General features: G+C 37.5%; 4 protein-coding genes across 4 annotated transcripts; 2 read left to right on the top strand and 2 right to left on the bottom strand.

Annotated features, from left to right (window-relative positions):
• Positions 1–709: 709 nt before the first annotated feature.
• Positions 710–13,521, bottom strand: prkar1ab (protein kinase, cAMP-dependent, regulatory, type I, alpha (tissue specific extinguisher 1) b). Its single transcript, XM_007233562.4, has 11 exons — positions 13,376–13,521; positions 9,757–9,949; positions 8,603–8,770; positions 8,273–8,364; positions 7,688–7,749; positions 7,554–7,600; positions 6,452–6,610; positions 6,276–6,336; positions 4,997–5,118; positions 4,820–4,901; positions 710–4,160 (listed from the first exon to the last, which is right to left on the bottom strand). The coding sequence occupies exons 2-11, from the start codon at positions 9,928–9,930 to the stop codon at positions 3,988–3,990; spliced, it is 1,140 nt and encodes a 379-aa protein (XP_007233624.1). The 5' UTR covers positions 9,931–9,949; positions 13,376–13,521; the 3' UTR covers positions 710–3,987.
• Positions 13,522–15,024: 1,503 nt separating this feature from the next.
• Positions 15,025–33,707, top strand: zdhhc16b (zinc finger DHHC-type palmitoyltransferase 16b). The gene is made up of 10 exons (XM_007233563.4): positions 15,025–15,182; positions 20,551–20,801; positions 22,344–22,538; positions 22,631–22,719; positions 24,140–24,168; positions 24,738–24,871; positions 28,092–28,177; positions 28,262–28,385; positions 28,985–29,055; positions 29,376–33,707. Exons 2-10 carry the CDS (start codon positions 20,562–20,564, stop codon positions 29,476–29,478), a joined length of 1,071 nt encoding a protein of 356 aa, XP_007233625.3. The 5' UTR covers positions 15,025–15,182; positions 20,551–20,561; the 3' UTR covers positions 29,479–33,707.
• Positions 33,708–34,280: 573 nt separating this feature from the next.
• On the bottom strand, positions 34,281–70,888 carry mms19 (MMS19 homolog, cytosolic iron-sulfur assembly component). The gene is made up of 31 exons (XM_049465153.1): positions 70,756–70,888; positions 70,167–70,215; positions 69,175–69,275; positions 68,659–68,744; positions 68,484–68,558; positions 65,996–66,065; positions 65,774–65,902; positions 64,771–64,832; positions 64,222–64,308; positions 62,823–62,897; positions 62,389–62,466; positions 60,942–61,080; positions 60,661–60,815; positions 56,127–56,205; positions 55,612–55,737; positions 54,978–55,059; positions 54,663–54,760; positions 53,774–53,926; positions 52,119–52,274; positions 50,473–50,572; positions 48,914–49,016; positions 48,429–48,503; positions 40,960–41,086; positions 40,639–40,745; positions 39,530–39,586; positions 38,672–38,858; positions 37,859–37,941; positions 37,440–37,604; positions 36,348–36,407; positions 36,142–36,242; positions 34,281–35,270 (listed from the first exon to the last, which is right to left on the bottom strand). Exons 1-31 carry the CDS (start codon positions 70,841–70,843, stop codon positions 35,240–35,242), a joined length of 3,084 nt encoding a protein of 1,027 aa, XP_049321110.1. The 5' UTR covers positions 70,844–70,888; the 3' UTR covers positions 34,281–35,239.
• Positions 70,889–72,543: 1,655 nt separating this feature from the next.
• Positions 72,544–92,752, top strand: ubtd1b (ubiquitin domain containing 1b). The gene is made up of 4 exons (XM_022669308.2): positions 72,544–72,650; positions 72,753–74,259; positions 89,296–89,523; positions 90,448–92,752. The coding sequence occupies exons 2-4, from the start codon at positions 74,175–74,177 to the stop codon at positions 90,831–90,833; spliced, it is 699 nt and encodes a 232-aa protein (XP_022525029.1). The 5' UTR covers positions 72,544–72,650; positions 72,753–74,174; the 3' UTR covers positions 90,834–92,752.
• Positions 92,753–121,896: the final 29,144 nt, after the last annotated feature.

Raw genomic sequence — 121,896 nt, 5'->3', positions numbered from 1 at the left:
CCAGCAGATGACATGTCTCTCCAAACCACTAAATCACTGATCACCAGTAAATTTTACATTTCATTTGTAAATCAAGGAACCAGAATTTGAAGGAAGAGGGGAAAGACACACAGTCCAAGCTGCTCGAGGTCTAGTGTGAAGTTTCCACCAATCAGTGATGGTTTGGAGAGACATGTCATCTGCTGGTGTTGATCCACTGTGTTTTATTATCAAGTCTAAAGTCAGTGCAGTTTTGTTTTCCCACAAAATCTTACAGCACTTCATGCTTCCCTCTGTTACTGACAACTTTATAGAGATGCAGATTTCATTTCTAGCAGGATTTGGAACACTGCCCACACTGCCAAAAGTACCTATTGGTTTTATATAATATTTAAATTTTCTGAGACACAGATTTTTGGGTTTTCATTGACTGTAAGCCACAATAATCATCAACAATAAAAGAAATAAACACTTAAAATAGACACTCTGTGTGTTTTAATACATCTATATAATATTTGAGTTTCACATTTTGAACTGAATTACTGAAATGAAGTGAAATTTTATTAAATGATATTCAAATTTTTTGAGATGCACTAGTATATCTGTGGCGATACATGTCGCGTTTGCTGATGTTTGGCAGTGGGGTTGGTGGTGGGCCTTTGGGTGGCAGGGTGCCTCCCTGCAGTATGTTTTTGTAGTATATAAGCAACAAAAACCCTGACACAGACAGTTCAATAATAACTTTTTTTATTGCTTAAACTGCCATTAGGACAATCTATACCAAAAGAAAAAGAAAATATTATCATCTGGGCATGACACACTGGAAATCAAAGCAAATAGTTTGGGTTAAATAAAATAAAAAGAAGAAAACTGGTCCACTGTGTACAGTAACCTGCAGCTCGAACAACTGCAGGCTTCACAAAACCAGCTCAGAGACGGAGCCAGCGAGAGTACATACACTCCTCAGTAACAGAAGCCAAGGCAAGCTAGATTAATATTCCTCTTGTACATAGAAATACACACGAGCACTCGTCCATCCATTCATTCTTCCATCCATCCATCCTTTCATCCATTCATCTTTTCATACGTACATACATACAGTGCAGGAAAGCATCACTGTAACTGTGAGAGAGAGGGAATCAGGGCTTGGGTGACGAGAGTCCAGCACAGTTCGGCCATTCCTTTCTCAAACACACACACACACACCGTCCAGACAGTTTAAAGAGAAGATTGGTGATCCTTTAAATCACCTGCATATCTCAGTGTGTGTGAGAGATGAACACATTCAGAGTGTGGGTCTGGTGTGAAACTACAGCATACAGAACTACAGAAACTAGAGGGGACTACTTTTTGCCACATAACACCCTGCACTTGTGTATCCCTCCACCGTTTTAATGATATGCGATTTTTAAATCACGTTTTATGCCTAAAATTATCTCAGAACTCTGGTGTAACAGTATCTCAGGCTTTAGTAAAGCCGTAAATTCATAACCATATAGGGTTTTAATTTTTAGGTTTTAACTTTGTCCATTTACAACCACTGTGAACAGTGTAAACTGGGTAGGTTTATCTAGAAAGAAGCTTCTTTTTTTCCACACCACACCCTGAAGTGAAATATATAGTTAATATAGTTTATATATATATATATATATATATATATATATATAGTTCTTCTTTAATTTGCCCAGACTAATAGGTGTGCTTGAGCAGGCCAGCCCTCCCATACTGAAGAACGCTGCCCGTGATTTAGGGAGTAAAATATGATTTGATAAATACAAGTGATTGTGAATGAGTGATGTGAAAAAATATGATGTACAACAGAAATAAAGTGATGAAAACAAGGAAGGGTTTATCTTACATTTGAAGCACTCCATATGGAGATTTTCCTATGATGCCAGAAGTCACGGGACATCTACACTTTTGTCAAAGGGGTCAAATATATTAAACGTTCAAAATCCTGCTAATAACACTAATCTGAATACAGGAGCAAATATTCGTTTAACATCTACTTCAAAAACCAAGCAACTTCTTTATAATAAAAATAATCCAACATAACCAACAGCTGGTCTCTGCAGGGCTACAGTAACCCTCAGTAAGGCTGCACTGAACCACACAGGTAACGCTGTACAACTCCTCACCTCCGCCTCGCTCCCAGCCCAGCTCTTCTCTACATCACAGAACCAATGAGCCCATTTCACACAGCGAGCGCAACAACCGTGCATGCTGCCACCATAAAGAAGGAAACAGGAAAAGAAAACGTAAGCATGCATCCCATAATGTCTTATGGCACCAAGCTTCTAAAGCAGAGCTGAAAACAAACAAGAAATCTCGGTGTGGAACATACTGACAGCAGTTCTAATACTGGTGCTCTGAAACCTGAACCAAATCTGATCAGTAGGGCACAGCATACTCTTCTTTTGATTTACACAATCAATCAATTAATAAGGTTAATTTAAAACAGACGCTCGTTATGGAAGCCCATCCTCAAACATACAAAGATACAGGAGAAGGCCATTCCTGATTCCTGCAGGCAGGAAGTCGGTGACTTTTTATATATCAGTGACAATCAAAACATTACTTTAAGTATTTAAACTTTTTAATAGCTGGACATTTTTACTTGGTGCAGCTTCATCTAGATTTAGTATCTTAAAATTTCAAAGTTTCTAAAGATTTTCTAAAGATAGACTCACCTTTAATCTAAATTATAATCATAAAACTGTAATTAGAGCTCTCGATTTTCAACTTGGCGTATTGAAATTTTGAGTAAATACCCTTAAATTTCAGATGCATATCTTACTTTTTGAATTAGTACCTCAAAATTATGAGTACATCTTGAAATTGTGACTGAGCTCTTAACTAGTTGAATTTTTTTTACTCAGTATCTTGAAACTAAATATTTTTTAAGTCAGTATGACCTTTTACTTGACCTTTTTGTTTATGTAAGGTGATTATTTGCCACAGTATACCATTATTTTAAGACATTACCTCATAATTAGGAGAAAACAAAATCACAATAAGATACTAAATCGACAACTTGCCAAACTGCTGCCACAATAAGAGCAAGAACGCTTTATTTTATCCTCTTTATGGTGGGAATGAGCTTCCATACCCTACTGATGCTCTGCAAAGTGACTGTAAATGTGAAACGTGTTGTTACCACCTGCACTTTGGCACCGGCATTGAGACTAAAATCACTCCTTTACTGGAATCCTGCTGGTAAGCCAATCTTTTAAACAGCAAAATCACAAATCTGCTAATCTAATACAAGAACGTGTGCAAATAAAACAACTGAGGAACTGGAGAGGCTGCACGCTGGAATGGTGAATAGAGCAGTAAAATAAAACCAGTCAGAAACTCCTTCATTCAGATAACGCTACATGCGACTTGCTTCAGAAACTATTCATACAGACAGATCAGTGGGGTGAGGGGGAGGGAGGGCAAGACACGTAAGGCTTTATAAAGAGTAACTTCATAAGCATGCTAACAGCGGCTGCTGAGGGGTGCGGAAGGAGGGTCTTTTACAGTTTGTTTTTTTACAAAACTACTCTTAAAAAACTACTTCAACTAAAGCACAGGAAGCCAAAGGAAAATCAGGGTCTTCTTCAAACACACTTTTGAAAAAATATAATCTCTCTCTTCCACTTTACGTCCGGTCTTTAATAGGTAATATGTACTGACTGCTCAGGAAAGGCTGGAGTAAATTCCATTTGATTGTCCCGTCAGCGACGCGTCTGTAGCTGACATTGATCGGATCTGATAGAGGGGAGCAGGAACACAGAGGAACACAGAGGAACACAGAGGAACGCTGTGCAATGTTCAAGTGATGTATGTTAACATAAGTGAGCTGAAAACTTAATAAAAGATGAGTACAATGGTAAAAATATAAACCTACTGCATGGGTGGACCCTGCAGTTCAAGTGTGTTTGTGTGTGTATATGAGGGAGAAAGAGAGAGAGACAGAGAAAGAGAGACAGACAGAGGGAGAGAGTGAGAGAGGCAGGGGTTGATTTAGACGGACAGTGAGACGAAGCTGTTGTACTGCTGGATGTTGCGTTTGAGGATGTCCGAGCAGGGCCCCAGCACACGCTCGAATCTCGGCCGGTCCAGCTTGACACACTTGAGGGGGCCACGGGCCACCACAGTGGCAGCACGGGGACGGTTCATCAACAGGGCGATCTCACCTGTAAAGAGAACCAGACAGACAGATCTTGAGAGTACAGAACTCAACTTCGTACACTAAGCATCAGAATTCTAACCAGATACCCCTTTCAAGAGTCCATAGCCCAGCCGAGTACAGTGAGTATCAGAAGACCTACGAGATACCCCTACTGAGAGAACATCACTCAGCAGTGAGTATCTGTACAAAGCAGAGCTAACAAACACCACTAACAACACAGGTATTTCACATCTATCAGGGAGAAGTGTCAGATAGAATTATAAGATATTAAACACACTTTAAAACAGTAAAAATGAACACAAAAAAGTCACAAATGTTAATAAATCAGTCTAGAATGTCTCACTGGATGAAAAAAAAATATATATATATATATATATTATGAACAAGCAGCATAGTTTCACTAATCTATGGGGACGTATTAATTACACAAAATTAAAGACTGTATTAAAATTGGGTGACATTTGGTATTAACCAAATTCCTTAAAATACACATATAATTTTCCCTAAAATCAATAGTGTGCCTTATGTATGAATTTTACCAGTCAGGTATTAAGGAGCAGTAAAGCCACTCTGCTAATAGTTGTGGTTCCTGACACTGTATAGTTCACCACTAGCACCATGCTAATTAGTGGAATATAAGAATCCATGTCTTCTCTGACTTACCAAAGTAGTCTGAAGGTCCTAACCGTCCCACCTCCACAAACTCCTCATTCTCAGATCGCCGCTGCAGTACTGCTGCACAGCCCTGCACAACACAATCACAAACAATAAGCTTTACCGACACAAAAGGGCAACCTGCAGACAGCAAGAGTAAAACAGAGCAAGAAAGCACATCAGCACCTCCAAAATGATGAAGAACTCGTCGCCCGGTTCTCCCTGGACCACAATCTTCTGACTGTCCTCAAACTGCACCGGCTCCAGAGCGTCAGCCACCGTCAAGCGCTCCCACTTGTCCAGAGACTCTGAAAAGCGCAGGTCATGATGTTAAAATGTGCAGAGATTTCATGTCATACAGGGTAAAAGGCTGCATGTGCACGGGTCAGAACCCACCCACTGATGATTTAAAGCTGTGTAAATTTAGGCTACGATCACAATACCACACATATTTTTCAGGCCTATGTGAACACAGCAAATTCCCCACTAGCACGTCAACCATCCTCCCAGCAACCAACCAGCAAGCTAATTGGCAGGACTTTATCCAGAAGCCATGCTGAGAGTTACTCCTGTTTATATTGCAACCACTGACCACTGTTCTCATTTATAATAAACATGGTATAGTGTTATAAACATACATATAACAGACATATTTTTGAACTTAGCACCACTGTGTGTTTTAAAGGACAAAATGTGTTAGTAGGAACCTATTCCAGGGTTTCATATAACAAAATACAAAATATATGGCTGATTACATGTGATTAGCTTAGCATTGATTAGCTACCCAGCTAACAAACTGTGTCAGTTCTACCAGAATAAAACTCTTTTTAAAACTTTTACCAAGACTGCAGCTTTTAATAACAAAAGTTCTTGTGTTTGAAGTTTTGTGTGCTTTGCAGTGTCCTCTGCTAAATCTGTAAATAGGCCCCCAGTGCTAAACACTGTAGCTAGCTATGGCAAATAAATAGCCTTGATGCTAACTGTTTTAATAAAAGTCTATTTGTGATTACTCTACTTATAGAATGTTCACTAGATTTTATGAAATAGCTAAGAAAACAGTTACAGTTAAAAAAAAAAGCAGTTAAATTTTTTTTTCTACTGTCAGAATGGGCGCTAAGCTAAGTGTAAGCTAAGTAGCTGGCTAGGTAGTTCTGTCGATTTGCACCAGAAAAAAAATAATAAAAAGAATTATCACAAAAACGCAAGAAAACATTAACACATTTTAAGTAGAAGAACTCAACACCCCAGCTAAGCTAAGCTAAAATGTGATAAATGTATTATTTCATCACTAACCAATGGCAAAGCCAAAAATCAGGTCCCAAATATAGCAGACACAATAAAATATCATGTGACCGAATTATTTGTAATTATTTGTGGTACCCGGTGCAATTCTACAGCTTTTTTTTTTTGAGGTCGGTTGGTGCTGGGAGATTTTCAGCTCTTATTTACTCTAAACAGAACTCACCTAAAATAGATACTTTGCTAAGGAACTCTTCATACATCTTCCTCTTCCTCAGAGTGCTTCCCTAAAGGCAAATGGAAAAGAGAGTCCAGTATTAGTAAAAAACAGTATCCACAGATTTCTGAAGCATGCAGATCATCTCCACTGCTGTGTTCTGTTGCTACTGGTCCCTTCATTACCATCAGTATTCTCCTGTAGCTGTCTCTGTCGATGCCCCACAGCTTGGCGTTGGTCTTGGCTCTGACCGTGGCTGCCCTGGGGGTGCCGTAGATCAGCGCCAGTTCTCCGAAACTCCCGCCCTCGCCAATGCTGGTCGCCCACTCATTGTTCACATACACCTAACAAACAAAAAACAAGAGTTTACAGAGTCAGTGACTGAAATGTCTGGGTACAGTTTGCAGTTTGAGCATGAAAACAGTTCTCAGTACAGTGGTGTGAAAAATGGTTTGCCCCTTTCAGATTATTTATTACTCTGCATTTTTCCCATTTAAATGTTTTAAATCACCAAACAAATCCAAATAATCAAATAAATATAGTATTTTTGCACTGCATTCAAAATCCTTTCATTTTACAAAAATTGTCAGTGTGCCTTATAATCCAGTGCTCCTTATTTATAAATTTTACCAGTCAGGTATTAAGGAGCAGTAAAACCACTCCACTGAAGTACAGAGTTATACAGGAGTTTTAGTTTAGTTCTCCAGTACTAAGACTGGAGCAGTTTTAGCATTAGCTGCTAACTGCACTAGCTCTTTTGCTGTTCAGGGGTGAGTATTAATGACCTGTAGCCTGCTGCTAACCCTGGCTAGCTACGTGGGATGAACCACTAGCTAATATCGCCCTGGCTTTCTGGAACACTCAGGATTCCCCAGTGTAGTGCTGTTGGGCAGCATTTACTACCGCTAACCATGGCTAGCACTAGCTCTTTCACCTTTCAGCAGCGAGTATATCAGCCTGTAGCCTGCCTCTAACCTGCCTACCACTGCTGGAGCAGCATTAGCATTACCCGCTTAGAAGTTTTTTTAAATGACAGTTTTCATTACTTAACTTAGCTAAGCTTTGCTACCTTTGCTGAATTAGAAGCAAAACATAACGACACCCCTGTTCCTTACTAGTGTCACATAATCTCTCCTATAATGTGGTGCGTTTTATGTATAAAAAAAGATGTTCGTAGATAGTGTGGCTTATAATCAGGTACACTCTATAGAGCGAAAAATACGATTATTATTAGACAAAGATAAAACAAATAAACACAAAACGCAAGTAACCTAGACTGATACTCACATCCATTTCTCCTTGATCAATTACATAGAAGTTGTCTCCCTCATCCCCTGCAGAAGCACAAGAAAATAAGATGTTAAAATTTATAAAACTTTATCTGATGAAATGGATTTAGTAAAACTGAACAAGTGTCACACCTTGCTGAATAACTATCTCTCCGGCGATGTAGGTGACTGGAAACATGGCATCAAATATATCACTGCACGGAGAGAAAACAAGAGCAACAACTGGTTAATAGAGGGTCAAATGAATAGAAATACACAAATGTTGTTGTTAATACTATTATTACTATTATAATACATAGCAGTAGTAGTAGTAGAAGTATAATAGTAGTGGTGGGCAGTATTGCCCTAAAACAAAATCACAAAAATTCAGGGTATTTTTATAATTACAATATTCTTGGCCATATGATAAAACAAACATTGAAAATGTATTATTTAAAATCTGTACTTTTGTATATTTTGTAAACAACAATAGCTTATCAAATCCCTAATTTGGCATAAATAAAAATTATGTAACAATATAAATTATGAAAATACATTAAAATCACAAAGTTTTGAATATTTCGTGGACGCATATAAACTACAAACATAAACAATTAAATAGCAAAACAAATATAAAATACACTGTAGTATAAGTAGTAGTATCAATTAGAAATAGTAGTAAATCTAAACAAAATGTTACATAGCAATATTCTGTTCTTGTAATGAATAAACTCCTACCTTCTCTCGTTATCATCCAAATGTGAGAAGAGCACATTCTTTTCAATAGCTTTGGCCAGAGCTGCCATGGTTTTGTAGTCTTTTGGAATAACCTTTAAAAAGAGACAAATAATACATAAAGATGAGTGTTCTTATTAATAAGCCATTCGGTTTTGTGGAAAAGTTTAACAGAGACAGAGGAACAGATAATCCTGCAGACACTGAGGGACGTTATAGCCGTTAAAAGACAATGGTCAAAAGGCCGATTCATCGTCTGGACGAAGACGTTATGGTGTGATGTCATGGCAGCTGGGTGACCATCACAGACAAAGCTCTGCAGAGCAGACTGACCTTTCTGACGTAGGAGGCGGCGTCCTCCTCAGTGTAAACCTCGGCGCTGATGGCTCCTCTCCTCCGGCGGCCCTTCACCACCGGATTCATGGGAGGAGAAACTTCATCTTCCCGTGAGTCGGAGCGTGAGCTGGTCTTCTGCTGGCTCAGAAGCTGCTTGGCCTCCTCCTGTGTGGCAGAACAACAGCAGGAGATATTACAGCAGTTAGGTGTGCTCGATATTGGAAAAAACTACATTGCAGTGTTTTTTTTTTTTCTTTTTGACAATATATATATTACGATAATAAACAATGCAGGACCTGAGATGTCACCAGCCAAGCCCCCACCCGCGTGCTTTCTCGCATCACGAGATCTGGACAGAGCTAAGTCTGCACTTTAGAGTCAGTCGATCACTCAAAACTCGAGGACTACACAGCAAAACAATAATCGGCATTTAAGTGACCTTTTAAAAGGTAAATCAAAGCATTTTTCTGGGATTAAAAGCGTGAAATTAGCTGTAACTTGAAATATCTGCGCAAAACTGTGCCGAACTGAGGTGCACAGCTTTCAATAGGCTGTCTGGCGCTGCTTTCAAGCACGTATCCATGCCTCTCAGGTAGCAGCAGTTGTTACTTACACAGACACAGAGACAGCGCTGTGTATCTACTTCTTGTGTCAAGAATCAAAACATTGCAACATGACGTGTTTGATTTAATTGCCTTAGGTCTTGCAATGTGACTATTGTGCATGCGCACATCACGATGATGATGCTTAAACGATATATTTTGCAGCCCTACCAGCAATGTTAGAAACCAGTCAGCTACTGTCTACATTTGTGCAAAATTTTGGGGACATTTACCTTTACATTTATGGCTATAAGCTGATGCTGATATCTAGGGTGACTTACAAGGTTATTCCTAATTCAGGGAATAGTGCAATGTAGTGTTAGAAGTCTTGCCCCAAAATATTATTGGAGTAGCGCAGTATAGTCTACCAGACGGGGAATTGAAACCCAGTCTCCCACATGGTGAGGTAGCTGACTGGAAGGCAGTGAGAGTACAGATTGAGCCACACCAATCACCTGAGGCATGACAACACACATGTTCTATCACTGCAGTATCTGCATACTACAGCTATGCTATGGAGTTACGGTGAAAATCCTGACCCCCACTGACCTTCTCCAGTCTTTCGAAGTATTCTCTCAGGAATACCATGGGCCTCTCGGGTCGGGAGGTGCATAGCTGTACGATGCAGTCCTTCAGCAGCTGCTGGATGTTGTGTTTCTGCACGTAGAGCTCACACTCGCGGAGGCTCTTCTCCTCCTCACTGCTCACGCTGCCCGAAGCCATGCTGACCTGCGGCTTTCACCTAACAATACAGAGAAAGAAAACAGTTAAACGTATACATAACGATACTTGTGCTGATGTACAGTATTAATCAAATGTTTGTACACAGATTCTCATTAATATTTGCTCTTTATTTGTATTGTTTACTACATTGTAGATTAACATTGCAATTAGATAGTAGTGGCCTTCACAAACATCTGACATAAAAACCCAACACAGGTGGTTTGGGGCCTGTTAAAGCGCAGAGTGAAGGAAAAGCAGTTAACATCAGCTCAGCACCTCCAGAACTCCTTCAAGACAACTAGAGAACCATTCGAGATTCTACCTCACAAAGCCGACTGAGAGAATCAACAAAGAGTGAGCAAAATTGCCATTAAAGCAAGGTGCTACTTTGAAAAGTAAAAGTATAAAACATATTTAGGTTTGTTTAACATGTGTTTGTTAACTTCATAATTACATATGCATTCCTTCATAGTTTTGATATCTTAAATATTAATCTACAATGTACAAATATCTGCATTTTGTTTAATTAACTTTATTTGGAAACTCTACTAATAAATATTACAATGTTGATCCAGGTGGGTTTAGTCCCAAATTTCTAAAAAGTATTTATAATTTAACGGATGTATGAGTGCTAACAAATGTTAGGACTCCAAATCTTCTTAAACCCATTAGGGCTGCAACTAATGATTATTTTGGTGGTCGACTAATTTGATGTTTTTTTTTTTCATTAGTCGATTAGTCAATGATTATTTCTGCCATGTCCTCCATTCCTAAAAACAATAGAAACAGCTGAATATGAGGTTTAAAAGGCATTTAAATGTCTTAATTTTGTTGAAACATGAAAGGTACTATAGTTAGTAAGTAAATATGTAATCTGTTGTGTCTGGGCACTTTTGGAAACACACACTGAGTTGAATTTAAACTGTCTGAGTGAGCCATTTACCCATCTCCCATTGCGCTTCTGTCCCCAGCACGTTGTGTAATGTGGTACTTTTACAAATTAACGATTAGTTGACAATGAAATTTGTAGTCCACAAATTTAAATAAAATGACATTGTCGATTATATTGACTAATCGTTGCAGCCCTAAAACCCATAGTAAAATAGTGAGTGTCTTATGCATCAGGCTGTGTATTCAGAACTACTTAGATCTTAAGGAAGTTTTCAGAGGCATCAGATGTCTGCTTCTGTTCACCACCACTGTAAACAACTGTCTCTATAATTACTGTTATAGTACTGAAGCACAGGTATTAGCCAGTCATTTTGTGGATTTTTGCCAATATGCCTAAAGTGCAAAGAGAGAGAACAACCTTTCCCCACAGCATGAAAAGAGAAGCATCAACTAGACAGGAAGGAGATTACAGTATTGTTTTAGTAACTGGATTATTACAGATTATAATCTGATGTAATCTGAGCCTGTGTGCAATGCAAACTGAGGTATCATGCACAAATACTCTTGCATATACAACCCTGACAATTTATATTAACAATTTAGAATACAGGCTGTAAATAACTGTACTTACAACAGTAATAAACATTGTTTAAATAAAGGTTAAATAATATGTCTCAATTTACTATTAATTGAAACTATTTAAGACATTCTTAAGCACTGATAATGCAAGTAATAAACTGAGAAATTAGTTAGGAAATGTAATGTAACTAATGTGAATTAATAAATAGTTAAGGCATACTGTCATAAGTACTGTTAATGAATGTACCCTTCTTATCATTATTGTGATCATGTGTTGGTAAAACAAAAAAAAAAAGTGCTGTTTATTGTATTAAGCTACTAAAACTTTTTAACTTTCAGTGGAAATCAGTGTAACAAGTTTATTTATTAAGTAATTTTGGATCATGTCTACTGATCCACTCTGATCATTACAATTTCGCTTTTTTTTCATAAAAGCAAAATGTTGTGCACAGGTTTTTTACATATAATATAAAGTATTATACAAAGTAGGAATGCACAATATATTGTTTTAGCATCGATATCGCAGAAAATGCCGTGTTTTGTGCAATGTCAAATAAACACTTTTCTTCTTCTAAACTTTAATGTCTTCACTGTTCTCATTTTATGAGACAATATCTACCAGATTATCAAGAATACCATTTTAGATTTTATCTAATACCATTCATCATTGATACGCACAAGGTACTATTAGTGCTGGGTTATTGACTTTTAAACAAATATAGTATATCTGATATAGTAAAATTACAGATTTTTTTTTTATATTATATAAATCATAATATCAAAATGTAAGTTCTTATCTATATTGTGCAGCCCTAATGTAAGGTACGGCTCTTTTGTATACATGATGCATTTAGCTAGTTTACCTAATTAAACTATTACCTAGCTTATCTATTAAACTAAAACTCACAGATTTCCCAGATTTGGATTGTAAGGAAATGTAACACAAAGCATAATTGAATGCAGTTTATTAGACAAATGACATAAGGACAAATCATTATTTTGAGATACTAAATTGTTAACTTGAGATTCTTAGTAGATATTTTGAGATACTAAGTTGTTATTTTTGAGATACTAAGTCGTTATTTTGAGATACTAAGTCGTTATTTTGAGATACTAAGTCGTTATTTTGAGATACTAAGTCGTTATTTTGAGATACTAAGTCGTTATTTTGATTTTCTTTTTTTCTGACAAGATAACAACTACGACGTAATGATATATGTAAGGAATTATATTTGACTGCTTATAATATTATTATTCTTCTTCAAATATAAAAAGTTATATTTATGACCCATTTGTATGCCTCTTTGTATTGGACGCAGACATGCTTTGTAACATTACATAAAAATAAAATTAATTAATTAAATATAAGATAAAGGTATGGGATGGAACAGTGTAATATCCAAAAGCGGATTTATTGCCTGAGGTGAAACATCATGCCATAGAGGGTTAAATTTATGACACTGACGCCTTTTATGTTTGTAAAAACCATAAACTTAAATGCGTTATTCACATTAAGCTACATATTGAAGTCTTATATGTGAACATAAGGCGTTATATTCACTCTAAAATATTAAAGGTGTAGAAATGTAACAGTTGCAGCAGATTTTTCTCGAACAGTCGAATGAAGCTGTAGCTGCTGCTGCTGCTGTTTAAGGTGGAACAGGATTTTCTCTACAGAGCTTTATTTCATCACCTCAGGAGATGTAACGTAGATTATTCCTTTAACATTAACTAAAGCGATACATATATCGAGCACGCGGTAAAACTAATGTTTTAAACGCGTTATTTACACTATAACTGATAAATATTAAGGTCGCGAGCGCCATCTTTATATTTGTATAATAAACAAACGGCGGCGGAGGCTAACTGCTAGCCTGTTAGCTCCGATTCTCACATCCGCGCTGAACGGCGGATTTCCCCAAACCCCAGCGGGAGCAGCGCGCGCTGTGAGCGCGAACAGGGCGGTAAGTCTTACCGAAACTCCTGGGTGCGGCTCGCTCTCCGGTTTTACCCTCTTTTCTCTCGTTTTTGTCCTCAAACCGTCGGACGGACACTTTACCGGAAACGGTCAACACCAATCGAAAAATTTGCCATTGACGTCAATTCGCCTCGCTGTGACACGGAGACGGTAACCAGGGGCAACCTTAAAGGGCCCGTAGCAACAACGACATCCACGTATTTTTATCTTATTAAGTAAATTAAGTCATTATTTTGAGATTCTAAGTCGTTATCCTGATATTCTTAGTAGTTATTTTGAGACACGAAGTCATTCTTTTGAAATAGTAAGTTGATATTTTAATATACTAAGAGATATAAGTCGTTGTTTTGAGTTGCTGTCTCATTACTTAGGTATTCTAAGTCGTTTTTAAATATATTAAGTTGCTATTTTGAGATACTAAGTCATTGTTTTGAGATGCTATCTCATTCTTTTAATATACTAAGTTGCTATTTTTAGATACTAAATGATTATTTTGAGATGCCATCTCATTATTTTAAGATACTAAGTTGTTATTTTGATATACTAAGTCATTATTTTGAAATACTGCGTATTTATTTTGAGATACTATGTCATTTTTAAGATATTATGTCATTACTTTGGGATGCTAAGTCATTATTTTGGGGTCTACATCATTATTTTGAAATTCTAAGACATTATCTTGAGATTCGATGTGGTTATCTTAAGATATTAAGCCATTACTTTGAGATGTTAAGCCATTACTTTAATATACTAAGTCGTTATTTTAAGATATTAAGTCACTGTTTTAAGATACCAAGTTGTTATATTGAGATACTAAGTCATTATCTTGAGATATCAAATCATTATTTTAAAATACTAAATCGTTATCTTGAGATATGATGTTATTATTTAGTCATTATTTTGAGATGCTAAGACATTTCAAAATTCTAAGTCATTTTTTAAAGATAGTAAGTCATTATTGTAAGATATTAAAATGCTATTTTGAAATGCTTAGTCATTATTTTGAGACACTATGACGTTATAATGAGATACTAAGTCATTATTTTGAAATTACTTCAGTTTACTTATTTAGATAGATAGATAGATAGATAGATAGATAGATAGATAGATAGATAGATAGATAAAATAAAATATAACGATACATATAAATACAATAAAATAAGAAGTAAAATGTAAGGTATAAAAGTATAAAAGTCCAGTCTTTAGTGTGTGTATGTGTGTGTGTGTGTGTGTGTGTGTGTGTGTGTGTGTGTGTGTGTGTGTGTGTGTGTGTGTGTGTGTGTAATGGAGAATGGATGTAGTGCAGTTGAACACAAAAGACTGAATGAGCTCCTCTGCCTGGTAATTTAGTGTGTATGTATGTCCTTTTTTTACTTATTTTTAAAATTATTATTTACTCATTTTTACTGTCTAATTATTTATTTATTTGTGTATTTATTTATTTAACACATTTATTTAGTCTTGTATAAATACTATTGCACTTATCCAAAAGCATATAAAAGCTCATTAAAATTAGGCAACAATAAAAATAGGAAAATAGTTGATATGACGAATTTATATATTTTTACTTATTATATATATATTTTTGAAGATAAGTCTAGGAAACCAGGCCGTACACTACTGAGGTAAAGACAAGAGGACTCTTATTTTGAAATTGAGTCAAATCGCTCACATGAAGCCGTAGAGCGGTGAACTGAACGGGGGTTCTTAGCTAAATTTAACCTTAATTCTTTATTATTTAGAAATGTCTTAAAGGCCAGCTCCGTGATGAACACGTTCCTGACTTTTTAAGGAACCATTATTGGTGAGTAATTTAATTGTCTAACGTAAACAACGCGAATTGTTTACCTGCTGTCCTTGCTACTGTAGAGCTTTTTTAATTACCCGTTCCACCTTAAATAGTGCAGCAGTTACATTCCGTCGCCTGAGGCGACCGAATGCAACTGATGCTCCATTTAAGGTGGAACGGATAATTTAACAAAAAGTCAATTTAAGCCTCGAATAAAACACAGCAGAATAATGTATTCCTCTATAAACACTCAGACCTGATCTCACGTATGTTCTCGTGGTGTTGAATGCAATCAAACCTCACAGCAAAAGCCACATCTGTTATTATTGAGCTGCTGTGTTTTATCAACAGTGAAAGGGCCCAGTGCACTGTTAAAGTATATCAATCAGAACCATACAATAATCACAGTATCTCGATAAAACAACTTAGTATATCAAAATATCGACTTAGTATCTTAAAACAACGACCAAGTATCTCAAGATAACATCTGAGTATCTTAACATAATTTCTTAATATCTCAAAATAATGACAGTATCTGAAGATATCTAGTATCTCAAAATAACAGCAGCATCTGAAAACAATGGTTTAGTTTATCAAAATAATGTTGTAATATGTCAAAACAACAACTTAGCATCTAAAATAATATCTTAATATTTCAAAATAATGACGTAGCCTCACAAAATAACCATATATTATCTTGAAAGAATGACAGTATCCGAAGACATCTGCAAATAATCGCTTAGTATATAAAAATTATTTTGTATTATCTCAAAATGACAACTTAGTATCTCAAAATAATGACTATGCATCTCAAAGTAACGACTTATCTCAAAAGAATGGCAGTATCTTAAAATAAAGACTTAGTATCTCAAAATAACATCATATTATCTCAGAACAACAGCTTAGTATCTTAAAATAACATCTGAGTACCTTAAAATAACATCTTAGTATCTCAAAATAATGATGTAGCCTCACAAATAAGCGATTTATTATCTTAAATAATGACAGTATCTGAAGATAACCTAGTATCTCAAAATAACAGCAACATCTTAAAATAATGACAGGTTTCTCAAAATACCGACTTATCTCAAAATAACATCTTAACATCTCAAAATAACGACTTAGTACCTTAAAATAATGGCCTAACATAATCTTAGAATTATGACTTAGTATCTCAAAATAGTTATAGAATCTCAAAATAACGTTTTAGTAACTTGAAATAAGAAGTCAGTTTAAGCCTTGAATAAAAGACAGAATGTATTCCACTGATCTCACGTATATTCTTGTGATGCTGAATGCAATCAGACCTCACAGCAAACACCATATCTGTTATTAATGAGCTGCTGTGTTTTATCAACAGTGAAAGTAAAGCGCAGATGGAGATCAGAGACAGGGCCGAGTGCACTGTTACAGTATGTCAATCATAACCATGGCACTGGAACCAGGGGGCAGGTTTGGGTTTCTGGACAGTGCAGGGCAGACAGGTGGCATGTGGTTGAGGGTAAGAGGGTATGGACTGTGGAGACCGTGATAACAAACATTGCCCTGCTTTTTTTTTTTTTTTTTTTTTTTTTTTTTTTTTTTTTCTCTATAAAAAATAAGCACTGACATAGTTTGACTATGTACAGTCTGCTACCCCTCCCTTACTGGTGCTGTCAGTCATGTGGTTATAGCATGACTTATTTACACTGCAGCCAGTTTTGAACTACGTCATGTGATCCAGACATTAGGTGCCTTATAGAATTGCCTTTTTTTATATATGTGAATCTTCAAAACTACTGTAGATGTACTACCCTCAAAATAAGGCCTTATTATCTAAACAATGTGTTAATTTTACAAAAAAAAATTGGCAGCTAGAAATAATGACAGTACCTCAGAAATAATGGTATACAGTTTCAAAATATCAAATTAGTATCTCAAAATAATGACAATATGTTAAAATAATAAAATACTAGCTAAAGTAATGATACTGACAGAAACTGTTGGACACCCAGTATGCAAATAGATTGTGACAGAAGCCAATGGACAAGAAGCTGCCAATGGCAACAAACTAAACTCAGTTATTATAAGTTGGTTCAACTCAAAGATCTCAGTTTGAATATATACAGTATGTGCCCACAAATGTTCAACTAACTCAAAATAGTTGAGTATTGTTTAGAAATATCCAATTTTATGTAAAACAGACTTAAATCATTTGAGTAAAAACAATGTATGGGTTTACAGTGTAGAGGTCTGACGGGTGAGGTGCAGTGATAAAGTCATTGCTATGCATTTCTGGGTCATGCAGCACTGCTACTGGACTACTAAACTATAGGGGTGTTCTAAAACTTTTGACTGGTAGTGTATATATTTGCTGCACTTCCAAAGCCCTTCCTCTTAGTTCGTGGGAATGGGCTTCTGTATATAAGGACTGGTTCTGCAGTGCATAAACCTGTTGATTAAGGGCTTTTATGGTTTACCTGCAAGTTCAACATTAAGGTGATGAGTAAAAAGTCTCAGGGCGGGGCTGTTTGGGCTCTGCAGCATATCTCAGATGACCTATTCGTTGCTTTTGAAACCTTTTTTAAGAATTAATGAGTGGGGAGACATGCGTAAGGCCTGCTCTTATCCTCGGAGTTAATAACTTTCGTGAAGGGATCTCATATCAGGTGACTCCTTGTTCTTCACCCTGAGGAAATTCATTCGGTGCTGAGTTACCTCGTGTCCGTTCCAGGTTGGCTTTCCTGATGGAAAGTGTATTGGACATAAATTGTTTAAATATTTAAGGGGGTGCTTGTTTTGTTGTCGTTGTGTTTTTTTTTTTTAGCTTTGGCTGTTAAGTCACTCTGTCCCAGTCTCCCAGTCTTCATACCCGCTCGCCAGCCTGCCCAGATCAGAACCAGCTCACTTTCACTCAGTGCTGAAGATGGAATTGATGAAGATGAGGATGTTTTAAGCCGATTTAATAAGCTTTGTTATTTTTTTTTATTGATTTTGACATTTTTAATGGAAGCAGAGGATTAGACTCTAGGTAAGGATGATTATTTTTAAAATGGCTTTGTTTTTTAGGAAAGTTTTAGGAAGTTACAGATTGACCTGATGGGTATATGAGGCAAACAGAAGTCTCATATACAGACTTACTTGCATGAATGGGATATCCTCTTTAAGTAAACATATTGGAAAATATTGAGGTCATTAAAAAATATAGTCTATATATTGTACGATAAGTTGATTAAGTATCTATTGTAACAGGCTTGATATTTGATGATCCAGAAGAGCATCACTAAAATTATTGCATTTGGGACCCTCTGATTTACTGATTTACTGATATACTGATATGAGAAGGATCCAAATTAATATCCAGATTTGTTGATGTACAGTATATACAGGTACATCTAAAAAAAATAGAATATAATTGAAAAGTTACTTTATTTTAGTAATTTAGTTCAAAATGTGAAACTCATATATTATATAGATATATTAAACAAAGAGTGATCTATTTTAAGTGCTTATTTATTTTAACTTTGATGATTATGGCTTACAGCCAATGAAAACCCAAAAGGTCAGTATCTCAGAAAATTTGAATATTTTATATGTTTTATAAGAGAGATATATGAATATATGCATCTATAAATCTGGGAAAACCCATGCATCAACATTTTTAAATGTATCAACTGGGACTAAATTGTTATAAGCAGATGTTTCGTTATACACATATAATTTTGTATGCATTTTGATATTTGTCTATCTTCACATTTGACTTAATTTAAACATCAGGCACAAAACATGATCAGTCCATCCTTATATAAATATTTTAAATTGTGTACATAATAAATGATGCTGGATGCGTTTTTTTTTCATGCAAATTGGGGGGCTGTCACTTAAATTATCCTCAGTTAGAGAAAACACTTAATATGGCTTAAAATAAAAAAAAGTCATTGTACAGAATTAATTATTTGGCCATTTCATTTACTCGTGAGAAAAACACAAGTGTTTTTTTTTTCTGGCTGAAAATGTTTGCAAAAATATTTGGTGCGTTCCTACTTCAGCTCACTATTCAAAGTGGAAGATATTTAGATAAGGGGTGCACAAACTTAAGCATGCTGCTGTAGTTTAGCATGCTGCTTTTTAGAGGCAAGTCAGTTCACTCCGTAGCCTTTTTATATCCACTCATGCAAGACCAGCCTTCCGTCTGTTTGTATAAGAAGAGTCTAAAACACTATAAACTGAAGGTTTAATTACCATTTGAACAACATGTTTTAAATCACTGATAAAATCTGCCAGAAATGAACAGTGATACGAACAGTTTGTAGCATTTGGCTCAAAAATGCACAAAAAAAAACTCAGTTTGCTATGGCTGCTGCACTTGCGCAGATCTCCTGGTTGAAGGGGGCTTCCCCACTGGCATGCTGACCCCACCCCTTTACTTAAAGCATAAACAACAAGCTGATTGTCTCTTTTTCTAAAGGGAAGAACTTTACCAGGACATAAATGGACACAGGGTTGAGTGTTAAAAGATCTCCCAGTCGTATGTCAGCAAGTTATTGGTCTTCTGATTTAACAGCGTCTCTGGTTTGGATGATGCTATATTTCTTTGTTGCATATTTATTTTAAGTGTGTGTTTGTCTTCCATGTCAGTGGAACACTCAACGTGCTGACGTCAATCTGTGGTTACTTTTAGATTGTGTTTACTTTCTAAGGTTACGGGATGGTTCAAGGGTTAGACACGTGTGTCATACTCAAGCTGCAAGACAATGAGTTTGACCTACAATAACTTCTCTTTTTCTTCAGAGTACAAATAAAAACTAGAGGTATCAAACGATGCAAAAAAAAAGATTGCAAAATTAATTAATTTGAAATGCATGAACTGTTGCTGAAAATATATTTATAATATTCATGCATTTACACTGATTTCATGTTACGTGTTCCTTTATCCTACCTATTCTTTCGTATTCATCAGTTGACTTTTCATAACTTAATTAAAAATTAATCATAATAGAATTATGTGATTAATCACACTCTTCTTCCTTAAGACTAAGCTTTTAATAATAAATATTTAAGCAATAATACACGAGAGGGAGTGTTATAACGTGTAATATTGGCACTGCTGTGCTGCGGTCGTAGGCACGAGGCTGCAGGCCGAGTACTGTAGATCAGCACAGCAGTCAGCAAAAAAGTAGTACCCTGATGTAATAATTAGGAGTGGGTAATATGGCACCATATTTCAGGGTATAATATTGTTCACGATATTAAAAAATGTTGGTGATATTATTGCGTACGATACGAGGCAGCAGATGGAGGAGGTTCTGATTTGGACTGTGGAGTTGGAGTGTGTTTGTGATTGTGACTGTGTGTGTGTGTGTGTGTGTGTGTGTGTGTGTGTGTGTGTGTGTGTGTGTTTCAGGGAGGGGGGGGATGCGTAGCTGGAGGTGGTATTTCTCCCGGGTCATGCACCTCTCCCTGCGCTGGTTCCGGCTGTGTCCTCGGCGGAGGCGGCCCAAGCGGCCCGGAAGAGTCCGGGATCTGTGGAACTACGGAAAAGTCGTCCTCAACTCCCTCTACTTCAACACCCTCTCCAACTGGGACACGGTGCTCGACTCCATGTTCGAGCCCGTTTACTGGCTGGTGGATAACCTGACCCGCTGGTTCGGGGTGGTGAGTTGACCCATGTGCCTTTCTGTACTGACATCAGTAACTAGGGTGCATCAATTTAAAATATTTTGTCACTGATAAGTAGTGTAGTGTTGCCAACTCCTCAGTAAGGAAAGTAGCTATTGGCTGTCCTAAAAATCGAAATAACTTGACAATTTTACGTAAATTACACAACTAATTTTTTTTTGCCGTGTTGTTAAATGTTAGCATAAGAGTAGCAGTTAGCAGAAACTGCTATTCTACATTCAACCCTCCTCTTTTATCTGAGCTTGGGACCGACTTTGCTTACTTCAGGTTTTCTTTTTTTTTTTTTTTTATGTAATTTATTTATTTATTTATTCTTTAGTTTCAAACCTGTTATATACAAATAACTGAAGAGCATGTGTGTTCATCTCAGAGTCTCCAAAAGTCTAAAATAACACCACCAAAATTTGCTAGATTTGTCGCTAGTTGCTTTAAAAAAAGTTACTAGAGAGTTTGAAAAGGGCGGTATTTTAGAAGGGGGGGGGGGAATTTTAGAACCGGTATGCATTTTTTACATACCACCATACCACTAGAGGCACTGCAGAGCGCTGTGTAGAAGCACACAATGTAAAATAGTGCCACCAAAGAAGCCAACAGCTCACTAGATACTGCTAGCCAGTTAGCATAACAAGCTAACATACTGCAGTGACTGGAGTGAGAGGAATGGAATCGATCCACAGCTCGGAGAAAAGTTCCTCTTGAGCCCCAGACAATCCAGAATCAGTCCTGAATGCGGTGTCATTTATTCAGCACAAGAGATAATACTCCCCAAAACGCTAAGTACGAGGAAGTAACTGTAGCCCTGTTTAAATATATTAATACTGTAGCTTGAAGAATAATTTTAATGCACACTTCCCCTCTTCTACAGCTTACTGAGATACAGTAATTTTGTGCTTTTTGCCCAACATATTTTACTTTTTTCAGGCTCAAAGTAGCTCCACACCTCCTTGGTAGAATCCGAAGAGAACTGATATTTAAATAGGGGCATTAATAACCTTAAAAATGCACAAGAAGCTTTTTAAAAACCACGGTTTACATCCCATAGCACTTCTTTGTAGCTCCGGGCACCTCCATCACTGTACTGATAATGACAGACATATATACATAGACTCCACATAACCTGCCCCCTGGCGCCGGCTGCTAGCTTTAATATATTCGTCAATATTAAATTTACAATGCATTTGTGTGTCCAAACTTTTGACTGGTACCGTATGTTTGGATTCTTTCTTTCTCCACAGTTTGGTAGAGGTTAATTCTAGTCTAATTAGCTCAAACCTTTTGTGGCTTGATTAGATTTAAATATCTTTAATTCAAATCTTACATCCATCTTTAAATCTTTAACCCAAATGTCTTGTATCAAAAATGAAAGAAATTGTCCTTGCTAAACCAGTACAGTGAAGGATGAAACTGTATATGGTTTATAAAATCAAGATGAACTTAATTAGAAAGAAAGCACTTCATTTTACTGAAGCTTTAAATGAATAAAATCTAATAAGACGGTCTTGTCTTGTCTTCTGGAAGGTGTTTGTGTGCCTGGTGATTGCCCTCACCAGCTCTGTGGTGGTGATAGTGTATCTCTGCGTGATCCCGCTGATCATAGAGACCTACCCCGCTCACTGGATCCTCTGGCACCTCTGTTACGGCCACTGGAACCTCGTAATGGTGGTCTTTCACTATTACAAAGCCTCTACAACCTCACCCGGATACCCACCACAGGTGCTTATTGCTGCTAATCAGCATTTATATTAGCATTAGTGATGAGTTTAAATCTGTATGTGAGCGTTAACCCGCAGCCTCTTTTATTTTAGGAGAAGAGTGATATTCCAACAGTGACCATCTGTAAGAAATGTATTGTTCCCAAACCGGCCAGAACACACCACTGCAGCATCTGCAACACGTAAGTTCCCCACTGGCTTTCTGAGCACCAGCATTTATCATGTGTATCAAATGCCTTGAAACTGCCCTGACATTTATGGTACATATATTTGTTCATATTTGTCAATATTTACCATCATCAGCATTAGGGCTGCAACGATTAGTCGGCAGAATTGACAATGTCGACTATAAAAAATTGACGATGCAGAATTTCATTGTCGACATGTCGTTAATGTGTGATGGAGCGAGAGAAAAAAAAAAAGGCGAGAGAGGAAGAGACACACACACACACAAAGTGAGAGCGTGACAAATCCTGAGCATCTTGATTGGCTTCCCCTTAAGCTTAAGTATCCAATGAGGTTTCAGTGTGGGTGGGAGACTAGAGTGTGAGAGAGTGGTAGAGAAAGTGAGTTAAATTAACATTAACTTTACTAACATAAGTCAAACTAATGTTAGCTGGCCAACAGAACTCTGTCCACTTTGTTAAAATTAAGCTACAGCTCTGGAAAAAAATTAAGAGACCACTTCAGTTTCTGAATCAGCTTCTCTGATTTTGTTATTTATAGGTCTATGTTTTGAGTAAAATTGTTGTTTTATTAAAAAATTACGGACAACATTTCTCCCAAATAAAAATATTGCCATTTAGAGCGTTTTTGTATAGAAAATAAAAAATAGCTGAAATAACAAAAAAGATGCTGAGCTTTCAGAAATCAATATTTCGTAGAATAACCCTTTTTTAATCACAGTTTTCATGCATCTTGGCATGTTCTCCTCCACCAGTCTTACACACTGCTTTTGGATAACTTTATGCTGCTTTACTCCTGGTGCAAAAAATCAAGCAGTTCAGTTTGGTTTGATGGTTTGTGATCATCCATCTTCCTCTTGATTATATTCCAGGGGTTTTCAATTTGGTAAAATCAAAGAAATGTATCATTTTTGAGTGATCTTGTAGTAACTACAGACTTTAATGAAAAAACCTTTATTTTCTTAGACAATCTTTCATTTCAGCAAGGGATCTCCTTGTAAAAAAAAGTAAAAAAAAATATACATAGAAGTATCATAGGACTTCTGAGAAATAACAGACAGCCTCTGTGAATGTTTCCTATAATATATTTTGTAATTTTTAGTTTAATATAGGTATATCAAACTACCAAAATGCACTGCAAAATTGGTCTTGGGGCCTAAATGTTTAGCTGTCCTCACTAGTAGGAAGTACAAATGGAGGGCATGAAAAAAAATAATAATCACGACTAATCAAACAAGTAATCTGCTGATTAGTCGACTGCTATAATAGTCATTAGTTGCAGTCAAAATCAGCATTCCATTTGACTGAAACTTTATATATTCAGAAAGAAATACTATAATATTAGCAGTACAGTTGCTTTTTATAAATTGTATACATTGCATTAAGTGTTTCTACTCTCATTGTCTGTCTGTTACAGGTGTGTTTTGAAAATGGACCATCATTGTCGTATCCTTTTCCGCTCTGTTGATGATAAAGACGCCTTCACTTTTCTTGTCATTTCCCCACAGCCTGTTAAATTTAATTGGAGAGCGTGGAATGACTGGTTGCATTGTGTTGAGATAAGATTCGCTATACAGCAAAAAATGTTTAACAGGCATCAGCTTGCAAATAAGTAAATTTCTGGAATTAAATGCCAATATAGTTTACTAAGAATCAAAAATCATAAGAACAAGAACAACTCTATTTATATGACATTACTTATACTTAGTTATCTTACTTAAGTATAAATGTTGGTTATCTATACGTTACTGGAGTAATTATTCTTCAGACAACTTTTTACTTCTACGGTAGTGCACTATAGGACTCTGTGGTGCAGCCTAAGATTTTTCTCTTAATGGCATTTTTCCCCCTTATATTACTTATATTTACTTTTAAGTTTGTAAAACCCTTGTATCTGCACTTCTACACAGATAATTTATATAAATACCTTTGATGTATTTGTGTAAATGTTCCTTACTTCCATTTTATGTTTAAAATCCTTCTATGCATGTTTCCTTAACCAATTTATCATCCAGCCTGGCTAAATAACTGCGTGGGCCACTTTAACCATCGCTACTTCTTCTCCTTCTGCCTCTATATGACCATGGGCTGCATCTACTGCAGCATCAGCGCCAAAGACATGTTCCTGGATGCTTATAATGCCATCGAGGTAAGCAAAGGATCGCCTGGCAGTCTGCATTTCTCTCTCTTTTTGTGTGGAAAAATTTGGATGTTGCAAAATATCTGAGGAATGGCTTGATGCAGATTTAAATATTTTGGCATACTCTCCAAATAACATGTTGAAGTGTAAATAAGTTAAAAACAAATAAGCTAAATTTAATATTCTTTTTATAATATTTATGCATTGAATTTTACAATCACACAGTTTCAGTGATGTCCCGCACCAAGGATACAGCATTTAAGCAATAATTTCGGAAAATCTTAAGTTTGTATAAAGTATGTGAGTGAGTTACCAGCCAGGGCTGAATTTCCCAAAAGCTTCTTAGGGCTAATGTGATTCTTGGTTGAGATGGTCGAGTGATCATCATACTAAGCACTCTCTCTCTCTCTCTCTCTCTCTCTCTCTCTCTCTTTGTGTTAAGATGTTCTTAAATCTGAGATGCTTTTGCTTAACTGTGCCCTGGGTTATACGTTTCTTTAGAATTTGTAAATAACTATAATAAAAATATAACATATAAGTTCTGGCTGGGTAATGGCAAAAGGTTAGAGATACAGGGGTTACGATTCAGTATATTCCGATATATTGCAATACTGTAAGCAACACGATATATTGCATGGTTTAAATCAAAATTTTACGAGAACTGTTATAGTATATATATAAAGCACATTAATTAAATCTGAATAAAATAACAGTTTACTTTTCATGGAATTTTAACATCTCAACTAACAATTAAATATCAATGCTGTGTATAGAGGTCTGCACTCCCGTGGGACCCGTCAGAATATCTTGTGGCGTGGGACAGAATTTATTTGTTATTGTGGACGTAAATTGATTCTAAAGTGTAACCTCAGGAAACGACTCGGGATCTCCCACAGCTGTATAGGTTGTGAGGTGTTATCTTGTCAGTGAGGTTGAACACTGCTCAGACTTGGAGTGAGCCCTTCTAGTATAGACAGCGCAGTGGGTTGTAATGGTCGTGACCTGCTGTACCTGGTTAAAATTTTCCCTGCAAACCAACACAAGACTGCAGGAAGCACCACATGTATATCCCATAGGTCAGTGCATGAAACATGACAGCTTGGGATGTCAGTGTATAAAATAATTGTACTTTTATTTTATTTATTACTAAAATAAATGTAATTTTACTTTTGTTTACAAATTGATGAACTATTAATTTACTAATTAAATTAATGAATAAAATAACTGTGTGTTAACCAGTGTATGTCTGTAGAGGAGGTGGCTTATTTAAGTAAATAAGTAAGCTTAAATTTTCAGACTTCCACAAGGGCTGGAGCATTAGCATTAGCATTAGCAGCTAACCGCTAATGACACCTAACCCTGAGTGTTCCGGTAAACCAGGGCGATATTAGCTAGCTAAGAACCTGAAGGCAGATGCGTATAAAATGGTACACAACACTAAACACTGGCATACAAACACATACGCACGCATAGAGCTGTGTACACGTACGTTTTTTATTTATAAATTTGATGAACTATTAATTTACTAATTAAATTAATTAATTAAATGACTGTGTGTTAAACAGTGTATGTCTGTAGAGGAGGTGGCTTATTTACACTTTGCAGAACATCAATAGTACATGTCATGTGATCAGCACTAAAATGAAATGGCTTAAATGGCTTAAATAACGTAAAAACGTTGTTCCCTCAGTCGCCCCGTTATGAGGAGGTGCACATGCAGGGAGAGCCAGTGTTCGGGGCGGGGGTCCTCTATAGCCTCGTGCCCCCCGGACAGGTAGCACAGAGAGGCTGCAAGCACTCACTGAACACACTGAGACGTCCCGCCACACTGCAGCTTTTCTCACTAGCCTGTTACCCGGTCTGACCACGTAATCTGATCGGTGGCTTGATACCAAGTAGTAGAGCTAATTGGATTTGAAAGCAGGCACAACCTAGTCATATTCATGGAAGGTCCAGGACGTACCTTCAGTTCCAGGAGGACTGAAAAACTCAATCTACTTACCAGTGAACTTGCAGCCCTCTTCACACACTCTCTGTCCGTAGATTAGATTACGTAAAGTGATTAGTCTGTGTTTGACTGGGGTACATGGTGTTAGTGGTGTTTCGTGGTGTTCTGGCAGTAACTAGAGGTGTGTGGAGGCTCCTAAAGCCATCCTGCAAAATAAATCATGCAACCTGTTATTAAATCTGTCGCTTACAACAGATGTAGTGATGGTGCATTTAAACATTTTGGCTAAAGTTCTCCTTTATCACCAAAAAGAAATGTATACACACTTCTAGTCAGACAGTGTGGTATAAATAGTAAGTAAATGACAGTATAGAGTGAAACTATGTATAGACCTGTGAAACTATGATCAGGAAATGGTGGTGGCTGCCATCAGCTGCCAGAGTCCTGGGAGAGCAAAATTGGCCTTGCTCTTTCTGGGTGGGTACAGTAGATGGTGCTCTCTCACCCTCATCACTCCTAGGCTGCGTCTGTGAGCTGATGTATCAGAACCGAGTCACTGTGCTTTCCTCCGAGCGTTAGCGCTGTGATGCTACTCAGCAATACTGATATTGATACAATATTGATTCATTTACTTTGGTATTTAGCAGTGTTTGTGGGAGAGATACTACAAATCTTCCGGCTCTTCCAACAAGCACCCAAACATATATATATACATATACATATACATATATATTTATAGTAGTGGTGGATGAATAATATAAAAAAATAATACCACAATATTTCAGGGTATTTTTGCGATAACAATATTCTTGGTGATATGGCAAATCATTGACATATTTTCATTTTGAGAAATGTATTTTTTTTTATATTAAAATATAACATCTTTAAATATTGAGTAGAAGCAAAAAAATATAAATGTTTGTCTATTCGGTAAACAGTGACTTAACAAGACCCTTATTTTTTTTTATATAAAAATAATATTATCACAGAATTTTATAAAAAGATTTAATGTAATGTAAAAAGAGAAATCTACCACAAAACATTTAACGTATGAATATAAACTGTACACAGACAATTACAAATAAATAATGTAAATAGCTAAACAAATACACAATGAACTGATTTCAAGAATTTAGTTACATTAAGCATTTTCTGAATTTTTTTTATGGTTTTACTGACTGGTCCATCAGATCCACCATCCATCCAGCAATCCCCAGCCACTTTTAAATAGGAATTTTTGTAAGGTTGAATATTTAATTTTGTCCTCTATTTGTCCATCAGAGCTACTATCAGACTCCTCCTCCTCCGTTTACGTCTCACGAGAGGTTGTTTCATAAGAGCCTTCTTTACCTGTGGGTTCTTACCAGGTTAGACTCCACCATATATTGAACTTTTATTGAGCATTTTAAAGGCGTTTTAAGTCTCTAACTGCAGATTTGTGTTGGTTTCAGCTCGGTGGCGATGGCTTTGGGAGCCCTGACCATCTGGCACGCCGTGCTGATCACCAGAGGAGAGACCAGCGTGGAGAGACACATCAACCGTAAAGAGAGAAGACGACTGAGAGAGAGGGGCAAGGTGAGCCAGTTATGCTCAGGTTTTAAACTTACAGGCAGTTTATGTTTTAACTGTAAGCAATTTTAGCTATAAATACACTGATGTGCCAATAGTCATGGAATAAAAAGCTTATGAATGCTGCACTGGCCTATAAGACCTCCTGCATCAAATGTAAATGTGATTTCTGCCAGAGTCACTTGTCTGTTAATAATAATGCCCTGTATGACACTGTTATATGCCTGCTAATTTTATAAAGCTAATGCCCCATTCATCTGCACCTTCTATCAATTAGGCCTTGCTCAAATTTTTAAAAAGTAAAAAAAAAAAAAAATGTAATGATTACTTACCGTAATATTAGTCTTAATATTGCATCAAGACCAATTGTGATTTTATTGGTTGAATATCCTAGGACTAGTTTGGAAAGTGCAATGTTTTTAGATAAACATCTCTCAACTAAATAATGCACATTATAATGATCTTACATTATTTTTTTCTGTAATTTCTATATATTTAACTATATTGTTTTACGTTATTATGTCTATGATTTAATAAATAGTAATGAATGTATTAATTTGACAGCCATAATAATGTTAATAATAATTGATATTCTCTCTTTATAGGTGTTCCGGAATCCATATCACAACGGGAGAATAAACAACTGGAAAATCCTGTTTGGTGTAGAGAAGAGCAGGTAGGGTATTTCTTAGTCAAGCTTTTCACTCGTAGCAGTTAGCAGAGTTGGTGAATTCTGGTTACAGTGCTGCACATTTTAAACAAAGGTGTAAAAAAAAGTATTCTCATTCATTACTCTGTAGGTAGAACTGTAGATACTAGGGTTTAAAATACTTCTGTAGACGTTGAAGAATCAACTCAAGATTTTTTATTCTCCTTTAAGTAAAAGTTTAAAAGTACTGGTTTCAAAACTACTTAAAGTGTAAAAGTAATGTAAGGGGGAAAAAGTTCAGAAAAAAAGAATTCCTTATTATTTTCTTTTATTCATTTTTTTAACAGTCACTGGTTAACACGGGTGCTCTTACCGTCCAACCATCCACCTCATGGAGATGGGATCACCTGGGACAGTCCTCCACACAGAAAGGAGCCTGAGGCAATATGAACTTTGAGTCAGATAAGACGGACCCACATTTAAGTCCCGCCCTCCACGGGCAGTCGCCGCACTGCAGGCCGAGGAGAGTGAATCCGAACTACTGCGACGCTGTGGTGGCTACGTTCACATTACAAACATTAATTCAGATTATTATTTTGCTTAGATCAATTCTCTCACCCTGCCTAAATATTTCCAAGAGTGATCTTTCCCTATATTACCCAGCATGCATTAGAAAAAATACGGAAATACATAATACTACCACTAGTAACCCTCGAAACAGCGATCAGATAGAAGGTGGGGGGGATGGGGGGCAGCATACATCATCAGAGGGTGTATAAAATGGAAAATCACATGCAATCACAGTGTCTCTTTAACCCATAAGAGCCCAGACCCATTTCTGAATATTTATACCAATTTCAAAACTGAATCAAATATATTCTAATTAATTGAGTAGCTTATTGCAGAAACATGAATGTAAATATTTTAAGATTAAAATCTTGATGTAACATAAATATGACAACAGCAATTTCTTAACTATTATTAAAATCTGTTCTAGAATTTAGGTCAGAACTAGTTGTAGGGAACTGAAAACATTAATTTAAGCATTTGAACTATTAAATTTACATTTACAGCATTTAGCTGACACTCTTATCCAGAGTGACTTACAAGGTTTTTCCTATTACAGAGTTGTTAAGAGTTTTGCCCAGGCACTTTTATTTGTGTAGCCCAACATTCAGTCTCCCAAAACGGGAATTAAACTGCAGTCTCCCACGCAATGTGATGGCAAGTAATGGTGTTATCCACTGCGCCACCACACCAAACACATAAATGGTTAAATCAAAGCAGTAGAAGCAAATAATAAACTAGTTTAGTTTTATCTCCGGCACTATTCCTAATGCATTCCTACATTCTGTAAATAAAGGCAGATAAAGGAACACAGGCAGATTTACACACTGTCCTGTAGTGATGCTCTCAGGATGTTTAGTATGTGTCATTTAGGGACTTTATGAGTTAAAGTGAAGTGCTGTAAAAAACTTTACACAGCTTTTAAAGGGTCTGTGACACACATCACCATGGGCTCTTCTGGGTTAAAAATCACATAACTGATTAATTATACTGACATGCCATATGTCACGGGACATCTAGAAATCTGCCACATCACATGGAATTTAAACAATGCTGCACTGATCTGTGGGATATGTCTATGGGCCTCCTGCATTGAATTTGTATGTTTATGATATCTGCCGTAGTCTATTGTCTGTTCAGAAGACAATTCTAGCCAGACACCGCCTGGTATGATCATTACCACCCACTGCAGTACTGTATACTGTTCACTGTGGGTGGTAATAATGCCTTCTGTGACGTATTCACAGTTCAAATGTGATACTGTTGATCGGGAAATGTTAAATACCCACACAGCTTCAGAAATAGAACTTCCTCCCATCTGGCTCCTACAATTTGCCTTGTCGTGAGCATGCTGGCCAGTGTTTAACCTCACTCACAACGTATACAGGTGTGTTCATTCCCAAGGTGTCCCTAAATGTATAACACATGTTCGAGATCAATTGACATAATGCTATCTGGATCAGGCTACACATACCGTAAAAGACGTGGCTCGGATCTGATTTGCTCCCATTGGTCTGGTTTCCAGAAAAAGGATTAAAGCCCAGTCAGAGCAGAAATATCAGTTTTGCACCTGCAGCCTGATAATGTGAACATAGCCTCTGGTGTCAGCCTCGTCATGTGGAGAAGCTGTTTTTATGTGTTTTGTACCATAATGTGTGTGTGTGTGTGTGTTTGTGTGTGATTTAGGCGTTTAAGTGACTACTGTGACAGAAGTGAGCGAGTACCGAGTTCAGAAGCTGCACTTGGTGCCAAAGAGCTTTCAAAGACTCTTCTGTGAGAACTGTGTGAAAGTGGTTAGATCTTTGCTATTTATGAAAAATGTGCATATTTTATTGGGTACTGGAATGTCCAGCAATTTCCTAAAGGAGGTCCATGCATTTCACTATAACAAAACAAAACAAAAAAAAAGTAGTTGCATCCAGAAGAAAGTGTATTTTTGCAATGCTGTTTGGAAGGAGGATTAGGAAGAAGGTTATCAGAAATTGATTAATTGATTTTGGTGTTAAGGGCGGCTATTGTAATAGTCTGTGTGCATGCAGCCGTCTGCCAATGGTGCAGGCACTGTTTTGTAGCAAAGAGCATCTATGCTTGCTGTTGCATCTCTCCATGCATGGTGGACAATTTAAGACCATTCCTCGCTACGATACGACCCCTCGCAAGCTCTTCCAACAGCTCAAATTGCTTTTAAACTGTTCTCAGAGGCAGGCTTTGCTTGCAAAGGATGCTACCAACATAAGAGCACCAGGAATCAACCCTATATATATAGTCAGTAAGGTACAGCTGCTTATGTCACATGACCATCTGAGCGTGAAACCTGAATAATTTGCATTTCTCATAATGTCAAATCTACCTACCAAATTTCATTCCTGTTGGTTGATTCCTTCTGGGTGCAACTATTTTATTTTATTTTTTTAACATGATGTGTGTAAAATCACGCAGCTTTCTAAACATACGGCTCCATTAGCATGCTAAAGATGCTAATGCTCTGGGTTTTTTTTTTTCCCAGTTGTGCCTTTAAACATATATGAAATCTCATGCAAATTTGTGCACAAGACTCCCAGGCCGAGTCTGGATTCTTCACAGCTAAACTGACCATTATATCATTAAAAAAACTGCAGTACAGATCAACCAGAGTTGTGCTGCCTTCCATCTGAGTTCTGATGTTCAAAATTCAAGATGGCTGCTCTGCACATCAACAGTGGTTAAAGCAGTAGTATTATTGAGTTTATTATACAGCACATCTATCTATTAGTGTCATAATCAGTCGTAAACACAGTACTCACCAACTTTCCAATTGTTATCATTGCCCCAGGTTAGCAGTACTAGTTATTAACAGTGCATTGTGTTGTATTTTGCCCATTCAAACACCATGGAATCATGTCCACGAATAGAGGTTGGACATTACTGGTCAGTGTAATATTCAGCAGTTTAATTTTCTGATCATATTAAGCTAAATTCAAGAATAGAAAATATAGGTATAGGTATAAAACTTAATTATTTAGTTTTTCATTCATTATAGTGGAAAAACAAATTTTCAATTATTTAGTTTTTTTATTCTAGCCTTTCGCAAACAGAATCTTGTAACACAAATCTAATGATGTAATCCAACTTGCAAAATGCAAAAAAAAAAATCAAAAAAAGAAAAGTGGAGTTGGGGTAAAATCCTCCCTCTAAGAATTGGGACAACACTTCAGGCACATGATACAGATATTTATATATATACACACACAACTTAATTCCTCTGTGATTGGGAGCTAAAATTAGCATTCCACCTTAAATACTGTACTCGCTGTCATCTTTTACTCTATTTAAGGTGGAACAGGAAGGATTGCTAGCTAGACTTTTTTTATTTAATTTTTTGCTTCTTATGAAGAAACAGTCAATAAAACATTTACACTACATGTTAAACAATGGTAATATAGCTAGTGGTTCCCATCATTTTAACAATGAAAATAATGATATTTTTGGTCGCTTGTGCCAGTGCTTCTTATAATCCTCTGTTTTGAGTGTGCCTCTAAAACAAAAATCTCAGTTTAAAGGATCAAGTAGCCCCAACACTTCCCCTAACCTACCCCTGCAGCCTAACAAGAATCTGGGCACCCTTACCCCTAGGCATGAACATGCATGGATAAGTGGTAGGGCCAAGGGGTAAAATGGGATTGAGCCTTGATGTGAGGCAGCCATCTTGGATTTTAAACTTTGGGTTAACGTGATTCCCAGATAAAAAGCATTCCAGTTAAAATGTCCTTCCTGGAACTAGCAAATTCCCACAGCCAAGCAATATAAGTTAACTTGAGCGTGACGTCATTAGAAACTGCAACATTCGACAACAAGATACAAGGTAAACAGTACGCAGCATAACAATGACCTGTCTGGTTGAGGATAACACCTCTTTAGCCTATTCCAACATCCTCCACATTCATTTTGACCAGTGATTGATAAGGACAAATAAATCAGCGCTGCTAAAACACTGATGCACAAAAGGAGAACGCAGCATGCTAGCAATAACTACCACCATGACGGTACAAGATACAGGAGCTGTGCTCCAGATGATGATGTGCATATTTCTACATTTACTTTTTATACAATAAATAAGCTTTTAAATAAATGCATTGAGTTGCGTCAAGTTTTTTTTTTTTTTGTTGCACCACATTTTAACATCAGCTTTCAGAGGCTTCCTGAGCTGAGAGGAAGATCTCTAGATGCCTGGTGATGTCATCAAGAAAATAACAAGAAAAGGGCTCTGGGTGGTCCAGCAGGGAAAGTGCTACCACTATGATCAGGAGATTGCTGGTTCGAATCCCAGTCATGCAGCTGACAATTGGCCTACAGAAGATACAGTAGATGGGGCTTTTCCCCCTCATCACTCCTAGGGTGATGTCGATTAGAGAGGCATCTGTGAGCTGATGTATCAGAACCGAGTCGCTGCACTTTCCTCCTCTAAGGAGGTATGTGCTAGGTTTGGCTGAGGAATATACAGCTGAATGGATGGAACAATTGGCCTAGCTAAATTGGTCTAGGAGAAAATATATGAAATGAATTTATAAGAAAAGATAAAAAAAAATCATGATGAAAACTGGGACATGTTTTAATGTGGTGGTCAACTTTTCTTAGGGTAAAGGAAGGAGGCAGGAGGTCCACAATTCCAAAATCCTGAGAGTAAGAAATGTTTCAGGTCCATTCCACACATTTACAATAAGAAATTTATTGACAAGTTATTGACACTTAAATATTATCCACTATATCCTTGGCATAAGTTTCATTGTGAGGCTTCAGTGTTAGTCGGCCAGTGAGACTAAACGAACAACCGCCACCCTGTGTGGCTTTGAGAACGTCGGGCATGTTTAAAACACTGATGGAAAGGTGGTTAATATGGTATTTTATGTTTGCTTATAAATTTGTCATTTCTGCATTTCGTGCAGCTTAATTAAAACAAAATTATTCAGGAACGTCAGTGAATGTCAGTAAACTATCTCTTAAAGTTTGTATTTTACATAACAAGGGGTGTGTCCTTCAGTTTTACCAGGATATCTGCTCTGCTGTAAAACATAGGGCTGCATTCTCAGACAGAGATTAAGACTAGGAGATTGAACGGAGGAGATTTTGCACTGAAAGGAAATTATAATCTAGTACTAGGCTTAATCTATGCCTAAGTGGTAATTTCCCAGACAGGGATTAAGCCTAGTGTTGAACTTCACCACATTTTAAATTGAGTTTTCTATATGGAAAGGTATATGTAGTCTATAACTAGGCTTAATCCCTGTCTGAGCACCCAACCCTTCATGTTTTAGTCCAGTGAGACACTGCTGAGGTCTTCATAACGCTTCAAAATAATTGTACTAGCAATCCTGGTCACTACAGCACCACCCTCTGGATAATACAGGCCGAGCAGCTACTCTAAAGGCATTAAAAACAGCAGGGCAGCAGTTTGGTACATTTCCATACATGTGGCTCCCGCTACCTGCGAAACCTGACCGAGGCCAGGAAGGCTAACTCCACTCTGATTGTGCGTGTTCAGGACAGATGCGGTACAGAAATGAGTAAGATCTGAGAGGAAAGGCTGTGGGCGGTGAGGTGTTCATTCGCCAGCGGGGTCTCCGTGCAGGGCCTTTAACCGGGAGGAGGACAGCAGCACTGGGGGGCATCACCTTCCTCCTGGACTCCCCAACAAAAACCTGGAATAGAGAAAACACAGCTACCTGCTAACACAGTTTCTTTACATTACATGTGTTTGTGTTTAGTGCTTAACCTTTAACCAAGTAAGCTATACTTCAATCCTTCACTCTCAGAACTACAGTTTTATAATTAGTAATATCAATTTCATTGGTCCTAGAGCAGGGGTCGGCAATAGGTGTGGCCCTCAAGCAGGAAACATCGGGCCCTTGAGGTAGTTTGACCTATAATGAACAATAATGGAAAAAATAATAATACATTTTTTCTCTGCTGAGCTTTTGTTTACATTCCTCCCCTGTCTCTTTAGTTTCTTTAGTTTCCGCCTGTTCTCGTTTTTCCGCCAGTTCTTGGGCTCCCCATCTTTTTATAAGGGAGTTTTTTTTCCCCGGTCGTATCCCAATATACTAGCTGGGGCAGCAGTAGTGTATTGGATCGTGACCCTGAAGACACGAGTTGGATCCCGCGTGAGGAGCTGTGTGTGTTATTTATCTTTTACATTTTTTTTGGGTTTACCTGCTTTGAGATCAACTGTTCTGCAATTGGGTTTAACAACCCTCTGGGCTGGAGAGCTACTAGTTTGTAGCAGCACTACATCTCATTACACTTCATTTTCTGAAACAGAACTTTTTTCTGTTTTAACCTAATGGCTTGAAAAATATCTGGCCTGCAGCCAAACTTAATTGCTGACCCCTGGTCTAGAGTTAAAAAAAAAAAAAATACTATATCAACCAACAGTCAGCAACAATTCACTACAGTTTCTGAAATTAATTAGCAATTAATAGACAAATAAGGCAGTAAATTCTGTAATTCACAGCAGGAAACTCTTGTTGAAACAATACATTAATTTCAATGAGTGCATTCACACAGACTCACCATTCTCCACGGGCAGACACCGCCTCCTTCCTCACCAGCCTCTTCTTATCATCCAGAGGAGGAGCCAGGGCCCGCAGCACTCTGGCACGGAACGGCAGGACCTGCAGCAGCAACATCTCAATCAAACTTCAACCAACCCCAATTATATGCCAAGTATTAACACCTTAATCACATGATTAACTGCAGATCACGGATTAGCACTTTACCATGTGTTCAGGGAGGCGGGAGAGAGCGTGGACACAGCGCAGAGCCGCCATCCTCACCTTCTGCTCACATTCAATCATAAAACATATATATTAAATATCAGCAACAGAGAACACAATACAACACTCCACCAAACAAACACTGCTAATGTGGCTAATAATGACGACATCATCACACCAATCAGCTAAACACTCTCTTTTAACTACCAAAAATACCAGTTTAGAATTAAGCACTATTGCATTCTGTAAATAAGTATGTTCAGTATGTGTCAATTAGCAGGGTTCATATACTTTTTTTTTTTTTTTTTTTTTTTTTTTACAATTTCCATGACTTTTTTCAGGACTTTTCCATGCCTTTTTCATGAGCATACGATTTTTAAAACATCAGCGCAGATATGTACAATAAAACCAAAAATCTACGAAAACTAAATCATAGAACTTGTTTATAGGAGGTTTAAAATGAATCTGACACACAATCTTTGATATTAAAATGTGTGTCAGATCCTGCGAGCTCCATTGTGTAGGGTTAAATTACTGAATTAACTCTGAGCTAAAGTATTTTTTGGCTCAAAAGAGATTTTCTTCATCAATAAACTGAAACACAAAGATTTGTAAATCAAATTTCCATGACTTTTCCAAAACTTTTTGAATATTTTAAGTTTTCCAAAACCTATCCAGGCCTGGAAATTGAGATTTTCAAATTCCATGACTTTTCCAGGTTTTTCATGATCGTACGAACCCTGTACTTAAGGATTTAATGAGTTTACGTGAAGGACTTACGTGTAAAGAACTTTACACAGCTTTTAAAGGGTCACCATGGGTAATTTTGTTGTTCTGTTAAAGTTAAAAGGTTTGTTTTAGTAAGGTTGCAAATTTTGTTGTAAAGTTTTATATAAAGTTTTCTTTATATAAACCATGGATTATGTTAAATCTAGGATTTTTCACAAAAGCTCAATTTAATCTTATTGAATTTGGACCCTGCAGGTTACTTGTGTCTGAGAACAGTTTATTGTATGAAGGAGAGGAACTGCATTATTGTATTATTACTTATTGTATTATATTTTAGAGTCTCTCATGAGGTTGTGAGTGAGGTACCATAGCAGGGCTGGAGGTGAGAGCCAGCAGGCGGGAGAACAGGGCCTCCAGCTGTGTGGTCAGGGCAGGGGGCGGGTCCAGCAGCACCGGCTGAAGGCAGGACAGTGTGGAGAGCTGCACCGCCTGGTCCGGACACGACAGCGCCTCCAGCAGCAGCGGCAGCAACTGATCACAGAACAGCAGAGAGAGAGGAGAACATAAAAACACACAGTATTACAATACTCTTCTATACAGCCCTCATAGCCCATGCTTATATGCTATTAATACAATTACTAGAGTTATCTCTCTTATTTTACACTCATTCTTTCATCACTCTGCTGAGACATGTTAGAATACCACAGCGTGCCAACATCCACAACTCACACACTCTCAAACACACACACACACACACACACACTTACACTCACACTCACACTCACCGCCGGCAGCTCGGAGAGCTGGACCTGTCTGGGCAGATTATTTACAATGTGTGACAAGGCCTTCAGATACACAGACTTGCTCTCTGAAACACAAAGAGACACAAAGACACACATCATCCCAAATCAACACTGATTGGTCATTTTTTATGCTTTATAGTAGAGACGCACGAGAATTAAAACTTTTGGAAGAAACCAAACAAGCGGGTTTTCATTCATTTTGCCCCGTTTTTCATAAAATGTAACTTTTAGAATTGACTAAAATTTAAAAATATTTACTGAGCACTTAAAAAGCAGCAGTCCCTAAGATTTTGTTCTATTGAAGGGTAACTAAACCCCCTGATTTTTGATGACTCCACCCTCAATTTTATTCTTGAAAACTGGGTGATGTATGGGTTTAGGGGTGGGGCAGAAGAAAGAGCTGACTGGGTTAAGCACTGTCTTTTTAACAGTGGTGAGCAGCAGATGGTTGGATGTCAGCTGCAGAGGGACGGTATTAACGATTGATTGGTTTGCATATTGTGATGTGTTTGCATTCCAAAGTATACAAAGCATACAAACACATCTTTCTCTCCTATAGCTCAGTTGAACCTGTGAGGGCGCTGCAGAGACGGAAATTACCACAATAAAATTGTTTTTAAAAAGTTAGGAAATGTTTATAAAATTTGAAGCTTGACTGATATGTTTCTTTTCTTCAGAGGAACACATTTCAGCTATTAAAGAAATATATATATATACACATGGTTTAGGGTTTAGTGGCGTTTTAAATTAGGAGAAGACAAAGGTTGAGTCTTTTAAATGATAAGACGTGAGTACCTTGTTCCGCGCAGTTGAAGCCCTGCACAAGTTTGGCCGAGTTCTCGGCGAAGAAGCGCTGTCTGTACATGATGCGCACGTCTGCGTGGCAGCTGCGGTTCAGCACATCCGGAGAGTCGCTCATGAGGAGGGAGAAACTGTCGGCGGCCTGAGAACCCAGCTGAGGATCACTCAACAGGGAGAAGATCTGAGAAGAAGAGTTTGAAATATAAGACACCAGAGCGAAAAAATTATCCATTTAATAATTTGATTAAATTACACTTTCCTTAAATTCAGTACAAACATCAGTACTTATGATACAGAGGAGGTCAGCAGAGTTAGTAAGTTAAAGTGCTAAATTTAGTAAAAATTCATTAAAAATATGGCTTAATGCACACACTTGGTAAAATTGGACAAATTTTAGTTTGCTCACCAAATTTTTTTTAGTACATTAACACAATCTTTTTAAAATGTGACCTGTGTTAACGGATGTGTACGTACACAAGAGTGAAGTTTCAGTTTAATTTTCTTAGATGCTGCAGTCCTGCCTTTCTGCAGGAGCGTTCGGAAATATCTTTAGAAACACAGAGTGAAACCCTCTCTTACTGCTGTCGTCCATTTTCCCATATCCTGTTGTATGAATTCTGATTTGACTGTTCAGAAGTGTTTTAATTTGATTTATGTTGTATTTATTTAAGATATTTAAGCATATCAGATATTCAATGTGCAATGTCTGGTTCACTTTTAAAAGCTGAGAGAGCCTTAAGGGTATATGTTATATATAAGGGTTGAAAATACTGTGATTTAGGCTTAAGATATACATGCTGTCTGTATATTGTAAGCAGGTGCTCCTCATTAACTCAGGTAAACCTTCAGTACCTTGTCAGTGGAAACTGCTGATAGGGGATGATACCGCAGAAGCAGGGCTTTGGCCACCTACACAAAAAGAGAAATATCTCAGTATTACTGACAGGTTCATAAGAGCAACACTAAACAGCTCTACCAATGAGAAAAGGAACTCTAGGAAAATATAAAGCAATTCAAAATTAAAGGAATGGTGGGATAGTGTGTCCCATATAGAAGGATATGGTTGATATCGTTGAAAAGTTACTTTATTTCAGTAATTTAGTTTAAAATGTGAAGCTCATATATTATATAGATGTATTACACACAGAGTGATCTATTTTAAGCATTTATTTCTTTGACTGTTGATGAGATGAAAATTTGAATATTAAATAAGACCAATTGGTACTTTTGGCAGTGTGGGCAGTGTGCCAAGTCCTGCTGGAAAATGAAATCCGCATCTCCATAAAAGTTGTCAGTAGCAGAGGGAAGCATGAAGTGCTGTAAGATTTTGTGGGAAAACAAAACTGCACTGACTTTAGACTTGATAATAAAACACAGTGGATCAACACCAGCAGATGACATGACTCTCCATCAAACCATCACTGATTGGTGGAAACTTCACACTAGACCTCAAGCAGTTTGGACTGTGTGTCTCTCCACTCTTCCTCCAGACTCTGCTCCCTTGATTTACAAATGAAATGTAAAATTTACTGATGATCAGTGATGGTTTGTTTGGAGAGACATGTCATCTGCTGGTGTTGATCCACTGTGTTTTATTATCAAGTCTAAAGTCAGTGCAGTTTCGTTTTCCCACAAAATCTTACAGCACTTCATGCTTCCCTCTTGCTTCCCTCTGCTGACAACTTTTATGGAGATGCTGGTTTCATTTTCCAGCAGGACTTGGCACACTGCCCACACTGCCAAAAGTACCAATTGGTCTTATATAATATTAAAAAAACTTTTAGACACTGATTTTTTGGGTTTTCATAATCAACAATAAAAAAAATTTGAAATAGATCACTCTGTATGTAATACAGCTATATAATATATAAGTTTCACAACTAAATTACTGAAATAAAGTAACTTTTCAATGATATTCTAAATTTTTAAGATGCACTGGAAATAGTGTACTGTAGTTTTACCCAGACTAGTAAGGTGAAGGCTTGAATCCGATGGGCAGAAGATTCACAGTCTAATGTCGTTCTAATCCTTTCCAGAGTCTTCTCCACAACAGCATCTAGGGCTTGGCCTACACACACACACACACACACACACAATGAAGACACTCTCACAAATCACTATGCAGATCAGGTAAATAAACTCTCAGTCTCAAATAGCTCATTCATTATTCCCGCTGACACGGACAGATAAAACAGATCCCACTCAATTACATACTGTATAAAAATAAGGCGGTGAAATGGGAGAGCTGGAGGTCGTTCAGAGTGTAGGATTCCTGCGCTTACCTGCTGCTCTCTTGTTGATCAGGCCGGCGAAGCACTTGGCGGCGGACGTGTAGGAGAACGCGTGTGAGCACGAGCAGCTCAGCTCCTCCAACTGTCCCAGCAGCCGGTCAACGTCGGGAACGTCCACCTGCCAACGGATTAAACAGAGTGAATTACCAAACAAAAAAAACAATCACAATGACTGTGTTCTGTATAATTACATGCTGTATATGACCCTGTGACCACTGTGTTCGATGCTGAGCCGAGAACTGTGTTCTCTGGATTGATGGATCTCCATTCAGTGTCACTGGGATGAGTTCCAGCAGCTGAACTAATCACTTAACACCAGAATAAAGCCTCTTCATCGCTCTTACTGTTGTTGCTGAATACATTTCTACCCTTCACACAGATAAAAAAAAAGAAAATCATATAAACATAGCACAAAAGGAAGAAAATTTGTGTTTGGTAGATTATTTCTTTGTTATATCAAGGCTTCCTGTCAAGAAATCTTATATTATTAGAAAGCTTGTTCATTTCTCTTTTAAACTGAGCCACATTTATAAGGAACATGTATTTGTAGGAAGAGCAGCAGAGTTGAGTATGTGGGAAAAGTTTGCCAAATACTATCTTTCAATGCCAAACAGCTTATTTTGACTGATCTGGATAGGTCTCGTCCCAATGAGGCGTGGTGATGAAGCTTACAGCAGGCTTTCTTCGCTGAACCGCTGGATGTCCAAGTGGTGTGCAGAAAATCATGTGGGCTTTATAGATAACTGGCTACACTTTGAGGGCAAGCCTGGTCTTTTAGGTAGGGATGGTGTCCACCCCACGCGGGAGGGTGCTGCCTTACTTTCATGCAGCATAGCTCATAGTCTTTTAGTTAGTCGGCAGAGTAGTATTAGAAGCTGCTGACAATCCAGAGCCGGGACCAGGCCGCAGACAGAGAGGCTTAACCGACCGTCTGCGAGCTGCAAAGAGACGTTACCTAGATACCAATGTATTCAGACTGTGTCTGTCCCCCGAGTCAAACAAAAACATCAAAAAACTAAAACAGTAAATCTAAATAACTTAACTTATATTAAACAATCATATCCAGACTGTAGTACTAACATTTCAAGCCTAAAGATTGGTTTACTTAATATCAGATCTCTAAATTCAAAAGCAGTTCTAGTGAATGAAATGATAACTGATCAGAAATTCGATGTTCTGTGTCTGACAGAAACCTGGATTAGGCCAAATGAATATGTAGCATTAAATGAAGCCACCCCTGCAGGCTATAATTATATACACAATCCGAGATTGTCCGGTAGAGGAGGTGGGGTCTGCATACTTTTCCAAAGTACCTTAGTTAGCAATCAGAAACACTATGAAAATTTTACTTCTTTTGAGCTTCTTTACACCAGTATAATTAATCCAGTTACAAAAAAGAATGCATTTTCTTTAATTAACATCTACAGACCACCAGGGCCCTATTTAGAATTTTTAAAAGAATTTAGTGATTTTGTCACAGACTTAGCAGTAAGTAATGATAAAGTGATTATAGTTGGAGACTTCAACATTCATTTCGAAAAATTGGATGATCCATTAAAAAAGGCATTCACATCGATTTTAGACTCAGTTGGTATTATTCAAAATATAACAGGACCTACTCATTACTGTAATCATACTCTGGATTTAGTTTTGACCCTGGGTGTGAGCATAGATAACCCGAATATTCGTTCTCAAACCTCCGCAATTTCAGATCATTACCTTATTTCATTTAAATTACATCTCAGTCATAATATACGTACATCCCCTAGCTACTCTGTAAAACGTTCAATTACGCCTTTTACAGCCCAACAATTTACAGATAAGCTTCCAGACTTATCAACTCTAATGTACTCTCCTGTAGACCCAGTAGAACTAGACAAACTAACCGAAGGTTTAGAAAATACCTTTCGCTCTACCTTAGATGTTGTAGCACCCCTTAAACACAAAATAGAGAGACAGAAAAAGCTCGCACCGTGGTACAATGATCAAACTCGTACCTTAAAGCAGTTAGTACGAAATTTAGAGCGTAAATATCGATCAACTAAACTGGAAGTGTTTCACTCTGCGTGGAAAGACAGTCTTGTTAAATATAGAAAAGAACTTAATAAAGCCCGCTCAGCATATCTGGCCTCACAGATCGAGATAAATAAAAATAATCCTAGAGTTCTCTTTAGTGTTATTTCCAAATTAACTAAAAACCAGGCAGGTACTGGACCTCAGATCCCAGCCATTCACACCAGCAACGATTTTATGGACTTCTTCAATAGTAAAATTGAAAACATTCGGGATAAAATTAAACAGATAAATATTACATCCTCTCTGTCATCTGGTCTGGCTGATCTAGAACAAAACTCTGTTACTGAAGTTAGGTTGGAAGTCTTTAACCCACTTCCACAGCTAGAACTAGAGAAAATTATCTCCTCTTCAAACAGCACAACCTGCACACTTGATGCTGTTCCCACAAAATTACTAAAACAGGTACTGCTAGATATAATTAAACCTCTGTTAATGATAGTAAACTCATCGCTCGCCCTGGGCCATGTACCCAAAGCCTTTAAAACAGCTGTAATTAAACCTCTGATCAAGAAACCAAATCTTGATCCTAGTGTACTGTCTAACTATAGACCTATTTCAAACTTACCGTTTATTTCTAAGATTTTAGAAAAAGCTGTAGCCCAACAACTTTGCTCTTACCTGCAAAGAAACCAGATCTATGAAAAATTTCAATCTGGATTTAGGCCTTATCATAGCACTGAGACAGCTTTAGTTAGAATAACAAACGATCTACTTATAGCCGCCGACCAAGGCTGTGTTTCCTTACTCGTACTTCTCGATCTGAGCGCAGCCTTTGATACAATAGATCATACTATCCTTTTAGAAAGACTAGAGAACATGGTCGGTGTAACCGGAACTGCCTTAGCATGGTTTAAATCGTACTTAACCGATCGCTATCAGTTTGTGAGGATAAATGATATGTCTTCCAGTTATACCAAGGTAAGATATGGAATTCCACAAGGCTCTATATTAGGACCGTTATTATTTACATTATATATGCTCCCACTGGGCAAAGTTATTAGAAAACACAATGTGAATTTTCATTGTTATGCGGATGACACGCAGCTCTTCATATCAGCCAAACCTGATGACAGAGTGAGATTAAAGAAAATCGAGGATTGTGTAGAAGATGTAAAATCATGGATGTCGCACAACTTCCTCCTATTAAATAGTGATAAAACAGAAGTTCTCCTATTAGGCCCCAAAGCTGCTAGAAATAAATTATCAGACTTAATGCTAAATCTGGCTGACTTCTCAGCCACCCCTGGTTCAGCAGCTAAAAACCTTGGAGTTATCATAGATTCAGATCTAGCATTCGATAAACACATATCTAATGTTACTAGAACAGCTTTTCTACACCTCCGTAACATCGCCAAGCTAAGAAATGCCCTATCACTGCATGACGCAGAAAAATTAGTACATGCCTTTATTACCTCAAGGCTAGATTATTGTAATGCGCTACTGTCTGGATGTTCCGGCAGTAACTTAAATAAACTTCAGCTAGTTCAAAATGCTGCAGCCAGGGTCCTTACTAAAACTAGAAAATTTGACCATATTAGTCCAGTACTATCAGCACTGCACTGGCTTCCAGTCAAATTCCGCATAGACTATAAAATTCTCCTGTTAACGTATAAAGCCCTACACGGGCTCGCTCCTGAGTATTTACAAGACCTCATCTCCTGTTATGAACCACCGCGATTACTCAGATCTCAGGGTGCTGGTTTATTAGTAGTGCCTAAAATTCAGAGGAGCTCTGCAGGAGGAAGAGCTTTCTCTTATAAAGCGCCTCAACTCTGGAATAATCTCCCCGAATATGTTCGGGACTCAGACACAGTCTCAATCTTTAAGTCTAGACTGAAAACTTACTTGTTTAGTTTAGCTTTTGGTAATTAATGTTTTTCCCTTTAGATAAGGCTGCAGATTCAGGGGTTCATGGACAGAGGAAATTGTGGTAAACTGAGATGCTGGTGCTGTTGTTCTCCCACTGCACACGGTCACTCAGGTTTGTGGACGGTGGAGTGGGTGGATGCTGGTGTTTCAGGGTGCCTCCATGTCTATGTTACCTTCTGGCTCTCTGCCTTTAGTTAGGCTGTTTTATTCAGTTCTGCCGGAGTCATTTGCCACACTCTGATAATGTTTTAATATTCTCAGTTTTGCATAAATCCAGTCAAAACTAATTCCATCTCTCTGCTTTCCTCCGAGTTACTGACTGCCCACCTGTCTGACCCGATACCGATGTTGGACCCTCAGGCTCTCGCGTCTCCTGTCCGGCCAGACTGATGGAAGTTTCTGAAGTCAGCTCTTCTCCACCACCACCACAGATCAGCTGCTCATCGACCATCTTACTCTCCACTACAGATTACATCCAAGCCATTAGTGGCGCTATTACACTCCTGAGTACATAAAACCTATATGGATGTATAAAAGACTTTTTAAATTTTAATTTAAAAGCCGTTTGACCAGTGGTAGGATGGTCCCCCCCTTAAATGTGAGTCTTGGTCCTCCCAAGGTTTCTTCCTCCTCCCGCAGCTCTGAGGGAGTTTTTCCTTGCCTCCGCACTCACTGTGGGTTCTGTATTCTGTATTTTCTATGTGTAATGTTTTGCCTGATTCTTTGTCCTGTAATCATGTTTCTGTAAAGCTGCTTTGTGCCAACACCTGTTGTAAAAAGCGCTATACAAATAAATTTGATTTGATTTGATTTGATTTGATTTGGGCAACTTCAAGCTGGTGTTCCACAAAACCAATTGACAGCATTATTTGGAGTGAGCCCTGGTACCAGTATCTCTAAACTAAAGACCAAACTGAAGTTCCAGATAATAGGGAATGTCAGAGACAGTGCCAGATTAACACTTTCTGAGGCCCGGGGCTAATTACCAGGATGAGGCCCTTCATTTCATGTTCTGATACATGACCTCACACAAACACACGGACACATCAGCGACAGCGTACACAGTACCAATCTATAACAGACTACCGTTTAAAGTGAACTGATATTATGATTTCCATTCAATTTAGGGTTGGGCGATATCTCTTTAATTGGCAGTTGACGATGTTTACAGGGAAACATCGTGATGGACGATGATATCGTGGGGGGTGGGGGTTGATTAGAAATAACTAAAAACTGACACTTACTATAGACGAATAAAATATATACGCAAAAAAGGAAAAATAGGACACTTTAAAAATATCATTAAATGATGATGATACATAAAAAATAATGTATATCTTATGAAGAAAAAAAAAATTATCAATAAAATAATAAAAATATTTCAAATGAATAAAACAATAATTCATATGAAATAAAAACTCATTTAAAACACAGTCAAAGGCTTTCTGTGCGCAGAATAATAAAAGATTCAGTTTTAAGTCATTGAAACAGCTCACCAAAACCTCAACCTTTCCTTTATATTTCACAATATTCCATTAAATGTACAGGTCCTTACTCATCTTCATTTATTTAACTAAACTGAGTTTTATTTTTGTAGCCTCGCGCTGAATTGAGCTCCGCGCTGCAGAAGAGCGAGACAGCGAGAGAGAGAGAGAGAGAGAGAGAGAGAGAGAGAGAGAGAGAGAGAGAGAGAGAGAGAGAGAGAGAGAGAGAGAGAGAGAGAGAGAGAGAGAGAGAGAGAGAGAGAGAGAGAGAGAGAGAGAGAGCACAGCGCATCTTTGCTGGTGGTAGCTGCTACAGCAGGCTGACTACTCCACGTTGGTTAATTTGGGTGTTTTCTGTAATAATTCTGTCGCTCTTTCCTTTTTTATTGCTTGTAATTTTCTTTTTTTAAATTAATTTTTGTCATTTGACATTCAGCGACCGGAGGCCCGGGACTGCAGCCCTTTCAGCCCATTCTTTTAATCTGGCCCTGGTCAGAGACAGGTTACAAAGTGGGCGTCTCAAGATGATGAGACCAACCCAAGAAGATCAAAGTCAAACACCAAACGAGACAACAGCAGAAAAACTTCTACAGACTTATAGCTGGCATACAGACACTCTCACTGTAGAATTTATCCTGCAGAATTTTTTGCAAAGCAGGTTTAAATCATGATGCTCCCTCCAACATATTTTCTGGTTGGGGTGACGTTTTCATGGTAATTGCCTTTTTTATGTTTAATCTTAGTGTAATCTGTCCACAAAGCATTTTTTGCCAGTACCATCATCGAGTTTAAATGTGCTCTTTCGCAAACTTTCGGCATACAGTAAAAGTTTGTTTTTAGTCAGAAGAGTCTTCCTTCATGGTGTTGTGCCACAGATACCCTGTTTATTCAAGGCTTTACGGATTGTATCATCAGGAACACAGATGCTAGTCTTTACCAATAACACCTTAAAATCCTTGAATCTCACTCTGGGATGTTTTTTTTTTCCTTATTGATGAGTGTATATTGTACTCTTTGGGTAATTTGACTGGGTTGTAAATTGCTTATCTTACTGTAGAATGGTAAATTTCTAAAAGTGCTTGCATTTACTTTGCAACTCTTCCCAAATGTATGTAAATCAACAACTTTTGACAGTAGATCCTCTGAAAGCTCTTTTTGGTGCGGCATACCTGCATACGTACACATATTCTGCTTGTGTGGAGCAAAACTCAAAATGTCAGTGTTTTTATTAGTCAGATTAGCTGTAATCCACACCTGCAAACTATCAAGACTCCAGGTATGCTAACACTTGACTTTAATTAGCCTTTAATTTGAGGTCATTAACACAATGGTTACACAATACTTTTTTCCACCATGATGTTTTTATGACCGTTTTTACAGTGCGAGTCCACTGGCACTTTTCTTCAACGCACGTCGCTGTGCCAAAGCCCTTGGCTCGCCGTGTGTGGGCGTGTCTGTGATGTTTTTGAATTTAAATAAAGCAACAGATGTGATCATAAGTTTAATATATTTTACATTGTTAGTAAACCTCACTGTAATCTATAGTTCTATAAATCCATATTCAACCATTTTTAGATTCTCTTCTTTCGGTTAAAGGCGTCTGTTCTGTGTGCGTAAGGCTTTTCTGTGTGTGGCATCACTGCCTGCTGTTCTCTTATTGGCTGGATTCATTTAAATAAAGTTGAGCTCTGCTGAACTTTTTCGCCAGATGGCGGGGCTGCGTTCAACGCAATGCAACCCAGCATGCACCGCGGCATGCGGCAGCTCTCTCCACTGAAATAAATAGGATGCGTCTGGGCTTAACTGCTAGTGGACGCGCATTGTTAATGATCACATGAATGACCGTAAACTTGGCACAATATATTGGTGAATACCTTTGACTTGGAGGAAGATCAGACCAAACTAAACCAAACTAATATATATTTTTAAAGATCAGACCACAATTTATGACACACTTTTGTCATAAAAAACATGAAAGGGTTCACATAATTATATTTTGGCCACTGTATATGAGTATATGAACAAACTTACGCTGCGAGGGAGTGAACACACACAGCCCATGAGCAGACACACCAGCTGAGACTGGGTCCACGACTCAGACTGGCTCTGCAGAGAAAACATCAAATAATTAAAATCACAACAAAATATTTTAAAAGTACAAATATATATTAATCATCATTGGTTTTACTATCCAGAACACAAAGCAGAACTGATCTCACTCCATCTGCTTTATGGGTTATTTTAAAAGCAGCTGATTATTCCGGACGAGCCTCGACTTCCAGTAATAACATCTGGACACACTCACACAAACTGGAATCTGTTTTTCCATTTTAGGAAAAAGTACTGCAAAGTTATTTTCCTCAGGCCGGTCAAAGAGCCGCAAACGTGTGATAAGCCTTGTTTTCCATTTTCAGTTTCCATGAAAGCATCAGTGGCTACATAAAGGCAGAGGTGCTATATAACTCATATATATTTAGGGTTATTTTCTTTTAAGAGTGAACTAACTGGATTCTCACTTTTAGCAGCTGGATTTGGGATGGGTAGGCATTGTCCGGCAAGAAGGAGACATCTCCATCCAGGAAGAGGGACACGACCTGGGCAGCCATCTTGGCAGCAAGGCTTAAAAAAATAATAAAGAAATAAAAAATAAAATTAGAGGACAGATTGACACAGGTCAACCTTCACAGCTGCAGAGGTTTTTTTTTTCTCACTTTATTCTTTATTTTTCACTTTTCATTGAAAACAACTGAAAATAAATAATAACTTGACATTTTTTACATTTACATTTACAGCTGATTAAATAATTATGGACTGTACAAGAATGACATGTCAGCATTTTTGGGTGTGTATATGTGTAGGATTACGTTGAAAATACTAATGTTTAACCTTTACTGGTTAATTAACCCACTACAGGCTGTATTAAATGCATTTTTACATTACAATATAAAGCAGACATTACTTTAAACATGGGAAATGTAGTCACTAGCACTGCAATGTGTTGATGGCTGCTATGCAGAAATATCCTGAATTAACTGTATTATTTTGCTGTTATGCTACCATGCTGACCACATACTTTAGAATACTTGCATTACACATGCTTTAGATGTGTTTATGTCCCAAACCACACACCTCTATACCTTAATTAGTACAGTAATAAACACATTATTTAGTAATAGAGAGTGGTTTGAGACACATCCCCCTGGTTTTAGAGTGAGTAACCCTCTAATTCAGGACTTCTCAACTGATCTCAGTCCGGGACCCACATTTTCTCATGGTCATTAAGTCACGAGCCACTTTTATAGAATACAAACCAAAATTTATTTTTGAAAAATAGCCTTCAAAAAAAAAAAAAAAAAAAAACTATTTAAACATACATATGCATGCAAAGTGAATTTAAGAGCATTTTATTTTAGAAACTGATAAGGAACATTACAAACATCATGTATAAAAGTTACTACAATAAAATTTTATTTTAAAACTGCACAAAATAAATAAGGTCACAAAATTAGATATTTCACTTCTCTGTCTAGATCTGCATTTAGAGTACATTAGTAAGAAAACTGATTTTTTTGGGCCAATATTAAAGACGAGTACAAAATCAGATCACATTTTTTATTTTTATTTTTTCATTTAAAATTTTTTATTAAATGTATTTATTGTCTACAAGCTGTAGAAAATACAGCTTGCATTTTTGGGTCCTGACCCACTTGCTGACAATCGTGGCTCTAGGTTATATGAACAAGTCGCCCCCGTAGCCTAATTTTTGTGCTTATTAACAGCAATAATAACCAGATTCACTTCATTACTGTAATTTAAAAAACGTGGCTCTCTGGTTAAAACAGTCATTTAAGATGGAATGCAAAAACAATAAAATATATCTATTGTCAAAATGCTGATACAATACTGAAATAAACTCAGTGCAAACTGCATTCATTGTGAAACCCAATTCAAGCTATAGGTGTCAAGCTTATTTCCTGTGGCATCTGCACAAGAACATGCCTCTGATCTGCATGCACTTGTCTGAGTAGTGTCTGAGTAATGTGTGTGTGGTTTTCCTGCTGTCTGGGTGACTCACTCTGTCTGCAGTGCTGCACAGGCAGTGCTTATAACAGGAACTACAGCAGACAGTACAGCCTCCTGCGTGAGAGCGCTGCTGTGATCTGAGCTCTTCAGACCTGCATTAAAACACAGAAACAACAGAAAATCAGAGAGTAACACTTTTATTCTTTAGTACAATGGGATCAGATGTGAAACAGACACTTATGAGCTCTATCTTACACCCTGTACAGGGTGTGTCACAATGCTCACTGCTATCTTACACCCCACCATCAGTCTATATTCATTGTCATTTAAATAGCAACAATGCTTGTGAATATATCCACACAGATGGGCGTGGTGACAGGTGTGAACATTAGGTGTGTTGCTATGTTGGCAACATAAAACACATGCACACCACTGACTGAATACAACCTAAACAGACGTCAACCACCAGACGTTCATCTTGGCAACGCAGGTACGCAATGTGTGCTTTACTGCATGAACACCACCACGTGTTATAATATTTTACATCAACAATAAACAAAATACATAATAAAATAACATTGTTGTTTCTGTAAATGACCTGCTCACACACCTTTACAGCATGAACAAGCAGGTAAGTTTCCTCTGCAGGGAAGTGCAGAAGAGCCGCGCCATTAACATACCAAACCGCCAAAGTCAGAGTGTACCTGGTGCCTAAATGGAGTGGTAAGTGACACACTGACTGGTATATTTCATATTACGCTCCCAAAATTAATAAAAATAATTAGTGCGCAAGGTGTACTTTTCCTGTCATTACGATAGCAAAGACACACGGACACATCCTACATCAAACTACACGGTGCGCAGTTGACAGCACACCTATAGATTGCTAAAATAGGGCCGTGTGTTTGATTTATTTTTATTATTTTATTTCAAATTCATCCCCTAATTTGGAAGGCCATTTACCACACTCGCTCACTAAGACTCCCCCTATCGCTAGGAATGCCCAAACACTAGAAGGGAAGACTGAAGACTAGCACATCCCTCCTCCAATACATGTGAGCGCAGACTCGAGCTCGGAAAGCTAATACATCAGCTAACAGACGTCGGACCGCCATCATACTAGGAGTGATGTGGGGAGTGAGAGTGCTATCTACCCATCCAGAGAGAGTGTAGACAACTGTGCTCTCTCAGACTCTCTTGGACTCTGGCTGCTGATGCCGAGCAGCATAACAGGTTTATGTTTTTGTATTAAACCCTAAAAGTAATCATTCTTAAAACTCAACCAGCCACAGTAAAACAAATCCAATGTTCAAAATAAAAATTGAGGTTCCACTGCTAAAACAAGCATGTATAAAAATAAAAAGGGGATTCCTGCTCATCCTCCACATTCAGTCTGTGGGTTTGGTGTTAAACTCTGTGTGGAAACTTGCTGCCAAACACTGTTTTACAGTGGTGAAAAATGGAAAAAGCCGTCGGTCACCAATGGCTACAACCCAAATATAACCTTTTTATTCACTACACACACCTACCACTGAACCCACACACTTCTTTAGAGGCTAATATGAAATAATAATTAGGATAATAAAAAATATTGGCAAATACTAACATATCGTCTTTACTGACTATTTTTCGCTGCAAAATATAATCATCTACATATTTATATAATCATTAGTATACCCATTCCATATAAATGCTTACTCTGCAGAGCTGCCTGAAGGGTCAGTGCCAGCAGTTGAGGAATGACTGCATCATGGAAAAAGCGGCCTATCTCCTCCACACCTCCGGCCTGTTCAGCTATCCTCTGCAGACTGTGGCACACTGAGGTCACTTCCTCTACAGAGAAACTGCTGCTACCTGCATGCAGAAGTAAAGAGTAAATGAAGAGTGTAAGAAGAGTGGGGATCAAATGGAATGTGTACATGTACACTATGGGTCAGTTTCCAGGAACAGTGCTAATCCCTTTCTGGGAAAAACAGCTCTAAATGTAAATATCTGCTGTTCTGGTGTTTCCTGAGAATATAAGAGTGTTAATCTGAAGTTTAACCTCCTTTACTGCAGTAACGGCCTGGGTTTTCTGGGAAGGCCTGATACTAGACGATGAAACATTGCTGTGAGGAGGATTTGATTGATTGATATGTTGAAGTTCCCCTTATATAGAGGCTTTCTAGAGGTCAGTATGCAGTTTACATTCTCCTTCCATCCATCCTATTCTTCTGATCCATCCTATTCTTCTGATCCATCCTATTCTTCTGATCCATCCATCCATCTATCCTTCCCATTCATCCATATATCCTTCCAATCGATCTTTCCAGACCATCTATCTATCCATCCTTCCTTTCTTTCTATCCATTCATCCAACTATATATCTTTCCAATGCATCAATCCTTCCCGTTCATCCATCCATCCATCCAGCCATCCTTTCTTCTTTCCTTTCCATCCATCTTTTTCATTCACCCATCTATTCCTTCCCATCCATTCGAACATCCATCCATCCTTCCTTCCTTCCATCCATCCATCCTTCCTTCCTATCCATCCTTCCTGTTCATCCATCCATCCTTATATCCTTCCCATCCATCCATTCATTCATCCAATGCATCAATCCTTCCTATTCATCCATCCATCCAATGCATCAATCCTTCCCATTTATCCATCCATCCTTCCTTCTAATCCATCCATTCTTCCAGTTCATCCATCCGTCCTTCCCATTCATCCATCCAACCATCTATCTACTCTTCCCAACCATCCATCCATCCTTATATCTTTCCCATCCATCCATTCATTCATCCAATGCATCAATCCTTCCCATTCATCCATCCATCCATCCATCCATCCATCCAATGCATCAATCCTTCCCGTTCATCCATACATCCTTCCTTCCTATCCATCCATTCTTCCAGTTCATCCATCCGTCCTTCCCATTCATCCATCCAACCATCTATCTACTCTTCTCATCTATCCATCCAATGCATCAATCCATCCCATTCATCCATCCAGCCATCCTTTCTTCTTTCCTTTCCATCCATCTTTTTCATTCACCCATCTATTCCTTCCCATCCATTCGACCATCCATCCTTCCTTCCTTCCAGCCATCCTTCCTTCTGATCCATCCATCCTTCCCACCCACATACTTATCCATCTATTCATCCTTTCAAACATCCATCACACCCACAAATAGTGACATACATGCTATTATTGAGTTCTAATTAATGAATCTGTGTAATGCTTCAACTCTTTTCTAATTTTAATCCTTTGATTTTAGGAAGGCTGTGTGGAAACTTTTGAACACACAGTGGTGTTTATAAAGTGAGGGTAAGAAGACACAGTGTATTTGTGAAGAGTGCTGTGCTGTGTACCTGAATGCACTGAAGACAGAACCTGCAGCAGAACCGGAGCACTTTCCCTCACCAGTACCGGCTGAGTGGACACAGCAGCCAGCGCCGCCACACACCGCTGCCGAACAGCTCCCCTACACTGACCCTGCGATGGAGCGGCGTCATCTGATTTTTCTGTGGGGTTTAATAAGGTGATTTTTAAGAAACTATAATAGTTGGTATTGCAGGCTCCCCCTACAGTAAGGAAATGGACACACTTTACACATGCATTTCTAGGCAAGCTATCAGATACAGAACCAACAATGATTAAAGAAGCATGTGTTCTAAGTTAGTAAAGTAATATTACAAGATATTACACAAATGCAGTACCAGTCAAAAGTTTGTACACACCTAGTTTTAATATATATATATATTTTTTTTTTTTTCCTATATTATAAATGAACAGTGAAGTGAGCCAGACTAAATTCAAGAGATTAACTCTTGACGAGTTCAGCACAGCTGTTAACTAAAAGCTATTCCAGGTGTGTTATTGGGTTCTCGCAGATATGGTACTGCCTGCTTATCCAGTGATACATATTGCAGTTTGTAGTTTTGAGCCTGTGATGCGAATGGTATAGACACTGTTGCATCTAATGCATTTTACGCTATTCTAATTTAAGCTAGACACGTTATCTATTGGCTATCACACCCTGGATGAGTCACATCATGCAGTGAAGTGCTAAAGCGAGTGCAGTAATGGTTTGTGGTTCAGTTTGTTGATCAGCTTTTCCTTACCCATTACCCACAAGGGATTTTCCTGAGAGCATGGTGTGATTCCAATAAGCTTTACAGAGCCAAAATTACAAAATTGCTGCAAAATGTATGCATGGAGCTTTGTGGAATATAGCATCCATATTGCTTTAAAAGGTACCTGAGAATATTTCCTCCTTCAGTCGTGGAACCATCCGGGAGGTGAAAGCTGCAGGATGGAGACGGGACAGTGATCCCACACACTCCACCACTGCCAAACTGAGAGAGGAGAAAATAACTTCAACACTAACCTGCATACAAGTTCTTAGTGCTGCATATGAGATGCAATCAAACAACTAACACAGCTGCAGTAGTGCAGCTAACGTAACCTAATTAAAGCATATAGTTCAGACAAATAAAACGTGGCTAGTCATTCTAGCGTTTTATATAAATTTCAGTAATTATGGTGTATTCTGTAAAATGATTATGATGTTACCTAACTTGAGCATCCTCCTCCTCCAGAACTAGTCTGGTCATATGATCCACAACCTTCTCCACCTCCGACTCTGCTAGCAGGCCTTAACAAGAAGAAACAAGTGAGACTGTTGTTCCAAGTACAGTATTAGGACTAAACTATACTGGAGAACACAGGACCAGCAATTTTTGAACATATTATATTATAATATTAATAATACACTCTCTGTGTGCCTCTATATTATGAAAAATAAGAATAGTGTGTATTTTTCCTTATGTTATGTATCAAACAGAAACAGTTGTGACTGTAGAGACTATTGTGATGTGCATATTTAGATAAACATTTTTTTTTTTTTTTTTTAGTGCAACCCTATACATAATAAATCATACTTTATGTTAAGGTTGAATGGGTGGGCTTAAACTTCTGTAGGCTGAGTGGGTGGGGCCATACTTCTGTAGGCTGAATGGGTGGGGCTATACTGCTGTAGGCTGAGTGTGTGGGCTTAAACTTCTGAAGGCTGAGTGGGTGGGGCTATACTGCTGTAGGCTGAGTGGGTGGGGCTATACTGCTGTAGGCTGAGTGGGTGGGGCTATACTGCTGTAGGTTGAGTGGGTAGGGCTATACTGCTGTAGGCTGAATGGGTGGGGCTACTCACCAGGCTGCTGCCCCATAGTGGCGAGAACTTTGGTAGCAGTGATTTGGAGGCCTGCACTCGACTCAGCCAGAGCAGAAAACACAGCACTGCATAGAGACACCTGAAAGGGCAGCAGCACACTCTCCTCTGAGAGAAAGGCAGAAAAAAAAATATTATTATTATTATTATTATTATACAGTTTTTACAAGGCTGTGTCTCAAACAGTGCGTCTAGGAAAAGACAACAGTGTACTCATTTATTTTTTTCTATTAAGAACTAGTTTTGATGATACTGACAAGCTTTTATGATTCTACATAAACAGAAATGAAAAAAAAAACTGCGATGTTATCATGCAACAGATCGTGATACGATAAAATCCTGTCACACTGCCCACACAAAGCTACAGTTCTTATAAGGCATACTTCCAAGTGGTTACTGGAAACTAATCAAATGTTTTAATGAAAAGGACAATTCCTGAACAGCCCAAAGGGATAAATGCAGGCAGATACGCTGGAGCATGTTTAATACGCACATACCTCCCTCTGCAGGCCGGCTGCTCGGAGTGGGCTGGATGAATCCATGCAGAACCTCCAGCAGAGTGCGCCGCTGGGCACACTGAACAGAGACAAGGACAAGACAGAACATACACATCAGTGCATCAGTACAGACACAGCACTCGTTTATTAAATGCTAAGCAATGAGCACAGTCTGACTGATATATTGTTTAAATTATCATATCAGCTGATATTAATGACCAGTGGTTTGACTTGATATCAGTACTGACAAAAACATTTTTTTAAAAAGTGGGACAAAATTAAAGATATTTTTGGTTAGTCAACTGTAAGAAAAAGTAGATAAAATAAAAGATATCTAACTGATAGAAAAAAACCCAAAGGACTGTGATTGGCTCCATTGAATATTTAAGACTTAATTTTTAGAAGATTAGTAAGTGTGACCATAAAGAATTGACAGTCATTTCAGCAAGTAATATACTGTTAAAATAAAACTACTGGAATCAACAAATAAATAAAATGGAGATGACACTGATCAGATCCATTAAACACACACACACTAGAACACATATAAAATACTTAACAATATATATACACTATATCAAATATGCAGTATGTTATAAACACTACATCAGTCGGAAATGAAACCAAAAAAAAATATAGAGAAAATACAGTGCCCTCCATAATTATTGGCACCCCTGGTTAAGATGTGTTCTTTAGCTTCTCATAAATTGAGTTTTGTTCAAAATAATATAGGACCACGATGAAAAAAAGAGTAAAGTCCAACCTTTAACTCAAGTGAATTTATTCAGTAGGAAAAAAATCCCACATTAAGAAATAATTATTTAACATCAAATCATGTGTGCCACAATTATTAGCACCCCTGATGTTCATACTTTGTACAACCCCCTTTTGCCAACAAAACAGCACCTAATCTTCTCCTGTAATGTTTCACAAGAAGGGAGAATACAGAAAGAGGGATCTTTGACCATTCCTCTTTGCACATTCTCTCTAAATCATCCAACAACCTGGGTCCTCTCCTCTGCACTCTCCTCTTCAGCTCACCCCACAGGTTTTCAATGGGGTTGAGGTCTGGGGACTGAGATGGCCATGGGAGGAGCTTGATTCTGTGTGCGGTGAACCATTTCTGTGTAGATTTGGCCACATGTTTAGGGTCATTATCTTGCTGAAAGACCCAGTGACGACCCATCTTCAGCTTTCGGGCAGAAGCCACCAGATTTTGTTTTAAAATGTCCTGGTATTTTAGAGCATTCATGATGCCATGCACCCTAACAAGGTTCCCAGGGCCTTTAGAAGAGAAACAGGCCCACAGCATCACTGATCCCCCGCCGTATTTCACAGTGGGCATGAGGTGCTTTTCTGCATACTCAGCTCTTGTGTTACGCCAGACCCACTTAGAGCATTTGTTGCCAAAAAGCTCTATCTTTGTTTCATCTGACCAAAGCACACGGTCCCAGTTGAAGTCCCAGTACCGCTTAGCAAACTCCAAACGTTTGCGTTTATGATTGTGAGTGAGAAATGGTTTCTTCCGTGCATGCCTCCCAAACAGCTTGTTGGCATGTAGATAGCACCTGATGGTTGTTTTGGAGACTTTGTGACCCCAAGAAGCTACCATTTGTTGCAATTCTGTAACAGTGAGCTTTGGAGAACTTTTTATTTCTCTTATCATCCTCCTCACTGTGCGTGGTGGCAAAATAAACTTGCGTCCTCGTCCAGGCTTGTTTACCACTGTTCCAGTTGTTTTAAACTTCTTAATAATTCCTCTGACAGTAGATATGGACAGGTGTAGGCGAGTAGCGATTTTCTTGTAGCCATTGCCTGACTTGTGAAGGTCAACACACATCTGCCTCACTTGAATGGTATGTTCCTTTGTCTTTCCCATGTTGAAGATAAATGGCCTCTGTGTCACGTCATATTTATACCCCAGGGAAACAGGAAGTTGTGAATTACTAATTAAATGTTCCTACATACTCTGATCAACTTCGTGAACTACTGTAGAAGTGACAGAAATACTTTTATTAAATTTATTTCCTAAGAATTGTTAGGGGTGCCAATAATTGTGGAACAGGTGATTTTATGAAGAATAATTATTTCTTAGTCAGGGATTTTATTTCACCCTTAAAATTTACTTGAGTTAAAGGTTGGACTTTACTTTTTTTCCCCATCGTGGTCCTATATTATTTTGAACGAAACTCAATTTATGAGAAGCTAAAGAACACATCTTAACCAGGGGTGCCAATAATTATGGAGGGCACTGTAGCTATAAAAAAAAAAAAATGCTTAGTCTCATTTAACATTACTAACCCAGTGATAGCATACAAATCAACTTTGCTAGCAGGAAAAGCCCCCCCAGCTCACATAATGGAATCAAGCACCTTCTTTGTGAGGCAAAAACAAAAGTTCCTTGGCACTTTTAAAACATTGTATCTAAAACATTGTACATGAAACTACAATTTAAGGCTTTTAGGGCAAGATTTAAGTCCTAATCAGGTAAATCTTCAAAATAAAAAACATAGATTACTGTCTAAAACTCCTCAAATTAAATCTTTTCACAATTCTATTTGATGGTGAACCAGCAAAACTAGGCTTGCCTGGGTCTTCCTGTTTTCAAATATCAGTATAGTAGCTAGCTAGCTACTCCTGTCAGACAGTAAGTGGAGAGAGTAAACTTTGGCATTTGTGGCATCTGCCAATGACGTAAAGATGAAAATTGAGGAAAAAACAAATAAACAAGCTAAACTGAATTAAAGAGCTGATTTTTATGAATGTATTATTTATATCCGTGGTCCGCAACCAGCGGACCTCGGTCCGGATACGGACCCATATGCCATCCCATCCGGACCCGGAATAAATTGTTAAAACATTTTTTAAATTATTTTATTAAAATATTATTTTAATTTTGACGGGAGAATTAATTTTAAACCGGAGCGTTTATTTTTTCCCTATCTGACTCAAGTGCTTTTACCAGCACTGCACTGAGCAAGGATTGGAAGCTACAAACCAATCGCGTGCGAGTCATACTAACCACGTGGTTCAACTAGCGAATCAAATCGCCAGCTTGAACTCAGAGCGAGTTGTATGAGCAAACCGAAGCCGAGGTTTGTAGCGAGGCACAGACATCCACGCAGTGTGATATAAGGAAGAGAAGGTGAAAGGCGAGCGAAAAGCGATTAAAGCGAGAAACGCAGGGAGATGATACAGATGACAGGACGTGAATTACAGTCAGAAGAGGTGCAAACACTATGGCGCTTTCAAAAAAGAGAAAAGTAGACGCCGAAAACCGAGCGTTCAACAGGGAATGGACTGATGCATACATGTTCATTCTTCCACCCGCGAGCACGAAACCGAAGAACCGAATGTTGACAGGGCAAGCCAAAGCTCAATTCTCACACTGAGCAGGGGAAATTGGGGGAAGACAGATGTAAGAGAAATCTGTAAGAGAAATAGTTCAGGTGTTTTGAGAGTTGTTTTGTTGAGGAGAAATATTGAGATATAATTTAGTTTTTTTTTTACTGCAGCCACACAATGTTATCCTGTGTTTCAGTGCTAATAAACTTCTTTCAAATGATTTTAGCCTGTATTATTATTTTATAACACAATTTATTCAGATATCGTCATACTGCAAATAGACGATGTTGTGGACTTTTGCTTGAGGAAATCTATTTGAACTGGACCTCCTCACAGTTTTCTTGAATACCCCTGATTTATATTATGTAACTGCAGCCACCATCCTTCTTTTATGCCTTTATCATCTTTTGTATAAATCTAACTGGTCAGCAAACAAAACTCTTCCAATAAAATATGTTTTACATAAGCTGAGCCCCCAGTATTTAAATAACTCTTGTACAGTTATAACCCAATCAGATCAGTGATGAGTGAGAGATAAATATCTCTGAATTTATCGTTAAATCTATTGAGAGTCACTCTGACAGCGGCCAATTGTTCTCAAAGGGAAATACATTTAAATCATGTCTGAACTGAAGTTTATACTTCCACTCCGATCACCTGATACAGCACAGCAGCGCTGAGTCACGTTCTGCTGTATTCTGTTTAGTCTGCAATGATGATTAATGCAGTAAGAACATAAAAACATATAAACAGGGGGCTCCCAGCGCTGCCACTATGATCAGACTATGGTTCAAATCCCAGTCATGCAGCTTGCCATCAGCTGCCAGAGCCCTGAGAGAGCACAATTAGCATTGATCTCTCTGGGTGGGTACAGTAGATGGCGCTGTTTCCTCTTGTCACTCCTAGGGTGATGTGGATCAGCACGAGGCTGCGTCTGTAAGCTGATGTATCAGAACAGAGTCGCTGCGCTTTCCTCCGAGTGCACTGTGAAGCTACTCGGCAAAGCTGCATCGGCAGCAGTTTGAAAATAAGCGAAGACTGACTTCACATGTGTGCTAGTCTTCACCCTCCTTGTTTTGAGGCACCACTAGTGATGGGGGATATATAGCTGAGTAGCAGCTGAATTGGCCAGATAAATTGTTTTGATAAAAAAAAAAATAATAATAATAATAATTAAATCCTGACCCACCTGAGTTCTGGAGCTGTACTGATCCAGCAGGGTGGGCAGCACCGCCGCAGTCACTATCAGGCTGGACCTGTAGGAGGCGCCGCAGGCAGCTTGCAGCAGCTTGGCACTGGGCCAAACCAGCTTCAGGTCCGGCTCATACAGATGGTGCTGACAATCTGAGAGGAAAAGAGAGACAGAGAGAAAAGAGATTATTGGAAATTTCCGACATATACAGAGTGTATTCAATACTGTGGGGGTAGAAAAACCTCATACTGCACAGATCATGAAGCTAGAGCTGATACCTTTGAGGACTTGGTCCAGGAACGTCTGCAGAGCATCCTCAGAGTCCGAGGTGAGGACAGAGCGGGACAGGCAGGAGGTGAGCGCAGCAAGAGCAGCCAGACCTGCAGACTCCACCCTCTCACTCGCCGTCTGGAACACCTGCACGTTCAACACGAAGCTTATAACTTACAGCTGTCTAACAACTGAGATCACACCAAGATCAGGTCAGCTACATGACCAGAATCCCACTGGGCCAAAAACTAAATATGGTGTTTCAGTCCATGCTGCAGTTACAGGTGCATCTCAGGTAAATAAAATATCATTAAAAAACATTGATTGATTTTAGCAATTTAATCTGAAAAAGTTAAATTCATACACACGCAGAGTGATCTAGTTCAAGTGCTTATTTCTTTTAATGTTGATTACCGTGTTTTTTGCACTATAATACACACTGGATTATAAGGCGAATTATGCAACACTAGTAAGGAACTGGGGTTTCACCATCTTTTCCCTCTAATTCAGCATGTCTCGCCGCTAGGTCGTGGTGGGTAACTAAGTTAAGTAAAGCTAAGCTAAGTTCAATTTCAATTTCAAAGTTTATTTTTCACACACACAGTTATACACAGTACAATGCTTTGAACAACTGTTTGTGTACACTAATCAACAATAAGACAAAAAAAAAGTGCAAAAGTAAAGAAAAAGTGTGAATAAGTGTGCAAAATAACGCTGTGCAAAAAGGAGCAAATAAGGTGCTAAAAGGAAAATGTCCTGTGTGAAATAAATAGAACAAGGTTCCAGTGTATGTGATGTGATGTAATTTAGAGTTCAACCTGGTTCAGTATCTGAATAGCCTAAGGGAAGAAACTCATTTTCATCCTTTTCGTCTTAGATTTCAAAAAGTGAAACCGCTTAAACGAAACTGTAATGTTTATAATTCTTAAAAAACTAGTTTATTTTAAAGTCAAATGAGCACTGGGTGTAAATCTACACAGATTGCCTCCTGAAAACTGTTTATTTGGGTTAGTAAAGCAATTCAGTTTGTTAATAGTGTAGTTATTTATAGATTTCCAGATTTTCACTAAGGCTGGGTGCAGCAGTATTGACATTAGCTGCTAACCGCTAATGGTAGCAGCAGTAAGAGCTTGTAAATGCTGCACGACAGCACTACAGTGAGAAACCCTGCGAGTGTTCTGCTAAGCCAGGGCAATATCAGCTCCCGGTTCATTTCACTGAGTTTGTTTTAACACAGTAAACGCGAAGATTACAGACCGATATACTCACCTCTGAGCTGCTAAACAGCTAGAGCTTAGGGCGGTTAGCAGCTAATGCTAATGCTTCTCCAGTAGTGCTTCCAGTCAGAGCTTCAAGAGCCACCACACACAGACGAATTAAGAACATGGGCTACAACTGTTGCTTTCCTTGTATATTGGCTGCTGGGACTATTACAGACTCGCAAAATTCACTCACCTCTCTGCGGATGGATGACCACAAGCCTGGAAGGAACTCGGCCAGCTCTTTGTGTCCGTATGCAGGAGAGCAGGCAGCCTGGAGCAAAGAGGACTGGATTACTTTCACACTTCGAGCTGATCTTATAATCATAGCTGATCAAAACAATGAGTTACTTATTGATTAGTTACTAAATAAGGGTTAGAACTTAGTAAATTAAAACTATTTAAACTACCAAACTATCAGACACGCTGAGCAACTGCTGTATAAACTGTAAAATGATGGGAAATCAATTTCAGGAGGTGATTCTTTGACTTCACATTTACAGATGATTTATTCTGCAATAAACCAGGATTAAACAGTCACAGGATTAGAACAGTATCCCGGTAACCTTAAATAAAATAATATATAAAAGAGGGTGAAGCTTTGACACAGATCTGAGCACACTGTTTTACCAGCGTCTGTAGAGAGTCCACTTTAGCGTTCTGCACGTCTGAGTCCAGCTTCTCAATGAGGAGCGGTAGGAGGAACTGCAGGAACACAGAATGCAAAATAATAAATCAAACAAACACACACCTTTCTGTATTAATGTTTTTGAATATGAGGTTCCAGTTTGTAAAAATCACAATAGAGCTCAGTATTTACAGGAAGACAAGTCAGATACCACAATTCAAACGAATTGTTCCAGAGAAACTGAACTGATCTGGAGGAAGTTCTGAATACAGTAGAACATAGTATGGAACAATTCAGACAGAGATACAGCATCCAAAACCCTACTGTTTTGCTACATGTGTACTTTAGGTAAAGGTGAGCAATGAGACAATATTTTATTGTATCGTGATACATTTTGATTAGAGGTGGGACAAAATATTGATACTGCAATATATACTACCATTTTTGTTTGTGATACATTACTGATACATGTTGTCAAATATCAATATTTTAGTGAAACGTAGGCACTCTAAAATCTTCACCCCCCCCATTGAGACTTATAAAGTTACTGCATTATTACTCCACATGTTGGCAATGAATCACATGAATAGGGTAAACCTGCGGTAAATATATTGTTTTTTACATTTTTGAAAGTGACACCAATAAATCCATTATATTATTCTCTTCAGTAACGCAGATGCTGTGAAGTATTGTACAGAATTGTCTTGTGATATACCCCTAATCTTTCAAATTAGGTAGAAAATAGGCTAAAATTAGAAACAATAACAAAAAATTATCTACCATTACTAATACATGTTGTCTGTCTGAAAAAATATTACAATAAATATTATGTATCATGGACTCGTTAAACAAGCTCTGTCAATTGATTAAAAACTCCTTAACATTAAACTTTTAATAATGGGCATTATTAGAATAAGCAGTGCTAGACTAGCAAAATGTAATTATATTTCTATTAATAAATAGTCAATCACTTAAAACAACTCTGTGATTAATCGCACATTTTAGTCTTTTTAACATTAAGATTTTAATAATGGGCATTTAAAGGTCAATACAATAATCAGTATTAGACTGGCAAAATTAAATTACATTTCTATTAATGGTGTCAATTGCTTAAAATGTATTGTATTCATCACAACAATTGTATTTTATTTAATCATGATTAAAATAATGATAATTTTTTTGTAATGCTGGAACTTCACTGTATTTTGAAGAGGGAGAGTAATAATAGTGAAATGTAGTTTAGACCTGGCAGATTAGAGGTTTTTTACTGTATTTGGCTTAAGAGATTTTAGTGATGGTTTGTTCAGGAGAAAATGTACAATTCTTTTTTTTTTTTTCTTTTTTTTTTTTCTTTCCATTCAAAATTTAAACCTATCTTGGTGTGATGTGTATTCTCCCCACCTCTGCGAACCGCGGCGTCCCTGTCAGAACTCCCCGTAGAGCCAGGATGAGCTCCTCCTGCGTGATCCCATGAGCATCGTTGGGTGGCTGCACACAACATGCAGGGAATTAAGTTCATTATTTCAGTCTCAATTCTTTTTTTTAACACTTTATTATACTAAGATAATTATACAAAAATAAAAACACAATCTTTGGCTTTTTACTTTCATTTACTGAATAAAGAAAAAGTTATAGTGCAAATGGTTCTCTCTCTCTCTCTCTATTATATATATATATTTATATATATATATATATATATATATATATATATATATATATATATATATATATATAAAATAGTGCAAATGGTTCTCTCTCTCTCTATTATATATATATATATATATATATATATATATATATATATATATATATATATATATATATATATATATATATATATATATATATATATATATGCATAGTTTTATTACTAACAATGAACAAAATTAGGATTCAGGTTCTGTTCTCAGTTTGAGAGCAATATAAATGCAAAGCTGGGATCCTACGTACAGGTGTGAAGTCTATGGGGAAGTAGCAGGATGTGACTTCAAAAAATTCTTCTGTAAACTGACCTGAAGAAGAAAATTAACATTAATGATGTCATTAATAAACAATATAAAATTAAAAACATTTAAATAAACACTTCATTATTGGAGTGAGAGAAGCAGAAAGGTCATTTGGAAGAGTTGACCACCATTTAGGCTGCCCGTCATCCAGCCACTGATGCCTTTGTTTGTGAATGAGAAACCTGGACGGCTAGAGACTGGAACCTTTTCGCCTTTAATGACTAATCTAGTTTCTGTTTGGGATTCAATGATGGTTGGGTTAAAGTATGGAGGCCTTGTGTTAAGTAGGGCTGGGTATCGAAATTCAATACCAAAAAAGTACTGACTGAAATGCCTTGGTACTACTGAGTACTGAAAGGTCTATTAAAAAAAAAAAAAAATTGGTGCCTGTTTTCAATACCTTGCATGAAATGGGCATTAAAAAAGTGCTAAAATCTCTCAGGCGCTCGCTCTGTCTCTCACTTGCGCAGTCTGTCTCTTGCTCTCCAGCTCATTCGCATTCTCTTGCTCTCTCTCTCTCTCTCTTAGCACAAAATCTTATTATTTGAAAGTGCTTATATCTTATATATATGACAAAGTCTGCTGGCTACTCCTGCTGTGTACTGCGTGAGGTTTTCAACTAAATTATCGAAATAACGTTTCTTCAACTGATCTAGTAAGTGGGGCTCTGGTAGGGTTTGATTTGGGGAGGGGTGGTGCCAGGGTGGTTTAATAGAGGTGTCCTTATTGTAACGTCAGAAGCATATAATTCTTGACACCAAATCTTTTTAACTGATTCAGAGACAATGAACACATGGGTGGATTATTTTGCATTTGGTGTGTTTATAGGGGCAGTCAAAATGCAGGTACAAATTCAAAAGCACTTGAAAAAGATTAAAAATACAACAGAGTATATAGCAATAAAATACCAACAACTGTGTTGTGGTGTGTATGGGCACTGTACTCACTGAGGTCGTAGCCTCTGTGGATGATGTTTCTTGCTATCTGGAACGCCAGCAGGAGGTTACGAGGATCTCTCTCTCCGTCTACAGCCTGAACAAATCCAAAAACGAAGTCTGGGCCCAAACCCTTCAGCTCTGTGGGGGAAAAAAAAGGAAAGCAATGGAAAATGACAGCTGGAAGCATTAGCCACAATATGTGATGCTGCTTGGAATTCAACGACTCCTTACCATCCTCTCTGGACCCCATGAGGCTGATCAGCATGTTGTAGACACACGATCGCTCAGCCAACATCAGGGACTGTCAAAATAAACAACCAAAAAAGACATAGAGGAAGTCAGCAATGAGCAGTAGACCCGCAGACCAGAAATAAAACAATAATTTGGTGAAAAACATCAAATTTAGATGACTGACTAACTGTTCTATCAGCTTTACAGAACACCACCAGTATCCAACAAGTGAGTACACCCCTCACATTTCTTCAAACGTTCACACTCATCTCAGTAGAAAGCCTCTTCTAAAGTTGACGCACAAGAGATCCCACTAGAAACTGGGCCACATGACAGTTTTCCAACACAATAATGAACCCCAAACACTCCTCGAAGGCAACAAGCAACGGCCAGGTATGTATCCAGATCTAAACCTAATTGAGCACCTGCGGGGCATCTTTAAGCAGAAGGTGGAGGAACACAAGGTTTCTAACATCCACCAGCATGATCCTCTGTGAATTTCACACCCAAGAGTGTTAGGGCAGTGCTAGAAAATAATAAAATATTGACACTTTGGGTACAATTTGGACATGTTCACTGTGAGGTGTAGTCGCTTGTGTTGCCAGCTATTTAGACATTAATGGCTGTGTATTGAGTTATTTTCAGAGAACACTGAATCTATACTGCTATACAAGCTGTACACTGATATAAGATTAGGGTTGCAACGGTATGAGATTTTCACGGTATGATAACCGTCTCGGAAAATACCGCGGTATCACGGTTATCACGGTATCACAGTTTGTTACATATATTATTAAACTGACCCTTAAAGAAATTACAACAAAGTTTTTTTGTTCAATTAACTATTTATTGTAGAAACTACACCATCAGGTGAAGGAAACCATGTTTTTCCACTACTCTTAAGGGCATTAAGAGTGTATATATATAAAAAAGTTGGTATATAACCAGATACTGCAGAAAGAGGGGATTTATTTCTGACATGATCCTCACAATAGAGATTTCTATTTTAAGGCTTTCACACCTTAAAACCTTCAACATATGAAAAACAGGCACGTCAGAATTTGAAAATTAACACATGTAAATGAATGGCGTCTTTCACATCCAGTCCGGCCAGGACCTTTACACGGACACGTGAATCCATCGTAGCACGCACTTCACGCCTGTACCTGCGTGCCCAAATTTCGGATAACTCAGCGCTTTTGCGGGCGCTTACCGCATGGGTTGTGCACGACTACAAAAGTTTTATTTAGGTTATTTAGGTAAAATTATAAACTGAACACATACTTTGCGCTGCACAGCGGGGTGGTGTTCTCGGAGATGGGAGAACAGGTTTGATGTATTTCCTCCTTTAGCTGTGACTACGGCCACATTGATTACAAGCTTGTTGATTACAAGATTACAAGTCTGTTTTCAGGCTGTTTGAATGAGCGAAATATGATCAGAATTATGTTAATTAACACTAACATAGAAGCATATAACTATTATTTAATAAAAATGATTTTTAAGAACAGCTAAACACAGTGCGGAGAAGTTCACGTGCGAGAGAGAGAGACACAGAAAGAGAGAGAGATTTGCGTGTTCTGATGTGAGCTACTCACAGGTAAAGGTTCTCTTTTATCTCCTCGTGCTCATTTTAGTCCAATTCATAATTCTGCAGTTTCTCAGTGTTTTCTGTCGTATTTTGCGGCTAGTGCGAGCGCTTACAACTAACACCGCGGACCGCGAGGTGCAGCCGCGCTGCCGCTGTTATGCCGAATCCGACTCCCTGCTCAATCCGACTTCCGCTTCGCGGACAGAATCGGCACAACACCTCCCGCTGTAGAACTGCGGGAGTGAAAACAGCGCTTATAAATAAGTTAGTTAAGTTTCACTTTCAGTTTTCGTTATTTGGTTCGTTTTCATTAACAATAATAATTGGTTACTTAGCATTAACATTGTGATTATCACACCAGAGCTTTATTTAAAAATAAAATATATAATTTAAAAAACAGATGCCTACATCTCAGACTATTTTCTGGAGCCCAACCCGACCCGGCCCGAGGAATGTGGTGGGAAATCTCGGCCCGAACGGACCCGATTTCGGGTCGGTCCTCGGGTCAGGTCTGGTTCGGGCAGAGAATCTAAGCTCTAGTCTGATGCACTTTCTGCCATTCTCACCGCTGTGTGCTGAGTAGCTGAAGCGGAGCAGAGTTGCGCATGCGCGGGTGACTTTCTCCGCTGGCTTGAGTTTTACCGGTAATAAGCAAACACACACGGTATGATAACCGTGCATTTTAATACCACGGTATACCGTGAAACCGGTTACCGCTGCAACCCTATATAAGATATAATAAAATATTTGCAGAACTATGAAATATATAATCCGTTTTACTTAATACTGTTTATTTAGAGTGTTAGAGTAATAATATTTACTCTAATAAGAGACTGTAGCTCCGCCTAAGTGTATATCACAGTACCTACATTTGGAGTGTGTTATTAAAACCCTTACCTGCACATTTACATCCTGGAAGAGGGATCTCAGGATGGATACTGCAGAACCAGGAGGCAGCACTGTACTCTTCGCCTGAAGGACAAATATGAGTCAGTCATTTGTTGAATCAGCGTCTCCAGCCTCAATTTCTCCAATGTTCACCTGGTTTACTCAAAGACTGCTTCTGACTCACCAAGGCCTTGAGTCCTCGGAGAACGTGCGGTGTGATCGCATAGTGATCCTTTAGCCTGTTTTCGTAGAAGGCAATCAGGACCTCCACTGCAGACAGGGGTCATAAAAGAGTCAGGAACTCAGTAAGAGTGAGTTAGAACTCAATTTTTATGTGACTAAAATTCATTAGACTAAAACATGGTGGTGAGCTTGGCCATAACGCCCTTATTCTGTCACTTGTGTAAAAAGAAACCTTTAGGTGTAACAGAAAGTGACATGATTCATATTGATACATAGCGATATTGACTGATATGGAAAAAAAATCTAATCACGATATAGTTTTCCATATCGCCCAGCCCTTTCTTCAGAGAAACAAATTTCAGCTATTAATTTAAAAATAGGATTTAGGATTTAGTGGCTCTTTAATTCATAAACCTATAAAGCTGCAGTAATATAGTTAAAAACCCCTACATCAAACTAGGCTGTTGGTTGCCAGCTCCAGTGCAAAATGCACATCAGAAGATGAATAAAAGCTTACCCTCCCTCTCGGATAGGCCGCTGTAGCATTCCTGCAGGACTTCAGAGAGGAGCTGGACCCCTCTGCCTCGCGTCTGAGACTGAGAACTCGTGAGACTTATCCTAAACACAAACAGCAGAATCATCAGGGTCAATGTCCAGAGACTGATAACTGTGCAACACTATTAGAGCTTCTGAGAGCTCTGACATACTATGATATAACACATAACGCCAATAAAGCTACGTTCACATTACAAGCCACGTTGCTCAAATACAATTTTTCTGGTCAGATCGGATTAGTCTATCTTGACGGTTTACATTCACAAATGTAAGTGATCTGTATCTTTGTGTAATGTGAACGAATCTGTCCCTGAAACGTCTCACATGCTGCACATTGATACCTGTATAAACGTCTCCATCTTCACCACCAAAAAAATATATATTATATTAGAAAGACGAGAGACTCGTAGCTTTATAAAGAGAAATGGAATCGTTAGCAGCTCATATATGGATCATCTTTTGCTGGAGTGGAGAGCAAACAACTGGTCTGAAGTTTATGCTCAGATTGAGGAGGTGAAAAAAACGCCAGTTGGTTTGCTTTTGCTGTTTTTTTGCAGCTATAGCTGCATAGCTGCACCAAGAAATGTGTGGGTACGAGAGAGAAACACGTAGCGCTAATGCGTAAAATAAAGAAACAAAACACATGAATTCCTATTTGACCGTTCACATTCATGTTGCATGTCCAAGGATCGGATACGTATCTGATTTAAGACCACATATGAAAGTGACTTAAATTCACACAGCCATGAAAAAAATCAGATTTGAGTCACTTCAGCCAGGTAATGTGAACGTAGCCCAAGAATCCTTGTGCAAGACTTCTAACACTACATTGGCCCAATTTTGTATTAAGCGTAACTTTGTAAGTTGCTCTGTATGAGAGTACCAGCTAAATGCTTAAATGTAAATTATATAAAATATAATATAATGTAGTTAATGCAGAATAGAGGATCTTACCCAAGAGCCTCCACCAGCTCCAGTATGTTAAAGTTTCCAGCTTTGACACCTTAAAGAGAGATAAAAACATGTTTATATTGAGGTTAAGGTGAGAAATGTAGGGCAAACAGACCCTGATAACCATATTGGCTGCAGGCTTCTCCCAAAGCCATAGTGCACGTCCATTCAGGCACTTCTATATATACTGTAGGCAAGGGTTATAGTGAATGACAATTGGTATTTTGTTATTTTTACATGTATTTTTCTATAAATTATCAAATTTATGGTGCAACATCGTCGACATATGCTCAAGTTGCCTGAAAAGTCATGTAAGATGAAGTTAGCTTCATGTTCTCTAATTGTCCCGTTCCACCTTAAATCGGCTGTAGTTACATTCACGCTCCTGCCCGGCGCCAGAATGTGACCGCAGCCCAATTAAGGTGGAACCACGAAATTCAAACAAGAAGCCAACTTCAGCCTACAGGATGTGGGGGAACGTTAGCGACGTGCGAGTCACGCTACCTGAGCATCTCACGCACATTTTGAGAGCTCGTGCTCCCTTTAAAAAAAACACCTGGCTCTGTACCTCACCGACAAACACGTAACATACCTGCCGCAACGTCCGCGGCCTTGCTGTCCACCTGTCCCGCCACGAATTCCTCCACCAGCCCGGCCAACTGAGCGCTTTCGGCCGCCATCGCGAACTAGCGATGTCCGACTCGTGGACGAATCGGCTCCTTGAACCGAGTCTTTGGACTAAATTGATTCACGTGTTCAAAAGAATCAAAACTATAAATATATATATATATATATATATATATATATTTTTTTTTGTATTTATTAATAGCAATTAACATTAAAAGACCAAAACAACATTTTTAATCTTTGTTTAGCAAAATAATAAAAAAAAGAATCTAAACTAATGTATCGTGAAATCAAAATTGTTTTGCACAGTTTATGTATTCTTATTTATTCTCATTTATTTTGACCAAAGTCAAATATATAATATTAGATACATATTTGGGTTCCTGCAACATCAGTTGTGATAATACTGATAAATGTGTACTTAAAATGTATAGAATAAATAAATAAATAAATAAATAACCCATGGCTGATTATCTGTGAACTTTATGTCCAAGAAAAATGTTTTCTTGGACATATTTTTGAGTAGAGTCTCTTAAAAAAAAGAATCGATTCGTTAAACCGAGTCGAACCCAGCACTTTAGGGGGATTCAAAGTGCGTTTCAGCGCGCGCATGCGCACACGGTCGCACGTGCACGTCACTGTTAACGGCCAGATGCGCGTGAACGTGTGAGCTGCCTTTTTATCATCAGAATAACACAGAAACTTTATAAATCAGAATCTACCAGAGTGGACAGACTGGAAAAGCTAAAAAAAGTTCCCTCACATAAAGTTATTACACTAAATGATTATGAATACGCTGGCTGATGTCTAAAACACTGTTTTACCAGAGTTATCCATATGATACTGCCCCCAATCTAAAAATAACTAAAATATATAGACAATAAGTTATTAATTAGTGAATAACTGAAAACCTTACAAAGTTGAATAAACAACATATATGATATATAGCTGATATATGATCAATATAAGTAAATAAAGTTCGAAAAACAGTAAGCATAATAGATGACATGACATGACAAGACATGAAATATCCTCTGTCATATGTGACCATCTTCTGTAATTGTTTTGTAATTTTTCAGGTGATTAAAAGTAGAGCTATTAATATGTAATGTATTCATTTATTTGTTTGCTCCTCATCTAAGATTCAATTGAATTGTACAGTTTAAAATGTGTGATGATAAATGTGAATAAAAGTGATTAAGAAATAATTAAGCATATAAATGAGTCATTTTGAATTGACTGATATCACTATGTATAACAAAAAATGACAAAAACCGGAAATAGGATAAAAATAAGTGAATATCTAAATTCTAAATATTTGCATCTCATTTTAGTGTTTAAAGCAGGGCTGGTATGTTTTATTATTACAGATCAACATATTTCAGCTATTTATGTAAAAAAAATGTATTAAAAATGTAAGTAGTCTTTAAGACATATTCGAGTAGTCTAAACTCTCCAGAAAATAACCTCTGTCATGTGTGACCGTCTTCTATAATTTTTTTGTAATGTTTAGTGAATAAAGGTGGAGCTCTCCAAATAATTAATTCATTAATTTGCTCCTCATCTATGTTTTGATGATAAATGTGATTAAATAATTTAGCATATAAATAATTTATTAAATCAGTTTTAATCGCCTGACATCAATATGTGAGAGGAAAAAAATAGATTAAAACTATACATTTAAATACATATTTAATACATATAAAATATGAGAACATTTAAGGTACATAAATCAACATTGGCTTCGCCCAATCGCTGCAGAGTCCTGCGTGTCGTAGGCACCCTAGTTCCGCGCAAGCGCAAACAGTCACAGCCGAAGCGAATTGATCTGTTGGTGCGACTCGAGAGTGGGGAAACGAGGTAGCTAGAGTTACATATCTGCAAAAATAATCCTGTTACAGAGCGAATACATGTCTAAATTCGGTTCAAATGTTACTCTGCTCTCCTTGTTTTGTTCTGTAGGCTTCCCTAGGTCCCAGGTTTCTGGCGGACTGTAGCAGGAGCGCTAACCGAGCTTTAGCTCCTCCGAGGCGGATAGAGAGAAGTTGGCTCTCGGTGGAGAAGCGGAGTACGGCGGTGCCAGCGGGTCGATCAGCAATGCCGAGTTCCCAGACTCTCAGCGGGGCGACAGGACTGCTTTGGGCCATATCCGGACCGGGGATGTGCTTTAAAACGTCGTGTGTTCAGAAGTGTTAGGACAAAGTTAGCTTTACATATCGCTACGTAGCTAGGGAGCTAGCTAACTAGCCTTAACTACGATAACGTTACATGATACAGTTTAGGATTGGAAGCTAACCTAGCTTAGCTAGTTGGCATAGTTTAAGCTAGTTATTTAGCATAACGTACCTAGGTTACTTGAGTTAGCAAACCCAACTAACAGTCATAGAAGTTTAGAAACTGAAACCAAGCGTGTTATAAATAGCCATGGAGCGTTTTCCTAACTTTTCCTGTTCAAGTTTATTAGTTTAACAAAACAATATGCTACCATTTAATTAATTGGTGAACCTTGGCTATCTTAGCTCGCCTAGTTTGTCCCAGTTAGCTAGCTAGGTTACCTAGGTTACTCAAATTTAGGTAAGCTGGTAAGCTAAGTCTTAAAAAGTTAAGAAACTTAAAATAAGCGTGTTACAGATAGCTATTGAGCTTTTTCCTAACCTTTACTGTTTAAGTTTATTATTTTTACAAAATAATTTGCTACCACTTGATTGGTGAAACTTAGCTAAGTTATCTATCTAGCCTAGTGTGTCCGTATTAGTTAACAAGCTCGCTACCTAGGTTAACGTTACTTGAGTTAGCAAAGTTAACTAGTTTAGTTGGTTGGTTATCTTGGCTAGTTAACTAACTAGCTAAGCTAACAGTTTAGACGTTTAGAAACTGAAACCAAGCTCAAAAATAGGTATGGAGCTTTTTCCTAATTTTTCCTGTTTCAGTTTATTAGTTTAACAAAACAGTTTCCCACCATTTGATTGGTGAACCCCATAAAATAGCCACGTTAAACAGAACAAGGTGTTCCAGAACAGAGAACAGCGTCCGCCTGCCTGCTTTCTTTCCAGCTAACTACATAACCCCAACTACAAGCCCACACTTGCCCACTTGCAGTCTTAGTGTTGCTTGCTGGAGCTATCTATCTAAGCGTTAACACCTCTCCCACAAGCTAAAGCCGTCTGAAGGTGAGGAGAAGTCCCCAGCTCAGTTAAAGCTACAGGTGAGGGGAAAAACCCTGCCAAAACAATCCACCTGTATTTAAACAGGGCTTTCCTGTTTAAACAGCCGCATGTTGATGACCACAACACAGCTGTGTGCGAAGCTCCAGCTCCCCCTTTCAGGTCGTGATCAATAGCAGCAGCCAGCGAACAATGTGGCTCGTGTTTATCTGACCGAACCATGGGAGGATGTGTGGGCAGAGAACGGCAGGAGTCCCGCGGACAGGGATCATCTCGAGGTGGCAGGAGTCAGAGGAAGCGTGGAGGTGAGTGAAAACATGTAGCTGCTAGTCTTTAGGCCTTGAAATTTCACTGTCTATTAGTCAGATTTGTAACTGCAACTCAGTGTATGTCTTTTTTTTGAGTGAGTTTTTAAGTCCCACATTCCAGTGCACACAATTTGTTGGGGTACTGTCAGGTTCAGACTGAATTTGTTGGATTACAGTCGAGTTCATAGAGAATATTTGTAGGGCTGCAGTGTGATTTTAAGCAAAATTTGTTGGGTTGAAGTCATATTGATAAAGAATTTTGGCATCTACATTTAAGTCTGACCTTATACTATAGTCACATTCAGACATAATTTGTTGGCCTAGTTGGGTTTAAACAGAATTTCATATTCAATTGAAAATTGTGGGGTTATGATTGGATTTGGACATAGTTTGCTATTAACAGAGTTGGTCGAGTTACAGTCAGGATTCAGATAGAACTTGTCTAACCCCACATGCATTCTGACCAAATTTATTGGGCTACATGGAATGTGTGAGGTTGCAGTTGGATCCAGATTAAATTTGTGTGGTTACAGTTGGGTTTTGATGGATGATGTACTACAGTCTTTCAGTCTGTTTTTTTTTTTTTTGAAGCAATAGAGAAACAAAGCAGAGAGAGAGAGAGAGGATTGCAGACCTGTATAAAGTACTAGAGGTCCAGATTTGAGTAGTTTTGAGTAAGTTTTTATCAAAAAAGTGACTTGAGTGTTCTAAGCACAACTTTTATATGGAATACTTTTACAAATGTTTTTGTACTTTTTTGTACTTAATTGTTACTGAAAGTAGTACCATGACAGCTTTTCATTCTTTCAGTGATAAGCAGCTTCATCATACCTGGTCACAGTGCAGAGCATCTACCTCTCTGATTTTAGTGATAATGTGGGTTTGGAAAGATTTGTAATACAAAAAAATATATATATCTTCTCCAGTAAATACAGATACAGCATTTTAGTACTTAAGTACAGTAGGGAAGGAATTCTACTTTACTATACATCTCTGGTGGATTACCATGCCACCTGTATCTCTCTCTGGCAGAAATTCTCGTCTGCTAATCGTCTAATCTGAAAACTAATCGAGAGTTTAATAGACTTAATAGACCAATAGATTAGTAGGCTTGGTAAAGACCTAGATACATTTTCTTACGTACACCTGGGGCTGAAACTAATCATTTTGTTTGTTGTAGTTACAATTTTTATAATCATTTTTCGATTATGTTTACTAATTGTTGCAGTCCTACACAACTGTTGCTGCTTTGGACAATACTGGGTAGTGCAATTCTTTTCGACTAGTTAAGAAACCATTTTAAATGACTACTTCTAGGTTATAGACACTGTTGTTAATAGGGTGTAATAAAATACTGATATTCTCTAAGATCACAATATTTTGTTCTGCATTACTCCCAATATACAGCTAGAATTGTTCAATTTGAGGAACTCCTGAGCTGTGCGCTGCTAGTAAATGTTTGAATGGTGATAATCTACTGACTGAGCAATCAAGGATATGGTGCAATCTGCTGGAGACACTTCTGAGAAACCCTTGCTTTGCTGTATGTGTGCAAGCATTATTCAGCTGAATAGTGCCATTGGAAATCCCTGTTTCGATAGGCAGCACAGGGCCACGGGCATGTCCTTTACATATGCAGTGGCCCCTCAGGTCATCAGTGGTTTAATTCTGCTATTGCTGTGGAGTGACACCCTCACCCAGAGGCCTCTATACTCAAACCCAATTCATCATTCATTATATCCAAAACAGAAGCAGTAATTTTTTTTTCTCAACACCAAGGCAAATTGAGAAAACAATGGCTAGCTAAAGGATGGCCTAGATGAATCATGGAAAGGCCATCCTGCTTCTTTCAATCTGTGAATTAGAAAATCTCTTTTGAGTACATTGTAGAGTTATGTCTAGCTGTCAGTAACCTCTTACCAAGAGGCACACTACAAGAAGCACCTGAAAGTCTTTCTCTTTGTTCTGGTACATTCCCCTGTGGAAAGACTCTGTGTCTAATCAAACCACATCTGTTATCATTTGCATTTCTGCCTGAGATATAGCTGCATACTTCGTAGCTGCTAATCTGATTGTGATATTTTTTCATCAGTGGGTAGATACGCTTTAGCTCATTTTTTTTTTAATGCTGCTAGCACTATTTTAGTGGTTTAGCAAAAATGTCAAGCTAACAGAATCAAAATTCCAGTAAACAGTGAGGCTAATTTAAAAAGCGGTGCTCAAATTATTCTAAGTAAAGGTTCATTTAAGCAAACACAGACAATAAGGTCAAATATCTTGTATATGTGTCACAGGCAGTACAAAAAAACACCTTCCCCTCTGCTTTGCAGAAGTGTTTTGGTTTGCTGTGTGCACCATGTAGCTTCTGGTGTTAAATGGGTTTGGATGTGTTTTCCACATCCGGTTTGATTGCTTGTAATGCCACAGACAGCTATAATTATGTTTTTTTATACACCATTCATTAAAAATATTAATATGATTCTCAAGGTATGTATTGTAATATTTACTTAGGTCGAGCTACAGTCTTTCTATGATTGAATGTTTTTTTTTTTTTAATTCTAGCTTTTTTAACCATTGGATATATTTCAGGATTAATGAGTGAGGGACCGTTTGACTTGCAGACATGATCCAGGTATCATAATACTCAACAGGACTTTATTAACTGCAGAGTACATGTGTGATAACATGCATAATATACTGGTTAGCTAACTGCCGAACTGCTGAGTCTAGTGTGTCCATACAGGGAAATCACCACATTATGCAGGGCAGAGCATTTTCATACTGCATCGGAAAATGTTTACGGCACTTGGCAATTCAGTAATTCCATTAAACCACGTGCTTTGCTCTTTAATTTCCTGAAACTGTTTTAACCTTCTTTTATGCAAATGGAACCACTGCTCTGTTATTTATTTAGGTATATATAATTTGCTTACATGCTGGGACTACCGTGGTGTTTTTCCATGCTGCTTTAAAAGCCATCCCAAAGTAATAAGTAATTAAGGTTAAAATCTATTCAGCCTGTTCCATGTTTATTCTAAAATATGCTAATCTGTTTGACCATAGTTTTATGTTGTGAAATAAACGTGCTGGTATTGGTCCAGGGTCAGAAAACAAAAGATGTGACATTTAACTAGGAAGTTTTGAACTTCCCACGGTTTTTATTCCACTTCTGCTAATGTTGCACTAATCCTTTCATGTTCAGTTCAGCTGTAATCACTTAGGAGCCTGGGGACACTAAACCCATCGCCTGTTCTATTATAAATTTCATCATTGTCAGGACACAACCTAGTTTCCATTTTCACACAATTTCAAAATGCAGACTGACCTGACTAAATTTGTGTGTAGTCCAGCTGATGAACAGACCAATAGAAAAGCTCCAAAATGACACACACATGCACAGTCATGGCTAAAAGTACGAAATTTTCTGAATTGCAGTGTATTTCCCAGAAATGTTTTGCTAATACATGTTTTGCTTTGTTATACGTATGTTTATTTCCTTTGTGTGTGTTAAACAACACAAGTTGATATAATTGCACTTAAAATTATTGGTATAATATTTTGTTGCACACCCTTTGTAAACAATAACTGAAATCAGTTTCTTTCTATAACAATCAACATGGTCTTCTTACAACTGGAATTTCAGATCACTCTTCTTTTGCAGTCTTAATATTTAAAAACTGCCTTCTCTAAACAGTAATATAAGATCTCTCTGCAGGAGCTTAATAGGATTTAGATCTGGACTTGTTTCTGGCTACTTCAGAATTCTCCATTTTGGCTTACTTGCATATATTTTTGGAAAACTGTAGCCTAGCTTTATGCCTCTGTGTCAGCAGTGGTGTCTCCTGGGTCTCATGGTACAGAATTTCATTTCCTTGAAGTGTCGACGGATCGCTTGCGCTGCTACTGATGCACCCTTGGTCTGTAGGACAGCTTGAATTTCTTTGGAACTTGATTTGGGGTGCTTATTTATCCAACATCTGGACTGTTCTGCATTGCAACCTTTCATCATTTTTTCTCTTCCATCCACATCCAGTGAGATTTGCTGCACTGCCATGGGTTGTAAACTTCCTGATTATGTTGTGCACACCTTGGAAAAAGGAACATCAAGGTCTCTGGAGCTGGACTTATAACCTTGAGAAGGCCTCAGACAGTTCTCTTCTTCTCTTTTTGTTCTCAATGCTTAGTGTGACACACAGACACACAATCCAAAGAGTAGATGAACATCTCTCCTTTTTATCTGGTCTTAGGAGTGATTTTTGTAATACTGACACCTATTAATTACAAGAGGCGAGTTTATACAAGCATCACATGCTTGAAACAAAGTTATTAACCCACAGTTTTGAAAAGGTGGCAATCATTTAAATACCAATACACACAAAGAAGACTTAAATAAACATGTAATCACAATAATTTTCTGGGAGAAATTTCAGCCATGACTGTATATGGTTACAAGTAGTTTGTGAGTATGTATGTTTGTGTAATACTATATCTTTGTTTGAAACGGCCTAGGGCAGAGTTCTAGATAATTTACTGTAGTTCCTGGTATTAGGCGTGTTCAGTCATGTGTTTCCCCCTCACAACACAGTTTACATTCTCAGTAAGGTAATATTTGGATTATTTGCATGCTATTTTTATTTGCATGCAGCAGGGGATGTTAATGTACCCGCATTCACACTAGGGCTGCACAGTATATTGATAGCATCTCCATCGCAATATGCTAATGTACATAGTCACATCAGAGGACAATGTCAGATCATTAAAAAAAAAAAAAACTTGTCAATTCTTCCCAATACCATTTACCAATATTTATTTTACTATATGTAGAATGATTTCTTTAATAATCATAATACTAACATTATCTTAGTTACTTAGTTTCTTAGTTATCTTAGTTACTGTCAAGCACTAAGGTAATCTAATTATTACATGCTCTGGTCTGTGATTCAGCACTTCTTTTAAAAAATATTTTAAATACTCAATTTAATTGATTTTTAGCTGAGGAACAAATTAATGTATGAAAAACTGGTATGGACTTTAAAGCTCCCTGTAATGAACATCAGTCAATAACAAATGCTGTAAATACAACACTAGACCAATTTATTATAACTGCTCCTTTAGGTTATTTTCTTATTTTTAGGGGTTTTAAACAACTCATATGGCTTAAACTTGCACTCTAATACATTTGTTTAGATTACTAGGTTCTGTGGTTTGATATGATATGTGGGTTATGACTATAGTTCAGGATAGTATGACTATAGTTTACTCCAGTTTTTAGTTACTGACCTCAGAATGCAGCTAGCAGCTCAACGCTAGCTAAAGCTAACTCAATGCTGGCTCCAAGCAGTTAGCCCAGAACTGTTTTCCGAGATGACTGAATTGCTGATTTTTGATATCAGATATGTTACTGTGCTGGCTAGACAGATTGCATTCTGCTGGTTGATATGATACATGTATAATGTTTGTACATTATGATTGTCAGAACACCGCCTCCATGCTAGGGTGCCATGGTAAGGCCCATTCATTTAATTCTGTAAGAAAGCAAGACAGCAAGGAAACTTTGTCAATTTGACACATTTATACTACTGTACCTGTTTGATCTCTATACTGCTTCCCTGTACAGTGATAAGTATAGACATAAATATATACAGAAGTATATATAATTATTTTAATTAGTTTAAAAAAAGATAAGGAATAAGAAGTAATAGAATGCAACTTTTTTTTTTATTTTATTTTATTTTTTTATAGAGTTTTCTCCTTCAGCATGGAACCTGGATTACATTGCTGTACTATATTAATTACATTCAATGTCAATATTTTCAGTGTACATTGATTTCATATCTTAGTCTTACAGTTATATGTACAAAACACATTTGTCCTCTTTATAAATGGGACTAGAACATCTACAGGTCTCATAATTGTCCATTCTTTCTGTTTCTCTGCTCATTGTCTTGGCTTTAATTCCCTTTCTTCACAAGTGCTCATTAATGAGGAAGATAACTTACAGTTCTTTGTGGAACATAACCAGACTAGGATGCATTTGGAGAATTTTGAAATATAAATACATAAAGCATCTGTAAGAATTTTCAGTCACCTTTCAGTTCTGATGTAACTTACTTTGTTTTCTTCTCTTACAACTGCACCAAAGGCAGTCTTAAACAGTTGTAAACATTAACTAGATCTGAAACACATTTACAGAAAGAGATTTAGTGTTAACCATTTTGACCTGAAGCTTTTAGAAAATGGTGCGTACTTCAGAGAACATTTACAGTAGAACAGTTACAGTAATAAGCACAGACTAGAATATAAAAAAGCTGATATTTCTTTATTGTACATTTATCTTTGACTTAATCCTTGTTATCTGTCTATACATGGATCCTATATGCACACACATGTACCTATAAACCTATGCAGATTGATTAAAATAGTGATAAACCCTCAAAACAATATTCCAGATTAGCACTACACATGATACGTCACCAGAACATTGCTAGTGCCAGTTTTGCCCTGAAGGAATCTCTGGCTCTCGGCATGCCTGACCCTGCTAATGGAAGTTGTGATACCAGAGCTGCTGGAAGCCGACGCCCCTGCAAGCTGATGGCCATTCAGCACAACACACCAGTTATCTTTAGTCACAACATGCTGTGTGTGTGTGCGTGTGTTATGTGTTTTGGAGAGAAGATAAGGCTGTCAATTGTTAGGGAGTAGCTAATGGTACAGCCCTGGCTATAGGGTTGTTTTGTAATGAAGAAGCTGTTGCTTGTAAGATAATTACAACTGGAGATCTGTTTGTACTAAAATAACTCTGTTGGAAAAACCTCCCACAGTTCACACATTTTCCACATGGTGTCTAGGGTTATGTTCACACCTGAAAGTATAAACTGAGGTCCATGGTTTTATTACAGTGTGTACATTTGTTCTGACTAGTTTTGGTTTTACACAACAACCCTTTCACACCGAGTACAATTTTATCAATGTGTAAAATTTTATTTATGTAGTAAAACCTTCATACAGAGTCTGACCTATTGGTTGCCTTAAAAATGGCTAGAACCTCCATAGTTCTTATAATTGTCCTTTCTTTCCATTTCGATGCATCTTGTCTTCCTTAAAAATGATAGAAGATACAACTTGTGGATTATTAACAGACTAGGATGCACCTAGACAACAGTGAAAAGAACTTTATTCTATACAGCCTTTCAGCTCTACTCTACCATATATCTTTCTTAATTTCTGCATTTTAAAATCAGCATGTTGTGGCTTTTGTGCTTTTTCCTCCCTTTTCAGGCACATTTGTTTGGTCCATAACTATGACCGTAAAGCTATTTTTCTTTAGGGTTCAGTGGAGATTTTCAGTGGTCATTTTCTTAACATGTCAAACAATGCAGAAATATAACGGGCAGTAATTAGAACAATTACAAAGCATTGCAGTCCATCAGTTTCAAATTCATTATGTAAAAGACACCATTGTTATGCTACATTCGATTCTTGTAATTGGTCTAGAAAGGTCTGATCCATAGTACGATTGATCTGCTGGATTACTTGCTGTTGATGACAGATGGAAAGCCACCATAGTGTCTGTATAAGGAGTGCTAACACTGATTATTTTTGGCTTTATTTTGTGTCTTGGAATCCAGTGAAGTGCAGTTGCTGCTGAAAAAATCCTAGCAGAAACATCACAATGCAGTATGACCTAAAATAAAGTATGTTACTTCCGTTGTGTTAGGCTAAACACTTTAAAGTGTTGGTATGTGTGTTTTTTTTTTTTTTTTTTTTTTTTTTTTTTTTTAATATATTTTTACGTTTTTAACCTAATATTTTCAGTTGCCAAAAATTGGGTGCATCTGTACTTTTCACCATTGTGTTCCTTAAAAATAAGCTTTTAATAACTAGGGCTTGTCATTTAAGAAGAATATCTTAAGTGTACACCACAGTACTGGCAGCTAACAACAGTATATAACAACGTGTGAGTGTGCGCTCTTTCAGGCAGATTTGTTACAGGATCAGATCGAATTCAGTGGATACAGATACGTGGTGTCGGATCAAAAACCCAGTAGTTTACGTATTTTAGACAAAAGTATCAATAAATGATGTATATTGCATTTATTATTTATTGTATCGTTTTGCCTGGGATTCATGGGTTTCATAAGTGTAAAAAAAAAAAGAAAAAATGTACATACACACACGCAGCTTAGTTTTTTTTTTTTTTTTTTTTTTTTTTAGCTCGCTCGCAATATTTTAACTAACTTCTTCTTTCTTTGTTTTTTTTTTCATTATTCATGTCCTGCTACGTTGCTGGTAGCTTCTTCTGAGATTGAATATCCTCTTATGGTTTGGCAACAGGGTGGCAGATGGTCCTGTGTAGAAATAGTTGGGTGTGGGGATGTTTTAAAGCGGTTATGTAAGTTGAGTTCAGTTGTTTGGCCCCGAAGACGAAACTTATGGGTAACCACAAGTATGTACCTCGCTTGTTGTGCCTTTAGAGGCCTCACAAGACAATGCCCTGTGATTTGGTCATGCTTGTCATTATATCCTCGCAGCCTGGAATGTTTCAGGGCTGTATAACTTGAGTGTCCATAAAACCAGCTGAAGTAGGTTGAAGACCCCACCCAAACATAAGTTTTCTCGCAGCGTGAGATGGGATTGATTTTTTTTGTTTTCTTCAGCCCACTTTTTTTGGTTTAATTAGACCATGTTAACGTATATATTGTTATATATTTATATATATAAAAAAAAAAAATATATATATATATAATATATATTTTTTTATATATATAAATATATAACAAAAAATATATATATATAAAATAAATATATATATAAATTGTTGTAATTATAAATATTGTAATAATACAGTGGTGTGAGTTTGTTATAAACTTGAGCACCTTCTAATAAAATAGATGTAGAGCAGTTTTAAATAAAAGCAAGTCTAACCCTTATTGTTATTTCCACACCATGCAGACTCTTATCTAGACTAGACTTTGAATAACCCTCTGGGAATTACCTTCTCTGTGCTGCTGTCTGTGTGTTTAGTACTGGGAACACTGGTCAAAAACAATAACTCAAATGAATTGGGACTAAAAATAGTCAATTCTAGAGCTATTGGTAGGATTGGTCCCCATCCTGAGTCGCTGGCTTGGATCGGGACATCTGTTGCAATTTTTCTGTTTTAGCTAAAAAAAGGAATAACGTTAAAAACAGCAGTTTTACAGAGTGTGTTCCTTTTCTGATTAAGTAGTATTTCACATTTTCTGATGGAGCTTTCATGGGAATCATCTGTGAATCCTGCATTTTTTCAGTGCATTGTAGAACTACCGCAGTTCTTTTAAACTGTTTATGGCCTCCTGAAACTACACAATCTGTTGTGTACATGAAGTATAATAGAAATAAATGGTTTGCTGTGTAGGACTTTTAGTAGTTGTTAGTATGTTTCTTATCGCAATATGAAATTTCATGAAAAATGCATTAAAAGAGCTGCAAACTCAAATTGCTACAGCGACAGGGAACTGTTTTGACTGTGCAGACTGGAGGCAGAGCGAGGCAGAGGTCCTTATTGAACACGCATTCAATGGTACATTTTAGCCTGAAAAGAAATGGGTGCCGGCACGTCAAGTGCTGAAAAAACTTTGAGGATCTTAGACTAAATGATGATCGTCATTTATTGTCTCATATTGATATCAGGATATCCAACAAAGATGTTTTTTTTTTGTTTCATCCTCTCCTGGTGTTGAGCATTTGCATGCAAAAGTACAGTTAAAACTCCCCAATTCACACTGAAGATGCCTTTTAGCCACAGTTGTAAGCATAATCTGGTCATAGTGTATTCAGGAACTATATGGATACAAAATGCATGTTAATATAATAATGTGTATTGTAAAAATGCTTTCTAGTATTTCTAGTACATCAAGTCCCCCCGTACACTGTACTTGTTTATGCTCCTGCATGTAAACATGCCCAGTTTCTCTGTCGAACATCAGACAAGGCATATCTCCAGCGGCTGTGGAATGTCAGCCGAGCCTGTGAGAAAGCAGCGCTTCCTTTTTGGACGCCTTGCTGGTTTTGGCACCACAACACCAACAGCGCCTTTAACCTGCCACAATACAGCAGCAGCAGCACACTGTGAGCTGAAGAGCAGCACGACGAGTGAAATGAAACAGCCCAGCAAATCCTCCACCGTGTCCTGATTACGCGCTACATCTAAGCCTCCCACACTATAAATAATTTGTTGGGATGAAAGGTGACCTTTTTAAACCCTTGCTAACAGCTAGTCGGCCCACTGTACTGCCCATGAGATGGGGAAGCCACCAGGTCAGGCGTCGTCTCTCTTCAGAAAGACCCTCGGCTTATACAGTTGATGTACATTTGTGCATTTGTATGTTGTTTTTTTAATATGACACTGCTAGGTAATGACCCTCCTCCTGTTTACCTGACTGAGCTTTGCATTTTGATCCGGAGCTGGAGCTCATCAGTTCACATGCAAATGGGTGGGAATCCTGGTTGTTATTTAACTACATGGCCTAGACAAGGGCAGGTAGCTACTGAAGCTTAGTAGACACTTCTCTACTTGTTGCACAGAAAAATACTTCATTTATTTATTTATTTATTTTGTAAAGAATACTGATGAATCAAACCAGTGCCGGTAAACCAATGGTTGGTTGAGGTTCCATATCTGTGTTAGGTAGTCTTTCTATAAGACTCACACTTCTTATTTACACGTTTATTTTGTTTGTTGGTTCTTATTTTGGATTTTCTAAAGAAAAAATAAAGGTGTTAAGAGTATGGGTGTGCCATATTGTATCGTACGCAATAATATCACCAACATTTTTTTATTTCATGAACGATATTATACCCTGCAATATAGTGCCATATCAGGCACCCCTAATTATTACATCAGGGTACTACTTTTTTGTTTGTTTTAGCAAAAGAAAAATTCACACTATTCTCATAGTCCAGTATCATTTATTGTCATTTATTTTACTCTAATTCTTGGTCAATGGAATTATTTGCAGTGCATTATTAGATAACATTCTTGTATTTTGTAATATGTCAGTTAAAGGTGTGCCATACGTGGAATGCAGTAATATCATTTAATTATCATTTTGTTGCAGAAGTATATTTCTAATTTTGTTTTTTAATACAGTGTTTTGTCATATCAAAAAGAGTATCGTTATCTCGAAAATACCATTTAATATGATATTTTAGGGCCATATCGCCCACCTCTAGTAAAGAGTTTGAATGTTCAGAAGCATTACTTGGCATAAGTGGTCAAAGCCACATACAGCCATGCAAGGTTAGATATAGGGTCCTTTTGTGTTTTAACTTGTAGAACAGCAGTGTTGTTTAAACAGTTCTGAATTTGGCCATATTGTTGGGCAGAATTAGAAAGCAGTCTGCGTCTGCTGTTTATAACCAAACAAGTTTGAGATGAGTGTGTGGTTGAAGCACCCGGCTGTACGCACGTAGGCTAATTTTAATTTTGCCATTTTTAGCCAAGAAAGGGGATGGACTTGGTCCGCTTCAAATAGACAGTTAGTTTGTGGTGAGAACATGGTGAGAACGTGGTCTGACCTCAACTTGACCCAATTAATAGATGTGCTCGGCAAGTTAGAGCTAAACGGCTAGTACAGCCAATTTAACTTGGTATGTTACCCAGATAATAACTACTACAGCTGTGAAAAAAATCATTAATACTGTTGCTCAGTGTTAAACTGTACGTAAATATCCACTAGTCCAGAACACAGAGCCCTCTTATTGTGTTTACATTTCTGCTCACATCCTAAGAAAGTTGTGACTAATAAGTGAAGAAAATGTGAAATGTGGAAGAAGACCAAGAGAAACTCTTTAACTAGTCAACTATAGGCGTAAAAAAAGCCCTAAGAGCATACAAAATACACAGTTATGCATATCTAAAACAAAATAGGCAGCATCACAATTAGCTGTATTATAGCCATTACATATTTAAACCAACAGAAACATCATAGACCAGAACAAGCAAACTAGTTGACTAAAAAAATGTTTCAATCATGTATAGGACTTATATAGACTTTAGATTTATGAAAATGCCTTCCCATAAGAAGCTGTTTTAGCTGCAAAGAGTGGGCCGTCATATTAAACCATATGGATTAAGAAAGGGATATCCCTCAAGTTCATGTGAGCTTGGAAAACAGACAAGGAAATTCTTTTTTTTTCTTTCTTTCTTTTATTTTATTTATTTATTAATATTAAACACAAACAATTAAGGGACAAATGGAATTACAAAAAAAAAAATCCCTCTACAATCCCCTGACCTAAACCCAACTGAGATGGGTGATTTGGGATAAGCTTGACCACAGCGTGAAGGAAAGGATGGTGTACAAAAATCCATAAAAAGAAAACACAATTTTTTTTTACTGGTACTGTACTTTTGGCAATATATTAATAAATAAAACTATTGCTCCTTGATATTTCCCATGGGTTGAATGTTTATTTGGGGGCTAAAGAACATTTATGGAGGACAATAGCCCCTTTTAACCAGGTATAACAGTATCCATGGTACAGATCTATTTGTTTAAGTGCTTTTTCACACCAGCACTATTTGGTCCGGTTAAAATGGACTCTGGTCCAAGTGTGAAAACAGAACTCTGGAGAGGTTCACTTGTGTTAAGAATGTGAGCCGGTCTCGATCTGACCCAGCTATTAAAATATACTTATTTTATTTTAGCTAAACTGCTGATAAGGTGCTGTTTAATCTGATATATTAGCCAGATAACGGTAATTACCACAGCAGTGAACAAACGCTGTCTCTGCTGCTCCTTGCTGTTTACACGAGTAGTCTGTGATAGAAACCAACTACAGGTGTGAAAATGCCCTAAGTTTCTCTATTTTTATGACTTTACTTCTCATTTAATTACAGATATGCACACTCATACTGTTGACTTCAGTTTAGTTTTTAAAAGCAGTGCAGCCCATTTTCAGACTAGACAGATCTCTATGTCTCATACACATTGTTTTGGTTTAGATGGCTGCATTTGTGCTCAGCAGTCACAGGACTTGGAATACTGAAGAATACCACAGATACTCAATGCTGCATGATCTTACTCCCCATTGTGGTGGGCTGAACGTACGTTGTTGACTCCAAATAGACACAGTCCTGTCTTCCTCACTGCATTGTTGTCAGGCCTGTTGTTTGTCAGCACTATTGTTTACAGAATGCTGTTTAAACATATATGGTTCGCACTGAATTTGCAATTAAACCAGTGTGTTTTAATATGTTCAGATGTGTTGTGCTGAAATGACGGTGTTGGTCTGGAATTTAAATTGTTCTCATCCTTTATTGCGCAAGTGCAGCATTGCTAAACTCTACTGTATTATTTGTTCAGTTCTTCAGAGTTCCCACGTGTACTAGACGTTCTGAGACTACCTTTTCTCATTATGACTAAATGTGAAAAAAGGCCAAACTCATATTATATAGATGTACTCCACACAGAGTAATCTTTTAAGCGTTTATTTATTTCTACTTTTATTGTTTATGGTTATGGCTTACAGCCAGTGTAAACCAAAAGTCAGTATTTCAGAAAATTAGACTATTATTACTGATTTTTGACACTGTGGACCAACACCAGCAGACATGGTGGTAGTGCAGGGTTTTCCTGCAAAATCTAACAGCACTTCATGCTTCCCTCACCTAACAACTTTTATAGAGATGCAGATTTCATTTTCTTATAATTCTTATTTTCTGAGACACAGATTTTTGGGTTTTCATCTATATAATATGAGTTTCACATTTTGAACTGAATTACTGAAATAAAGTAACTTTTCAATGATATTCATATTTTTTGAGATGCGCTTCTAGTATGTGGTGTTTTATATGTAAAGTGTATGAAATTGTTTTACACTTAGAGGCTTTTACTTTGATCATTGTATACATGTCCTGTTGGAGGTCAAGAAAAAAGTCCTGGAAATGTTTATACAAAAACAGTGTGGACCTTGTGGAATGATATGAGATTTGGCAATAATCTATATATCACAAGACAATTCTCATCTCATCATGTTTCAGAAAAATTGTCCATGTTGACACCACATATTCATTGTATAGTACACAAAATATCATGAGACAGTAATAATATGGTTATGCCTGCACTAAATGTTGGTTGCTAGTATGTTAGACTTTTAAGGGCTGAGGTACAGTGTTGTGTTTGCAGAAGACGTGTTCTGTTATTGTAAGTGTATTATTGTTTGCTTGACACTGTTAAAGGTCAAGGCTGTTGGTGCTTACTGATTTTAAATGGCTTTATTACTGTGTGATTAAAGATTGAATATTGGTATTACAGTTTGTTAGATAACAATGATAACTTTTTTAACAGCGTGACAAACTTTTTTTACCTTACACCTTGTGTCTTAAAAGGTCTCGTCTTTTTGAATTCTTATATATGAATATGAATTTAAGAGCTGTGATTAAAAGAGCACACCAGAGACTGGAAACTCTGCCCTGTCCAGTCAGAAAACTGAATTAATGTGTGTTTGTTTTGGAATTTAAACTGATTAACCCAAATTAAACATGGCTCCTCCTTATAAGAATTAGTAAATATTGAATCAGTGATTACATTTAAACGATTCCCATCATCTGCAAAGAAATGATTGGTTTCTTAATGACAGCTTGGAAAAATACTGAAATCCATAGTAAGCACTGGTGACTAGCATTTAGTAAACTAACCTGCATTCTTGTTAGTGTTTATTTAGTATTATATAAGTATTAAGTATTGAATTGTTAGTCAGGGTCTAAAGTGAAGGGACATTTAGAGAAAGATTATAAAACTGAATGTCATATTGACTTCAACATTATTACCATACAAATATGTCTACAATATTGATATTTCTTATTTTTTATTCCAATAAAACAACCTTAATTAAACAGACATTGAAGTTGAAACATTTGAAACATTTAATTTTATGCTTATATTTTTGAAGTTGACTGAAATTCATGAGCTCTGTTTTCCTGCTCTCTTCATCTTAATAATAGTTGTGGTGGTGGTCATCAGATTAATTGTGCTTCTGTCCCTCCAGCCCGTAACGAGCCACTGAAGAAAGACAAGCCCAGGTGGAAGAGTGACTACCCCATGACCGAGGGTCAGCTCCGCAGTAAGAGGGACGAGTTCTGGGACACGGCTCCAGCGTTCGAGGGCCGGAAGGAGATTTGGGATGCCCTGAAAGCAGCAGCTGTGGCTCTGGAGTCCAACGACCACGAGCTAGCTCAGGCGATAGTGGATGGAGCAAGTATCACACTGCCACATGGTGAGCTGCTCTTATCGAACACACATTTTTTATTTTTTTTATTTTTTTATTTTTATTTAGTTATCATTATACATTTTTTAGCCTGACAGCGCTACACTGAGGAACTTTAAGTACTTGAGTACCCTGCTTGATAATAATAGAATATGCCATTAAACCATATAAAGACTGTGCTTAAAAAATGAGCATAAAAAATACTGTAATACACATTTGTGGCTGTTTCACGTAGTCGTATTGTTAATACTTTTTTTTTTTTTTTTTTCCTGTGTGTTCTGTTGTTCATTAAGATAATTGCTCATTTATCATTATTAAGGTAAACTAGTCATAGATCAATATTATGATTAACTTATAAAATTGTCTGTGATGCTGTTTAATTGTATTTAACAAAGTTTTCTTGGTGTTTTATTCAAGTTATGCTGATGTGGGTTTTCAGATATAGGTTAAACCTTTTCTGTTCTTGGCCTAAATTTTAAGGGCAGGATAGTTTCACCATTAAAATCTCTTAGTGTAGGTATTAGACTTGATCTGGGTCTAGTTGACCTGCCTTTATGGTTCAGTAGTAAAGGAGTCTCAGTGGAATTGGATGCATTTCAAATTCTAATCCATGTTATAATTTATAAAAGGATATATTTGATTATGATTTGAATACAGCCTTGTTTTTTTGGACAAAGAAAAGTGTATGCAATTTTTCATATTTTATATTTGATTAAATAATAGAGTAGTGCAGCCCTGGGCCTGCTGGCTCAGAATGCAAATGTGAATATAATCCATGCCATTATGGATTAATATCTACTTCAATTTAAATAGTATAGCAAATACCTGCATTCCTAGAGAGCATTAATTCCCTTTCAGTTAATCTATATCTTAGTGAAACTCACATGCTGGTGTGTTTTGTGTAATGTTTAAATCTTCGTATGTCCTCTATAGGATCCCTCACAGAGTGTTACGACGAGCTCGGTACCCGCTACCAGCTGCCCGTCTACTGCCTGGCACCGCCCGTCAACCTGATCACAGAGCGGAGCGAGGAGGACACAGTGGATAGCTCAGAGCCCCAGACTACCTCCAAGAAGGAATTCCAGCTGAAGGTCCGTCTCTCCAGTGGCAAAGACCTGCGGCTGAACGCCAGCATGGCCGACTCTATCGGCCTGCTGAAGAAGCAGCTCCAGGCACAGGAGGGCATCGACGTGGTTCACCAGCGCTGGTTTTTCTCAGGCAAGCTCCTCACAGACAAGACGCGCCTGCAGGACACCAAGATCCAGAAGGACTTCATCATCCAGGTCATCGTGAACCAGCCGGCACCACCCAACCACTAAACAAGCCAAGCTCGGCGCTTTGTGATGGACCAAATCAGCGTCTGAGTTGTGAACACGTTTTCATCTCTTACACGGGAAATGTGACTTTTTTTTTTTTTTTTTTTTTCCCCTTTTTGGATCTTTCTTTTATTAACATTGGGGGTGGATGAATATAAATGCAAACAGACCTCCAGATGCTGCTTCTGACGTTCTTCTCGACCATCAAATAGCATCAGATGAACTATCCGGCATTGCTGTTCCTCGACTCTGCTGAAAAATCTGGAAATCTTGATGGATCAAAAAAAAAAAAGAAAGAATAAAAAAACAGCAACCTAAATATGTAGCTTTTTATGCTTCTCAAAGCAAAGTGCCAATAATAGAACACCTTCGGAAACACCTTTGGAATACCTTAGAAAAAGCACATAATCTTCTGACTATGCATTATCTGCAGATGCCTAATATTTGGAGGATCAGGATAATCTGTACCTCAGTGATCCTGCTCCTGAAGACATCTCAAGGGGTTCTGTTTTCCTTCTTATGCTTTTTTCTGTTCTTGTTTTTTTTAACCATAAATTCACTTGAGCTTCATTTGCACACTTGTCTATATACACAAGCATCTATTCGTGTTTTTCGCCTTGAAAAGGAAAAAAAATAGATTCCTACATGCTAATTTTCTGTCTGTCAGTCTTTGTGTCAGTCAGTCTGGCCGGCATTTTCAACATAATCTATTTCTTTGTCGTGGCTGGACCCACAAAGATGTTCTTTGATGTCTCTGACAACTGCTTTCCCAGTTATGTAGTATCTGAACTTCTGTGTAATGGCACAAATTTACTATGCAATTTACATTTGGTTGAAAATACAAGCCTACTTGTATAAAGAGAATAATTTCAGTTTTTGTTAGTTCACCTGCAGTCTCCTAACTTACCAAACAAGCTTACTGTAGTTTTAGTATTAGATTTATGTAAGCATTCCTCCTTTTGGACAAGTCCAACAGATCTGGGTAGCTGATGAATAGTCCTGGTCATCTTGTTGATGGAACTCACTCTCTGGCTGCCTTCCTTCAGAATATTACTCACCATTCTAATCGTACTATCAAATAAATATTTACCCCTTTTGCTCTGAATTTTCACACGTTTCACACCTAGATTGCTTTTGGTTTCTCCAAATATCAATAACTGGTTGAGCTGTAAATGCTAGTTTCTATCCAAAGTAAAAAAATTGAAAAAGGTTACCGTATGAATTTCTTCAGTTTGCACATTTTAAAACACATTATTGCACACTTTCACATTTACAGTTGTCCTTGAGAATTCATGCTTCTTTGCACACAGTAAGAAACTCAACGTTCTAATGTAGTGCGCTAATGTAGAGTAATCTAAAGTGCCCACCGAAAAGCTTACGTTTAGCTGGTAAAATTACTTTTCAGAAAAATAAGGGGAAAAAAAGGAATTTGAGTTTGCACTGAAGTTTACTGAAATAAATCCATTTATACAAATATAAAAATCTGCTAAAATCTGGCCAAAGCTTTAAAACTAGACCCCAGACGTCTTAAGCATAGACAGATACTTGCTGTGTGACCTGAAAACACTGACCATTTAAAAAAAATAAATAAATAAAAACTTAGTCTGACTGCCTGGCACTGCCCCTAATGTATTTGTGTACTGCAGCTTGCATATGCGTAGCATTAATTTCTTTTGATCTGCTAAACATTCGCATCCAACAGACGCAGGCAGAGTGAGGCCATCTTTAAATGTACACAAACACGTACTTAACAGCAAGTGTATCTCTTTCGTGAGTGTCATTTATTGGGTAGAAATGGAGAAAAAAATACATAATTTGTATTTTCCATTCACTATTCCTTGACCATTTACTACTTGCTACTAGTAGTTTGTAATTTTATATCGCTACAGTTTACGACTGCAGTATGCCTTACATATATCATTGCTGTTGCTCAAAATACAACACAAGTCCATTTAACTAAAATTAGTAAAAAAAAATAATAATAAAATAGTCAGATTGGAAGACATTTCTGTTGTTTTTCTTGGGCCATTCAGAAGTTTTTGATACAATATAAAAAATAACTGCCAGATTCATATGTCAAAAAACAAAAGTGTGACATTGATGCTGCTTTAATATTAAGCCACTAAGATAAACTAAAGTTGGGCCTAAAAAACAGAGACCCATCAGGAGCTTCTGATGTTCAGAACACTCACAGCAGCAGACAATCTAATTTTGTGACTTTATTAATGGCTCATTTCCATACACTGCTGTCATTGTCAGAACCACAAACCCAAATGATGAGAGAATGATTAACAGGTGATCGGTGGTGCAGCTCTGACTAATAATAGTGGTCTGTCATTGACCTGCAGGTGTTACACAAGGTTGTAGACAGGCAGGGGTTACGGGTTTGACTCCACGCTGTTGTTTCGGCTGACCTTGGAGATGTTCTCCTGCCTTGTGGGCTAGCCTGTGTTTCTCTGCAAGCCTGTGGTAGTGGTATAAAAGGGCATTCTGGGCTAAAACAAGCATTTGGGGCCAGTTACCCAAACCAGGATTAAGCATAGACCTGAGATTTTCCTTTAATGAGAAAACCATATACACTATCCCTATGCCAAAAGTCATGAGATAGCAATATGTGCATAATTTATTATATAGTGATGTCATCCATACAAATCAATGTGGACTGTTGCTTAACTGCATCATTCATTCACGAAAAGTTAAGAAGATCTCAACTTTGTCGCTTGTCTTTATTAAATTAATGGTCGTGTGTCGCTCTGTCACCTGCTAGTGTGAACAGATCCCTAGTTAGTATACTATTGCATCTCAAAACAATAGAATATCGTTGAATAGTCACTTTATTCCAGTAATTCAGTTTGAAATGTAAAACTCATATTATACTGAGGTATTATTTCTTTTAACCAATGAAAGACCTAAAATCAGTGTCTCAGAAAATTAGACGTAGACCTCAAGTAGCTTAGACTGTGTGCCTCTCCACTCTTCCTCCAGGCTGTGGTCTCTTAATGGTCTAAGTAGGTTTGGAGAGCCATGTCATCATCTTTTTATGGAAATGTGGATATCATTTTCCAGCAGGACTTGGCACAAAGCCCACACTGCCAAAACTACCAATTGGTCTTATATAATATTCTAATTTTCATTGGCTGTAAGCCATAATTATCAACAATAAAAGAAGTAAACGGTTAAAATAGATCACGCTGTGTGTAATACATCTACAGAATGAGTTTCACATTTTGAACTGGATTACTGAAATAAAAAAAAGTGAATATCATTGAAAAATTACTTTAAGATGCTCTAGTAGTACTTTTAACTTCCTCAGCGGAAAATCCTTAATAATAAGCCATTATTCAGATTATAAACTACTGGTCTGGTTTATTCTGTTCTTTTCATCTTCCTCTTTCTGTCCTGTGGATCACATGTTGTTGTTCATATTTATCTCTGCTGAAGCTCTGTAGACATCTGCTGAACATTTTCTGTCATCATTTTAAAATGTGCAGTACAAGAATAAATGTGTTGTAGCCATCAGCAGTAGCATCACAGCCTTTAACAGTTAGGCCTACACCAATTTCAGCCAGGCTTCAACAAGCAGAGGAAGCCAGCTGCCTCCACAGCTGCTCTGCCCTGACCTCCGGCTAGCTGGCTAACTGCTAAACCTGTCAGAAGCCTTCGAACCCTTTAGCAGAAAACCCTTCTGTTTTGGCAACAAGAATTTATATTTTTAGCCTTTTAGCAGCTAAATGCTTCTGTGAAAACAAAAAGCTACCTAGCCTAGCCTCATGTTTATATGTGGAAGCTAGCATACATATGACTTAGCGCTCCAGTTTAGCATTTAGCATATTTAAAATAAAAAAGTCCAGATGAGAGAGAAACACTTTCTGTCCTTTAAAATGATTTAAAAATATGAGCTAGGTGAGCATCTTGCGCTGATATAGCATAAATTAATAGCTAATGCTAAGAGCTTAAATGCTAATACTGATCCCTGACTGTCGAGTGTTTGTGGCACAGGTTAGATTCATCCTCTCAAACAAACTTCAAGGAGTATCATTTCTTAAGAATATTTTACAACTAAAAGGCTGATATTGTCATTAAAGTATTTGTACTGTATGTTGTTTGTGTCCGCACTCAAGTTGCCACAATTGGTTCTTTAAGGGAAAAGCCATAGATGAAGCATTTTGTTGAAGAAATGTGAGGAAAGAACCCTTACAGCTACGTCTTTAAACCTTTAAAAAGTTCTTCACACTCCGAAATTTAATAAAATGGTTCTTTTGGTTGTTCTTCTATGGCTTTTCTCACAGAGCTCTGTATGTAAAATTTTTATTTTTAGGAGTTTCTGTGGCTAGTTCTTCTGCTTTTCAGCTGTTTGAAGTCTAAATGCTGTCAGAACATTTCGAGACGCTGAATGGCCTGTAAACCTCTGAAGGAGCTGCTGTGGTGGCTTTGTCTCGTCGTTTTTCCAGCGACTGACAACCTTTTGGAAATCATTTCCAAAGTTACTTATAAGCCATCGTTCCGCTCAGGGCTGGTGCTGTCTGGGAGTGCGCGGCCTGAGGGAGAAAACATGCAACTTTTAACAGACTTTAGAGATTGTTGGAGGATTCTTGAAGAGACTCTACAGTGAATATATGTGTATATTGAGATTTTTCAACACCTATAAGTGATATAGAATTCATATTCTTTAGATATCTGCTAATTTTTCATGTGAGAAATATTTGTAAGCTGTTTTATTTTCTGAATATATTGTCGATTAAAACGGACAGAGTGGGTAAACGAGTGTCTTCTTGCTTCTTATTAAAATGATGCTTCACTAGTTCATAACATTAGCTGTCTACTAAGATATACCAGTAAAGTGGTAGTGATTTGTGAGTTCATCATTTCATTACTATTGGTGAACCTGCATATTTCCATGTGGCTGTTAGCTTTAGCCTTAGCTTTAGCTTTAGCTGTCTGAGGCAGAGATTTGTGTCATAAGCGGACATGTCTTAACTTGCCTCGGCTCTGCTTGGATCATTCTGCCACCTTGTGGAGGTTGGAGCAGGGAGGCCCAATAGTCTAAAACCAACAGCGTTGTATTATAATAAAAAAAGATTTATTTTTATATTAATAATGTTATGTATTATGCATGTTTAAGAAATAATTATTTAATAAAAAATATTTATTTTGATCATTGACCTCAGGTCACTTAACACTTAGGGGCACAACAAGGGTCTCAAATAACAGTGCTTGCAAAAGTAATAAACATTGTGTTAAATTGTGAAGTAATATCTCAAATGATTATTAATTGACAGTAGTTAATGTTATTATACATGACTAAATGTCAGTGCATTCTTAGTTTTTCTTTTATTAAAGGAAATTACATGTATTTTAAAGTGATTTAATATAAATAACTAAATTCATTGTCATGTAAATTTTCTTTGTAGATTTAAAAATATTCTTCATTTGACTGACAAGCAGTTTTTCCATTTTCACCTTCATGTTTTATCCAAAATTATGCATTATGCGTAATTTTGGATAAAAAAAGTAATGTTGAAACTTTATTATAGCATTTTTACAATAAGGCTGTAGATTTTAGACCATATCCGCTTTGGGTTTGAGAACCCAAAGCTGACCCACTGTCCATCTAACTCAAAGAGTCTGTACCACATTTTGACCCAGATATGAAAATAAGTCATATATTTATTTTATATCTGAGATCAATAAAGTTACCTACCTACCTAGTAGGGATGTGCCAGTCCTGGCCCAAAAACAAATCAGATGTGCAAAACATATCAGAACTTTTTCAAATTACTCTATTTGGTCTCTTTGTTCAAAACTAAGATGGGTGAAAATTCATCTCTCAAGTTTGTTACAGAGGTCACTGGTCTGGGCCAGATTAGGACCAGAGTAAATTTGCTATTAGAGCATTTAATGTACTCCCTTATAAAAAAAATAGATAAAATCTGTGACATAGTCTCACATTTTTCCCTAAATTTAATATTTTTTATTGTCAGTTTGAGATTTGTCAGGATCAATGTTAAAAAATATTCATGTTTAATTTATTTATTAATGCAGAATTTTCTATCAAATATTGAGGTGAAAACTGGCAAAACTGCACCTTAGCTAATGTCAATTAATTATTATAGTTAATACATTCTGTCGTACAGTACCAGTTAAAACACTGTTAAATCTTCTCATTTAATGTTTTTTTATTATTATTTCTTAATTTCATTTATTTTCTACATTGAAGATTAATATTAAAGTCGTAAAAACACATATGGATTTACGTGATAAACAGTAAAAAAAAGTGTAGGTCCCCCACATTGATCCTGTGATCTAAACCTGATGAACTAAGATGGTGTTCAGCACCCCTAGGAACTTCTTCTTATTTCATGAAGATACTGAGATTAAAATTTTTTGAGTTTTTGGAGAGGGGGATGTCTGTGAATATGTCTGTGAATATGTGGATATATATATTAATGTGTCGAAACTGATTGATTCTGATGATTATTTTCTGTAGTGGGTGAGTAGTTCTGAAACTTTAGCAATGTCTGTACACCAAAGCAAACGCTTATTAATATTTTGTTCCATGATACAGGCCTTTTAAATAGTCATGCTTGCCTTAGAACCAAAAACAGTGGCCTGAGCAGATTTATGATATCATGTTCTGTGTTTTTATTAGTCCCTGTTCTGTGGCAGGAGGGAGGAGGAGGAGGAAGGCCGGTGTAGGTCTGGAAGAAATGAGGTAGGTGTTTTTGGAATCTGAGTAAAAGAGACTCGCCCAGCTTCAGCTGACTCTGCGTTCTAGTTGCTCCGCTGCTACTCACACTGAGCTGTGTAAAGGTTGGCTGGATTACACAGGAACCTGAGGGTTACCTGCGGTGACCCTCCTGGCACTCCTGCCCACCCCTGGGCCTGGTACCATGTGTTGGCTCCCCATCACAGACCATTCAGGCTTCTGAAATCAACCAGCAGGTGGAGGCATGCACCAACAAAACACACTGGATACATAAAGCCTTCAGCTCATTTCCTGTTGCTGAAAACTGTAAACACTGAATGGAGTTAAAGCCTGTGGAGAAATATTGTGTTTAAGTTAAATATATTGCTACTTTAAAGAAATAGTGAAGTTTAGTTCATCATCTGCACATCATCTGAAGACTGAAGGATTATAAATTGGCTTCTTTCTCGAGTTTTCCATTACTTTTCTATCCTCCAACTTTCTCTTCCACCTTAAATGATAAAGCTATTACTTATTATTCAGCTTCTCCCATTCCATTTTATATGTTGCAGTTCTTATTTTTCAGCATTTTCCATTCCACCTTAAATGTTGCTGTTGTTTCTTATTCTCTGCCTTATTTAATTCCACCTTAAATGGTGGCTGTTCTTACCTCAAATCTTGTAGTAACTCTTATTCTCCAGCTTCTTCTATTCCACCTTAAATTGTGTATCTCTTTCATATCCTCAAACTGCTTTATTCCACCTTAAAAGCAGCAGCTGTTCATTATTCTCCAGCTTCTTCCAGTCTACCTTAAATGTTACATCTGATTCCTATTCTCTAGCTTCTTTTGTTCCACCTTAAATGGCGTTTCAGTTCTTATTTCCCAACTTTTATTAGTTTCCACCTCAAAACTTGTAGTTATTCTTATTTTCCAGGTTCTTCTATTCCACCTTAAATGGTGTAGCTGTTTCTTATTATTCAGCCTCTTTCATTCCACCTTAAATGTTACAGCCGATTCCTATTCTCTAGCTTCTTTTGTAGCACCTTAAATGTTGCAGCTGTTTCTTATTCTTTTGCTTCTTCCATTCCACCTTAAATGTTGCAGCTGTTTCTTATTCTTTGCCTTCTTTCATTCCATCTTAAATTGTGTGGCTGTTCATATTTCTCAACTTTTATTAGTTTCCACCTCAAATATTGTAGCAATTTTTATTCTTCAGCTTCTTCGATTCCACCTTAAATGCTACTGCTGTTTCTTATTATTCAGCTTCTTTTAATCCACCTTAAATGCAACTGCTGTTTCTTATTATTCAGCTTCTTTCATTCCACCTTAAATGTTGAAGCTGTTTCTTATTCCCCAGCTTCTTCCATTCCACCTTAAATGTTGAAGCTGTTTATTATTCCCCAGCTTTTTCAATTCCACCTTAAATGCTGCAGCTGTTCTTATTTCCCAACTTGTATTAGTTTTCACCTTAAATCTTGTAGTTCTTATTCTCCAGCTTCTTCCATTCCACCTTAAATTGACCAGCTGTTTCTTATTCCCCAGCTTCTTTTGTTCCTCTTTACGTGTTGCAGCTGTTTCTTATACTTCAGCTTCTTCCATTCTACATTTAATGTTGCAGTTCTTTTTCTCCAGCTCCTTTTATTCCACTTTAATTGTTGCAGTTACTTCTTATTCTCCTGGTTCTTTTGTTCCACCTTAAATCTTGCAGTTTTAGTTCTTACTTCATTCCACCATATTTGTTGCAGCTGTTTCTTATTTTTTAACTTCTTCTGTTCCACCTTAAATTTGGCAGCTGTAATTTCAGAAATATAAATACATACTTAACAGACATTATACATTAATAATAATTTTAAAAATCTTTGTTTAAATGAATAAAGAGAGGCTGGAGAATGCCAGAGTGAAAATACAAATTCCATTTTTTTTTAATTATTAAAATATAAAAGTCCTTACTAAAATCATTGAAATATTGAAATTAAACCCGGTCATAATTCCAGACTGGGTGGTTTTTATTTGAGGCCTGGGACGACCTTTGTTGGCCTTTGTGGAGCGAGTCATTTCCTAGCTATTATCTTTAAATCCCACTTTTACAGGTAGATTATAAAACAATCCCACTCGATTCCCATGATGTTCCTCTGCTGGTTATGGAACGGTGACCCGGGATGACTCAGCTGTTCGTACTGTGCTGTGCTCAGGCTGTATGAACAGCGCGGTGGGGGTTATAAAATCACTGTTGTTTTAAGGCTGTGTGGTTCTCTGGAGGCTGACTGTACTGTTCTGAGCAGAGGGGGGTGTAACATGTGGAAAGACAGATTTTTGGTAACAGATTTTGACAACTTCAATAATATTATATTAATATTATATTAAAATGCACACTTAAATCGTCAGTGTGTTTTATAATCCGGTGCACCTTATTTATAAATTTTACCAGTCAGTTATTAAGGAGGAGTACAGGCACTCTGCTGAAGTACAGAGTTATAAAAAAGTTTTAGTTTAGTTCTTCAGCACAGACACTGGAGCAGTATTAGCATTAGCCACTAACCGCACTTAGCGCTAGCTTTCACCGTTCAGAGGCAAGTATATTTGACTGTAGTCTGCATGTTTACTGTTTAAAAACAAGCTGGGACGAACCTCTAGCTAATATCGCCCTTGCTTACCGCAACATTCAGGGTTAACTAATGTTAATGCTGCTGCACCTAGCCTTAGCGTAAATCTGGAAATCTAAGCTTACTGTAAATAAACAGAGGCGCTTTACTCACCAAAATATACAGTTTTCAGGAGAGAAATCTGTGTAAATTAACATCCAATGCCCATTTGACTTGGAAAGAAAGTGTTTTTTTTTTTTAAGAATTACAGTCTTCTTTCCTTAACTTAGCTCTACTTAACTTAGTTAACCTCCCCGCCATCACCACCTAGTGGTGAGACCTGCTGAATTACAACCCCTGGCAAAAAGTATGGAATCACCAGTCTTGGATGAGCACTCCTTCAGACATTTCATTCTGTAAAACAAACTCTGATCAAAAACATGATACAATAATAAGGTCATTCCAAAGTGCAACTTGTTGGCTTTCAGGAACACTCAAAGAAATGAAGAAAAAACATTGTGGAAGTCAGTGAATGTTACTTTTATTGACCAACCACAGGGAAAAAAATATGGAATCACTCAATTCTGAGGAAAAAAGTATGGAATCATGAAAAACAGATAAACAAAAGATGATTCAAAATACATCATTAGTATTTAGTTGCACCACCTTTGGCTTTTATAACGGCTTTCAGTCTCTGAGGCATGGACTTGATGAGTGACAAACAGTATTCTGCATCAATTTGGTGCCAACTCTCTTTGATAGCAGTTGCCAGATCAGCTTTGCAGGTCGGAGCCTTCTTGTGGACCATTTTTTTCAATTTCCACCACAGGTTTTCAATTGGGTTGAGATCTGGACTATTAGCAGGCCATGACATCGACTGAATGTGTCTTTCTCCAAGGAATGCCTTCACTGTTTTTGCCCTATGGCACGATGCATTGTCATCTTGGAAAATTATTTCATTATCTCCAAACATCTGTTCAATTGAAGGGATGAGAAAACTGTCCAAAATGTCAATGTAAACTTGTGCATTGATAGAAGAATTAACCACAGTCATCTCCCCAGTGCCTTTGCCTGACATGCAGCCCCATATCATCAAGGACTGTGGAAATTTGGTTGTTTTCTTCAGGCAGGCCTCTTCATAAATCTCACTGGAACGGCACCAAACAAAAGTTCCAGCATCATCACCTTGTCCAATGCAGATTCTTGACTCATCACTGAAGATAACTTTCATCCAGTCATCCACAGTCCATGATTGCCTCTCCTTAGCCCACTGCAGTCTTGTTCTTTTATGTTTAGGTGTCAATGATGGTTTTCTTTTAGCTTTCCTGTATTGAAATCCCATTTCCTTTAGGCGATTTCTTACGGTTCGGTCACATACATTGGCTCCAGCTTCTTCCCATTTATGCTTCATCTGTTTAGTTGTACTTTTTCGGTTTTCAAGACAAATGGCCTTAAGTTGCTTGTCTTGACGCTTTGATGTCTTTCTCGGTCTACCAGTACGCTTGGCTTTAACAACCATTCCATGCTGTTTGTATTTGGTCCATATCTTGGATACAGCTGACTGTGAACAGCCCACATCTTTAGCAACCATGCGTGAAGAGTTACCTTCTTCAAGAAGTTTCACAATCCTCTCTTTTGTTTCAAGAGACATTTCTCTTGTTGGTTCTTGCCACTCTAATTCGTCCAGCAGCCCTCCAAGGTGTCATGACTGCAGGTGTTTTTAACTGCAGACTAACGAGCAGATCTAATCTGAGGCAGGTGTCCATTTAGGGAAAGGAAATTGACTGGGTGTGTCCTTATTTTCTACCTTCAATTTGAGTGATTCCATACTTTTTTCCTCAGAATTGAGTGATTCCATATTTTTTTCCCTGTGGTTGGTCAATAAAAGTAACATTCACTGACTTCCACAATGTTTTTTCTTCATTTCTTTGAGTGTTCCTGAAAGCCAACAAGTTGCACTTTGGAATGACCTTATTATTGTATCATGTTTTTGATCAGAGTTTGTTTTACAGAATGAAATGTCTGAAGGAGTGCTCATCCAAGACTGGTGATTCCATACTTTTTGCCAGGGGTTGTAGAAGGAAAACATGGCGACACATGATGGAAATTTTTGACATGGCTGCAGAGCACATGGGGTCCATTTCTTCCCAGAAAGATATGGAATACTGTTTTGCTTAACCAAAATATATTTTATTGTGGTCATTTATATGACAATATATATTTTTTATTTCTGGCAGTACAATGTCATTCTTATATGACTATTAATATAAACAGTATAAAAGCCTGTGGTGTACATGGTGTGCAGCCTGACAGACCTGATGGACATTTTTACGATATACAATATTTATTAGAATATTTTTACATGCAGTCAAAATGCATATATATTTACATATATATATATATATATATATATATATATATATATATATATATATATATATATATATATATATATATTTACGTATATATACATATCCAGTTATATCATCTAGTTTCTATAATGAATGTACAGTTGGTTTAGTGTTTCTCAAGCATGATATCCTTGATATGTCTAAGAAAATATATTGTTGATATGATAAGGAGAAGGATAAGCCCAGCTCTATTTACAACTATGTGGCGAAGTTTCGAAAGTGCATTGTGGCTTGAGATTTGTGGTAATACTGTACTGTGAGGCCTCTGGAGACTCCCTCGTCTACGTTGCGGTTGGATCTTGAGCTGGTTATATAACCGGCCGTGGTTCAGGGTGGTGCGGTTCAGGTCAGGGTGAAGAGTAGGAGGCCCTGAGGTCAGGAATAAACTGCCTGCTGGGCAGTCCAGCCGGAGGAGGGCGGAAAGGTCCCGGCTGTGAGGAATGAAGGAAGAGGTGGATGAGGGACGGCTGGGCTGCAGGCCTCAATGAGACATTCATGGTCCTCTGGGCCGACTCCACGCTGCACCCACGCTCTGAGCAAACAGTGCGGGAGCTGGAAATGTGGGGGAGAAAGCAGCTATTGATGAAGCCGCACAAGGAGCCGAGTGTTTGTGCCTTTGCAGAGGCTCAGTAGCTCAGCGCACACTGCTAACAGTCAGTACATGTCTTACAAGCCGGTCACTTCCACTACCCTATTCATTTTACAGCAGATAAGCCCCTCCCATTCGGCCTACAGAGGTTCAGCTCCACACATTCAGTCTACAGAAGTTTGACCCCACCCATTCAGCCTACAGCAGAGTAGCTTCACTCTTCTAGTTAACAGCAGTATAGCCCCTCCCATTCAGGCTAAAGAAGTTTAACCACACCTATGTGGTTTACAGCAGTTTAGCTCCACCCATTCAGTCTACAACTGTTTAGCTCCACTCACTCAGTCTACAACTGTTTAGCCACACCCATTTGGCCAACATCAGTGTACAGCTGTTTACAGGTCTACAGCAGTTCAGCTCCACCCATTCGGTCTAAGGCATTTTACCCCTCTCACTCAGACTACAGCTGTTTAGCTCCACCCATTTGGCCTACCACAGAGTAGCCTAACTCTTATAGCTTACAGCATTTTAACCCCTAATATACAGCCTACAGCAGTTGAGCTCCACCCATTTGGGTGACAGAGGTTTAGCTCCACCCATTCAGCCTCCAACTGTTTAGCTTCACCCATTTGGTCTACCACAGAGTAGCCTCACTCTTATAGCTTACAGCAGTTTAGCCCCTCCCATACAGACTACCCACTCAATTTACAGTAGTTTAGAGCCCACTCATTTGGTCTACAGCAGTTTAACTCCACCCATTTGATCTACCGCAGTTCAGCACCACCCATTCAGTCAACAGCATTTTAGCTCCTCCCATTTGGACTATAGTATCTTAGCCCCTCCCGTTCAGTCTACAGCATTTTAGCTTCACCCATTCAACCTATAGCAGTGTTTCCTCACGCTTCCATAATTTAGCCCCTCCTGTTTGGCCTACAGAAGTTTAGCTCCCACCAATCTTAAAGAACACTGCTGCTACTTACTAAAGGGACCTGCAGAAACCATGTGATGAATTTGCTGAGTCTTCTTGTTTGAAGTGTAATGTTGTGTCACCGAGAGCTCATCCCTTAACTTGGCAGTGTTTTGTTTCCGCCCATGGTTCTTCATCCCCTCGTCAGTGTGTGTGCATGTGTGTATGTGTGTGTGTGATGTGAACATGACAGGTCCAGAATGAGTGAATGTGAAACAGATTATAGCCCTCATTAAAACAAATCACTTGCCCTGATTTATTCCCTTTCCCTCAGTCAGAAACCACTCCACCCAGTGTGCTTCTTTCCATTCCTCCATTCTTCATCTGAGGAACCAAATCTAATGATGTTCTAATGACAGTAATACCCAGACTGGTAGTTCATGGTAATTATTGCTGTTATAGAGGCATATGGTTATGAATGGTAGGGAATAGTAGTGTGTGGTGATGTGTGATAGTGTATGTTAGTATATGGTAGTGAATGCTAATAAATGTTTCTGTATGGTATTGAATATGTTACTGAATGGTAGTTTATGGTAATAAATGGTTGTTTATGATGATGTAGGGTAGGTTATGGTAACGTATGGTGATGAGCTGTATGTTCATGAATGATAGTAAATGGTTGGTTATGGTGATGTGTGATAGTGTATGTTAGTATATGGTGGTGAATGGTAATAAATGCTAGTATCTGGTAGTAAATAGTAGTAAATGGTGGTGTATAGTGATGTATAGTGATATATGGTCATGAATGGTAGCATATGGTTAGGTATTGTAGTGTATGATAATATATGGTATAAAATGGTAGGGTAGGGTAATATGTGATAATGTATTCTAGTATATGGTGAGGATTAAATACTAGTGTATAGAAGTGAATGGTAGTAAATGATTTAGCATAGTGATGTCTGATAGTGTAAGTTAGTATATGGCGGTAAATGCTAGTGTATAGTGGTGAATGGTAGTAAATGGTGATGTATGGTGATATATGGTAGAGTGTGGTTTTAAATGATAGGGTATGATAGTGGTGAATGGTATTAAATACTAGTGTATAGTAGTGAATGATAGTAAATGGTAGGGTATAGTGATATACAGTAAAGTGGTAGTCTGGCATGTGGTCAGTAAATGGTTGTAGCGTGTAAGTGAGGATGGTGCAGTCAGTGGCAGGCCAGGGTAGCTAATAAAAAAGAAAAGAAAAAAGCTTCTCCAGGCCCTCCGGCTAAATTGCTGTTTCCTCTGTGGAAATTTTGACCGTCCTCTTCCCGCCCACGCTCCTCAGAAGCTCCTGCGCGTGTGTGTTCAGCTGCCGGCCTGAGCGTCTGCTTCTGCGTCTGTGTGGACACATGTAGGTGTCTGTGGGCCTGGATAGCAGGGGCAGGGTCAATCAACCGGTCAACTGCTGTCCAGCTTTACTTGCTACCGGTGCAGAGCTGCTGTCCTCCGTGGTCCGTCTCTGTCTCTGTTGTGTCTGGGCAGATTTAGGGGAAAAGGCCGGCCTTTCCAAGCATGAGAACGAAAAAAGGGTTTTGAGGTCACAGCTGCTGATGAGCAAAGTGCTGAGGAGATTGAGAAAGAGAGAGAGAGAGAGAAAGAGAGACAGAGGGAGAGAGAGACATAGATGTTCGAGTCTCACAGGTACAACAAGAGCCACAACCAGCCTCAACAGATAAAGACCTCCTCTTTCCTCATCCTCTCAGGAACCGGACAGTCACTCTGGACAGTCGGCTGTGTGGGCGAACAGGGATGAGGATGAGGAGGAAGTGGAAGTGGAAGGGGCTTTTTTTTTTGGGTTGAGCCTGGTGACCTATTGCTTACCTGTGGAGGAATACAGTTCGACATCATCTTAATTAATTAATTCAATACTGTTCTAGACCACAGGGCCACAGTATCAAGCACTAAGAACTAAGTACAACATCAGTATCGGCAGTCCCACAGCTCGTACTGACGGTACATATAGTAAACACGGCAGCATTTCCCACACACAGGCTGTGTTTACACTTCTCAATCAGCTTCTAGTTTCATTTTGTGTCATTCTGTTGTTTTCCCCTGATTCATATTGTGATTCATTTTTCTGTTTCTGGTTATTTTACTATTTGTGTCACTGTGCCTTTTAGACTGATTTACTGATACTGAATAAGGAAATTAAGACTGGTTTTATGGAAGGTGACACCAGTTTAACAGAATTTTAGACTAGTTTATTAATATAGTGACATATTTGATTTAATATGAAATTAGATTAATGGAATATGAGGCTAGTTTGATGAAATATTAGACTACTTTAACCCTTGTGTGGTGTTCGGGTCTGTGGAACCCGTTTTCATTTTTCATCAAATGATACTAAAAAAATATTTTTTCTAACTCAAACTCATTGGCATTGGCTCATTTTTTGTGAAAAGCATATATCAAAACACAACCATCTATATTACATACAGTATGTTTGGCCAAGGGCTAATAAACATTGCTTCATTTGTAAATTTGAAACTAAACAAATTTTCTACTCATATCTTGAGTTTAATTCATTTTCTTTTACATTTTATTAAAAAACTAATAAAAAAAAGAGAAGCACATTTTGAAAGAAATGTAACATAAGAAAGGTAAAGGGCAAATATTAACCATGTAAGCTGTTTATATTGCTTGCAATTTAGGTGAAGCAAGCATGTGTAAAGCATTTTAATGTAAAAAATGCAAGTAACAAAGTAAATGAGTAACAAAAATATGAACACCCCACAAGGGTTAATATATTCTTAAGCTAGTTTAATGAAATAAGAGACAAGATTGATAAAATGTGAAACTAGTTTATTAGAATATGAGGCTAGTTTAATGGAATATGAGGCTAATTTAATTTAATATAAGACCGGTTTAATAGATTATAAGGCTAGCTTAAAGGCACTTTATGGATTTTTTTTTTCAGTTAATCATTGCATTTCATGTTGTTTTAGAAGATTAAATGATTTATTACAGCTCGAATGAAGGTTCTCTCGACCGCTCACTCTTCTCCGTGACCATCAGCTCACAAGTCTTACGGCAAATTTTAGAGACACGCCCAGCAGAGAACAAGAGGCAGGCTAGCTGGTAGCTGCTGGAATGATGGGATATAAGACTAATTGCCTGAATTAACCATATAATAAGTGGGGAAGGTTAACCTACTGTAGGCACAGATGGAAATATATTATGATTTGTATATATATTTATTTATTTATTTGTATTTTCTTGTTTTTTTTTTTAGAGGAAGCTGACCTCCAGGCGGCACTGGTTCTGGTCAGAAATACAGGAATCTGGTTATGGTGGTTTACCATACTCAGCCAAAGTGAGGTCATGAAGTTCCTTATGCTCTTGCTCACCCACTTTATCGGCCTACAGCTTCAGCAGTGGCGGCCTGTGAACACGCTAACACACATTCCTCTGCCAGCTGAAGCTTAGAGGACTGACTTTAGCTTAGAACACACTGCTGAACGCCATGAGCAAATCTCTCTCTCTCTCTCTCTCTCTCTCTCTCTGATGGTTGTTTACTAGCAGAGGCAGTCAGAGATCTCCCGCTGTCTGCTCTGGTCTGAGAGCTGGTTATTAACGTGTGACTCAGGGACTAATCCCGTAAGCGATGTTCCCATAGCTGAGGGCGCCACAGAGGTGTCTGAGGTATCAGATTACTGCAATCCCTCCCATACCTGACGATAAACATCACGATGAGACATTAATAGAGAGTGGTCTGATAATAACAGCAATAAAAAAAACAAATAATAAAAAAAACACTATTCATGTGAAATTAGACAGACAGACAGACAGACAGACAGACAGACAGACAGACAGACAGACAGACAGATAGATAGATAGATAGATAGATAGATAGATAGATAGATAGATAGATAGATAGATAGAGGGGAATTCTGGAAATACGACACTAATTTAGTCAAATATTTAGACACTGTTTTAAATATTAGTTTTATGTAGTTTTATGGAGTGTGCCATATCGTATCATACGCTATAATATCGTTTAGATTATATCTGTCCAGTATCATTTATTTTACTTTAATCCTGGATATATGGAGATATATGGAGTGCATAATTAGTATCATGACATTCTGGATCATTGACTTCTGTTACAAATCTGATAAAATTATTGTATATTTTAATATTTCAGTTGGGAGTGGGCCATATCATACTGAATGCAATAATTAAATTTAAATTTCATTTTGTAGCAGTAGTGTATTTTTGGAATAATCGCTATCGCGAAAATACCATGAAATATCGGGATATTATTTTAGGGGTATATTGCCCACCCCTAGTTTTATGGTTCATTTGATCTGTTTGATGCAGTATGAAACAAAAATATGAAACTGATTCAACGGAATGTGAGTATGAGAAATATGTATGAGAAATATGAGACTGGATTACACAAATAAGTAAGAATATGACATGATTTAATAGAAGATGACACTGATTTTATTGAATATCAGTTTTATGGTTCATGTGACTGGTTTGATGCAGTATTTGACTGCTTTCATTGAATGTAAAAGTAGTTTAATCGAATATTACACTGGTTTACTCGAATGTAAATCTGGTTTTAAGCCTAGCTTTTAATGGAATGTAAAAGTGGTGAAGTGGAGTATGATGGTTTGATGGAATATGAAACTAGTTTAACAGAATATAAAAACTGGTTTGCTTGAATGTACATCTGGTTAAATGGACAATAAGACTGGGTTACATAAATGACTCTTGTTTATTTGAATATAAGCCTAGTTTAAAAGAATCTGAGATTGGTTTAATGCAAAATTAGACTGGTTTAATTAAATTTCACACTAGTTTAATTAAATATGACATTCTCTATTGTCCTTTCTCCAAGGAAAGCTGTGTTTAAAGCTAGTTTTAGAGAGCTCGTTTGCTGTGCTCTGATTCTCAGCAGTTTTGAAAGTGCACTTCTGGCTGCCAGACACAGGAAACATCCACACGCACTGTTATCGAGCAGGAAAATGACTCTGGAGCTTTCTTCCAGCACAAACATTCCCTACAGAACTTCTGTCGTGATTTGTCATGAGCTTCATTACTGCTAACCGCTCCATGAACTTCTAACCTGCTTCTCGCTGCTGTAAACCAGCCTCAGACCCGAACTCAACTCCTTCACCTCCACGTATCTCATATCTAACTTCCTGTAGATGTCCAACACAATTCAGAAGATTTGGTTAAAGGTTAAATTCAGGTTTCCAGACGCTCTGGATGCCTGTGGTCAGTGTTTTTAGCTATGCTAACATACCGCAGTCCGTGTTTATAGATTACAGTGAGTCGTGCAGTGTGAGAAACCACATTTTCACAGTTTATGATGATGTACGCCAAAGGTGTCAAGAAACTAATTACAAATACTTGCTTACCTTACGTAATTATTTTTAGACGACTTTTTAATTCTGCTTCTTATATTCTTACACAATTATCTGAACTTTCTATTCCTAACATTTTAAAAAATAGTGTCATTACTCCTATTTCATTCTGGCTTCTCATTGTTCAATAAAACCCCTCTCCAAAAAAATCTCTTCATTCAGATAGAGTGAATCTGATTGTGATTGGATGTAGAGAAGCATAAACATATACCATTCCGACTCCCTATTGGTTTATACTGTAATTCATCACAACTGCACACGTCCTGCCCCCCCCCCCCCCCCCCCACACTCCAGCAAGAACATAGCAGACGTATGTAGTCTAGTATGAAGATGATCCGTGCAGAGACTCAAGAGAACTCCAGACAAACTCCAGTCCAACTAAGCTTCTTTAATATATTTACATTCTACTAAAATACACTCATTTACAATCAGCATATATGCAGCTGAAAATAGGAAACAGCCTAGTGCATCCCAAATTATATTATCACCATTAACATTTTAATAATAGAACATTATAGTCAATATGGCTTTTAGTAAAATGTGTTTTGGGGAGAGGGGGGGGGGGGGGTGGATGGTTGGTGGTAGCGCACTATAGGACTCTGTGGAGCGGCTTAAGCTTTTGTACTTGCCATTTTTATTCCTTACATTACTTTTACTTTTATACTAGTTTCGAAACCAGTACTTGAGTAAAAAGCTTGTGTTGATATTTCAACTTCTATAGAAATATTTTAACCCTTTCAGACATTCCTACATTTGTGTCCAACACTGGATATAATTCAGGTCTGAAAGGGTTAAACCCTAGTATCTATACTAATACCTACAGAGTAATGAATTTCAGTACTGTAGAAACCTCTAATTGTATTAATTAAAAGCTTATTTTTGCATGTTGTCTTCATTAGCCTTGTAGCTCTATTTCGAAACTAAAGCAACACACAGAGCTACAGAAAACATGCCTTGGTTGCTTGAATAAATGTGTTGTTTAGAATCCTCACAGTCCACAAAAATCTACAAATATTACAACTAAAATTCTGTCTATTCTTGCAAGTTTTAGGAATTTGTCAAAACAAACCAACACAAGCCTCTTTAAGCACATTTAGCTGCTTTGTTTAGCATTAAACCAGCATTCTTTCAGCCACACCTCTTGTGTTTTTATATTCTTTTCATAGTGCGGTATGCGGCGGAATTTGACTGACACTTCCTTTGCGGGCTTTAATGCGATGACCATCATCTGTTCTACATTAAGAAGCCCTTCCATGTTCCTCCACTACATGCTCTCCTCCCCTCCCAGTCTCAACCCCAATTTGCTGATGCATCGAAACACACAGGAACCGTCGGATTACATAAATGTTTATTTAACGTTCCTGCTCTTCATTTCCTTTCATAATGTTACGATGAGGAGGATGAAGTTAAAAGAACAGTTCAGTCAGGAAGGAGCTAATGAAGCTCAGTTAACCATTACCATAATTAGCCTCATGCAGATGATCTCATGCAGATTGAAGGTGGCTAAGTTCACCAGGTCACACTGTTCTCAGGTTCTCACACACTCAGTCCATCAGCTCCACAGTGGGGGTTCCACTAGTGAGTCGTGATCAGACACACTGTGCTGGAAAAGGAAGCTCTGATTTTCACGGATGTTTCTTCAGAGGAAGGAAATCTCATGAGGATGCACATTTCAGCTGTTGACTGGTCTTGTCCTCCAAAGAATAATGATATTTTCCTCCAGACCCCCTGTGTGCTGGGTGCTGTCAAAAGTGCTAAAATAGAGCAGTAAAGTTTGAACACACCTAACATTCAGTATATTTTTTCATTATTTTAAAATCTTCTGCATTGAAGATTAATACTAAAGTCATCCAAATTATGAAGAAAGAACATATGGAATTATTTAGTAAACCAGAATATGCTCTATATTTTAGATTCTTCAAAGCAGCACCTCGTGCTTAGATAAGACAGTTTTGCACATCTCTGCTGGATTTTCTCAGTCAGATTGATGAGGTAGAGTCTCCTGGAATTCAGGCTTTCAGTTAACAGCTGTGCTGAACTCATCAAGAGTTAATTACTTGAATTTCTTGCTTCTTAATGTGTTTGAGAGCATCAGTTGTAAAGTAGTGAAGAGGTAGAGTTACAGGTATACAGGGAATAGTGAATATGTGAGTAATGTTCTAATCTAGATTATGGCAAGAAAATGACTTTAAGAAATGAAGGTCAGTCATTTTGAAAAATTTCAAGAACTTGAGAAAGTATCCTCAAGTGCAGTCACAAAGACCATCAAAAATGTTATGATAATTAAACTGGCTCTCATCAGAACTGCCCCAGAAAAGGAATAGCAAGAGTTTTCCTTCTGGATAACCTAAGTATTAAATTACAATGTGGAAAATAAATGAAAACATTAAATGAGGAGGTGTTTTTAAACTTTTGACTGGTATTGTATGTTGTGTGGCATAGATTTAAAATTGCACTCTTTATTAATCTCTTTATTTCAGATGAACAACATTCCACTTGAAAAAAAAAGGTTCAATTCAGGTATTTTTGAAATATACTGTATAATGATTAAAATTAAATCAGACAAGCAACAGTTTTATTATTATTATTAACCACAGTTCGTCTGTTTCTCTCTTTTTTTTTTTTACAGCTCTCGTAACCAGTTACTGAAAAAACAAGCTAATTGATAGTATCAGTGTTTAATGCCCTATTTCAAAATAATATATCATCTGCCGGCAAAAATCACACCATAAAGGGAGCTGAGCTGTGCTTCACGCAGTTTCGTTTCCCGCTCTCATGTTATAGAGACGGGAACAGCTAATGATGTAGAGTTAATGAATTTTTTTTGGTAAATTGATGTTTCTGTGATTTATTCATCGGAAGTATTCATGTTATTTGACAGTCGTACTTTTGAAAACTAAACTTTAGAAAAATTATCAATAAATTTCAGTTCAGGGGAACTGTGGCAGTCAGTATAAGCTCTGGAAGGTCAGGAAAATTGTTCAAGAACTTGGAGGAAAGTGTAACTGAGACAAAAGGGTGGAAAACTCTTCCATTGTGCAGTGTTGCTTGCACTATTTTAGAAAAGTTATGTAAGAGTCATATGAAGAAAACCCAACATGTATACTCATGTTAAAATGCTTACATTTTAAGTGCTACAGAACAACTGGACAAGCCAGGAAAGTTTGGGAAACAAGTGTTTTAAAGTCCAAGAAAATGGCCTCTACAACAGGATGTTGATCCAAAACATACTTCAAAACCACCATGGACTACCTGAAGAAACACAAACCACTGAAATGTCTGAAATGACCCTCACAGTCCCCTGATCTAAACATTAAAACCCAAACAAGCTGTGCAGGAAGACGACCTGTGTAAATCTCAGAACTAGAACCTCCTGCAGAGAAAAGTGGGGGAGAATTCCAAGAACAAGGACTAAAAAAATGTGTTTATAAGCTGTGTGTTCTGTCAGAGGGGTAGTTACAAGGTCCTGACTCTGTAAAGTGCCCAGACTTTTGCACAGGATAATATATTTTAGTATATATACTTTACTGCGTTAATGTTTGAACACAGATTAACTGCGCCACAACCTCATTTTTTAGCAGTATTTAGCAAGTTCTGGAGGTAGATTCCTTTTTTAATGGTGATATACAGTATGGATTAAATCTACCTTAAATCTCTGTGGAATATGGAGGTAGTGTTCATTTCATCCGTTAAAGCTCTAAATTATTTTGTCTCCCACCCAAAAACACAAGGTTGTAACAGCATTTAAACATTTTTAATTATAACTAGTAAAATCTTGGCTGGATTTTCTCAGTCAGCTTTATGAGGTAGAGTCACCTGGAATTCAGGCTTTCAGTTAACAGCTGTGCTGAACTCATCAAGAGTTAATTACTTTAATGTTTGGTCTTTTAATGTGTTTGAGAGCATCATTTGTAAAGTAGTGAAGAGGTAGAGTTACAGGTGTACAGTGAATAGTGAATATTTGAGTATGTTCTAATCCAGATTATGGCAAAAACTACTTAACTAAATTTAAAGAAAAAGTCAGTCAATTCGAAACATTTCAAGAACTTTTGAAAGTATCCTCAAGTGCAGTTACCGCAAAGACCATCAAAAATATTATGATGAAACTGGCTCTTATCAGGGCCATGCTAGGAAAGGAAGTGCGAGAGTTTCCTCTGTTGTACTGGATAAGTTCATCAGAGTTACCAGCAGAGTTACCAAGTTAACAGCTCCCCAGATAAGATCACCTTAATGCTTTACAGAGTATTTTGGTTTGTTTAAAACATGATTCTTTATTTCATTCATAGTCTGGAAGACTTCAGTGTTTATTTACAATGTAGAAGTAAATAAAAAATAAAACCTTTGAATGAGAAGGTGCAAAATTATGTCTGGTACTGTATATACAGCTCTGGTAAAAAATAAGAGATCACTTTAGTTTCTGAATCAGTTTCTCTGATTTTGCTATTTATAAGTATATATTTGAGTAAAATAAACATTGTTTTTTATTATATAAACTACAGACAACATTTCTCCCAAATTCCAAATAAAAATTTGTTTTAAAAAAATGAGAAATGGCTGAAATAACAAAAAAGATGCAGAGCTTTCAGACCTCAAGTTATGAAAAGAAAACAATATTCAGATTCATTTTAAGAGTCAGGAAAATCAATATTTGGTGGAATAACCCTGGTTTTTAATCACAGTTTTCATGCATCTTGGCATCATGTTCTCCTCCACCAGTCTTACACACTGCTTTTGGATAACTTTATGCTGCACCTGGTGCAAATATTCAAGCAGTTCAACTTGATTTGATGGCTCGTGATCATCCATCTTCCTCTTGATTATGTAAGAAACTCATCATTTTTATCCAGAGATGTATAATGTTAGCATCATATGTATAAGTGTCTCTACTGTCCAAGGAAACCTTCTTCTAGAGCTACTAGATTCTACAGCATTACTGTAAGCATTACATTGTATTCAGCAACAAGAATGTCAGGATGTTGGCTGACCACCACCTCCCCCACATTCTCAGCTCTCCAACTCATCCCGAAAGTGATGAATGAAACACCATAATTCCAAAGAACACAGTTCCACTGCTTCACAGCTCATTGCTGAGGGGGATTTATACCCCTTTTGCTCACACCCGCTAATAGACATGTGCCTGTACTGTACTGTAGTTTCAGGTTTATCTGCTCCAGAGAGTCCTATTCTTTTGGCATTACTTCTTTAAATCTGTGCCAGCGCTGGTTGCAACTTAACATTTTCACATAAAGTGTATGAAATAAATATTATTAACCCTTAATACCCTTTGAACGGATTTTCCGTCCAAAATCGCACCTTGTGTTTTCAGCATAATTACTCAGGAATCCCTTCACACATAATCCATATATGTTTAGAAAGGGCAGAACTTATTATTTCTAAAAACAGCAGTTACATCCCAGTGCAGTAAAGCATCTACAAGAAACCCATTGAGAGAAAAACACCTAAAAAAGTGAAAAAATCTCCTTCCCCAACCAATATTATTTACCTTTAGTGCTTCAAACATATTTATATGATGTTTTAAACCAAATAATATCAGTAAATAAAGACTCAAAAGTGTCCACAGAAAAAGTGTGAAACTACCTGCTTTACTCAAACTAAAGCTAGATATGTACAGTTTTTATTTTACTTGCACATTTTTACTTTAAGTAGTTATTTTGCACTAAACATTTTTATTTATTTAGACTAAAAAGTTAACATTTTTGTATATACTGTAGTTTTCTTTGTGTGTCCTGATCAAAATACCGAAAGGTATAGTCTGCTCTGAGTGTCAGGTTTTTAGTATCTACATGTATCCTAGAGGTGTGATTACTGATTATCAAGAAAAATAAATCCGCCTGATGCTGTTTCTCCATGTATTTTATTAAAGTAATAATTAATAATCCATGTAATGAACTCAAAATCATCAATATTCTTATGCTTTCAACTCGTAAACACTCTAGTCTAACCCTTTTTGAAAAGATATCTTAGGTGTGAATATATTTAAAATCTATACATTCAAAAATAAGTAAACACAAAACAAAAAAAAAACAGGCGCTTGGTAACATTTTGACCAAAACATGACCAGTTCCAGGAAAATATAACAATTCTGCTTCCTTTTACATTTTAAATGATTATATTTTTGAGCAGCCGTATGTCTTCTGGAGTAAAAGAGATCAGGGCATGTGACTGTCTGATATAATTACTGTGTTATAAGACCTGAAAGAAGAGGAACTGATAAAAACAAAGAAAAAACACACCAAAACAGCCTGGAGTTCTAAGGATTAATATAAATACGGCAGGTACTTTGACATGTAGGTACTTTGTAATACATACAGCTCATGTTATACTTTCATAAACTCTATAATATATATGGGACATATGTATGACCCACTTCCTGGCATGCTATGAAAACAATTGTGTGTGTGTCTTCTCTGCGGCCATGCTAAGCTCACATTCCTCCAGCAGTCTGCGGTTGTTTTCTCTCACAGACACCAGAGAAAAGGCTGACAGGCGAAGCTCCAGTTCCTAAAACGTTCTGTTGACAGTTTTAATCAACGAGCGCTGACTCTTTAGCAGCAATGCTAAACGTCCAAATGGGTTTCTACAGTCCATTTGCTCTCACTGGGGTTGAGTAAATACATGAGCTGACTTTTAACTACCTTTTCATTTCCCATTCTCGCTCACTTTTGTAGTTCAGGTCAGGGGTGGTGCCTGGCCTGGGCTTCTGGGGCTATAACCTCGAATATTTTTAAACCGAGTCGCAAACCCATGAGTGACTTTGGGGGGGCTTATGGGGCTTAAACCCCTAATGCTTAGTTTAGTTACGTTTAGTTCATCAATGCACTAAAACGCATGCAGTTCCTTTAGGGTTGCTTCTCACTAAGAGAACTTAATGCACTAGTGTTTACAGATCTGTCCCAAAATAACACCCTAGACACTTAACCCTCTACTCAAAAACATATGAAACTATACAGCAAGAGATCTACAGTAGAGCTTATATTGGGCCCAAAAAAAATTCAGCCCGACCCAACCCAAGCCCATGCACATTCTGCCCAAGCCCGACCCAACCCACCCCCTTTAACTGTCATTATGAGCCCAATTTAAACCAGATATTTTTTATTAGTAAGCAGAGCATCAAAACCGAGCATTTAAAAACATTTTCAGGCTGTTAAAATAAACGAAAACTATTAAGAATGATTAATTGCAACACGTTGCAACACTGAAGAAGCATAGAGCTATTATTTAAGAAACATATTTAGTAAGAACAGCTACACATAGCTCTGCAAGTCAAGTGGACGAGCTCACGTGTGCACCCTGTTCGATTATAACAATCAAACTTTTTTTTAAAACACAGTTTGATTTGTTACTTTGTTACTGCTATATTGTGATTATCATGCCATCCCTTTATATAAAATAAAAATAGCGGTACCACTTTAAAATAAGACTACCTTTATAAAGGGTTTGTAAATGGTTTACAATTAGTTTATAAATGGTTACTAATTAGGTTGTAAATGCCTTAAAAATCATTAATAATCAGTTATAACACATACGTAGAAAGGGCAATAATATAGATGGCTGTGGGTTCACTATTTGGCAAACAACAGGTAACTGTTGCTCTTTCTAAGTATGTGTTATAACTGATTATTAATGATTTTTAAGGCATTTACAACCTAAATAGTAACCATTAATAAACTAATTGTAAATCATTTATAAACCCTTTATAAAGGTAGTCTTATTGTAAAGTGGTACCAAAATAGCAAAAAAAACAGATGACTATATCACAAATCATTTTCTTTAGCCTGACCCGACCCGCCTGAGGAAGGTAGTGTAAAATCTTGGCCCGGCAGTTCAGGTTGGGCTCAGGCTGAGAATCCAAACTCTGATCTACAGGCCGCATGGTTTTAAACAGCCACGGTTTTATTAAATTTATTATTTTTTTCCCCATTTTCTCCCAATTTAGCTTGGCCAATTGTCTCCCAAATTATCTTGGCCAGCTGCTACTCATTGTGCTAACACAATGAGAGTGAAGACTAGCACATGGCTTTTCCGACACATGTGAAATCAGACTCCATCTTTTTTTCCAACTGTTGCTGATGCAGCATTACTGAGTAACATTACGGCATTCAGATACATCAGCTCACAGGTGCAGCCTTGTGCTGATCCACATCACCCTAGGAGTGATGAGGAGAAAAAATACATAATCAACTACTTTCCCAGAGGGAGCAAGGCCAGTTGTGCTCTCTCAGGGCTCCGGCAGCTGATGGCAAGCTCCATGACCAGGATTCGAACCAACAATCTCAGACCATATTGGCTGTGCTTTAGATCGCTGGATCACTTTGCAGCCATGCTGCCAGTAACTTTACACACCCAGGCAACCCCCTGGTTTAGATTACTTCTAACATTTCACTAGCTAGCTGGTAAACATTGCGTGTTAGCGCTTATGTTAAGGTATGTAAAGTCCCTGTACGATCACCGTGAGTGAAAATAGCTGACTCTCCCCCAACTTCAGGGCAGACTGTATCATTTTCACTCTGGATCCAGCCCACTGCGGTCGAAAAGCCTCGAAGCTAAAGCCCCAACCAGAGGCCGAACATGTCTGAAAGCCCCACATATGGAGCAGCTCTCCTCCAGAAGAGTCAGCATAATCTCTCCCAGCTTAGCCAGGCTACGAGCGAGAGGGGAGGGGGCGGAGGTCTGTGCCACACATATCACCCAAAAGGCCCCAGCGGTCTGGCAAGAGTGAGAGAGAGAGAGAGAAAGAGGGAGGGAAGAAGCAAAGGTAAGGGAAGAGGGTCGTAGCAAGACTCTCCTGGAGGTGGGGGCCAGGAAAGGTTGCCACGTTAGCATCCAGACCCACAGTGTTTACAAGCTGTAAAACCTGTTATATGTTTTACTGAAAGCTCCACTACAGCCTAAAGTATCTTTTAGCATCTTTCAGACATTTTTGTCTAAGGTTTCAGGAAGGTTAGCCTATAACATTACAGAAATAAGGTTCCAGGAATGTTCTGAAAATGTGTGACATAATAAAGGTTTAAATCACAGTGTTATTAGAATGTTTCTCACATAAAGCTCTCAGCTAGATGAATACTAAAATGATTGATATGTTCCCAAAACTAAAAATGCAAACATTATAAGTAATAAGTAATGTTGCAGATGTTACAAGAACGTTTAAAAACAATAAACAAAATGTTTTAAGAACATCCAGAAAACTTGACAGATTGCCGACTAAAACATCCGTGGATCCGCAAACGGAGGAAGTCTCTCTCTATATATATAAAGTTTCTTTGATTTTACCAAATTGAAAACCTCTGGAATATAATCAAGAGGAAGATGGATGATCACAAACAGTAAAAACAACCTGAACCGCTTGAATTTTTGCACCAGGAGTGGCATAAAGTTATCCAAAAGCAGTTTGTAAGACTGGTGGAGGAGAACAACTCTTAAAACTTTATGAATATGAATTTGTTTTCTTTGCATTATTTGTGGTCTGAAAGCTCTGCGTCTTCTTTTTTTTGTTGTTATTTCAGACATTTCTCATTTTCTGCAAATAAAGGCATAAAGTTATCCAAAAGCAGTGTGAAAGACTGGTGGAGAAGAACATGATGCCAAGATTCATGATTAAAAAACAGGGTTGTTTTACCAAATATTGATTTCTAAACTCTTAAAACTCTTAAAACTTTATGAATATTTGTTATTTCAGCCATTTCTCATTTTCTGCAAATAAATGCTCTAAATGACAATATTTTTATTTGGATTTTTTTTATATATTTGTTATGCATAGTTTATAGAATAAAACAACAATGTTCATTTTACCTAAATATAAACCTATAAATAGGAAACTGATTCAACTAAAGTGCTCTTATTTTTTTTTTCAGAGGCATCTTACACAATTCCACTTACCGATGCAATGCCGCACTACCAGTTTAAATCACCGTGTTTATAATCACAGCAGCAAATTTTCACTCCACAACTTTACATGCTGGTCTGAAAAAAATGCTGGTCTTGCTCCTGTGCTGACAGTTCTGACCAATCAGGGGATACCACAAGCTCACGTGGTTTGTTCGGGTGCATTAAGGCTTAGTTTCTGCCTGTGTGAAAACTAACCAAACCAAAGGGGAATATGCTCCTCATAGACAAGCTTATTAACTGGTCTGGACCAGGGAAATGAACTAAAAGTGTGCTAGGATCACAGTTTTAGGGGTGGTGAACACCCAGTAAACCCTGTCCCCCATCCTCCTTTTTAATAAACCAACAAACACCTATAGACTTTACATATAATCCCAAGAGAAGTGAGTGTGTTATATTAGATGGAATTGTAATGCACAGGTGACAGGTGCGCTACTTTCATTTTATTCTTTAATCTTTGCAGCAGATAAAATAAGATAAAGAAGAAGATAAAACTGTTGGGTGTACACACAGATTTTTATATATTATATATTATATAATAAATTCTTATACTCATTTGCATTCTTCATTATCTTGTCTAATTTGTTATAAACACACTGAACAGCCAATGACTCAACATCAGACTTCTCTCTGCATTTTTATTTTAGTTAATAAAAAATGTCAGGCAGTGACAGCATGACGAGTGCTGTTTGATGGTGAGCGTATGTGTGTGTGTGTGTGTGTGTGTGTTTGTGTGTGTGTGTGTGTGTGTTAGCTCAGTGCATGGCAGAGTGGCGAGAAAATGGACTTTACCATTTGTGTGGTGATGAGAGACTGCTGTGTTTTTGTACTTAAAAGCATTTTATTAATTTCTTTCTAATGGTTAAACATTTGCTGTAGCTTAAAATACATTTTTTACTTTTTACTGTCACTTTTAGTGCTGCAAGGACTTTATTAGGAAGCATTAAAAAATGTTCTACTACCCAAAAACTGTTACCTGCGTAACCAGCTCTTAATCAGCTGAGCTTTTATTTCATTGAGTTTGGTATCATGCTGACTCTTTATCTTGGTCAGGTTTATCGACCAGCTTGGTCTTTTATAGTTGGTCAGCTTAGTCTTGCTTAGTCTTAACCATCATGGTTAAAACTTAACTCTACTAGTCAGCCGCTAAGCCTAAAATTGCCAAGCTGTTTTCTTCCCAAATTAACAGCTATACACCACAAATTAGCATGGTGCTAACTGCATTAACTGCATGCCTCACACTATCATTTCAGACTTGCCTCAAACCACACTGAGATGTTTTAAGTAATCAGAAACAGTCAGGCTGTGTGGTTTGTGTCTGATACACTGTTATGGACAAAAATAGACAATATATGGACATTTTTGCCACTTAATGTAATTAAAAAAGTGCTTTAAGAGTGTTTGTTTAACTTGAGTGAATATATTTTACAAACTATAGGTATTTTAGGCAATGCAAGTATTTTAGGCAATTAATTTAAATAGTTTAACCTGTTTGGTGTGTCGTTATTGAATGACGTGTGTACACTGTACAGTATGTCTGAATGGTTGTGGACACTAGTTTTAAAGAAAGCATTAAGCCACTTCAAGTTGCACTTATTGCTGACACAAATGTACAAATGCACACATTCATACAGCTTGTCTAATCCACGTAGAGAAGTATAGCCATTTGAGATGAACATGACTCCACTGGCGCCATGTCTAATGCCTGGCATGACAGCTGATGGCAAGCTACATGACCGGGATTCAAACCATCATTGTAATTTTCATTACAATTTGGGTCCACAGTTAGCATCATACTAATTTGTATGATGCTTTAGATCCACAGTTATCATCATTCTAATTTTTATGAGTTAAATGCACAATTAACATAATTCTAATTTTTATGATGATTTAGATTCTCAATTAACATAACTCAAATTTTTATGATGATTTAAATGCACAATTAAAATAATTCAAATTTGTATGATGATTTAGATTCACGATTAACATAATTCTAATTTTTATGATGATTTAGATTCACGGTTATCATCATTCTAAATTTTATGCTGATTTGGATCCACAGTTATCATCATTCTAATTTTTATGATGATTTAGGTGCTCAATTAACATAATTCTAATTTTTATGATGATTTAGGTGCTCAATTAACATAATTCTAATTTTTATGATGATTTAGGTGCTCAATTAACATAATTCTAATTTTTATGATGATTTAGATTCACAGTTATCATCATTCTAATTGTTATGATGATTTAGATTCACAGTTAGCACCATGCTATGTTTTATAATGATTTAGACCACAGTTAGCACCTTGTTAATTTGGATGAAAATTTAGACGCACAGTTAGCACCATGCTAATTTGGATGGAAATTTAGACCTGTAGTTAGCATCATGCTAATGTGCCTGATTATTAAAACCTGCGATTAGTATTCTGTGCTAAATTTAAATTCTTTAGTTTACTTGTTAACTACATTAGTGGTATACAAACTAAACTTTACATTATATTTGGAATCAGAGGGAAAAATTGGGCCAAGCTATTCCTTTAATGCCTTGTTAGCTATGGCAGCGTACTA

Source organism: Astyanax mexicanus, chromosome 15 (genome assembly GCF_023375975.1).
Source record: "Astyanax mexicanus isolate ESR-SI-001 chromosome 15, AstMex3_surface, whole genome shotgun sequence".
In the NCBI taxonomy this organism is placed as follows: Eukaryota; Metazoa; Chordata; class Actinopteri; order Characiformes; family Acestrorhamphidae; genus Astyanax; species Astyanax mexicanus.
Note: the sequence above shows the minus strand (reverse complement) of the source record. Positions and strands in the feature narration are given on the sequence as shown.

Bases quoted from the DNA above. Each gene is read 5' to 3' on its own strand.
- zdhhc16b (XM_007233563.4), top strand. From the start codon at position 20,562: ATGCGTAGCTGGAGGTGGTATTTCTCCCGGGTCATGCACCTCTCCCTG. The intron at 28,386-28,984 runs GTGAGCCAGTTA...CTCTCTTTATAG, and splicing joins GACTGAGAGAGAGGGGCAAG to GTGTTCCGGAATCCATATCA. The intron at 29,056-29,375 runs GTAGGGTATTTC...TTTTTTTAACAG, and splicing joins TTTGGTGTAGAGAAGAGCAG to TCACTGGTTAACACGGGTGC.
- ubtd1b (XM_022669308.2), top strand. From the start codon at position 74,175: ATGGGAGGATGTGTGGGCAGAGAACGGCAGGAGTCCCGCGGACAGGGA. The intron at 74,260-89,295 runs GTGAGTGAAAAC...CTGTCCCTCCAG, and splicing joins GAGTCAGAGGAAGCGTGGAG to CCCGTAACGAGCCACTGAAG. The intron at 89,524-90,447 runs GTGAGCTGCTCT...TGTCCTCTATAG, and splicing joins AAGTATCACACTGCCACATG to GATCCCTCACAGAGTGTTAC.
- mms19 (XM_049465153.1), bottom strand. From the start codon at position 70,843: ATGGCGGCCGAAAGCGCTCAGTTGGCCGGGCTGGTGGAGGAATTCGTG. The intron at 39,587-40,638 runs GTAAAACTACAG...CTTTTTGTGTAG, and splicing joins CCTTCACCTTACTAGTCTGG to GTGGCCAAAGCCCTGCTTCT. The intron at 38,859-39,529 runs GTACTGAAGGTT...TCTTCTTCTCAG, and splicing joins CAGCAGTTTCCACTGACAAG to ATCTTCTCCCTGTTGAGTGA.
- prkar1ab (XM_007233562.4), bottom strand. From the start codon at position 9,930: ATGGCTTCGGGCAGCGTGAGCAGTGAGGAGGAGAAGAGCCTCCGCGAG. The intron at 8,365-8,602 runs GTCAGTCTGCTC...CTCTTTTTAAAG, and splicing joins CCGCCTCCTACGTCAGAAAG to GTTATTCCAAAAGACTACAA. The intron at 5,119-6,275 runs GTGAGTTCTGTT...TGCGCTTTTCAG, and splicing joins TAGCAAAGTATCTATTTTAG to AGTCTCTGGACAAGTGGGAG.